Source organism: Trachypithecus francoisi, unplaced genomic scaffold (genome assembly GCF_009764315.1).
Source record: "Trachypithecus francoisi isolate TF-2019V2 unplaced genomic scaffold, Tfra_2.0 Lachesis_group17, whole genome shotgun sequence".
Lineage (NCBI taxonomy): Eukaryota > Metazoa > Chordata > Mammalia > Primates > Cercopithecidae > Trachypithecus > Trachypithecus francoisi.
The window spans coordinates 344,334-474,747 of NW_022681462.1; the positions used below are offsets into that span (position 1 = coordinate 344,334).

At 54.7% G+C, this 130,414-nt stretch overlaps 2 protein-coding genes and 1 long non-coding RNA gene across 12 annotated transcripts; 2 read left to right on the forward strand and 1 right to left on the reverse strand.

The window, feature by feature from the left end:
* Positions 1-1,386: 1,386 nt before the first annotated feature.
* On the forward strand, positions 1,387-19,523 carry PROM2 (prominin 2). Of its 8 annotated transcripts, none has more exons than XM_033238819.1 (24): positions 1,396-2,634; positions 3,186-3,304; positions 3,708-3,910; positions 4,004-4,124; positions 4,369-4,432; positions 4,717-4,806; positions 5,089-5,291; positions 5,652-5,726; positions 6,436-6,499; positions 6,700-6,859; positions 7,515-7,667; positions 8,863-8,986; positions 9,543-9,634; positions 9,742-9,826; positions 12,555-12,701; positions 13,226-13,297; positions 14,067-14,159; positions 14,432-14,485; positions 14,760-14,840; positions 15,024-15,092; positions 15,829-15,918; positions 16,097-16,203; positions 16,523-16,595; positions 16,813-19,523. In XM_033238819.1, exons 1-23 carry the CDS (start codon positions 2,391-2,393, stop codon positions 16,584-16,586), a joined length of 2,574 nt encoding a protein of 857 aa, XP_033094710.1. In that variant the 5' UTR covers positions 1,396-2,390; the 3' UTR covers positions 16,587-16,595; positions 16,813-19,523. The 8 variants fall into 8 exon arrangements, 6 of the variants coding, with proteins under 6 accessions (XP_033094710.1, XP_033094712.1, XP_033094713.1 ...); XM_033238820.1 differs by having other exon boundaries at positions 1,397-2,634; positions 3,255-3,304; positions 16,813-18,872; XR_004443890.1 differs by lacking the exons at positions 16,523-16,595; positions 16,813-19,523 and adding an exon at positions 15,558-15,651 and having other exon boundaries at positions 1,390-2,634; positions 16,097-16,113.
* Positions 2,644-3,486, reverse strand: LOC117099574. The gene is made up of 2 exons (XR_004443892.1): positions 3,023-3,486; positions 2,644-2,834 (listed from the first exon to the last, which is right to left on the reverse strand). It is a non-coding gene; the product is annotated as an uncharacterized LOC117099574 (long non-coding RNA).
* Positions 19,524-24,749: 5,226 nt separating the features above from the next.
* Positions 24,750-116,464, forward strand: KCNIP3 (potassium voltage-gated channel interacting protein 3). 3 transcript variants are annotated; one of them, XM_033238825.1, is made up of 10 exons: positions 24,750-24,889; positions 33,763-33,831; positions 38,055-38,220; positions 107,139-107,263; positions 107,689-107,758; positions 107,980-108,050; positions 111,991-112,098; positions 112,771-112,875; positions 113,610-113,672; positions 114,381-116,464. In XM_033238825.1, the coding sequence occupies exons 1-10, from the start codon at positions 24,875-24,877 to the stop codon at positions 114,426-114,428; spliced, it is 840 nt and encodes a 279-aa protein (XP_033094716.1). In that variant the 5' UTR covers positions 24,750-24,874; the 3' UTR covers positions 114,429-116,464. The 3 variants fall into 3 exon arrangements, with proteins under 3 accessions (XP_033094716.1, XP_033094718.1, XP_033094719.1); XM_033238827.1 differs by lacking the exon at positions 33,763-33,831 and having other exon boundaries at positions 114,381-116,458; XM_033238828.1 differs by lacking the exons at positions 24,750-24,889; positions 33,763-33,831; positions 38,055-38,220 and adding an exon at positions 75,394-76,162 and having other exon boundaries at positions 114,381-114,539.
* Positions 116,465-130,414: the final 13,950 nt, after the last annotated feature.

A 130,414-nucleotide genomic window follows, 5' to 3' on the forward strand; every position in this document is an offset into this window, starting at 1 on the left:
GGAGGCCCAGACAGGCGGATCACGAGGTCAGGAGATCGAGACCATCCTGGCTAACACGGTGAAACCCTGTCTCTACTAAAATAAATACAAAAAAAAATAAAAACTAGCCGGGCGAGGTGGCGGGCACCTGTAGTCCCAGCTACTCGGGAGGCTGAGGCAGGAGAATGACGTAAACCTGGGAGGCGGAGCTTGCAGTGAGCCGAGATCCGGCCACTGCACTCCAGCCGGGTGACAGAGCGAGACTCCGTCTCAAAAAAAAAGAAAAGCCCATCCCAGGCAAAGGCATTATTTCTAACAGCCTAAATTGGAGGGAGAAGGAGAAGGGAGAAGCGGTGAGGCCCTGGAGAGACCAGCCCTTCCTCAGTGCAGCCTCTGGGGAACCAGGAGCCCCCAACATAGATGCTGGGCTCAGGTGAGCCGGGAGGAAGGGCTGTGGGCAGGCCTAGGTGGGCACAGCCTGCACTGAGCTTCATAACACAGTCATAGGCAGTGTGGCCAGGGGCCTCTCTGCACACTCTGGGGTTGGAACCCCACAGGAGGAGCTGGCCCTGGACCCTCCCTGGGGTCCACAGCCTGCTCCCACCAGACCTAGGGTGCCAGGACACCCCTAGACTATTATTCTTCACTGTATCCCTGATCCTCACCCTTTGATGAGGCCCCTCCTCCTGTCTCGCCCCGCTATTAACTGGACTATACCTTCTACCACTGTGTTCTCTCGTCCCCTGGCTCTGAGAAAGCCGCAGAGGCAGCAACGGGGAGTGTAAGAGTTCTCCTATGGGCTCAGCCCTGAATCACAGGTAAGGCCCTAATTGCCTGATAACCCTACCAGGGACAGCCAGACATCCCTGAGCCACTCACCCACCCTGCAGACCATCCTGAACTATTGCCCTGGGCTGAGCTTGGGGGTCCTGGGAGCCACGGAGCCAGCCCTTCTCTCCAAGGCTCCCAGTCAGGGGCAAGGAGCTGCCACGGAAACTCACAAACTTCGATTACTTATTTCAATACGAGTAACACACGTTTAGTGCACAGAAATGAGGAAGTACACGTGAGCAAAAGAAAATGAAAAATTGCCGGCACTCCACTGAAAACTGACCGCCGTTTCTCACCTTCACTGCCTGTACTGGTCTGTAATCTTCTTTTTTTTTTTTCTGAGACGGGGTCTCGCTCTGTCACCCAGGCTGGAGTGCAGTGGTGCAATCTCAGCTCACTGCAAGCTCCGCCTCCTGGGTTCACGCCATTCTCCTGCCTCAGCCTCCTCAGTAGCTGGGACTACAGGCGCCGCCACCACGCCCGGCTAATTTCTTTTTTTTTTTTTTTTTTGTATTTTTAGTAGTGACGGGGTTTCACTGTGTTAGCCAGGATGGTCTCCATCTGCTGACCTCGTGATCCGCCCACCTCAGCCTCCCATCTGGTCTATAATCTTCTATTTGTGGAAATGATCACCGTTTTACACCTTTACTGCGTGTGCTGGTCTGTAATCTGCTATTTGCACTTATGAGTGCGTGTATTTTTCAGTCACCAGAGACATTTCCACAGCATGTTCCTTAGCAACTGCCCAGTGTGTGATGTAAGAAGCTCGTTTTGCCCGTTCCTCAGTGGTGGCTTTCAGAACTGTTTCTGATTTCCTCCAGCCCTTCAGTGAATTTCTCCATGACCTGCTCAGCTGCAGGCGACTTTCTGGGCATTGGGCATACAGCTGTTCACAAAACAGCGACCTGTGCCGACACATTTCTGGTCATATCCTATCAGTTCTTTCAACTGCTGACTGGATGAGGTATGCCAGGCCAAAGGGCACACCTCTGGGATTTGCCCTTCCAAAGGCCTGTGCCTTTCAGGGTGGGCCTGTGTTCCAGATGGGCCTGGCAGCGGGCACCGGGCATGACCTGCAGGGACAGAGCAGGTTCCAGATGAAGCAGGGAGAGCGAACCTGGGTCCTGGCCCTGTGTGCCTGGTCTTATGATCATTTTGGCCAGGGCTTCACCAAGCAGCTGTTTTCTCAGCTCCCGGACTGGGCTGCTGGAGCTGGGCACGGAAAAGAATATTTGAAATGGGGCCACTCTAGGCAGTCCCAAGCTGCTGAGGTACCTTTTGGACCCAGCTCGAGGCAGCCGTTGCCTGCAAGGATCTGGGTGGTGGGGAGCCCAGGCTTCCACCCAAGGCCACCAAGGGCGGTCCCAGCCTGGCCCTGCCCCTACCCTGTGCCTCCACCCCTGCCCTTCCTATGCTCCAAGGCAGGTAGGGAGGCGGGAGGCCAGGTAGCTCAGGAACCCAAACCTGTTGGGCAGGTTTTGAGAGCTGTGGAGAGAGGGACAGAGGCTGGAGAAGGATGCACGGCCTGCCCTGGGCTTGCCTGTTCCTCCTGAGCCTGAGCCCCTTACCTTCCTGACCCCATGAGGTACGCACTGGCTCTGCTGGCTCCCCTGCTGGGCCTGGGCCTGGGGCTGTCCCTGAGTCAGCTGGCAGCGGGGGCCACAGACTGCAAGTCCCTTGGCCCGGCAGAGCCCCTGACATTCACCCCAGCAGCCAGGGCCCGGTGGCTGGCCCCTCGAGTTCGTGCGCCGGGACTCCTGGACTCGCTCTATGGCACCGTGCATCGTTTCCTCTCCGTGGTGCAGCTCAATCCTTTCCCTTCAGGTGAGTGTGCACCTCCCCGGCGAGGGCCTCAGCATTTGGGTCCCCAGCCAGGCTTCCTCTGTCCCCCTCTGCCATGAGATGTGCCCAACAGGCACTGGCCGTCTTCCTGGGGTAGAAGGCGGAGGATCCCGGGCAGGCTCCAGAACCTGCTGTGTGACTGTGGTAGGCCCTGTGTCCTCTCTGAGCCTCAGGTGCTCTGTCTGTAAAGTGAGGAGGTCACATTAGAAATACATTAGACCCGACTCGGACATCCTCTGAGTCTAGTGGTGCTTGGGTTGGGTGGTCCAGGAGTGGCTGAAGGACCCTCCCAGTCTTGTCCCTTGCTGCTTGAGGGGAAGAACTGCCAGGCCAGGCCCCTTCTCCACCTTTGCCCAGGCTCAGGACTGACCTGTAGGGTCCAGGAGGAGAGGTCTGCAGCCTCTCCTCTCTCACCCTCCTGTAGCAGTGCTGAGGTCAGGGCAGGATGGTGCAGGGCTGTGGTGATGCAGCCTCCTGCGAGGGTGCCATGGTGGTGGCAGGAGCCCTGCCTCAGAGCCACTTTACCCTGGCAGTGGGGAGAGGATGGACACGGGGCAGGGCGGTGGCTGCCCTCATATCCTCAGCTTGGCTCTTTCCGGTAGAGTTGGTAAAGGCCCTGCTGAATGAGCTGGCCTCCGTGAAGGTGAATGAGGTGAGCAAGCTGGGGAAAGGTGCTGGGGGAGGGAGTTCCGGGATGAGCAGCAGGACGGGAGCAGAAAAGCCCCCAGTCCGCTCAGTCCCCCAGGCGGGGGCTCGGGCATCCTCGCCCCTCCTCTGTGGGCCCTGCCGTCCGCAGACCTGGATGCAAACCACAGCTCTGCCATTTACTCGCAATGAGGTTTGCAGGGAGCTGCAACTTCCTGAACTGCAGCTTCCTCCTGTGTAAGATGGGGATGAGCAGTAAGACTGCGGTCACCTCTGGGACGTGTTGCGTGAGATGCAGGCCATGCCCCCGATGGCACTCCCGCCCCTTCTGGTTTCCCTCTGGACTCCGGCAGAAACCAGGGCTGGGCAGTGGGGGTCAGGTCGCCCCTCATGCCCTGCCGCCTGCCCAGGTGGTGCGGTACGAGGCGGGCTACGTGGTGTGCGCCGTGGTCGCGGGCCTCTACCTGCTGCTGGTGCCCGCTGCCGGGCTGTGCTTCTGCTGCTGCCGCTGCCGCCAGCGCTGCGGGGGGCGAGTGAAGACAGAGCACAAGGCGCTGGCCTGTGAGTGTGTGGCCCTCACGGTCTTCCTGCTGCTGACCACCCTCTTGCTGCTGTAAGACACTGCCCAGAGCCCGGGCGGGGCGGGCTGTGGCCCCAGGCTCCCTCTTACCCCGCAAGCGCCTCCCTCCTCCCTCCGTCCCCACAGGATTGGCGTGGTCTGTGCCTTAGTCACCAACCAGCGCACGCATGAACAGATGGGCCCCAGCGTGGAGGCCGTGCCTGAGACCCTGCTCAGCCTCCAAGGCCTGGTCTCTGATGTCCCCCAAGTGAGCACTGTTACCCCTCACCCGCATGTGCCCCTGTGAGCACCAGGCCGGGCAGGACAGAGCCGAGTGGGCTCTGGCTGGCCCATCACCAGCGCATCTGAAAGCCACCTCCTCTCCCGCCTTGCCTGAGAGTCCACCACCCTCAGGGTGGATGCCACAGGGGCAGGGAAGGGGCCAGGGAGAGATGGGGGTCAGGACTGCGGGTGACCAGGAAGGGCAGCCTCAGGGACTTGTGTTCGCCTAGGAGCTGCAGGCCGTGGCACAGCAGTTCTCCCTGCCCCAGGAGCGCGTCTTGGAGGAGCTGGATGGTGAGGGTCTTGTGGGCTGGCAGGTGGGCCGGCTCCAGTGGGGGCCTCTCCCTCATTCTGGACCCCACCTGGGAACAGGCTGGTAGAGGTGGGGATCAGGCCGGCTGGAGAGCAAGAGTGGCCACCACTCAGCTGCTGGAGGAACAAGCCGTGTTGCCCCTCCTCCACTCCCCTCCACCCCCTGGCTTCTGCAGAGCCCGGTGGGGCCTGGGGAGGCAGGATGGGAATGGGGGGGCCCCTCCATTCCTGGGGCCTCACCCTGCAGACTGCCGTGTGCCCTGCAGGTGTCGGTGTGAGCATTGGGAGCGTGGTCCACACCCAGCTCAGGAGCGCCGCGTACCCCTTCCTGGCGGCCGTGGGCAGTTTAGGCCAGGGTGAGCTGAAGCCGCCCCTGGATAGTGTGGAGCCCAGCGGGTGTCCTCCTGGGGCGGTCCCACCTGCCCCCAGCCCTGGATTTCCTGAGCCGCCTCTGCCCCACCTATGACTTCCCCATCGCTGTACCCCAGGATCCAGCCCCCTTCCCCTGGCTTGATGTATCCAGGGGCAGTTTCCATTGTAGGCAGGAGGTCAATGATTTGCAGGTCCCTTTGGCTGGGGGAGGGGAGTTCTGGGATGCCTATGGGGGCCACTGTTCAGGCTGGGTGTGGGTCTCTCAGCCCTGCAGGTCTCCATGCAACACCTGCAAGCCCTGAATGCTACAGTGGTGGAGCTGCAGGCCGGGCAGCAGGACCTGGAGCCAGCCCTCCAGGAGCAACGAGACCGCCTCCTCCAGCTGCTGCAGGAGGCCAGGTGCCAGGGAGATTGTGCAGGGGCCCTGAGCCGGGCCCGCACCCTGGAGCTGGGTGCTGACTTCAGCCAGGTGCAGACCAGGACAGAGTCCTCTTAAAGTTATGGGGGACTGGCTGCCTGCCACTCCTGGGATCCGGCAAATTCCCAGTCCCCTTCACCGATGTCCCTCCCTTGCCCCACCCACCCAGGTTAATGCCGGTCATCCTGGCTGTGGGTAGAGTGCTCCCCGGGCCGCGCCCTCTGCGTGAGCTTCACGTGTGCGAGCTCCTCGAGTTCTGGCTGCCGCCAGGGGCCGTAGGAGCCATGGCAGTCCCCATTTTACACTTGAGGACATTGGGGTTCAGAGGCACCTGCCCCCTGCATCCGCCCTCAGGGATCCCCTTCAGGCTTCTCCTTGACCTTTGTAATAACCCACCTTCCCCCATTTCAGGTGCCTTCTGTGGACCATGTCCTGCACCGGCTGAAGGGTGTCCCCGAGGCCAACTTCTCCAGCATGGTCCAGGAGGTGAGAGCCACCCGGTCTGCCTGATTCCTCCCTCACCTGCCAAGTGAGGGCCTCCGTTTCCCCCTTTTGGGCAGGAACCCAGTTGAACCTAAGACTTGGGGCCCCACCCACCACACAGCACCCTGGGCAGGGGACTCCCGACGACCATCCTTGGTGTGCACAGTCTGTGCTCAGAAGGGACAGCTGGGACCTTTAAGGCAGCGGGCGTCTGGGGGTGGCAAGGGAGCAGTGCCCAACCTGAGCCCAGAGGGCAGGCGGCTCCCTCGGGTGGAGATGGGCCAAGGGGGAGGACTCGGTGTTGTGAGTCAGCGTCCAGGACCCAGGACCTGGAGCTGGGGAAACGGTGAGTCAGCTGTGCTGGGTGGCTGGAGTGGAAGGTTCCAGAAGGAAGGCAGTCAGAGCCGAGGCTGGGTGGACTGGAGCTGTACTTTCAGGAGCTAGACCTGGCAGTTGTGTGGAGGACAGCTGAGAGTTCACTGCAGTGGTGGGAGAGGGATGGGGGTAGGAAGAAGAGGTCCGGGAGGAGCAACCTTTTACAAGTTGAGTCAGGCTGGGCCAAGGGAGGGGAGAGGAGGGCAGTGACCAAGAGAAAAGAGGGAAGCTGGGAGCACTGAAGGTGGCCCTCCCTCTAGGCCTGGTGACTTTGGGGTCTCCCAAGAGGGAACCCTGGGCAGAGATGGGGAGGCCCATCCCTACTTGGTTCCTGCAGGAGAACAGCACCTTCAACGCCCTTCCAACCCTGGCTGCCATGCAGACGTCCAGCGTGGTGCAAGGTTAGGCCGCAAGGATCAGAGGCAGCTGCCAGGCACAGCTTCCCACCCCACCCCTTCCAGAGAGGCTTGTTGAGAGAGGACTGGGGTGGTGGGGGACTGTCCTCCCTCTGTGGTTCCCAGATGTTCTTCCTGCCCCCCTGTCTTGTTCCTGGGCCCCAGGGTGCCCTCCGCATCCCTCAAGTCCCTGCTACTTTGGGCAGAGCTGAAGAAGGCAGTGGCCCAGCAGCCGGAAGGGTTGAGGACACTGGCTGAAGAGTTCCCAGGCTCGGAGGCAGCTTCCCGCTGGGCCCAGGCACTGCAGGAGGTGGAGGAGAGCAGCCGCCCCTACCTGCAGGAGGTGCAGAGATACGAGACCTACAGGTGCTGGGCACCCACAGGGTGGGATGGGGTGGGCAGCCCAACCTCTATGCCACCCTGACACCCTGAGCCCCATTCCCAGCCCCTATCAGCCCCTGACTATACTGAGCCTCTGTGTTTGTTTGTTTTGAGACGGAGTCTCGCTCTGTCACCAGGCTGGAGTGCAGTGGAGCTATCTTGGTTCACTGCAACCTCCGCCTCCCAGGTTCAAGCGATTCTCCTGCCTCAGCCTCCCAAGTAGCTGGCACTACAGGCACCCGCCACCACGCCCAGCTAATGTTTGCATTTTTAGTAGAGACAGGGTTTCACCATGTTGGCCAGGCTGGTCTCTATCTCTTGACCTCATGATCCGCCCGCCTCGGCCTCCCAAAGTGCTAGGATTATAGGCGTGAGCCACCGCGCCCGGCTGCCTCTGCATATTTTTAAGCCAAGACCCCTGACTCCACAGGCTTCCAAGTCCCTACCAGGCTGTGTGCCCTCGGAACCTGAGCCTGGAGACCACACAAGAGCAGTAGGGCCTCAGGAAGGGTCTGTATCTGCATTTCTGAAGCCCTGGCCTTGGGGTTAGAGGCCACACCCAGCCACCAGGTCCCGCATCTGTCCATCTTGGTGCCAGCCACCTCCCTTCTTAGTGACACCCGTGTCCTCTCTGTGGCAGGTGGATCGTGGGCTGCGTGCTGTGCTCCGTGGTCCTGCTCGTGGTGCTCTGCAATCTGCTGGGCCTCAATCTGGGCATCTGGGGCCTATCTGCCAGGGAGGACCCCAGCCACCCAGAAGCCAAGGGCGAAGCTGGAGCCCACTTCCTCATGGCGTAAGAGAGGGCTGGGAGAGGGGAAGGGTCCCCCCTTACGGGGCTGGCCGATTACTCTCGCTCCTGAGCATAGCTCCCGTGGCTGCCAGTGTCATCATGTGAATAAAGGGGTTGAACCAGAGCAGGAATGGCCAACAAGGAGCTCTTCCCTCCTACAGCAGGGGCAACTGCCGTAACATCTAATGGGCACTCCTTCCCCTGAGTCAGACACAGCCTAGAGTCCTTACCCCAGCTTCCAGGCGGCCCCCACCACCCATAGGCAACAGCACCAGAGGTGGAATCTGTTTGCCAACCCCAGACTAGACGGTCTCTAAGGCCAAGTCTGCCACATACAGTTGTACAGGTTGTTCACTGAACAAGAGTGCCTGGCTAAAGAGGTAAGTGGGGGCTGAAATCCACCGCATGTTTCATTTTCCAAGCCTCACAGCCTGACATGGGGCTGTGCCGACCTCATAAGCCCTTCGAGCCCCCTGGTCTAAGATCTTTACTCCTCAGGCCTGCTGGGATTCTGCCCTGTCAGCAGGTCGTGCCTGGCCATGCCAGGTGACCCTTTTGAGTGCTGGGTCCTGTAGCGGGTCACCTCCACGGGCCCCAGGCACAGAAGTCAGCAGTCTTGGCTCTTTGGGTTTTGTTTTGTTTTTTGTTTTGTTTGTTGTTGTTGTGACAGGGTCTTGCTCTGTCACCCAGGATGGAGTGCAGTGACACCATCATGGCTCACTATAGCCTCAACCTCCCAGGCTCAAGTGATTCTCATGCCTCAGCCTCCCGAGTAGTTGGGACTACAGGCGTATACCACCACGCCTAGCTAATTTTTAAAATTTTGTAGAGACAAAGTCTCACTCTGTTGCCCAGGCTGGTCTCATACTCCTGGACTCAACTATCCTCCCACCTCAACCTCCCAAAGTGCTGGGATTATAGATGTGAGCCCAGCTAGTCCTGGCTCTTTGAACAAAACAGCCAGCCCGGGCACCAGGAACAGGGTAGGGATGGGGTGAAGGTGAGGCCGGGACAGTCAGGAATTCTGGGTTCTCCCTCCTCCCCAGGAGGCCAAGTCCTCCAAGCTCCTCTCCTCTGAAGGCTCTGTCCTGGGGCCAACTGGCTGAGCAGGCTGGCCCTGGGGTGCGGGTGGGACAGCGGGTATGGTCAGGGCAGCCAGTCCCTGCTGTCCCTCAGTCCTGCCTCTCGCCTTCCCCAGAGGTGTGGGCCTCAGCTTCCTCTTTGCTGCCCCCCTCATCCTCCTGGTGTTTGTCACGTTCCTGGTGGGTGGCAACGTGCAGACGCTGGTGTGCCAGAGCTGGGAGAGTGGCGAGCTCTTTGAGGTAGGCCCATCTCTGGTCACAGGCCCTCCTGGGGAGGGAGGTGGGGGGCAGTATGGGCAGACAGGAGGGTTGGGGGAAAGTGGTGGTCGGGGGTAAGAGGGAGAGAGGGAGGGGAGAAGTGAGACAGACATGGCCAAGGAAAGAGACAGAAACCCGCCAGTGGATGGTGGAGGGAGAGAGCACCCATGAGTCCCTGAGATGCTGCCCAGGCCCCAGGGCAGGGACCTGAGAGATGGCACCCTGACTCATGCCCTCTCATCTCCTAACACTGCCTGGGGGCCGGTACCCTGGTGCCCAGTGAGCTGCAATGCTGGACTGGGTTCTCTGTAGAAGATGGGGCCGGCCTCCCCTCCTAGGGATTCGTGGGAAGAGCCCCTGTAAGGATTTAGGGTCCAGAGGTCACCAGAGTGAGAGGCCAGGTGTGAGCTGGGGTGAGGGGATGTTTCCTACCCCTCGTCTCTGCTGTGCCACAGCGGCACAGCGCCAGGCCCTAGGGGACTGGGGTGGCCTTATCCCCACCCTGCTCTGTGCCCATTTCTCACTGCCCCATCCCCAGTTTGCAGACACCCCAGGGAACCTGCCCCCATCCATGAACCTGTCGCACCTTCTTGGCCTGAGGAAGAATATCAGCATCCGCCAAGCTTATCGGTGAGCGGACAGCCTGGCGGAGCTGGGGACTGGGAAGGAAGGAGGAGGGCCGGTGTCCCTCCCGCCACCCCCAAGGCTCATCGTCTGCACCCCTCACTCCTCCTCAGGCAGTGCAAGGAAGGGGCAGCGCTCTGGACAGTCCTGCAGCTCAATGACTCCTATGACCTGGAGGAGCATCTGGATATCAGCCAGGTGAGAACGTTTCCGGACCTGTGAGGAGCCCTCCTCAGATCCCCTCCTCAGATCCCCTCCTCAGATCCCCTCCTCAGATTACCTCCTCCGGTCTGTTTGCCTCTGTGGAGGCGCCGTCTCTTTGAACTCAGGAGACCCGAGAAGTCTGTGTGAGCGATTAAGGTGCCCGAGGGCAGAGGCCCAGTCACCAGCTCTGGGGAAGCTTCCTGGTGTGTGGGTGGGTCCGTGTGCACCTGAAGGCTATGTCCAGCCCCAAGCACAGCCAAGGTGGCAGCAGGAAAAGCTGGTGACAGTGAGCAGGAGGACAAGGGGGCACATGTGTCCTGGCTGAGGACAGGCATTGGCTGCGATGCTCCACTTGGGAGGGGGAGGCTGGGGAAGGACGTGGCAGTGACAAGGACAGTGGAAAGTCTGGCTAACGCTGGGGGAGGGCCTGCCAAGCTCACGCAGGTGGGAGGTGGCGGCGGCAGGATTCCACCCCCAGGCTGACAAACGAGCCTCTTCCTGTAACCCCTGGGCTTTGCTGGGACTTGGTGTGCAGAACTGGAGACACTCGCCAATGCTGGTGAGAGACAGTTCTAGAACGAAGGCAAGGAAGGGCTGTTTCACAAGAGGGATGGACTTTGAGAATGGGGTTCTCCTCATGGTGCACAGAAGCTGAAAGACATTCCCTCCTCGACTTCCAGGCTCCTAAGCACATGCTGGGGAAACCCACCATCCCCTGGCCCCGGTTCCCCTCGCCCTCCCCAAACACAGAGCATGCTCACTCCTGATTTTGCATCATCCCGGGAAACCCTTCCAACCCCTGGATCAACCAACCAGCCTCGGCCCATGGACAGCACAGCCACAGGGCCCAGTCCCAACTCTGTGTCTTGAACTACACAACCTGGGACAGTGATGCAGCTCACTCCTCCTTCCACCTCTTTAACCAGACAGGAGGCCGCTGGAGCAGGCGATATCTCAGTGCTAGGCCGAGACACTGCCCTGTGGAGGAAGGCTGGCCAGGGAGGGATGAACCAGGGCCCTGGGCAGAGGAGCCCCCATCCCCTGCTGGCAGGAAGCCATGGCTCTCGAGGGGAGGCGTCCTGGGCTTTGGATTCAGATGCACTGGGCAGTCCTTTGAGGCCACCTGACAACGTACCCAAAGTGGTTGTAAGAATCCTTGTCCTCAAAGGAGATACGGATGGGTACGCAGACATGAGTAGGACACAGGGCTTTCCAGAGCACGGGGAGGGCACCACGCATCTCCCCACTTCTCATGAAGCTGCTGCCACTGATGCCTGAGACACAGCCCGAAGGCCCCCACCCGAGAGGGCCAGGCCTTTTCTCCTCCGGGAGAAGGCAGCCTGGAGGGATGCGGGGAGGAGAGCCAAGCTGGGCCGCAGTCTCTAACCAGCTGTGTAACCTTGGCAAGTGGACGCTCCACTCTGACCACAGTTTCTTATCTGTTAAACACTGGGGCTGCATTTTATGACGTCTAAATCTCTTCCAGTGATAGGAAAATGCTGAGGCTCTTTCCTGAAAATGCAGTTGCGTTCATTCATTCATTCATTCATTCACACAACTAACAAACTTGTACCCTGCCATGTATGAGCCTCCGGGTTAGATGCTGGGGGTTTGGGGCACAACAGGCAGGCAAAGCCCCACTGTTGTGGAGCTGACAGCAATGAACAATTAACCTATAAGTAACATCATTTCAGAGCAACAAGCGCTTTGAAGGCCTCGACACAGCTGATGGGATAAAGGGGGGATGGGAGAGCTATTTTATTTCAGGTGGCCAGGGAAGGTCTGTGTCTTGGCCCAGAAGCCAGATAGGCACTGGAGGAAGGCCAGGTCTTGGCATTTGGGACAGGGGCCTACGGGGAGCCTGTCTGGGGCTTGGGGTGTCCAGGGCAGGGGGCCCTGAGGGCCTGCCGTGTGAGTCTGTTCTTGCGTTGCTATAGAGGAATACCTGAGGCGAGACATGGGGGCTCACGCCTGTAATCCCAGGACTTTGGGAAGCTGAGGTGGAAGGATTACTTGAGCCTAGGAGTTCAAGACCAGCCTAGGCAACATGGGGAGACCCTCTCTATACAATTTTTTTTTAAAGCCAGGTATGGTGTGTTGCACCTGTAGTCCCAGCTACTCGAGAGGCTGAGGTGGGAGGATCACTGGGACCCAGGAGGTCCAGGCTTCAGTGGGCTGTGCTTGTGCTATTACCCTCCAGCCTGGGCAACAGAGCAAGACCCTGTCCCCTCCCCCAACCAACAATTTAAAAAAGCAATACCTGAGGCTGCATAATTTATAAAGAAAAGAGGTTTAAGTGCAGGCTGTACAGGAAGCATGGCAGCAGCGCCGGTTTCTGGGGAGGCCTCAGGAAGCTTCCACTCATGGCAGAGGGCCGAGGGGAGCCAGCGCATCACACAAGGAGAGAGGGAACGAGAGAGCCAGTGCGGAGGTGCCGCACTCTGTCAAACCACCAGGTCTCACGTGAACTAACTGAGCAGAAACTCACTCATCACCCGGGCAACGGCACGAAGGCCTTCGTGAGGGATCCGCCCCCGTGATCTAGCACCTCCTACCAGGCCCACCTTCACCCCCAACACCCGGGGGTCACATTGCAACATGACATTTGGCGGGGACAAGTATCCAGACCATATCGCCTGGTGACCGCCTCGCTTAGGGGAGCATCTCTGGGGTCCTAGCTCAGCAGCTGGGCATGACTCCCACCCTGCCCCCGCCCTCCCAGTACACCAACAAGCTGTGGCAGGAGTTGCAGAGCCTGAAAGTAGACACACAGAGCCTGGAGCTGCTGAGCTCAGCCGCCCGCCGGGACCTGGAGGCCCTGCAGAGCAGCGGGCTCCAGCGCGTCCACTACCCCGACTTCCTCGTTCAGGTCAGCGGTGGGCACCTCACTGGGGCTTCCTCGGCCAGGTGGTGATGGAACGAAGGGGCCCACAGAGGAGCGGGGTGTGCATCTCGCCTTACCCCAGCTCTGGGCTCTTCCACGTTTCCTGGGGCCTCTTCCTGTGGAGGTGTCCCCAGATCATGTGCCCCTGGGCCCGTCCTCCTGCCACCACCCAGGTCACACGGGAATGGACACCCTCTCCCCTAACCCAGCAGCGTGTGTCGCTGTTCGTGGTTCTGAACCCACTGCTGCAGCGGACACAGTGGGAAGTTGCCTCTTCCTTGAGTGACACCAGAGGTGCCTTATTTGTTCTTATTGTTTCTATCTCATTGGGAAAATGTCTGAAATATTTCACAGTTCAGGGAAAACCCACTATGACTCATCTATCACAATACCCTTAGCTGGTGTCAGTTCTGTTTGATAAGACTGGGGATTTGGAGGCTGGGAGCGGGTGGTCGTGGGCCCCAGGGGAGCTGGGTTCATCCCTCCTGGCCTCTCCTGTCCACCTGCAGATCCAGAGGCCTGTGGTGAAGACTAGCACGGAGCAGCTGGCCCAGGAGCTGGAAGGACTGGCCCAGGCCCAAGTGAGAGGGAAGCAGGGCCCCCACTGGGCAGCAGGAGAAACGGGGGCTTGGGAGGCAGGAGAGGGTGGGAGGATGTGAGGGCAAAGGCAGGGGACTGAGGACCACCACCAGTGAGGCCTGAGGCTCCTGACCCCTGGCTGGGCTAGAGGGTTTTCCAGCATCAGTTCTTACTCAAGCGCTGCCACCCACTGGCTGTGTGGCCTTGGGCAAGACATGCAGCGTCTCTGAGCCAGAGGTTCTTCATCTGTTGGGTGGACCGTCCTCCATCTCAGAGCAGATGAAATAACTTTCTGGCCTCACGCAGTTGGGCAGGTGTTTCTCTGTGCGCCATTTGCAGGATTTGCTGGGACAGGGGCTGTGAGGACTTTGGGGTGGATGAGATGTCATGGCAGTTGCCCTTGAGGGGAAAAATAGCATTTTATATTTATAGCTATTTAGGGTTTAAAAGTTCTCTTTGAAACATCCCATAGGCCCCGCAACAACCCCACAGGGTGGGCAGAGCCAGGAGCATCCTCAATTTCCGCAGGTGCCCCTGCAGCTCAGGCGTGTTCTGTGACTGACTTGGGGCACCCAGCAAGCTAGAGTGAACCTAGAACTTGGATCTAGGCCCCCCAAACCCAGATCAGGCCCTGGAGCTTATGGAGGCTTCGGTTTTCTGCCTCTGAGCCCAGCACTCTCACTTCCCCTTGGTATGTCGGAGTGAAAGCCTGGGAGAGGGATGGATGTGCCTGTCCTGGATGGGGCCGTTCTGATTTTTATATCCTTTCAGGGCAGTTCTGTGCTGGGGCAGCGGCTGCAGGAGGAGGCCCACAGACTCAGAAACCTTCACCAGGAGAAGGTCGTTCCCCAGCAGAGCCTTGTGGTCAGTTTGCAGGCCCAGGGAGCCTGGGGCCTGGGGGAGGGGAGAGCTGGAGAGGGGACAGTGAAAGGGGAGGGAAGCTCTGAGAGTCTGTTCCCTCCCCTCCCTTCCCCTCCCTTTCTCTCCTCTCCCCTCCCCTCCCTTTCTCTCCTCTCCCCTCCCCTCGCTTCCTCTCCTCTCCCCTCCCCTCCCCTCCCTTCCTCTCCTTTCTCCTCCCCCCTCCTCCCCTCCCTTCCCTTCCCCTCTCCTAACCAGCCCTGATCTCTTCTCCACAGGCAAAGCTCAACCTCAGCGTCAGGGCCCTGGAGTCCTCTGCCCCGAATCTGCAGGTGGCTGCTGGTGGTGGGGATGTATGGTGGAGCAGGGGGGCTGCAGAGGGAGGCAGGAAGTAGGAGCCCATCGCACTCTGGACCTCAGAGCTCTGCCCAGGTTGTGGGTGGGGTCGGGAGGAGGATGGGGGTGGCGGCAGAGCCTGGGGAATCACCAGCCTCGCCTGTCTGTGGGGGCTGAACCCTCTCCTGCTGAGTGTGTCGTGGTGTGTGTTGAATTAATGAATGGATGCGTGAATGCGGGGCACTGAGTTGAGGCTCTCATCCCCTCCAGCTGGAGACCTCAGATGTCCTAGCCAATGTCACTTACCTGAAAGGAGAGCTGCCTGCCTGGGCCACCAGAATCCTGAGGAATGTGAGTGGTGGGTGGGACAGGGGAAGGGGCTTCCACCCCAGGCCTCTCCAGTGCCAGTTTCTCACTGTGGCTCCCAGGAAAGCTGGGACTGTCCTCAAGTTGCCACGCATGGGAGGTGGCGCGGGCGGGGGGCACGGCTGCTTCCGGGACCCCTGCAGCCCAGACCTCCTCTCCTTCCTGCAGGTGAGTGAATGTTTCCTGGCCCGGGAGACGGGCTACTTCTCCCAGTACGTGGCCTGGGTAAGAGAGGAGGTAAGTGGGGCCTCAGAGCAATGACCGATTCCCTGCCCCAGCAGACCAGCTGTTCACTCCGCTCAGCCCTGCCCCCGCCCCCAGAGCCCCTTGGGGGTGACCCAGGCCTTCAGGATCAAACCCAAACTCCCAAACCTGGCATCTGCACCCCTGCTTGCTGGCTGAGCTCTGCCCACCCCACCTCTGTTGCAGCCCTTCCCTTAGCTGAGTGTGAGCAGGGTTGGCGTTCTCCAAAATGTTTCCTCACACCCGGCCTGCAGGTTCTTCCCTGGGCCAGCCCCTTCCCCAGCTTGTCCAGGGCCAATCCTCAAAGCCCACCTCCCACTGCAGACCCTTGCTGAACACAGCCTCTGCAAGCTGTCTGGACACCCACACTAGGTGGCAGGGATCTGGGTGTACCCTGAGTGTGTCTGTGTGCCTGTGTGTGTGTGTGTGTGCACGCACACACCCGTGTTGCCTCCCCAGTGAGAGTGGCTTGAAGCACAGTGCTGGGTCATAGTAGGCCTTAATCCAGGCTGGTGAACAGATGGAAAGGGGAGGGCCAGCTAGGAGCCGTGGGGTATGTCCCCATCTGTCTGTACCTGCCTCTCTGCATGTGTGTACGAGTGTGCAGTGTCCCCAGTGGTGTCCCCAGGCCTATCTGCGTCCCTGTCAACCACTCTCCCGGAATTGAATGTGGGTGTGCGCCTGTGGGTCAGGGTGTCTCTGTATCACCTGCCTCGTGTTGGCACCACAGGTGACTCAGCGCATCGCCACCTGCCAGCCCCTCTCCGGAGCCCTGGACAACAGCCGTGTGATCCTGTGTGATATGATGGCTGACCCCTGGGTGAGTGCCCCAGCTCATCAGGGCTCGTCCACCAAGTCCCCAAGCCTTCCTGCTCTCCAGGGAGGGCTGGGTGAGCAGGGTGCGAAGTCAGGCATGGCCCCTGCCCCAGCTCTGATGACCAGGCAGCTGGGGCTGGGTAGCACGTGAGTTGGTGAGCCGACCTCAAGGCCTGTTGCAGAATGCCTTCTGGTTCTGCCTGGCGTGGTGCACCTTCTTCCTGATTCCCAGCATCGTCTTTGCTGTCAAGACCTCCAAATACTTCCGTCCTATCCGGAAACGCCTCAGGTGAGGGGCTGCCAGGGCTGCAGGCAGCGTCAGGGGCCAGGGAGGTGTCCTCTCCACCGCCAGGGTCCCCTGTCACAGCCCCTCCTGAGGCCTCCCAGGCACAGGAGGCTCATGACCGAGCCCTGGAGAGCCGGGAAGTTCCGCGGTATGTCTGCCCCTTACCCTTCTTGCTGCATCCGTTTGGGCGCAGGTTCATGGGACCCTTCCCATCCCCCCCCCCGGGCTTCCGAGGAGAAACCCTCAGGGCTCTGGGTTTGTCGCTGTGTCTGGGCTGAGGGTCTGGGGCGAGGCCGTGCTCACTCTGTCTTCGATGCTGCAGCTCCACCAGCTCTGAGGAGACTCAGCTCTTCCACATCCCCAGGGTTACTTCCCTGAAGCTGTAGCGCCTGTGGGTGAGTTTTCCCCAACGTGCTTAATTGCTCCCTGCCAGGGATTCAGGGAGTGGGGTGGGGAGGGGCCGGGGTCTGGGGTTTCCGGGGCCTCGGAGGGCAGGAAGGCTTGGGGACATGGTGGGGTCTGGGTGTTGGGTGTGGCCCGTCCAGCAGCGGAGCTGACAGCCCTGTTCTCCCCTCCCTCCCCTTCACCCGTTTCCTTCTTAATCCGTGACAGGGTGAGGTGACCCCAGGCTGCCTGTCCTCCCCTTTGATTCAGCCTGAGCCACAGGACTTCGGTAGCTCTTGCCCCAGAGCCCAGGCTGGCATCCAGGCTTCGACCGTCCCTCATTCCGGCTTACCTGGCCCGACCTTGCCTGCTCCTTTCCACCTCTTTCTGCTCTCGACCCCCATCGTTCACTCTCAGAATCACGTGGGACTTCTGTGCAGATGCTGAGCCAGCAGGTCCCTCCAGGTGTCACCCCTCAGCCCACTGCTGGTGGCATCCTCACGGGAACAGCCTGCTCTCCACCTGCTGGAGCCTGGACCCTGGGGTGGGACAGAGGCCTCGTCCAACCCCACTCCCCTTCCCGTGTGTCCTCCCCGTGCCAAGCCTCCCTCTGCCCCTCTCTGAGCTCCTCGCCCCCCACCCCATCCTCATCTGGCCTCCCCGCTGGCTCCCACTTCCCTCTTATGCCCTTCCTGGCCCTTTGCTTCCTCCCTTTGTCCCCTCTTCACCCTATCCCCACTGCTACCCTTGCTGGCCCAGGGGACCGCCCTGCCCAACCAAACCGCTCAGGTAACGCCACTAGTCAGACAGGGGCACTGTGGCCTAGGTCTGGGCTGGCAGCAGGCCCTGCCTCGTGGCCCCTGAGCCCTCCACTGCCCCAGAGCCCTGGGCCCTCTGCAGATCCCATCCTGGATTTATTGGTGCCCAGCGGGGTGAGGGAGGCCTGTCTCAAGGCCGAGCCTCCCTGCCTGCACCCAGGTTAGAAATGGGGGTACTAGCACTTAGCTCCTCTCTGAGTGCTGGCTCCCAAGGAAGGGACCTGGGACCTGGGCGACAGTGGGGACTCGCCCTTATCTCTTCAGAAGGAAGCATCTTCCACAGCCCCCACCCAGCTTTCTTAGGAGTGGTCTGGTGGCCAGAACAGGATTTTGCCCTGCCCCTTCTATCCTGCGTGTGTGGCCTAGGGTCATCCCCAGCCCATCCCTGTGTCAGCCCTGAGTGCCGGATGCTGTGTTCCACAAAGGAGGAAGAGGAGAGAGAGAAGAGATGGACAGACCTCAGATCCATTAAAGCGTTCTCACTTGCCTGAGACTTGGTTACAGGTCCTTAAAACCAGGTTTCCTAGGCTGGGGCCCTGTACACAGTTGGTGTTTAATGAGTGTTTATAGAGAGGAGAGTTCTAAGGTCTCCTCTGGCTGCAGGCATCCAGGGGTTATTCTAGCAATATGCAGCTAGGGCGTGGGTCCCAGCCTGGGAGCCTGCTGTCAGGAGCAGGCGGACCTAGACTCACAGCCTGGCTGTGATACTCGTTCGCTCAGCCTCTCCGTTTGTAAGATGGGGAGAAGAGTCACAGCCTCCACAAAGCGTTGTGCAAATCAAATGTGATCATTCACGGAAAGCCCTTAGCAGTGGCCTGGCACAAAACAAATACTCAGTAGATGGAAGCTGCCTGTTATTATTACTATTGTTTGCCATGACTGCTCTGGGCCAGGGGTAGAGCTAGTGTCTGGGCGTGTACAAGGGAAGAGGGAGACAGGCCTCTGTTCAAAGGCAGAAAGTCCTTTCAGATTGTGGTTGGCTGGGTTTCAGGGAGTGTTTGTGTTGTTTGTTTTTGTTTGTTTGTTTGTTTGTTTGTTTCAAGACAGGGTCTCGCTCTGTCACCCAGGCTGGAGTGGAGGGGTGCAATCTTGGCTCACTGCAACCTCCACCTCCTGGGCTTAAGCGATTCTCAGGCCTCAGCCTCCCAAATAGCTGGGACTACAGGTGCGTGCCACTATGCCTGGCTAATTTTTGTATTTTTTGTAGAGATGGGGTTTTGCCATGTTGCCCAGGCTGGAAGTGTCTATGATTAACTGCATCTTATAAACCAGCTACAAGTTTTCTACTAGAAATTAGAATGGTGCATACACAATGTATTGTTATCGCTGTCAGAAGAGCATCCTTGAATGTAGTGTGACTGCCTCTTTTTTGCCTTTCCTAGAGGGTTTTTTTTTTTCCTTGTTACTCATCTGTTGACCTACCTGGAGGAAGTAGCACCCTTGCATTTAAAAAATAAAATTGATGGGATTACAAATGGAATAGAAGCAATTTTTTAAATATTTTCAGTTTTCTTTCAAAATTACCTATTTTATCTTTTATCTATTTGAACCTATTAAGCATAGTTATTTTAAAGTTCAGTTAGTCCCTTATATGGAGCCTCCATTAGTCTGTTTCTAGTGCCTGTTGTTTCTCTTGTTTTTTGTTCGTTTTGTCCTGTCTCCTCCCATACTTGGCAATTTTTTTACTGAGTACAAGTAATTTCAGGTCTGGGACGGAGTTACCTTCCTCTGCGAGGATTATATTTACATCTGGCAGGTGGCCGGGGATGCAGTGAGCCAGATCTCTTTCATCTACTTGTAGGGAGTGAGATGATTTGAATTACTTTAAGGGCTGGTCTACTTCTGATTCATTTGTATTCATAGGGTGAAGCCCACTGGGGCTCCAACCCAAAGCGTAAGACATTTGCCAGGTAGCCTTCCTGTGGGAGCTTTGCAGTATCTTCCAGAATCCGCAGACCCCCTACAGAAAACGTAATCCCAGATGCAGTGCATGTGTCTCTGAGTTGCCTCCTTTTCCTAGATCTTGGCCTTGTAATTCTTCACTGCTTTGTTTCCTTTCCAATACTCTCAATTAGACTTAAATATATCTATGTACATATATTTATTAAATGAATAAATAAATATAAGTTTAAAAGCTGTTCAAAATGCCCGCCACCCCACCCCCTCCCCCCTACACACCACACACACACACACACACACACAAATTTTGAGCAGCTTTTTAAGTTGTCCTGAACTGGGAATTTCGTCCAAATGACCCAGCCCACAGTTATTAGAAGTAGTCCTAAAAAATGGACTTTGATGTTCCCCTTATAAACTGGGAAAAAGGCTGCCACTCTTTGAATTTCGTGTCAAGAAACTGGGGCCCAGCTAATGGAACATTATCTTTTGCAAAGGCGTTTTGTTTCCAGAGCACCACGGGAATACCGGTCACCCGGGGGTGGGGCGGCCCTCGGCAGTTGGCAGAGAGACAGAAACAGCCACAGAGAAAGATAAATTACCTATTTCTCTGGCTTTTAAAATTCTGGAATCCTGAAATGCTAATGCTACTTTATATGCAAAACAAAGCCCCTCTGAGGTCACAATCTATTTCTTCTGTCCCATAACAGTCTCTGAGGGAGCAAACTCTCATCTGGTTGAGCAGAGGAAGCTCCAGGAAGTTCCATGGCTGGTTCAGGGTCTCAGAAGTTGAAGCCCAGCCAGGCTTTGGAAGCAGGTCCCCGGGTCCTGGTGTCCCTGGAGGTTTCTTCCTGGAGGCAATGCCAGTTCCCATTCCCTGTGGGCATGCGGGAGCGAGGCCCTCTCTCCAAGGTGACTTGAACCAAGTGTCCTTGCTGTCCCTGTGGCAGGGATGACAGATTGGGGGTGCTAGGAGTTCTTCCAGACCCTCCAACCTGGCCCCCCAGCAGAAGGCCTTACGATAAGATTGTGCCAAAGCAATGCCAGATGGGCCAGGGTGTCTGAGGTCCCAGGTGGCTGCTCAGGGCGGCTCCAGCTGGCGCGAGGTGTACAAAGGGAGAGCCATGTGGCCGGGCAAGAGCCTACCCAACTACCTGAAGGGACAAACACTGCGAGTTAATATTTATTTACTGAGTTCTGAGCATAAGTCAGGAAGCACTTTCCATGAATTAACTGGGAGGCAGGCATTGTTATTTACCTGCCTGATAGCTGAGAAAGCTCAGGCACAGAGACTGGATGTGGGCGGAGTAGAAAGGGCAGCACTCATCCCAATGAATCCGCGGAGAACAGTGCCACTCAGGCCACATCTGAGTCTTCTGGAATCAGCCCGAGGCCCCGCTCTGGGCGAATGTGGACAGCGTCCCCCTTCCCTACTCTCCCCGAGCCAGGGCCGTCCATCGCTTCTAGCCTGAGTGCCAGGAACTGAACCAGGAGGCTGGTGGCCAACCTGGTGCACACAGCACCTGCTGCCAGAATAAAGTTCCTTGTCCGTGGTCCCAGCCCTTCCTAGCACATGCTGGGTGTGCCCGTCCTTAGGTGGTCCGCACTCATCCGTCTTACAAATGCTGACCGAGAACTGCGGCTTGGGTGAGGAGGGAGGGAGGGGATGAGTAGAGGGTGGGGCCCCATCTGAGCCCTTGACTTCTGCCCATGAGTGAAGCAGAATTTAGGGAAGAGGTGGCTGAGCCCCTTCCCACACTGAGGGCTGGAGTGGGAGCCAAGGAGTCAGGCGCTGAGGTTAGAGGAGGGAGGTTTCAGGGAGGTGAGCTGAGTCCGAGGCATGTGGTCAGCCGCCCTTTCTTCACTTCAAGCTGCAAGGAAAGGGGCTTTAAAGAAAGCCGCCAGAGAGCTTCACGGTGTTCCCTGGAGTCTGAGAAATCCCTTGGTCTGATGCCGCACCCACTGCAAAGTCTCGAGGGCAGTCAGGCTGGCTGCCTTGAAGGCGGAGCTAAGGAGAGAGCTGGCGGCCCAGGTGAGCGCCTCCTGTGACAGTCGGCATGGAGTCTCCTAGGTCCAGTCGAAGGAGGCCGCCCAGAGTGTGAACCGACCTCAGCCCAAGAGGAGGCAGAGCTGCCATTAGGTACTGGGGGCTTGTGGGTTCCCTGAGGCCCGTGTGAAAGACTCTAGTCAGGGGACCAGGAGGCCAGGCTCCGAGGACCCTTGGAGCAGCCCACAGAGAAGGAAGGACAGCTCTCGACCTCTGCAAACCCAGAGCACAGCTCAGCTGGAGGCTGCCATGCCGGCCGCCTGCCCCAGGTCGCCACCCCAGCCACCTGCCCCAGGCTGCCTGCCCCAGGCCGCCACCCCCAGGCCTGAGCTGGGTGGGGAGCAGGAGAGTTGACGATGACATGGGCCTGAATGGGGGCTGAGCCTGTGTTGTGAGATGTGAAGTGATGAGGAACATTTGTATTTTCTTACCAAGATGCCCCCAGCCGGCCAGGCTTCTCTCTCTCTCTCTCCCCCGCCTTGTACCCCTCAGCCAGGGCCCAACAAAAAATAGGGCCTAAGGAAAAGAGCCCTGGGCTGGGGGCTCCACGGAGCTGGGTTTGGGGGCCTGGGGAGGAGGGACTTGAATTTGGGCCTGGAATGCGGGATCACGAGCAACAAGGTCTGTGGGCGGGGGCACCATGAGCCACTCGCCTGGGGAGGACGAGAGTGAGGGCCGTGATCAGCTGGAACAGCCTACGACGGCCTCCTGAAACACTGTGACCACGAGAGGAAACCTGACCTTCTTCCGGGCTTGAAATCATCCCTTCCTTTCTCACCTCCAAACTCCCCCCAGCCTCGGTGTCTCCCCACAGCCCCTATGTGAGGAAGCCACAGCGGGAAACGCAGGGCTGAAGCGTTCCTAGCGGACAAGACGAAGTCCTCGCGAGCCTCCTTAACCTGCTGCGGGTCGGACACACCACAGAGAACACTGGGAATTGCCAAGGCCGTCTCTGGGAAGCCTGCAGATGCCCGTGTGCCCACACCAGGGCCGCCTCTGAGCCCACGTGGGAGTCCCAGACCCCCTTCTCCTCCCCTTCTCATTCCAGTGTTCCCCACAGGCCCAGGGGAGGGGCCCAGCTGGGAGTGCCTGGGGCCCTGGACAGCCACTGAGGAAGCGGGGTGTGGCGGCAGGGGGCACACACACTCCACTTCTGCATTTTACCAGGGATGCCCACCTGGGTACTAGCTGCAGTGGGAGGCTCACAAGGCCCGAGCAACTGGTGAGCCCAGCAGGGCAGGGCAGTTGTCCCAGGCCTGCGGTGTCACACCTGTGAACTCCAAGGACAGCGCATCTGAGTGTGGGATGTCGGCGAGGGTGCCAAGCAAGGGTGAGCGACTCTCGGGGGTGCTGCTGTGACGAGTGGGCTCCTCTGCTCCTGACTCCTCCGGCCAGGCCATCAGGAAGACCAGCCCATCATGGCAGTGCGGTCACCAATTTTCCAAGCTGCTGTGTAAGCTGTGGGCATAGAGCCGCCAGCGGGATCTCAGCACCCATGGTGCTCACTCCGGGAAGCAGGCAACAGGCTTTGGGCCCTGGCGTTACCACTCCCTAGCCTGTGACTTGGGCAAGTCCTTTAGCTTTTCTGGGTCTCACCATTATCATCTGTAGAGGGAGATAATGGCGCTTTTCTCCCAAGGCCACTATGAGGACTCAAGCCTCCTGCTTGCGGAGGCTTGCTCAGAGTCAGAAGGGCAGGACTGTACCAGGCGGGGAAGGGAGGATGGGGCTGGGCACGGTGGCTCACGCCTGGAACTCCAGCACTTTGAGAGGCAGAGGCAGGTGGATCATCTGAGCCCAAGACTTGGAGACCAGCCTGGGCACCATAGTGAGACTCCATCTCTACAAAAAAATATAAAAATTAGCCGTGCATGGTGGCATGTGCCTTGTAGTCCCAGCTGCTTAGGAGACTGAAATAGGAGGAGTGCTTGAGCCTGGCAGGTGAAGGCTGCAGTGAGCCATGATCACACCACTGTACTCCAGCCTGGGTGACAGAGTGAGACCCTGTCTCAAAAAAAAAAGCAGATGAGCTCCCAGGATGCTGGCCCTGAGCTGACAGCCGTGAGGGGGCCTCCCTCCCTCCCCCACTTCCCAGGGTGCAGTGTGGGTGGGGCACGGGGGAGCTGGACAGGGCCAGACACCTGGGCTGCCGCCTCCCCTCTGGAAACCTCTTCCTTGCCTCGGTGGGTTGACAACTCTGGGCTATTTTCTTCCCCTGAGGATCTGAAAGTTGGAGCTAATTGGTTGGCTCAAAAAAAAAGAAAAAAAAGAAAAAGGGCATGCAAGCATAATTGTGCAGGCTGTGAAGGAGGGAGGCATCCCAGGGCTTCGTCTCCATGGGAACTACTGGCACAGGCTGGCTCCTCTGGGCTCCAAAAAGGGAAACTTGGCAAAGATTTCGGGCACCTGGCTCCTGAGTGGTTTGCTTGGGGGCCAACCAAACGCCCAGGAGCTGCCCGCCCGAGGGACGGGACGGAGCCCCCTCTCGCAGGGATGCCTGGGAGCCCTTGCCCCCATTCCCCACCCTCGCACCCCAGGAGATCCCATCAGGTCCTCGGCTCCCCTGGATGCATCCCGACTTGGGAGCTGGGAGGGGCCCAGCACAGCTGGAGAGCATGAGCAGCTCATGCTTTGAGGAGACACCCACACTTCGAGGCCCGGGGATGGGTGAATGGGAGGTGATTAATGAGGGACAGATGAAAGAGGTGGAAGGACCCTGAGTATCATCCTGAGGATGTGACCCTGGTGGCTGTCCCTGTTTCTGGGTTGCGAGCCCCAGACCAGCACCTTGCAGACCAGCACCTCAGGCCAGGACCCTGAGAGGGGACGCTTCAGATGCTGGGAGCATGGCTCCCTGCTCTCTTGGGGGCCCCTTGGTCTGAGATCATCATAAGGGTGGCACCGTCCTGTGTCTGTAGAGTGGCAGGCAGGACTGGGGCGGTGGGGGTGTCCTGATTTGCTCTGGAAAATGCCTCCAGAAATGATCCGTTCCTTTTCCACTTCCACGGTCCCTCCTGGGCACTCTGGGTTCAGCTGCGGCTCCTCCCCACTTCTTGGGGCAGAAACTCCTGCCCTGAGCGCCCCTCTCCCCAGCCCCAGGTCCCTGCACCCCCTACCCCCATTCTTCCTTGGTGACCAAGAAAGGCGAGGAGCAGAGAAAGAGGCAGATGGCAGAGGAGGCCCAGAGAGATGCTGGTGACAGGGTAGGAGAGAGGCCAGGAGAGCCAGACAGAGGCTCTCGACAGGCTCTGAGAGGCCGGATTAGGGGCCATGGAGAGAGAGAGAGAGGGGGAGAGAGAGAGAGAAGAGAAAGAGAGAGAGAGTGAGGGAGGGAGGGAGGAGGCAGAGGGGTGGAGCGATAAAAGCCGGCAGGGAGGAAGGGGTGGGCAGGGGGAGGGCGAGAAGCTGCCGTTGACAATTACGTCTGGGTCCAGGCAAACATGAGGCAGCTGCCAGCCGGCCTGGGCAGTCCTGTCTGCCTCGGCTGTGAAGTGGGAAGGCCTGGCAACAGTTGCCTTCAGCACCCAGGATGCAGCCGGCTAAGGTAGGCGCTGGGAGAGTGGAGTCTTGCTCTGGAGGGGGTAGTGGGGAGGAATGGGGGATTCTGGGGGTTGCTCTGGACCAGGAAGCATTTTTCTTTGACCCCTGTCCCCTCTTGTTCCACTTTCCTTTGGGGAAAGCGAGCTTTAGGGTGTCGTGGCTGGCACTGGGGTGTCCTGGCCGGGAGGGTGAACTCCTGGGGCTCCCTTGGGATGGGAGAGGTTTTAAGTGTTTGCGGAAGGGAAGCTGGACAGAGGAGGAGCTTGGGGTCAGCCCACGACTCGTCCTGCTCAGTTAGGCTCCTGGGCCAGGTGCCAGCGTGGCTGACACTGAGCCTGGGCCCCACAGCCTTCAGGGTTGGGGGAGGGGTGAGCCTGGGAGGGAGTCTCTTGAGCTTGGAAGTTGGTCCATGGACACATCTTCTAATCAAGCAATCGAGTAATGAATGAGTGCTCACTTCGTTTCAAAGGGCTCCGGAGCCCCTGACAAGGACACTCCCCACACATTCCCTCTCAGCGGGGCTGTGGGGAGGTCAGAGAGAGAACCCGAGGAAAATGCCTGGCACAGAGTTCGAGAAACAGTCGAGCAGGGACTGGTGGGGAGCAGGGCGGGGTGAAGAATTAAAGAGGGAACGAGGGAAGGAGGAATAAGTTGCCTTCCAGTCTCTAGGTGACTCTCGGAAGGTCTGGCCTGCTGCCCTGTGAGGTGCCCACACATTCAGGATAGTTCAGGACCAGGTCTGGCTGCTCATAACAGAACGCCCCAAGTAACAGTGGCTGGAACAAGGTTAGCGGGGTTTCTCTCTCATGCAGAAGTCCAGAGGGGCAGTGGAGGGCTGGCTTGGAGGCCACCTGGTCAGCAGCGTCTCAGGCCCGCTCCGTATCACTGCTGAGGTTACCTTAAGGTGCAACGTGGCTGCTGGAGCTCCAGCCAGCACACAGGGGTTCATACTGACATATGGACAGGAAGGAGAAAGAAAGAAGGACAGAAGGACCCAGAGAGAATCAGGGTCTTGAGTGTAGGAAAGAAGGGATACGGGGTTGGCACCTCAGTGTCTCTGCCCTAAAGAGAGGGCTCCCTGCCTCTTTCACCTGTGAGGACAAGCATCCAAGCATGGGCGGGTGGCTGGCTTGGACCACACTGCCCCCAAACTCCAGGCCGCCCTAGATCTGTCTGCTCCATCTTCCAGGGTGCCAAGAGGATCAACTGAGGTGGTGGCATGAAGCCCTTTGAGCATGGCAACACTGCACATGGAAAATGTGCCTTCTCTCCTGTCACCCTGGCATCGGGGCACACAGTGCGACTGTGCCCACAGGCAGAGACGCATTGAGCGACCCCGCATGACCACAGAGATGGGAATTTCCAGAGCCAGGCTGCATACAGATGTGCACACAGCCAGCTCTGACCACCAGCACAGGACAGTCCTCCCCTCCCTTGCCTTTCCTCTGCTGGCCTTAACTGCCAAAGGTCACTCTGGGAGCTTGGCCACTCCTGCCCCTGCCAGACTGGCAGAGTGGGTGGCCTGAGTCCTGCACTTACCTCTGGTTCTTCCCTCGGCCACTGTGGCCCTACACTGCCCTCCACCCTCCCACAACTGGCTCCTGGGTCCCAGTGAGTCTCGCTGTCCTTATGTCTGCTAGCGGCTTTCCGGTGATTGGCCTGGCCAGGGAGGAGAGTGAGACCCACACCTTCTGGTGCTGGGCCCAGCAGAGACAGTGGTCCTAGGAGAAGCCACCGCTAGGTCTCTCATTAAGATCAATGGGAGATGGTGAAAAGTAACCTTCCTCTGCTGTGGCAGCAGGAACTGTAATCAGAGCTCAGGCTGGGAGGTATTCTGACTCCTCAGGGTCATGGTCAGTGGCTGCCCCCCAGTAACGCCCCATGACTGCCCGGCTCCCCAGCCTTCTCCCCACACTCCCCAGCCATTCACGAATTCTCACCTCACTCCTGGAGGGAGGCAGGGGGGCACTGCCATTCCCATTCTAGACACTGAGGCGCAGAGAAAGGGAACAGCTCCAGGACTCCATGAGCTTGATCCCATGAGCTCTTAGGAGAAAGGATTGAAGGACTCGCAGGGTCCACAGGGGCTGCTGTCGCGGTGTTGGGGCTGTGGTGTCTTCACAGCCCAGCACGTGCATCAGGAACCCCTTCTACCTGGCTTCTAGCCTTGTTACAGGGCACTGTGCCAGATGGGCCCTAATTTGCTCCCACATTTCAAAAGACCCCAGGCTGCGCTGGGAAGAAAGGGGCTCTGCCTCAGCTCTCCAGGAAGAGCCCAGGAGAAGGGCAGGGCTGAGGGCCAGGAGCTTTAGGGTGCCAGCGCCCCTCTGGGCCATTGTCTCCCGCATTATCTCCCTGGATTCTCATGTAGCCCACAAGGTAGCTGTTGGTATCATCCCCACTTCACAGATGGGGAAACAGAGGCCTGCCCCAGACTGCAGGCTACAAAGAGCTGTGGCTGAGATTTGAATCCTGCTCTGTCTTACTCCGGAGCGCAGCAGGTCCCTAGGGCTTGGACGCTGTGGAAGAAGACGCAGGAGGAGAAGGGCATGCTTTTAACCAGATGGCAGAGGAGGGGCCATCCCAGCCATGGGCCTGACTCCCTGGGCCGGTGGTCTGTTGTGCCCTCTGAGCCCTCTAGGGAGTGCACACAAGCCAGACTCCACCTGGCCACATGCCCTGCAGTAACCACATGACCTGGAGCTAGTTGCTTCCCATTTTTGGGCTGTGGATACAGAGCTAGGAAGGACAGGGCCCCAGCATTCTAAATTCAGGTTGCCTTGTCTTATCAAGACTTTCTGCGTGAGGCAGAGAACTGCTCTGCTGACTTAGCAGAGGGGGCTTAGAGCCCACCTGCCCTCCCCAACCCAGCCCTGGGCATCCCAGTGACTTCCAGGAGCAGCCAGTGTGGCTTCTGCGGGGAAGAAGGCAGTCAGTTCCCAGGGTGAAACAGAAGAGGGGAGAGAAGTTAGCACGTCTTCCCGACCTAGTGCCCAGACCTGGGGCAGGCAGGAGCCTGAGAGTTGGGGGAGGGCACAGAGTGGGGTGAGCCCCGTGCTGCTCCCTGCCCAGGGCTCCCGGCCCCAGCTGACTGGTGTTGCCCTTGAGCAGGTGCATCTGTCATCTGTGATCAGCTGATGCCCTAGAAGGCCACAGAGCAGCCCTGTGGCAGGGAAAGAAGCAAGGGGACCCGCAGAGTTGGGGAAGGAGCAGCTGAGCTGAGACGGGAGGGCAGCGTGGGGGTGGCATGTCCCACACTAGGGTCAGCCCAGCTTCCCCCTCCGATCTGCTACCTCCTCACCTCTCTGCCCAGCATGCCCTCTCCATCAGTCTGGCCGGGCCTGGGCCAGGCTCAGCCAGGAAAAGCAGCTGGTGGTCTTTTCTGACCTCACCTCCCAGCCTGCTCAACGCCCCTGGCCTTCCCCAACCTTCAGCACGTGGAGAGTGGGCAGAGGCCGGGGTAGGCAAGGGGCAAGTCCCCTGCATCCCAGTCCCCTCCTGCCAGTGCCACACGCCCCTGTGCCCAGCTCTGTCGTGGGATCCTCTCTCAAGGTGGGCACTCTGGACAGCCCCACCTCTGCCCCACTGACTCAGGGCAGGGCCCTCCCCTCTCTGGGCCTCAGTCTTCCCATCTGGGTCTGAGAGATGCTCACAGCGTCTGCCAGGCCGTGTGATGAGCAGTGCGGGGTGGGAGGGCATGGGCCTGGCTGACTCAAGTCGGGGCCACTGCCAGCAGTGCCCCGCATGTGCATACAAATGTCCGTGGGTCTTGCACAGAGCCCAGATCCTCACCGTGCAGGACTGAAGGACCCCAGGCAGGAGACAGGCATGGCCAGGAGGTGTCATGGCTGTGCCTTGGTGGTTGTGAGCCCTGACTCTGCACCAGCAGACCTGGGCTCAGCCCTGGCCCCGTCACGCACCGGCTGTGTGTCCTCTGACAGGTTACTTAGCTCCTCTGTGCCACTGTCTCCCCATTTTCCTGGGGGACGTATGAATATCACAGAACCCCCAGATAAATGTGATCCTTTACCAAGCGGCTTGTCCTGGCCCCTGGCACGGAGTGAGGCCTCCATTCATGAAGGGAATGCCTGTGCCATCCCTTCTGGCTGTGGGGGAGAGCCTGGGAAGGCCACCAAGAGGCAATGTGGCCACGGGCAACTCAAGCTCTCCCCTGGGTGAACGTGACATCCTCGCTGCCGGGCAGCATGGGGAACTTGTCCTTGCCAAGGTGGCAGCCATCAGAGCGGGGGGCACAGCCCGGCTCTCCTGCTCGGGTGCTGTGAGAGGGCTGGGGCGCAGTGCTGTGTGTGGTGTGTGTGTGCACATGTGCATGTCTGCATCTTCACGGACTCATGACGACCGCGGCTCCCCCAGCAAGGCAAGCTGCCTGGCCCATGTCTGTCTGTGCCCAGGGGTGGGTGTAGAATCCAGGCTCCCCAGAGCTTCCCGATTCCGTACCCCGGGGGCCTGCACGACACAACGCCCACCACTGCTTCCTGCCATCTGTCCCGAGTGATGGAAATAGAGCCAGTGACAGCAAGCAGTGCCGGGTGGGCCAGTCTGCACTGCAGCAGCCGTGGACAGGGTGGGGGTGGAGAGCCCCACAGCTGAGCAGCCTGGATGTCCCCTGCTGGCCCTGGCCTCGGGGAAACCCTCCCAGAAAGGAAGGGGGTGAGAACAGGGAGACCCCCTTCGTCTTCCAGGCAAGGCCAAGAATTTTCTATTTGGAGGGACAGACACTCTAAACAAATTCTCCAAGCGACATTTTCAGATCTACCGAGGAGCTTTATAAGAACAGAGTAGCCCAGGCCTCTCTACATCAAACAATCCAGCCCCTGGGCAGGCGGATGGTGGGAGCCTCCTCGCGTGATTCTGGTGTGCAGCCGCTGAGAGTGGCACGTTGGGCTTCCCTGCCAGGCATGCCAGGCTGCGGGCTTGGACAGCCAGACCCTCCCTGGGATCGGAAGGGCGAGCAATACTGACCCTCCCCCGCTGGGGGCTTCATCACCTCGCCTTCCCCTTAACCCTGTGAGGGCATGTTGTCACCCCCATTTTGCAGATGAGGAAACTGAGGCTTGGAGCTGTCAGGTTCTCTGTCAGGGTCACCGAGCTGGGAAGCGAGAGTGTGGGATTCACATAACTGGTTGGCCACAGACCCCTCCCACTGTCCTCACTGCTGGACATCACATCCACCTGCCTTTGATCTCCTACCCTGCCCCCCACTAGCCGTGCCCTCTGAGCCCACACCCAGGGGCCCTGGTGGCACATACGAAGCCAATCACTTCTGTTTTGCATCCGTTAAGTCTGCAGACATCTGGGAGGAGTGAGCGATGCGTCTTGCCCATGCATGTGCTCCTAGAACAGCACCTCTGGGGAACGGAGCCTGAACACTTTAGCGCAGGTTTCCCAGGACCCTGCCTGGCCTCTGGCCGTGCACCCCCACTTCTCACAGGCCATGTGCCCCCCACTCACCTCTGCCACGTCTGCTCTGGACGGCTCTCTGGGAGTTTCTCTGGAGCACAGTTGACGAGAACCATGGAGACTGAACTAGCAGCCCAAGGGTTTCACCTTGGCACGCCCCTGACAGTCTGACTGCATTTTCTCAGTCAGATGGGCCTCCACAGGACAAAGCTGTGCCATGCTGGGCATCGGGCAAGGCGTGGGATGCTGCCCCATGGGCCACCTGGCCTCTCAGGGGACCTACAGGGTAGGGAGCCACGAGGTAGAATGTCCGGTCCAGGTCCTGGAGGTTTGTTCCAAGTGCGCAGCCTCTGTCTGTGGTGTGGAGGCTCTAGGGGTGATGGTGTGGTGTTTGCAGCAGAGACTGGACCGTGTTCAGGGGGAAAGGAAGGCATGGGGGACAGCCCTGCCTCCTACGTCCCGATAGTGACTGTTTTCTCGGCACTGGGGAGCCACCGCCCCTCCCTCGCTGCCCACATCTAGAGTAGGTCCTATCTCCATAATATCCCCAGCACCCAGCCATGACCTCCGCCTGGCTCAGCCTTCCCCAGGTCTCCTGGGCCTGGGCGCCGCTCACCTCCCCCAGGTGGCCCCTGCCTCATCCACCCCCCAACCTGACCTACACATTCCACCAGGCCACCCTTCTGAGGCAGCTCCAACTCCAGCTGCACTTGGGTGGCAGAGAACAGCTGCCGCGGCTGTGCCCTGCCAGGAGGATGGCAGGTCTGAGAACCATCCAGACCGGTGCTGTCCAACAGAGACATGATGCAAGCCACAGATGTCACTTCAAATGTGCCAGTAGGCACAGTAAAGAAAGAACAAAAAGTTAAATTATTTTAACCATATGTTTTATTGAACCCAGTGTAAATGATTATCATTTCAACCTGCCATCGATAGAAAGCATTTTTAATGTGCTATTTGATAGTCTAGTAAGTAAACGTTTGGAACCCAGTGTGTGTTTACATGGAGGGCACATCTCAGTGTGGACCAGCCACGTGTCAGTCTCAGCAGCCTGTATGGCGAGAGGCCACCGTCACTCAGACCTGGGGGTTGCCTGGCTGAGTCGAGCAGGCCCTCAGCCTCAGTCACAGAGAGATTTACACACTTCCTGCCTTTACTGTTTTGCTGTATCTGTTGTGACCTGTGCTATTATTTATTACTATTTTTCTTTAAATTAACTCGTGCGTTGCATTTTAGTGAATCCATTTGAAAGGGAATCTTTAAATCAGTACTGTGAGTGGGAAGCCGGGAGCAGGAGTGGAAAGCAAGCACCACATTGCCATGAAATAAGGTGGCAGCAATAAACTCCCACCCACGGTCTGTGGCCTGTCGAGGCTCTGAGCTGAAGCCGTGCCCTCCCTCTGTAAAGGGGATGGCAGGGGGGAGCTGGAGAGTGCGATGGCCTGGGGTCTAAGTCATCTCCTGCACCTTGTAGGTGCAGCTCCCCAGTGCCGGAGACCTCAGGCCAAAGCCCCCAGGACGCAGCTGACTTGGAATAGGTTGGGTTTACCCCTGTTGAATAACAGGAGAACACGTACCCCAGGGACCCTGGCAAGCTGCGTGAGGGGGTGAGCTAGAACCCACTGCAGGATTTGGGGCTCAGTTGGATGCGTTGGGTAATTTTGAGGTTCTAAGGAACCTCAAAAAGTTGGTGTGACCATTAAATAAGATAACCCCTCCAAACAACTAACTCAGCACCAGCACGCAGCAGGGGCATCACCCGCGCCATCCCTTTTCTGTCCCTCCCTGGCTCTGCACAGGCCAGGAGGACTTAGAAGGAAGTTGAGGCCTGGTCCTGGCCTGCCTGGCTGGACAGGAGCTACAAATCTCAGCCCCCAGGTGACTGGCAGAGAAGGGCCTGCCTGGCCCACCAGCAGCCTCTACCCTTGAGGGAACCTTGTGACCTCTGAGAAGGCTGCAGGTCCCCAGGGCCAGCCTAGGGCCATTTCTGGGACGCAGCCCTGAGTGTCCACACTGCCAAGTGTGCCACCAGGGACTCTGCCTGAACCCAGGGTCCAGATCTTCTGGCTTTGCTGGTCTCTGCCACTCAACCCTGGCCATCCCCTGAAGCTGGTGGACAATGACAGTTCTGTCGCCCGTTAAAATGAGGCCAGCATCGAGCAGGAGTGGGAGGGGAGAGTCCCGGGTGAATTAGGAAGAGCACAGGGGACTTTTGATCATTCGTGAATATTTATTCAGGTCCTTGTGCATTCTGGTGTTTTTAACGCCCTCTTTCTGGGTGCGTGAGAGTATTTTTTGATGGAAATCTTTACTGAGCTCATTGTAGATTCACATGCAGTTGTAGGAGCTCACACAGAGGGCCCGTGTACCCTTTACCCGGTTTCCCCAAAGACAGCACATTGCAAAACTACAACACAATAGCACAACCGGAGTGTCCGCAATGATGCAAACCACCAGCCCTATCCGATTTCCCAGTTCACATGCACTCATTCCCGTGTGCGTTTTTGCCACGATTTCATCACATCCGTAGGTTCAGGCACCCAACAGCACCACTGAGATGCAAAACAGCTCCGTCCCCACGAGGCCCCTCCTGCCGCCCTGTGAGAGCCGCACCCCTCCCCTCCTGCCACCTCCCCCATCCTTAACCCCTGGCCCTCTCGTCTGTTCTCCATTTCTGACACTTGGTCGTTTTACAATGTTATGTAAATAGAATCACACAGAGCGTGACCTTTCGGATTGGCCTTTTCATTCGGCGTCATTCTCTGGAGGTTCGCGCAGGTGTGGTGTGCGCCAGCGGTTTGTTTGTTTGACTTGTTCAGGATTCCGTGGTACGGACGCCCTGCAGTTTTTTAATCATTCACCCATCGAAGGGCATTGGGATGGCTCCAGTTTGGGGCCATTCCAGGTAAAGCTGCCATGAACATTTGTGTACAGGTTTTTCACTTGAACATAACTTTTCATTTCTCCAGGAGAAATGCCCAAGAGTACCGTGGCCGGGCTCTGTGGGAGCGCATGTCTGGTTTTTTTTTTTTTTTTGAGACGGAGTCTCGCTCTGTCGCCCGGGCTGGAGTGCAGTGGCCGGATCTCAGCTCACTGCAAGCTCCGCCTCCCGGGTTCACGCCATTCTCCTGCCTCAGCCTCCCGAGTAGCTGGGACTACAGGCGCCCGCCACCTCGCCCGGCTAGTTTTTGTATTTTTAGTAGAGACGGGGTTTCACCGTGTTAGCCAGGATGGTCTCCATCTCCTGACCTCGTGATCTGCCCGTCTCGGCCTCCCAAAGTGCTGGGATTACAGGCTTGAGCCACCACGCCCGGCCGCATGTCTGGTTTTTATAGGAAGCTGCTAAACTGTTCTCCAGAGTGGCTAAGGCGTTTTCCTTTTCCACCGGCAAGGCAGGGGTGATTCCGTTTCTCCATATCCTCACCAGCGTTCAGCTGTCATTATCTTTGGTTCCAGCTGTTCGGACAGGCACATGGTGGTGTCTCACAGCGGTCCTCCTCTGCGTTGCCAGAGTGGCTACTGACGGTAACTTCTCCTCCCGCCGCCTTTGCCATCCACACGTCCTCTCTGGTGAAATGTCTGTGCATGTCTTTCACACTTTCTAACCTGACGGTCTGCTCTTTGACTGTGGAGTTTTGGGGGTGAGGATCTCTGGGGTGCCGGGCTGTGTCACGAGGAAAAGCAGGTCACGTGAGCATCAGGTTTCACTCTCGCAGAGCTGACGCGCTTAAGGGGAGAGACAGAAAATGCAGCAGAAAACACAGTAGTAGGATCGGTTCACAGTCCACCAGGGCTGGGTGCTGTGAAGAAGGGCTGAGATGGAGGCACACGGGGGAGGGTGGCCTAGGGAGTCAGGCAGGGGCTCTCCCTGAGTGAGGCCTTGAACGCCCAGGGCAGAAGCGTCCAATGCTGGGAGCAGCAGGTGCCAAGGCAGTGGTGTGGGAGGAGACTTGTAGGGGCACGGTGGGGCTGTCAGGGCCTGGCAGGGAGGCTCTGGGGCTGCCAGCAGGGTTGGGGCATCTAATTCATGTTCCATCTCATCACTGCCCCGGCTTCTCTCCCAGCACCAAGGCACCGTGGGGTGAGGGGCCATGGGGCCGCCTCTGAGGACACCCCCCCTTCCATGCTGTGAGCCTCCCAAGCCAGCCGGAGGGTGCCTGGGCTGCTATTTAACATTCCCTGACAGCTCAGTCAGACCCTCTTCCAGACAGACAAGTGTCAAATATTCATGAGGATGACCCGGTCACTCTCCCTCCTCCAGCCTCCCCGACAGCCTGACGGGCCCCAGCGCTTCCCAAGCTCGGCTGCCGGGGTCTCCCTGCCCTCCCCTCCCCCTTCTCCTCAGAACCCACCCCTGACTCACACAGCGGGTGGCCGTCCCAGGCCCGCCTCACAAAGGCAGGGGTGGCCATCACGGGCCTGCCTTATGGGGTTCCCAGGTAGGATTCTGGCCCCTCAGCCAGATGGAGGAGCCTGGCCTGGGCCCCCCCACTACGCCACCCAGACTCTCTCCACAGAGAGAAAAGACACGCAGGGGCCCCTCACCCAGGAGGGCTTCACGGCACTCCCCAGCGGTCCTTTTGGAAGGCTGTTGTGTGCCTAAGGGGCTTCAGAACACATCCAGCTCCAGAGAGCGCCCCAGGGACCCAGGCCGAGAAACAGTGTCAGCAGCAAAGCCCGTGGTCAAGCCCCTGGGAACACTGGAATCAGAAGACTATACCCATAGCGTGGCCCCGGCACGTCCCAAACTCAGGGAATTCGTTTCTTCATCTGCAAAATGGGGACCGATCGTGTTACCGACCACAGGGGGTTGTAGTGACGAGATTACTTTCAGCTCAGTGTCAACATCCACTTGGGAGGTGCTCGGCCTGCCCTTTGGGCTCAGCCAGCCTTCCTGGGAGGACAGAGCCCTGTGAGCTAGAACCCAGGACACCCATGGGATCTCCCACACGAGCTGGGCCTGGGGCTTCAAGACAGAATCCCTGTGACTCACCCTGGGCCCTGAGAAGCAGCCTTGCCCGCCAAGCCAGTGCTGTTCTGAGATGGGCTGCAGACGGGGCTGGGTGTCTCAGTGAAGAGCTCCTGCCAGGGGCTCCCAGGCTGCCTCAGTTTCTTCTGATGTCCTCTGCTCACCCTCCATGCAGAGCCTGCGGCGAAGAATTTGTGATGTAATGAAGCACCCGCTGCCCCCTCTCCCCTACTCCCCTCCTTAACCAAAATGAAGACTCCCAAGTAACATCTTGAATAATGGAGAGGCCGCATCTCTGACCCAGCCTGACAGGACGTGTGTGTGTATATGTATGTGTGTGCACATGTGCACATGAGCATGTGTACGTGTGTGTGATACACATGTGTGCTTGTGTGTGCATGTGTGCATACAAGCATGTGTACGTGTGTGCATATATATGTGTGCGTGTGTGTGCATGCATGCATGTGAGCATGTGTACACCTGTGCATGCATATGTGTGTGTGCTTCTGTGTGTGCATGCGTGCATGTGAGCATGTGTACACCTGTGCGTGCACAGCATGTGCATGTAGGGAGCTTCCCTCAGCACCCCAGGCACCCATCCACTCCCAGCTTTCCCCCTCTTTCTGCTCCATCAGCATGGTCATTGCCTCTTCTTGCTGCAGCTCTGGGCACCACTGAACCCCCTCATTGCTTGGTGAGCCTCAGAGAAGGGGAGGGATGTGCAGGAGTTGTTGCCAAGGGTGTGTCGGAGGAAGGGTGGATGTTGCCAAGGGTGTGTCGGAGGAAGGGTGGATGATGACTGTGAGCTGGAGGACTGGTAGTCGGGACCTAGCTGAGGAAGGCCCAAAAGCCAGGATAAGGGAACTGGACATCTCCCAGCCTAGGGGACCACTTCACTAAACTGAATAGTGGGCCGGCTGTCCATCCCAAAAGTGGATGGGCCTCAGGGGACCATGAGCCAGTGAAGTACCCGGAGAATCCTCCCTCAACTGGAGCCTGCAGTGTGCAGAGACCAGTGGGGGTCCCAGGCCCATGCCTCAGGAGAGGGGCCAGCCTTTGCAGCAGCAGCAGAGCCCCGTCACTGGGCTCTGTGTGGACGGGCATGGCCAGGGCCGGTGTCCGGCGCCGCTCTCTGATCTCGCCTGCTTTCTAGGACTGGCTCTCTGTGCTTCCCTGCAGGCTGTGACTGGCCCGGGCTCCCTGCTGCCAATTCTCCCAGTTCATGCCAGCCGGAGTCAGTCTCCGGCCCTTGCACCTGAGAGTCCAGCTAGCACAGGGCTGTCTTGCGGGGCTGCATCTGACTAAGCTGACAACCCCGCCCATCTGTTATTTACTTTGAACAACCAAATACTTTTCAGGACTGTGCAAAGGTAGCACACACGAGAGCCTGTGACCTGGGAAGGGCACGGCCAACCCACCCCCTGAGGGACCCTCTTCACTGGCCAATGAGCCCAACCGCTCAGAACCCATGTGCATATGGGGGTGGCGCCAGTGCCACAGCTGGAGCTCAGGCAGTGCGTCACAGACAGAATGGGCATGAGCGCCGTTGGTGGGCTGTGGTCCAATTGGCCAGGCCACACCTGTCCCCCTGCCACCCGGAGCAGGAGGGGACAGCACAAAGGCAACAAACTCGACCCAGCAGGTGCACAGAGGTGTAGCCAGTGGCAGCCAGCCTGCCATGCACCTCCTTCCTCCGGGCCTCACGGGCCAGCTGCCGGCATGGAAACTGAGCATGGTGGGCAGTTTGGATGTCAGGATTGGGGGGCCTGAAATACGTGGTAGGAGAGCAAATCTTGCTGCCCTGGGGCCTCCACCATGACCCCAGGCCGTTCTTTTCCTATCCATACTGACTCAGGCTCACGGCCCGCTGCCTCTTTTTTTTTTTTTTTTTTTTTTGAGGCAGAGTCTGGCTCTGTTGGCCAGGCAGGAATGCAGTGGCACAATCTCAGCTCACTGCAACTTCCATCTCCCGGGTTCAAGCAATTCTCCTGCCTCAGGCTCCTGAGTAGCTGGGATTACAGGCGCACGCCACCACGTCTGGCTAATTCTTGTATTTTTAGTAGAGACAGGGTTTCATCATGCTGGCCAGGCTGGTCTCGAACTCCTGACCTCAGGTGATCCCCCCCCACCTCGGCCTCCTAAAGTGCTAGGATTACAGGCGTGAACCACCGCGCCGGCTGGTCCACAGCCTCTTCATGACCACCCACGGCTCACTCCTCCCAACACTCTCCCGTCCATAGCTGGAGCCGTTTCTTCAGATCCCTGCCAGTCTCAGTGGTGGGTTCCATCAGCGCAGCCCTCCTGGAGTCACCACCCAGCCTTTCATTCACTCTCAGCTTGCCTCAACATGAAAACTCAGGCAGAGCAGTGGCCCTGCTTGGGGAGTGAGAGAGCTGGGCCTGGCTGTGTGACCCTGTACAGATCCACTTGCCTCTCTGGTCTTCAGGCAGGCGAGGGATTGGGACCGTGATTTCTAAGGGGCCACCCAGCTCTGGCAACCTGGTCTGTGCCAAGGGGGAACCCAATGAGCAAGTCTGGGATCACTGCTGACAACCCCTCCCTGCACCCCTGTCTTCCCGCCTTCCAGGGGTCCCGTCTTACAACATAGCCAGGTTGTAGAGTGAAAGGAGCCTGCCCGCACTAGGCATGCAGCCCTGGAAGGAGAACTCTTGGTGGTGTTCAGGCTGGCCTCACCTAGGATATCAGGGCAGCTGGGGACCATCCAGGGGTCCTCCTTCTGAGCAGAGGCTCAGGGCTGCTCTGCCTGTTCCTACTGCAGGAGGTGACAAAGGCATCGGACGGCAGCCTCCTGGGGGACCTCGGGCACACGCCACTTAGCAAGAAGGAGGGTGTCAAGTGGCAGAGGCCAAGGCTCAGCCGCCAGGCTTTGATGAGATGCTGCCTGGTCAAGTGGATCCTGTCCAGCACAGCCCCACAGGGTTCAGGTAGGGCCAGGATGGGCTGTGGTCGAGGGTGGGGGTGGGGAGATCTGTTCTGAGCACTGTCCTTTCTGAGGGCTCAAAGGCCAGCCTGGGACCCCAGCCTGGGCCACTCCGCCCCTGTCTCTGTCGAAGGTGTGTTTTCATTCACTCACACCCTTCCCCATTCACTGAGTGCCTGCTTCACACAGGCCACTGAGCTCCCAGTGGGATCCACAGAGCATGGGTGTGGAGAGCTGGGAGTACACTGGGGTTTTCCTGTTGGCTAGGAAGACAGAGCCAGGCTGCAGAGTCCAACACACCAGGCTCCACCCTGCCCACTGCTCACGCCCTGGGTAAGCCGGGGCACCTCCTTCCTAAGCCCTCCGTGAGAAGGCAGGCTGGAACCTGTCCACAGGACACATTTGAAGAAGGGAAATAATGTGTGCAGTGCCTGGTGATAAGGAGGCCCCACCCTCAGCCCCTCCTTGGTCCTGTTCAGTGCACCCCAAGGATTGGTGCTGGCTCTTTGTCTTGGCCTGCATTCTGGTGTGTTAACGAGAGAACTGGCAGAAATCCCTGCCCTGGGCTTGCCGTGGGTGATATTTGGTGCTTGCCGGGTGTGGCAGGGCCACAATCTCACACACACATGCAGACACCTCCCACTCACACCTGTGCACACACGCCAGTGCCTCTACCACACATGAGCTTGCACACTCACCACGCACACATAGGTAGGCATACCATACACACTTGCATACTCACGTACACACCACATGCAGGCACACACCATGCACACTCGGGATCACACAGGTGAGCATGGTGCGTATGAGAGTCTGCCTCTGACTTTAAGGAAAAGGTGCAGACTTGCCTTTGACAGCTGCCTCTGGTTTGCTGTCTTGGACCCCCTCTAGCTATGTGATTTCCAGGAAACCTTGGTCCCCTGACCAGGGAATGGGCACAATAGGGGTCCCAGCCTCCCAGGCTTGATGGGGGTCATGCATAGAGGTGATCACCTGAGGGGTCTGGGCAAACAGCAGGCACAGTGGCTGACAGCCACAGCCAGAGGTCCACACCTGTGCACAAAGGGACTGGCTGCTGCACACCAGATCCCCGTCCTTTACCCACAAACACCACTCCATGGTGCTGCCAGCACAATTCCAGCCCCCTCCCTTTTGCCACCACCACCTCTGCTTCCCCACAGAGCCCCTACCCATCTATGATGCTGTCACCTTGGCTGACACTTGTTCCCAACCCCTTTCCATGGAAGAGCTGGCACTTGTGAAGGCATGGGTGAGGTCCACGTGCACCCCAACTTCTCAGGGATGGGGGCAATAGGTTTTGCAGGTGGCAGAAACTTGATGAGTTCACTAAAAGCACATGCGCATAGCTCAACCGGGAAGGACCACCTTCAGAGCACTGTCCGTTCTGCATCAGAATGAAAATGCGTCTGTTCTGCCTTAGGGTAGGGACGAGAGCACGGTGGCCATTGCATGTGCTAGGGGCTCAGGTCCACTCTGACGGGCACAGCTTCAAGTCGTGCGAGACTCAGATTTCCTCCACTTCAGTCTTCCGGGGCTTTCTTGGTGGCAATGAGTATTTAAAGAGTGCTGCAGTGGAACCCTCCCTCCATCCCTCAGGTCCTGCAGATGCTCTGCCTCATCCTCCCGTCTCTGTCTCTGGCAGACAGAGGTGACTCCGGACGGTCTGGGGCTGGTGTGCATCCTTTGCCAAAGCTTTCCGCACACCTGTGACAGCAGCAGCTGTTCTGAGAGGGGTGGACAGGGATGAAGGTGAGATAGGGGCTGGCTTGGTGTGTTCAAGTCAGGGCTGGGGGGGACCATCCCTGCATGGCCCACCTTACCTCAGGGCAGCTTCCTAGAGGGCAGGGCCTTTCCACACCCAGCTGTCAGGACATGTTTGCTGAACAACTTGTCAATGACACACAGGCGACAGGGCCAGGCACCAGCGATGGGTTCGTTCCCATGTGTGGACGTGTTTACCGGACCTTGTGCAGGCACTGGGAGCAGATGCGAATGACACATCCAAGCCTATTTGATTGTGCAAGGGAGCAGTGTGAAGCTCATCTCTCTGATTTGCCAAAGCGTCCACGGCAGCTTGGGGAGGTCACATGACTCAGCAGATGGCACAAGAAGTGGGGGCTGGGTTGGGGGAGGGCGTGGGCCCAGAGCTCCACCGTGCCCACCTGATGAGCATCTTTGGTGGGAGCTGAGGGAGGAGGGGGCCCAGGGACCTCACAGATGGAGGAGCCAGGACTCCGATGTGACCTTTGTCTCCCTTGGCCATAGCTCCCGAGTCTCCTATCTTCAGTCCAAACATGTCCCGCGTGTGTCCCGCAAGGAGGGCGGGCTGGTGCGGTCACACTGAGAGCTTTGTGCGCGTGTGAAGGGCTGTGCCGTGTGCGGAAGGGGCATCCCCGCTCTTTGGGAGCCTGCACAGGCTCTGGGTGCAAAGAGCAACGGGGCCCATTCAGTGTAGCCCCGCGGCACGCTCTGTGAGGCCCAGCACGGTGTCCTGAGCCCTGGGGTCCTGTGGGAGGCGGATGGCCCAGACACTGTGCCCTCGTACTGGGGTTTTTCCATTCGGCGGAAGTGGGGCCAGAGACACAAGGCGGGAACAGCTGGGAGTGAAAGCCAAGACCCAGCTTGGGTGAGGTAGAACGTTGGCAAGGAGTGGGCAGGAAGCAGGGGCCTGGAGACACTGGACACGGGCTGGAGCATCTGTGGCTGGGCCCTGAGTGGCCCCTCCTGGGTGTGAAGACCCCAGGATGGAGTCAGGAGGTGGCCAACAGCGGGGCCTCTAAGACGGGGGCCCAGGAGACTCAGAGCACAGGCAGCCGGGCCCCACTCTACCCAGGAGATGCCCCCCATCCTCAGCCTACAAGCTCCTTGGACCCTCCTCCATTATCCGAAAGCTGGGACTCTGGCCTGCCCTGCGTGTCTCCCCTGCATCTGAAGTCCCTCCCTGCAGGACGCCTCTCCAGAGGCATGGCCAATGCCACAACAGGACAGACCTGTTTCTCAAGTCTGCTGCCCACAAGGGCTGTGGGACTTGGGTTTCTTCAACTGGAATAATAATGTCACCCACAAATAACCTGGGGTCCCGGCTACAGACGACTGAAACCGGGCCGGCGGGTTTAAGCGGAGGCATCGGCTCCAGGCCTCAGGAAGTTCACAGAAACTCGGAGGAGCAGGGAATGATGTCTGAATGGGATGAAGCCAGGGCCCCACCTACCGCCTTGGGAGATGCCTGGCATCCTGGACCGCTCTGGCAGGAACGCTCTAGCAGCTGCTGCACCCTTCTGTGTGACACGGCGCAGCCATTTCTCATACACACACAAACACACACGCACACACACAAGCACACACATGTGCGTGCACACACAAAAGCACACACGCACGCACACACACATACACACGTGCACACACACAACCACACACGTGCACACACAAGCACACACATGAACACACAAAGCACACACATGCACACACATACACACGTGCACACACATGCACACTCATGCAGACACAGCACACACATGCACATACAAGCACACACGTGCACACACAAAGCACACACATGCACACACATACATACACACATGCACACACAGAGCACACATACACACGCACACACACATGCACACACATGCACATGCACACAAGCACACACATGCACACACAGAGCACACACGTACACACGCACACACACATGCACACACACGCCCATGCACACAAGCACACACATGCACACACGACCACACACGAGCAGACACACACATGCACACACACATGAGCACACATACACACATGCACACACACAAGCACACACATGCACACACAAAGCACACACATGCACACACATACACATGCACACACGTGACCACACGTGACCACACACGAGCAGACACGCACATGCACACACACGAGCACACACACACGCGCACGTACACACACGCATGCACATGCCCCTCCCCCAGAGAGAAGACCCACATCCTCCTCAGCCGTCCGTGCGTCCCAGGGAGACGCTCATTCTCCCCGGGGTTCAAGGGCAACCCCACATAAAATCATCACCACCACCAGTGCTCCTGGGAAAAAGGGGTAGCAGAAAGATATGGGACCAAAGGGTGAATTAACTCGTCTCTAATACGTAAAGATCTATAAACATAATTTTCATGTATTTGAACATACAAGATACAATTGATGTCATGAGGCATCGAGATACATGACATCAAAGTGAGATGTCAGATCGGTGCAAATTGTCAAGGGTTTCTGAAAATTAACCTCTTTCCATGGGGTTGTAGTATGACGTCTGTGGCCATCTTTAATCCACCACAAGGGCCTTGGCTGAGTCCTTGGTGGAGTGATCCAAGCCCCCATTCCTGAAGGATCTGAGTCGGTGGTGGGCCTGCCTCAGTGGGGTTGCTGGAAGCCCCCACTGACTTTCATCACTGTAGCTGGCAGTGTTGCTGGCTCCCTGGAGAATTCACTGGATTTGAGGTAGAGTCCTCCCTGCTTCCCTTGATAACAGGCTCATTTGCTGACTGATGGCCCTTGATGCCACTTGGTCTGAGTGGTGTGAGGGACCCAGCATGGCCAAGCGGCCGTCCCCGCTTGCAGTTCAGCAGACCCCATGCTGCCTCCTGCTGGGGACGCATTGTCCCACGGGAACCTAAAGCCTCTAATCCAGAGCCTGGAGTATTGGAGAGGAGCAGCAGAGGTGCGGTGAGCTGGCCTGGATGAGGGAGGGGCCTTTGCGCGTTTTCCCGGTCTCCGGGCTTGCTCTTCTGATGAGAGGAGAGGCAGCACATCCAGCAGGGTCACCGGCGCCGGACAGGGCAGCCCTGGAACCCGCAGCTGATGCCAGAGCCAGTCTTCAGTGGGTCTCATCACTGTTCCGTGAGGCCGGCTGCTTCTGGTGTGGGCACAGGACGGGGACAGGAGCCTGTGAACCCTGGCCTTTGACCACACTGCTGTGCTCCTCGGTGAAACTAGTCTATTGCTCAGGATCTATGGCACGGGGGCACCGTGATGGGGGGAGGTGCTGGCAGCACCAGGGCAGGCCAGAGGGAAGGTCACACCCAGAGTGACCGTCACTCCCCTGAGGATAATGGGAGCCCCGGAGGGATGGCAGGAACGCAGAGCGGCTGACCTGCCACCTGGTGGCAGCCTGATCAGCCCAGGAAGAAGTTCTTTCATTGAACCCACGGTGTTTGGTTCTCAAAGCAAACGGCAGAGGGGCCAGGAACAGAGGCTGTGAGGTGCACAGAGGGGACTCCTGGCCCACCTGATCGTCCAATCGTCCAGCGCCTCCTTGGCTCTAGCGCCCCTCAGAGGGCACCTGTGAGGCACTTGCTGTCCCACTCTGGGTGGTTCCTCCCCAGGCCTCCCAGCCCTTACTCCCCCGACCCTGCCCCTCCACCTCCCTGACCCCTGAACTAATGGTTAGCAGCCATCCATGATCAATGTAAACCTGTACCTCGGGCCCTCTCTTCTTCAGACAATGTGGGCAAGACACGTACCAGGAAGATGTCCCTTCTCCACGTCCTTCCCCTAGGTGGGCCTCAGTGTCACCTAGAGTTGGTGCCAACATTTCTTGCAGCTCTGTCTATAAGTCACCTCTGAATGTTTTTCCTCCTCAAACGGCCTTGGAGACCGTGGGGGGCGGACGGGCTGTGGGGAAAGCGGCAATGCAGTAGATACTGTGGGAGTCGCAGCCCCCGCAGGTACAGCCTCCCTGCGCCCTCCAGACCCACCCTGCCTCAGGCCCCGTCCACAGCACCTCGGCATGACGACAGAGCACTGTGTGCACATGTAGATACCAGTGGGGCTGGGTGAGAGGTTGATACTTGGCTCCTGGTGGGCAGTTCGGGGCTCATGGCCACCTGGTTGGTCTGTCTCTGTCTCTCCCACCATCAGGCGGTCCACCCTCACAGCAGCCCAGCTGTTGGCAGTTAGCTGAATGCCAACAGGAGAGATCTTTGGCATTGCTCAAAACCCGACAGACCACAGATTTCCCCTCTGGGGGCCTGCCATGGCCCCGCAGAGCGTCCCAACTTGCCTTAGACTCATTCTGTGTCATTAAATGTGCTGGGTCATTAGGCCCAAGGGGCAGCGCTGCTTGTACTTGGCCTGCACCTGCGGCACAGCCTCTGAGCGGCACATTTAACTGCAGTGCACAGAAGGCCCACCGGGCACTGCACCTTCCTTTACGGGCAGGGGTGCGAGGCGCAGCAGCTCCTCTTTTCCTTTGCAAGGGATCCCTTGGCTTGCCTGAACTTGCATGTAACAGAAACCGCAAGTAACAGTGGCTTGGTCAAGACAGGTGCATCAGCTCCTATATGGGAAATATGGGGCAAGGCAGTGGCTGGCACTAGTTGGGCAGCTGGGGGACGTCAGTGTCAATGTCTTTGGTTCTTCTACCATTTCCCTCACGGTGGCAAGGTGGTTGCTTTGCAGCCCACACAGCCTCATTTCAGGCAACAGGAAGGAGAACCCAGGTGGAAGGGGAGAGTGGTGGTCCCCATGTCAGGAAGGCAGCACTCACAGAAGCCTCTGGAAGACGCATGCTTCCATCCCACTGGCCGGAGCTAAGCTGCCCTCGCTGCGAGGAAGGCAGGGGAATGGTGGAATTTTCAGCTGGACGCATTTCCGTCTCCAACAGCATCTGAACCCTGTTGGTGAAACTCAGAAAGAATGAATACAGAACAGGCATTCTCAGCCACGTGTAGCTTGAAGGGTTGTTTTGATGACTGAAGGCACTCACTGGCACCCAGAAAGACCTTAGCAAGCTGCCTGGCTGTTATCTCTTTTATTTATTGCTAGGTGGAGGGCAGGGGGTTGGTCAGCTCCAGTTGTGAATTTGGCTCTCCCTTCTCCTCCTCAGCAGTGGAACCCCTTCCCACTTCCCCTTCTGCATTTTAGAGAGGCACAGCGGGGCTGAGGGATGAGGCCAGTGGGTGGAGGTCAGAGGTCAAGAGACAGCCTAAGGCTAGGGCCCTACCTATGCCCCCGAGCCTCCTAGGCAGGGGACTGTGTGGGAGCAGGCTGCTCCCTTTCTGGCTGCAGAGAAGCCCTGGAGCCTGGGTGAGGCCCCTCTGCAGTGAGCTCACAGCCTCAGCTGATAATCACACCAGTCACCTCCTCAGCTGGTGCTGGGCGCTCAGGAGCGATGCCCCATCCCCACGCCTCCCAGCCCAAGAAGCAGCAGGGGCCCCTCTGCCTCCAGGAACAGTGAGCTCCGGGGGCCTGGAGGCTGAGGCCAGGCACCAGGTGAAGGGGCAGCCCTGGGGCAGGGGCAGGGGCTACTTGAGGAGGCCGACCCAAGGCAGGGGGGCTGAGGGCGCTCTGGCTGCCCCGGGGCTTTGGGCTGAAAGGCTGGGAAAGCCAGAGGCATGGACAGAGAGTAGAGGAGAGAAGGACAGGCCCGGAGTGCCCAAGACACTGGGAACAAGCCGAGACCAGGAGGAGAGACACTGCATTTGAGACAGAGATAGACAGACAGACCAGGAGAGGGGAGTCCTGTAGAAAGAAAGGTGCTAAGTGTCAGGTTGAGGAGAGGCTGGTAGAGAAGGTTGGGGAGCAGGCTTGTGGGGGAACCGTCTGCACAGTGGCAGGCAGGGCAGAGCTGAGGGCAAGAGCCGGGTGGATCAAGCCAGGCCTAAGGATGGCAGGGTGCGGCCCTGGCCCGAGGCTACAGGAGTGCCAGCATGGCTGTGGAAAGCACCTGGTAGGCACCATCAGCGTCGTCCTCCGCTTCATCTCTGGGAACCTGGCTCGAGGTGAGGGCTGCTTTGGTGGGGCTGGGACAGGGCTGCAGAAGGGGCACCTTTGGGCCAAGGACTGGGCCTGCCTCGTCTGGAGGTGACGGGGGCAGGGGTGGGCAGTGGCCCTGGGAGCAGGACCACAAAGAACTGCAGTCTCTGCAGCCCAAGGGACAGTGAATGCCAAGCCTGGGATCCACAGCTCGTGGGCTCGGGGAGGGAGAGCAGACGGGGAGGGGCCGGCTTCTCCGTGGGGTACACAGACTCAGGCCCAGCCTGGGCTGGGAGGGAGTGGGGCGGCTCTCAGGCCAGCCCTCCCCTCCTGTGCACACCGACTCCACTGCCCAGGCCCTCCTCACTGGAGACCGTCTCTTCTTCCATCAGAGGCGGAAGTGGTATCTGTGATGAGGATTAACAAAAATGGGCAAGTGTGTATTGAGACCACAATATAGAAAGTTCTCAATGAATGACAGCCACCTCCCAAAACCTATGAAACCCAAGCAACCTGGAGGCCTTGGCAGGGATGTAGGGGGCTCCCTGAGTCTGTGCTTGTGGGCCCAGGCCCATGGGAGGCCCTGGAGGTGGGTGATCCACAGCCAGCCAGTCCCACTCCCAGCTTCGGCTCTACCTCCTCGGCCTGCGCCCGGGGCTGAGCAGGACCAAGACCAAGGCTCGGCCTTGGGGACCACGAAGCAGGCACAGGGGTGGTGTCCTGCATGGGGGGACCTGGCATTTGCTGGGAAGGACACGGGGGAAGGGTTGATATCAGGAGCTCCACATCCTGAAAGGAGTGACCATCAGCCGCTTGGAGTGTTGAGCAAGGCTGTGGGGACGTGGAGGAAAGCAGGCTAAAGAAGTCAAGTGATTTCCAAAGAGAGATAAAATCAAGTCCCTAAAACAAAGATGAGCTGGCGTAGACATGTGACACGTACATCCCAGGCCCTGGTGCTGCCAGCTGCCTATGCTGCCCCATGCTGAGAGGTCACCTGCAGCCGCCGGCAGGGCTGGGCTGCCACAGCCTCTCCAGGGACTAGGGGCTCGTCCGCCCATGTTGTCCCTGCCTTGTCCTGAGTGCCTCGCACAGAGTCTGGCACACGAAATACCTGTCGAATTCATGCATGACATTTTGAGAAGCATGCAAACGTAAGATTGAGCATACACTCACGCATCCCCAAACCGGTAGAATAACAAAGGCTTGGAGAGCAGTAGAGTAGCACAGAGTCTGCAGGAGGAAGGCGGACCCTGCCGTGCAGAGGCTGTGTGGAGTGGGGGTTCAGTCTAACCCCAGGTGGCAAGTTGGGTGGCTCCGGGTAGCGACTCGGAGAGCCCAGGGCTCCTGGGCCTTTCAGTTTTTCAAAAGACAGGGGAATACTGTGGCTGCGTGTGCTGTCCCTTCGCAGCGCCTCAGGCTCCTGAGCCTTCCCTTCCTCAGGAAGCTTTTTTGAGGAAGGAGGAACTTTGAAGATAGTGGACCCTGGGCTGCTTCTGTGTGAGGTGAGGCACGGGCGGGCCAGACCCAGGGGGAGAGGACTGTGCCCGGGGTCACTGAGCCACTGGGCACGAGCCTCTAAGCTGGGCGCACCTCCTCGCTCCTCCTGGCTGGTGATCCCGAGCATCCCTCCTGCCCGCCCTTGGCCTGGCTCCTCATCTTCGTTGGGGGGCTACGGTGACAGTGCCTCCTCCGCTGGCCCCAGAGGGCCAGTTTATCGCCATGGTGTTGCCATAAGCAAGAGTCTGTATTGCCAAGAGCTCCGGGTGCCTGTGTCATGCCTTTGTCCTGCCTCACAGGCGCTCAGGCTCCTGGTGCTCCCTCTGGCTCCCTCCGCTAGGCCATCTGTCTCAGTCCACGTTCCCTTGTCTTCCTTGGGGAGAGTGAGACATAAGCCTCGTACCGGATTAGGAGGCCAGGAGGGCTGTTCCCAACGTGGCCACTGAGCCCCAGCTCAGAACAAGGGAGGGAGGGCAAGAGCAGCGGGTGAGCCTCTGCCCAGGACCCCAGGTGCCTCTCTTGGCACCGAGGGCTGGGGCTTGCTGGTCGTCCTCTGAGCTCCTCCCAGCTCTGGCGATACCGGTTCTGGGATCCTCAGCAAGCTGGGGAGGTGCTCTCTGGGAGCCGGGGTGGGGAGGCTGAGAGCCGGCTGGGTGTGGACCCGGAGGCGCAGCGGAGAATGAGGTGGGTGCCGCTGAAAACACCACTGCCTGCTGCCAAGGTGTGGAACCACGTGGAGGGAGCCTGAGGCGCTGCAGCCTCTGACCCTTGGCCCACTCGCTGGGGCCACCGCTCTTCCCTGCCATTTGCATTCAATTGTCTGCAGATCCTGTGGTCGCTTTTCAGGTGTCAGCAAGTACTCAGGGAATCCCTTCCAACCTGGCACCCTCCTTTGCTTCCGGACTCCCTCCTGCACTCACGGCAGCCTGGTGGGGTCAGGGAGGAGGAGGCAGGGTGTGGGGAGCTGTGGGCGGGTCCCGGAGTCTCTATGCCCTTCCCAGGCCTGCCCAAGGTCGCCACCCCTCAGCGGCCCCTGCCATCCCTCAGCCTGTCTCCCAGGTGCTGAGCCTGCGCCTCTCCAGTGGTCCTTCTTGTGGGGAGGATGGGACTTTGAAGACGGATTTCCCGGGAGCACCTCCTCCGGCTCCATAATGGCCTCTGGGTGGGTGCCCAGTTCACTGTCCTCACCCTGGCAGCCGCCGGCCAGTGTAGCCACAGTCACCATCCGACCTCCTCCAGGGGTAGATCAGACCCAACTGGCTCTGCATCACCCAGACTCCAGGGGCACATTCAGATCACCACGGGCTTCTCAGAAGTCCCTGAATTGGAGGGAGGAGGGGACTGAAGCCCCCCAGGGTGGGAGAAGAAGGAAAAACCTGCAGCACTCCACCCAGCCTTCCCTAGGCTCTGTCCTCCCCGCCCCCCAGCCTCTCCTCCCCCCCCCCCAGCCTCTCCTCCCCGCCCCCCAGCCTCTCCTCCCCACCCCCCCAGCCTCTCCTCCCTGCCCCCCAGCCTCTCCTCCCCACCCCCCCAGCCTTTCCTAGGCCCTGTCCTCCCCGCCCCCCAGCCTCTCCTCCCCGCCCCCCAGCCTCTCCTCCCTGCCCCCCAGCCTCTCCTCCCTGCCCCCCAGCCTCTCCTCCCCGCCACCCCAGCCTTCCCTGCACCACCCTCTGTGGGTGAAGGATTGGGTCACCGAGCCAGTTTTGCAGCACCTTAGTGTGATGCAGAGCTGGTTGGTCCTGCATCTCTTGCGTGGTTCCTGGCTGTTGAGACTTCTCTCAAATGCAACAGGAAAAGTTACATTTAATACCAGATATGAGCACGGAATTCACATCAAGAGCGCACCAGCCCCGTGCTCTGGGCCACTCACCCCATCCCAGGCCAGGTGCCCCGACGGAGCCCCAGAGACAAGGCCAGGGTGCAATGGAAGAAGGGGGGTCAGGGCTGGGGCTGGGGCACCCGACGGAGGCAGCAGAGACCAGAGGTCACACACAAAATGTGGCACATCTGGCTGGAATTGGCAAAGCGTCATTCTGACGCACTAAAAACACCATTCTGCAAATAGACACAGAGTGCGTGTCAAGGTTCTGGGGAACTCCTTAACAAGGAGATGAACACGTGTCTCTTTAGAGGGTGGGAACAAAAGGCAGACAGAGACAGGACTGCTCAGTTACACAGACAGGACATGAAACAGAAAGACCCGGTGAGTGAGGCCACTGCCTGCAGGCTTATCTTCTCTGCCACAGGGAGGAGGAAGCCACAGCATTTTATCCGTGTTACAGGCTGGAAGACATCGGAGCCCTTAGTTCTGCCTCTCCGAGAGTCAGATGCCCCGACCGCCATGCTAGATAGTGCCTGGCAGGACCTCAATGGGCACTCAGTGCTCCTCAGGCCACAGTTCCACGACTCTTAAGCATCTCATCTCTGCCACTCATAGCTCTGTGTGAAGCAAATTGCTTCTAATCTCTCTGAGCCTCAGTTTCCTCATCTGCAAAATGGCCATAAGAATGATGAGGTTGGCAGGGCCTGGTGGCTCATGCCTGTAATCCCAGCACTTTGGGAGGCCGAGGTGGGCAGACTGCTTGAGCCCAGGATTTCGAGTCTGGCTTGGGCACACAGTGAGATCCCATCTCTACAAAAAATACAGAAATTAATCAGACACGGTGACACACACCCGTGGTCCTAGCTACTTGCTGGGAACATGGATGGACAGATCGCTTGAACCCAGGAGGTCAAGGCTGCAGTGAACTGTGTTTGTGCCACTGCCCTCCAGCCTGCGTAACAGAGTGAGATCCTGCCTCAAAAAAAGAAAAGAAAGAAAAAAAAAGGATGAGGTCACTGTGGAGGTTGTTGTCAGAGGCATGTGAAAAGCCCTGTCCCTGCGGGACAGTCTGCTGCCCTCCCCACCCTGCTGTGACCTTGGACAAGCTGCTGGGTCTCTATGCATCTCAGTCTCCTCACCCATCAAATGGGCACAATGGAGAGTGGTTTTAAGGATTCTATCAGTGTCCATAAAGGGCCAAGGCAGGGCTGCCCCCGGCCACAAGGGCAGGGCTGGTGTTAGTGGAACTGGTTTCAAGGCCCTGGGTGGGGCCTCGGTTTCCCTGTCTGTGGAGTGAAGCTGGAGAGAAGGATTTTCAAGGTCTAGGACCAGATGTCTATCCCGTGATTTCTCCCCTCCCCGCTTATCCAGGCACAGGGGCCAGGGAGCCTGGGGTGTGCTTGTGGCTCCTGCTCGTGGGACAGAGCCTGCCTTCAAAACACCACCCAGCCCTGGCCCTTGGCAGCTTCCGAGTACTTGAGGCCCTGTGCCCCTCCGCTCAGAGCACTTCTCAAACGCTTCCCCAAGGCCTTGCAGACGAGGCAGAGTTCGTTAAGGGCCACTGCGGGCAGATCGATGCTCTTCTTTACGCAGGAATCTGGGATTCTCCAGGAAGAACGTGCTGCTGTGGTCCCGGCCCTTGCTCTGGCCTCCACCCAGCCAGCCTCCCCCATTGCCTGCCTCCAAATGGCCAAATAGAACATGTGGGAGGAGGGTGGACAGGAACTCTATGGGAGGGTCAGCGGAAGGATGAGCTAACTGGTGAGGTGGAGGGGGCAGCCTCCAGAAAAGTGCAGAGCCACCTGCCCAGGCACAGGGCCGTTTGGCCCCGTGGCCACCTTCCTAGAGCCAGGCCCCTCCCCAGTAGGCTGTGCATGTGGGACCCACATCCCTGCCCTCTGGGGTGCAGGAGGTTGGCAGTTTTCTCGGAAGGTGGGGAGAGGAGACGGGAGCAGCTTTCAGAGGAAGGTGGGAGGAAACGTCTGTGTGTGCTTGGGGCGACCGAGGAAAAGACAGAACTGCCGTGGCAGAGAGGGCAGTGGGTGCCCAGGGTTCCGCGGCGGCATCTCCCAGGCTGGAGCCCGCAGGCCTGGCCACCCCTCCGGGAAAGGGCCCCTCCCGGCCGGCGCAGGAATGCTCTCTGCCGGCGTTCCCTCCTCTCCCACCAGGGGCAGCAGGTGCCAACGCGTCTGCCTCCCCAACCACTTCACTCCTTCAGGCCACCGGCTCTGCTGCGTTTTCTGTTCCCATCCGTCACAACGCTGGGGCTTAAAGACACCAGGATCTGGCATCCCTGGGATGCCACCTGTCTTCCAGGATGTGTCCTGGCTCCCGATGCCCTGAGCTAAGCCCTGGGCAAGCTGGGAACCTCTCCCCAGCAGCCCCTGCCCCGGTCCCTAGGTGCCCGCCGGGGGTGGCCGTGGCCTCGTCCCTTGTCACCCCAGAGGCAGTGGGTTTGAGATGTCATCGAGGAAGGCCTGTCCTCCTGTATGGACGAGGGGCCGGCTCCTGTGGGCAGGCGAGGGGAGGGCCGCGAGGGCCACGTGCGGGGTTCCTGACTGCAGGGCCGCGTCCACACTCGGGCCTGCACCTAACGGGGCCGGGGAGGCTGAGGGAGCCCATGGCCACTGCCTTGGACTCCCCACCACGCAGATAGACCAGGGCTCCCTGCCTCCCCTCTGTGGGCTGGCGGGGCCTCTGCGGGGAATGAGGAGAGATGGGTGATGGGCTGACTTGGTCAGCAAACTAAACGGATTCCCTGTCATAGATTCAGGTTTTCATTCTTGTTTGAAATAATGCTGAGTAGTGTTTCTTAAGAACATGAGATAGTTTTTTAAAAACAATTTTTTCATGCCCTTGCTTTGAAAAAAAAAAAATGACAGTTTTGGCCAGGTGTGGTGACTCACGCCTTGGGAGGCCGAGGTGGGCAGATCACAAGGTCAGGAGTTCGAGACCAGCCTGGCCAATATGGTGAAACCCCATCTCTACTAAAAATACAAAAATTAGCCGGGCTTGGTGGCGTCGCCTGTAGTCCCAGATATTCGGGAGGCGGAGATAGAAGAACGGCTTGAACCCGGGAGGCGGAGGTTGAAGTGAGCCGAGATGGTGCCACTGCACTCCAGCCTGGGCGACAGAGTGAGACTTCATCTCAGAAACAAAACAAAACAAAAGACAGTTTTATGGCCTCTTCCAATTTGGGAGGAAATGCAAAAAGCCCAGAACCACCGTGGCAAACTCCTGGCTGGCTGAGGCTGGGCTGGGAGGTAGAAGGGAGCTCCAGTCCCTTGCTGGCTGAGTGATGGACAGGGACAGTGTGGGGAGGGAAGTGTCCTGGCTGGGCCCCTGCCTCCCTTTGGAGCAAGGTGCAGCCACGCTGGTGGGATCCATAGGCCTGGACTCCAACTTGGGTGGATGAGAGCAGGCCATCCCAGAGAGGGATGGGTTTGGGCCTGGACCTGAGCAGTGACGGGAATCCTGGGACTGGAGTGGGAACTGGTGGAGACAGTGCAGGAGCTCATCTGAGCAGCAGGGAGGCTGTGGCATGGAGTGCTGGCTGCAGCTCAGCCCAGCAGGAGGGGGCGCGTGGAAATCTGTGCTAACCTCTAAGCCTAAGAAAGAACACAAGAGGACAGTCAGGGGACGTCCCAGCAGCTTGGGGTCTGGCTGAAAGCTGGTATCATGTGAGGAGGGTCCCAGCCAGGCAGGAGGTTCAGGAGGCCAAGGCAGCCATTGTTCCCTACCCCCAAAACAGGTTGCCTGGAGTGAGGCAAGATGCCCAGGGCAGGAGGCAGGTCAGGGCACATTCACGCACACACACACACTCAGTCACACACACATACACATACACACGCATACACACACGAATACATACACACACTCATACACACATACACACACTCATACACACATACACACACTCATACACACCTATACACACTCACACATACACACACTCATACACACATACACACGTTCATACACACATACACACACTCATACACACTCATACACATACACACGCATACACATGTGCAAATACATATGCACACTCATACACATACACACACTCATACACACACACACTCATACACACACACACTCATACACACATACACACACTCATACACACATACACACACTCATACACACACTCATACACACACTCATACACACATACACACACTCATACACAATACACACACTCACACATACACCACTCATACACACATACCACATACACACATCATACACACACACATACACACATCATACACACTCATACACACACACACTCACATACACACTCATACACACTCATACAACATACACACACTCATACACACTACACACACACATACACACACTCATACACACCTATACACACACACACATACACACTCACACACCTACACACTCCCATACACACACTCATACACACCCATACATACAAATACTCATACACATACACACATACACACATCATACACATACACACACATACACACCTATACACACTCACACATACACACTCATACACAATACACACGTCATACACAACACACACTCATACACTCATACACATACACACAATACACACTGCAAATACATATGCACACTATACACATACACACACTCACACACATACACACACTCTACACATACACACACTCACACATACACACACTCATACACACACTCATACACACATACACACACTCATACACACACTCATACACACACTCACACACATACACACACTCATACACACATACACACACTCACACATACACACACTCATACACACACTCATACACATACACACACTCATACACACACTCATACACACATACACACACTCATATACACATACACACACTCACATACACACACTCATACACACACTCATACACACATACACACACTCACACACACTCACATACACACACTCATACACACCTCATACACACATACACACGTTCATACACACATACACACACTCATACACACTCATACACATACACACACATACACACGTGCAAATACATATGCACACTCATACACATACACACACTCATACACACATACACACACTCATACACACATACACACACTCACACATACACACACTCATACACACACTCATACACACATACACTCATACACACATACACACACTCATACACACATACACACACTCATACACACATACACACTCACACATACACACACTCATACACACTCATACACATACACACTCATACACACACTCATACACACATACACACACTCATATACACATACACACACTCACATACACACACTCATACACACACTCATACACACATACACACACTCATACACACACACACTCACATACACACTCATACACACACTCATACACACCTATACACACACACACATACACACACTCATACACACCTATACACACACTCACACATACACACACTCATACACATACACTCATACATGCATACAAATACTCATACACATACACACATACACACACTCATACACATACGCACTCATACACTCATATACACACTTATAAACACACACTCAGACACACTCACACACACTCATAGAGACACTCATACACACCCATATACACACTCATGCAAACATACACACATACGCTCATACACACACACACACACACACACTCATAGACACATACACACACATAAGCATATACACATTCACTCATATACACACACGCATATACACAGACTCATACACATACACACTCATACATGCATACATACACTCACACATACTCATATACACATACACACAGACTCACATACACACATACACACACATACACACACACTCATACACATACACACACATACACACATACATATACTCACACATACACACACTCATACACACATACGCTCACATACACATGCTCATATACACATGCACACATACACGTGGGTACACACATGCACACACGTGCACACATACACACTCACTCTAGCACACGCTCTCACATGCACGCACACTCACATACACATACACACACTCCACTCGGGAGGGCCAAGAACAGCATCAGGTCGGGCTCTGGGAAGCCACCAGCTCCTAAATTCCTAGTGCCCAACATGGCCTACGGGGCCTGTGGACCTGGCTCGGCCTGCCGGCCCTGTTCTCAGATGGGGAGCTCTACCCTGCACCGCGGCTGTGCTTGTGAATGGCAGTGGGAACGCCCATGGGGGACTGCTCTTGACTTGGTTCCTTGTTCCCCGCCTCCCACCTAAGGTCTCCCCAGAGGGCAGGCGTCCTCTGGCCACCTAGCCCAGGGGCGGCTTCAGAAACATAAACTGGAGTCTGCCACTCTCCTGCCAAAACCCTGGTTTCCGCTGGTCCTCGAATACATTCCAAATGTACCTCGGCCTACAGGGCCCTGTGGGACCTGGCTCTGTCCACATGGCTGACCCCTCCCCCCCCAGTAGGCCCCTGCCTGGAACTCCCCTAGCCCTGCCCTTCCTCCGCAGGGCATTCATGCGTGGGGCCCTCGCTGCCCCCAGCACCCACACCTTGGGCCGCTCTCCCCAGCAGGGCTCGGTTTACGGGTCTCCTCCTCAGAAGCCTTGATCCCTCTTATCACCACAGTGCTTGGCGTGTGCTGGCTGCCCAGTCAGATTGCACGGGACCAGTCCCTCTCTCGCTGGAGGACTGAAGGCTGACTGTTTACTAGACCTAGACTGTGCCACGTCTACGGAACAAGACTTGAGTAGGTCACCACTCTAGGCACCCTAGGTCAACCTGCCGACACCCAAGGTCTCCGCAAGTCCTGATGATGGTGCCTTACACTAACCATGCCCACCTTGTCTGTAGTGAGTGCCACCACCTGCCCCCAGTTCTCATCCCCAGGACCTCATTGTCCCCCTTGCACTCAGCGATCCCAGCTCAATGGCTCTGAGGCCACACGCGGGACCCCCTACCTGCTTTCCAAGAACCTGGATGTGCACTCACACACATTCACACACATGCACGCATGCACACACTCACATACACTCACATTCACACATGCACACACATACACACACCATGCACACTCGCACTCTCTCACACACACATGCACCTGGAAGCAGTGGCTGTTTTCATGTATAGCTACAGTTGATGCAGCGTCCAAGCACCTCCTGGGGCCACAGCAAGGAGATGTCCACTGTGAGGAGGGAGCTGGAGTGGCAGGACACCTTCTCTGTCTCGGGCAGGTGGTGGTGCTCACCTGTGTCCTCAGCTCATCCTCATGCTAATCCTGCGGGGGGGGTCACCGTCGCCCCCATCTTCCAGGGGAAGAGCTTGAGGCTGAGAGAGGGAATGGTTTGTCCATCCATCGGTTTGTCCATCCATCCATCCAACACACAGCATGAGACACCCTGGAGGCTGCACGCAGCAGGACTCAGCCCAGCTGGGAGGGAAGAAGGAGCCAGGGAAGCCTTCCCCTCTGCCTCCCCACCTTGCAGGTCCCTTCTGATCTTACTCCACTCACCCCAAACTTTCATGCTAAACTTGCAGGAGAATCTGCTGTGGTTGGGCTGTCGGGGACAGACCTGAGCTGGGGAGATTTGCAGACCTGCTGGCAGCCTGTACCAGACGGACCTGGGGCTCCGTGGCCCCCACACGCTCTCAGGGAAAGAGAGCAGAGGCAAGGGCCCATATGCAGTTTATCTCGGTCTCACCCCATGGGGCCTTCATCATGAGGCTCTCACACATGCAAGCCTGCACCGCCCCCGGCCCCCGCCAGCTTCCCGGGGACTGGGAAAATGGACCAAACATGATGGCACACCCTTCCCCTCCCCGGCCCCGCTGGCCTTCGTCGTAGACCTGCTGAGCTGTCATGGCACCAGTGAGGAAACTGAGGACTGGAGAAAGAATGTGAGCTGTCTGAGGTCATTTAGGTCTAACTCCCAGAGCCGTGCTGCTGCTCCACACACTGTCTGAGCCACAGTGTCCCACGTGGGAAATGGAGGCCCACATGGGGAGGCTGTGGGCTCTGTCTGAGCGCCTGGAGGAGAGCGGCGAGGCAGGCAGGGGGCAGCTGAGCTGGTTCCTCTGTCTCAGCACCTGGAGGAGAGCGGCGGGGCGGGCAGGGGGCAGCTGAGCTGGTTCCTCTGTCTCAGCACCTGGAGGAGAGCGGCGGGGCGGGCAGGGGGCAGCTGAGCTGGTTCCAAGCACTGATCTCACAAAGGAAGGGGTGGATCTGGGGAGGGCAGGTTGGACGCTGCTGCGTGCCCGCTCAGGTGCGTGTACCCATGTGTGTGGCACATGCATGTGTGTGCACACCCCTGTGTGTGTGTGAACGTGCTCACCACCTTCAGGTCCTCCGTGCCTGCCATGCCTGTGTGCTGGGGAAGGGCTCAGGTGCTATTCTTGCGGCAGCGTTCTCAGTCTATAGTCAGATCTGCCAACTGACCGCCAGGGAGCCTGGCCTGAGCAGGCGTTGCTCCCCAATACCAGACTCTTGGGGTGGGGGAGAGTGTGCCCCAGCACACACCTTGGAGGAAGAAACACAGGTCAGACATCTTTCAGCTCTAGCTGCCTCCGGGCTCTGGCCTTTGCTGGGCCCTAGCTGTGCCCTCAGGAATGCGGGCTGCTGGCTGGGGCCAGGGACGTCCCTCAGTGACCCATGGAAGGAAGAGGGGAGCTGCAGAGGAGGGGAGGGCAGAGGATGGGTGGGTCTCAGTGTAGCCCCGCAGTCCCTAGGAAGGGTGGGAGGGCTTGGACTGCAGCGACCTTGGGCGAGTCACCGTGCCTCTCTTGGCCTCCACGTCCTCATCTTTAACATGGGCTGTGATGAGAGAAGAAATTGCCTCTTTGGGTTACTTTGAGGATTAAATAGAACACGGCGATTAGCCCAGGAGTACTCTGTGCACAGTAAGCGCCTAGTTCTTCGTGCTGTGGCTCCCAGCGCCGGGCTGAGCCTCAGAGTGGTCCTACAACCCTCTCATCCCACAGCACCCCTATGGAGAACATCCCACTTTCTAGAATAAGCTGGTCCTGTATTTCAACTAAGCCAAAGGCCTGGGGTAAGAGCAGAGGCCCAGGTATCTCCCTTGATACTTGCCCTTCACCTCTGGACCACCAGACCCCAGGCCAACAGGACTGGCACTCGCTGGGCACGGGCCACCCTGGACACTGCACTGGGCTTTCTCACATGCCCTGACGTGGGCATCACTAGGCCATCCTACAGGGTGTTAAGCAGCCTGTCCGGTGTGACCAAGTTGGTAGGGCCCCCCTGTATCTGACTCCAGACCCTGTGCCCTGAGGGCACCTGCACCGCTGGGGCTCCCTCACCACTGGTCTCACACAGCGCTGGCCTGGCTGCCGGGAGTGGGGGGACGTGGGAGCAGGCTGAAGCTGTGCCCTCTGGTCGGGCTGAAGGGGGTCTGCTGGGCATGGACCCTTACGTCAGGTTCGTGGCTGGCGCGCACGTTCCCAGTTAAGCCGAGTAAATACTTACAGCCATTACAGCCATTGATCGCCTTCGATCCTGGGCGTTGCTGTGTGATGCCCCTGCTTACTCATGCTTTCTTAAAAACAGCTCTTCCCTGCGTGTCTTTAATAATTCAGCTCCTAATTGTCTCCAGATGCAAACCTGAAAACGCCAGCTCAGGGCTTTCGCCCCCACTCTGGTCCCCCTCTCGTCCCCCCTGCTGGGGACCCCTCTCGCCTTTTCTGCCGCAGATCCTGGCCTCCCTGCCCTGCCTCTGACCGCTTCTTAGGAGGGGTTCAGGACGTCCCTCACCTCCGGCCGCAGCCACCGCCAGCTGCCGCAGCAGAAGTGAGCTGGGAGTAATTGACTTGCAGGACTGGGGCGAGAAGAGGCGGGAGCAGGAAGGTCTGGCCGCGGCTCCCCAGGGCGCCCTGAAGTGCTACTGGGCAGGGAGGGGCAGGGATCTGGGGCATCTCGAGGTGACAGGGGAGGCTGATCCTGAATGGGTCCCTGGACAGGCCTCAGCCCAGACCTCCCCTGCCAAGGGCTGGGGGTGGAGGTGAAGCCAAATCAATATTTATAGCATCTCCTGGGCACCAGGTCTCCTGGCTGTGGCTGCTCCCCAGCAGCCTCTGAGGGCCATCCCATATGAGGTGGAGTCTAGGGGACTGCATTGTGTCCCAGCCCTGCCCTCGGGGCAGGGTGACCAGGGGCTACCGAGAGCTCCACTACCAGCTTCACTTCCCCATCCCTCGAGGCCCAGACAGGGTCACACATCGGTGTTAGGGTAGACTCACCCGTCCGTGCCCCCCAGGGCAGCTGCCCAGTGTAAAACTCCCACAGCCAAACACCACCCAGGGCCTGAGAGGACAGACACACAGTCACTAGGACTGCAGCTGACCCAGAGCCAGTGGCCACCAATACAGTGGGCCCTTTCGGCCAGGACGCCGGGGCTGTAGCTCCCAATCCCACGTCACTGGGCTGGCGCTGATCCCTCCTCTGCTCTCTGGTCTGAGAACACCCCATTGGGAAGCCGTGGGGCTCCTCGTCTGGCAGGCAATGTCCCAGGCTCTGGGGACACGGCGGGGAACCAGACGGAACAAAACGCCCTAGAGCTTATAGGCTATGAAAGGAGTGAGGAATAAACGATCTATTGGAGGGGATAGGGCTGCAGAAATTACCCAGGATGGGGAAGAGGGGAGGAATGCCCAGGGCGGGGCCTGCAGGGCACATGGCATTCAAATACAGATCCGAGGGGTGAGGGAGAGTGAAAGGGAAGCTGTCCAGGCAGGCAGAGGGCCAGAGCTCAGGTGTGAGGCGAGCTGGTGGGAGAGGCCCCTCCTGCTGCTGAGGAGTGGAGGCTGAGCCCGAGGGGTAGGCGAGGGGGCAGCAGGGCTTTGTGGCTGTTCAGGGTGGCAGTGGAGGAGGGAGGAAGCAGCGGTGCGTTTGGAGGCACTTTGAAGATGGGACCCAAAGGATTTGCAGATGTCCCGGGTGTCAGCTGTATGAGAACGGGAGGAGTCAGGCCAAGGCTTTTGACCTGAGCTGCTGGAAGAGCCAAGCTGTTATTCACTGTGGTGGGAGAAACAGAAGCTGGCCTGGCATGAGGGGAGGAGGGGGCTTGGTGGTAGCATTTCAAGTCTGAGACATAGAAAGAGATCCTAGCAGAGGCTTCAAGGAGGCAGGTGGGATCTGCAAGGGTTGGAACTGGAGGGACACATTTGGGGGTCATCAGCACATAGACGGATTTGAAGTCAAAAGATGCAGCAGATGTGGCCCAGGACTGAGCCTGGCATGCACGCTGATGTCTAAAGGCCTCCTTGTCCCCTCTGCCTGCGCCCATCCCTAGGGCTTGGCTTGGACATTTCCGGAAGGCTGCTATTGTTTCTTCTGTTCAGAAAGACACCAATCCACATTCCAAAGGGTGCCCCGCATCCTGTTCTGCCATCGGTAGCCACGAGGGCTCCCAGCTTCTTACCCGATCCTGTTGGTCAGTCACAACAGGAATGCCCACTGGCCAGGGCAGGTGCCTGACCCAGGCTGGGCCAAGGAGATCCCTTCCCAGATCTTTTGACAGTGGGTGGCCCCGTGACTGGGATGCAGAGGCTGTGACATGCAGGCCTGGGCAACCTCTTGTAGCCAACCATGAAGCCACATGGAAGAAGCCACTTGAGGAGGGACGCTGACGTGCAGCGTTTGCATGTGAGAGGTGGAGGACGCAGTCCGAGCGGACTTTTCTGGTCATCCCCGCCCCGCTCTCTTCCCGTGGTTTGGTTTAATGACTAACAAGTCCCTTTGAGCAAGTTCTTTCAAGTTAGGCTTAATACAGCATCTCAGCATTCAGACAGAGAGAGGAGGCACAGGCCGAGGAATCCAGGGGCCTAGGAGCACAGGCAAAAGGCGGGTCCTCCTAAGCCCTGGACCAGACGGCACAGAGCCAGGTGAGAATGTGCATGTGACACACGAATGGCCCTGGCGCTCGGGGGCAGATGCGTACCAATGGGAGAACATACTGATGATATGATTCTGTTCTGAGTCAACTGTTTTAAGGTTTATATCAGGCTGGCCAGTGCGGTGGCTCACGCCTGTAATACCAGCACTTTGGGAGACCGAGGCGGGTGGATGACCTAAGGTCAGTAGTTCGAGACCAGCCTGGCCAACACGGCGGAACGCCATCTCTTATTTTGAAAATATCAAAAAGAACTTGAGTCATGGAGGAGAGTTCGGCATGCTCCTCTTTCATCTAAAAGGAGTCCCAGAAAACAGGTGAGGGGATGGAGAGGAGGGGGTGCTCCTTAATATTAAAGATAACAAATGTAAGCATTATTTCATCTCATCTTCAAGTGTGGGGCATGGGATATTAACATGTGTCATGTGGAAAAGGTATTTTGCGGCAAACACATTTGGGGAGTACTAGTCAGATGAGGCTACACAAATTCTTTCCCTACAGACCTTCTCAGAGCCTTTACTACACACCCTTTATAGTTTCAAGACAATGTGGGGGTGGTGAAGAGCCCTGGCTTTGGAGTCTCAGACCTGGGTTCTCAGGCCTTCCCTGCCTCTTTTTGTCTCTGTGACGTTTGGGAAGACCTTTTGTCCCTCTGGGCCTCAGTTTTCTCATCTGTTAAATGGGAATCACAATTACATCCTCAGGGATCTTCCGGACTTAGGGAAAAAGAGAGAAGACAAATGTGAAGATGCTTAATAAAATGTAACGTTATGTGAATGTGAAATGCCCTGTCTTGCGTGAGTTCTGTGACAGCCTCTGGTTAGGCCTCACCTGTCTCACCTGCGAAATGGGAGTTGGGGTAAAATCACTGTAGCTGCCCTACCCAGCATGTAGTCACGTGCAGCTAGAGTGGTTGTTGTAGAGAAAACAAAAACCAAATGAATGCTCCCTTGCTCTGAGGATAAATCCCCGGTCACAGGCTTGGCCATGCCCTTATAACTGTTTGACTGTTTGCCTACACCTCTAGAGTGTAAGCTCCTTGAGGCCAGGGCTGCAGCTGCAGCATGTAATGCCACATCTGGCAGGCACAGAGTCGACTTGGGAAGTATTTGTCAAATGAGTAAATGCTTGAACTTAGGCCTCTTCTAACTCTGAAATCTTACATACCTCTGGATTGAGAAAAGAATCAAAAGCCATTTTCCCACTACTGCTACGGGAAACAGACTCCTCTGGGCCCTGACTCCTCCCCTATGGTGGCCTCACCAGGGCCCGTCCTCAGCCAACCTAGCCTCGAAGAAGGGAATGCTTGGGTGTTTCCAGGGACTCCTCAGAGCACGTGCTCAGGATAGAGTCCTGATGCTTCTAGAGACCGTATGGGCAAGTCCTGTAGCCTCTGTTAGTTGCAGTTGTGATAGCTCGCAGGAGCATGGTGAGGATTCAATGATACTATGTCAGTGAGTGCCTAGGACAGTGTCTGGCACATGGTAAGCAGCAATGAATGACACTGCTGCTCTCCGTTATTGTTGCCCAATTCTCTCACTGAGTCCAGAGGGCATGATGGGTGGCTGAGTCCTTCCAACTTCCTTGAGGCAAAGGTGGGACTTGGATAGGGGGCGTCTCACTCCTGCCCAGCACCGTGGTTGCTCCCCTGCTGCTTTCTGACTCAGACCCCAAGGTTTCGATTCCCAAGTCATTCATCTGCATTCAGCTGACACAGGCCATCTGCAAGACACATACTTCTCCGAGCTGTCAGAAGACACCGCAGAAGCTGAGATCCTGGCATCAAGCGTCCCAGATGGAAATTCCCCAAGACACCCTTGGGCCCTCGGCTCAAGTTCAAACAAAGAAATGCTTATGTTGAGAGATCTTCACAGATCACCAGCGAGGATGTGACTTGAGAGCACTTTGCGTCAGCATCATCAAACATGAGGATTGATGACCCGTGCGACTGGGGCGAGTGCCAGGGGAACGCAGGCTCTGAGTCGGCCGGCGGTGCTTCCTGCGTACACTCTGTGCAGAGGGTGCCAGCCTAGACGAGGGGTCAGTTAGAACAGTGCCACACTAGTTAGCATGTCCCGCAGACCCTCGTTTACAGCACACTCGCACGGGCATGTGTGCATCTGATACTCATGATGACATGCGGGGTGGACAGGGGTTAAGGAATGCATCCCCACTGTGGGAATGAGGGAAACTGAGGCTCGAGGAGGTGTGAAGCCACGCTGCTGAGCTCGCGCGGTCTTGGATCTCCCTACTCATCACTACCCTCTCCTCTTGCCAGCAGAGAGAGGTGGGAAAGCCACGTTCAGCCAAAACCCAGAAATTTACCCAGAGAAATCCACGCACCAACATGGTGGGCCTTGTACAAACTCCATGAGTATGAAGAGAAGAGCTACAGCTGGCCTTACCCAGTCCTGCTATGCTGGGACTGGTCAGCTCCCCTGGACTGCATCTGGGTAGGGGCATGAAAAGACACAAGACGGGATGAGAAGTCCTCCACATGAGAGAGGAAATGGGAACCTTTCATTACTGTGGACCAGGAAGCAGGGCGAGGGATTCACAGGACAAGCTGGCCTCAGACTTTCCCCTTCCGTGGCCCGTTCAGTGTTACCAGATACTTGCAGATCTCTGGCAGAACAGATGGGGATTTGGATACGCCTTGTATGGGGATGAGGGCAATAAGAGAGATTCGTTCCCCAACCAAGAGGGAGTCAAACAGGTTACCGAGCGCTCAAAGGAGAACATTCCCGGAGTTATGCAGTGAGGGGCCGGCCAGCACAGTAACACCCGGGAATGTGTCAAGTCCACACTTGGCCAAGTAGCTTGGTCTTCTCCTGCCTTGCAAGCCTTACCTGACCATGAGAACCATGGGAACCAGAACTACTTAATTAAGGAACATGAAATTCCTTTCCTTTCAGATCACTGGTCCTGGTTCTGGCCTAAGATGCTAAGAGATCACAGCTCCTGTGACGGGAAAAGATCTGTTCCCAGAATGTGGTTCCCACACGGGAAACGCTACAGTTTTCAGTTCTTAGTGAAAGGGAAACATACAAATTCATCTCTAACAATAGTTTTTAAACGATTTAACTCAGGCAGGAATTTACCACATAGATCTTTTTATAATGAGCAATATTTTTAATTGTGATCTTATAAAAAGCATAAAAATTATGCTTTTGTTATGTTAGCATGTTCAGTTCATTGCTATGTTACCTGTTCAGTACTTCTTGTGGAATGTATCCACTAATGATATATTCTCGTAATTTTTACTTAACTCAGAATACCTTAATTTACCCTTCATTTTTTAAAAGACATTTTTGCTGGGTATAGAGTTCTAGGATGGCCAGCTACCGTTCTTTGAGCACTTTGAAAAATGCTATTCCATTGTATTCTGTCTTCTGTGGTTTTTGTTGTGAAGTCTACCATCATTTCTGTATTGTTATTTCTCTGAATATAATGTGTCTGTTTTTCTTCCGGATGCTTTTAAAGTTTTCTCTTTACCTCTAATTTTCAGCAATTTGACTATGCACATGTCAGAGTCTCCACACCACAGCACATGGACCTACCTGTGGTTTTCTTTGTATTTATCCCACCTGCGGTTCATTGAGCTTATTAAACCTGTAATTTGATGTCCTTCATCAGTTTTGGAAAATTTCTTCAAATTCTATTGTTATTTCTTTAAATTATTTTTGTAACTATTATCATAATTTATTCAAGTTCTAAATATTTCTTCTAATTCTAATTCCGTGCTTTTCTCTCTCTCCTTTTCTTCTGGGAGACTAGTTATACATTTGTTAGACTTTTTTACTTTGACCCACATATCCTCCTTAAATTCTTTCCTGTTTTTTTCTTCCATTCACTTTTAGTCCATTCACATTTAAGGTAATTATTGATATGATTGGATTGATGCTGCCATTTTGCTACTTGTTTTCTATTTGTCACATGCCTTTTTGTTCCTCTGTTCCTCCTTCACTATCATCTCTTGTATTTGCACTTCCTTGTCTCTTGCCATGTCTTGTAATTTTTTGTTGAACACCACAGCTCTGTGACAGACAGTGTGAACTTCTTTTGCAGGTCACCCATGTTGTCAGGTTTGGGGGTAGTGAGAGACAGATGTGGATTCTCATTTGTCCTTTTGAGTTCCAGTTTGTTCTCACTTTCTCTTACTTCATGTCCAGTGTCTCCTCCCATTTTCTGGTCCTGCTGACCTACAGCAACTTCAGGCACATGCAGAGGCAACAGCCCTCAATAAGACCTCTTCCCCAGCTTCCACAACTATACAAGGTCTCATTCTTATAACAAAGCCCAGATTCCATATCACTCATAGTGGTTCCACGTCTCTGATCAAGCCTTCAATGGTACAAGATCCAAATTCTCTGTTAAAATTTAAACTGTATCTTTTCATTTATTTTGTCCATTTCTTTTTTCTATTTTTAAAAACATATTTATCATAGTTATTTTGAATTATGTCCTTATCTGCTAACTTAAACATCTGACTCATCTCTGGATTTTATTTCTATTGACTTCATCATCAGCCACTTTCTCCCTCTTCTCATGTCTAACAATTTTCTATTGCATGCCGGAAATTGTGAGTGATATGTTATTCAGGCCCTGGATTTACTTACCTCCCTACAAAGAGCTTTGAGCTCTGTTTTGGCAGGCGCTTAAACTCCTGACCAATCACGGCCATTCCTGTCAAAGTTTGCTTTTAGCCTTTGTTAGGATGGGTCTGTTTCAGCTTTTTTCCTTGTTTGTAGAGTATAGCTCTTCTCTTAAGGCATGATCTTAATCCTAACAAATGGCTTTTCTGAGGTCTCAACAGAAAGCCCAGGGTGTTCACCAGTGTTTCGGCTGGGTCTGAACCTCCATATTTCCTGTGCTGTCTGACCCCTGGGATCTCTGCTCTGCTCTCGACAGCGCGGCAGCTGTTCTCCGCAAGCACTCCGGAGTCTCTCCTGCTAATGCAGAGCCTAGCAATTAGCCAAGGCCCCGAAGGATCTTTTCATGCAGATTCTGGGGGCTACTTCTTCTCTGTGGTTCCCTCCTTTCCAGACCCCCATCACCTCAAATCACAGCTGCCTTAGCAGCCTTGAACTCTGAGCTCTATTTCCTTTATCCAGTGTGACCATCAGTGCTAGGAGATCTTGTACGCCCAGCATTTTGGAAAATATACTCAAGGATAAAGATGAAGTGAACTGTGGGGTCCATTCAGTGTGATTCTCTATTCTCGAGGATCATCGCCCTCTGTTAGTTGCTGTCCAGTGCCCTCACGGAGTTGCTTTACTTACTCCGTCCAGATCCTAGAGCTGTTTTCAGTGGTCAGATTAGTCTGATGCCACCTACTGTATCATGGTTGGAACCTTCCTTTCCTGGATTCAAGGGGCAGGGAAGGGAATGATGTCTGCACTGTTAAAAATACAAATTTATTCAAACTCATCTATGTTCCTGCTTGATCTCTGAGCATGTCATTGGGACATAAAATGAATATTTTCTCTGTGATAACAGTTGAGGCTACAGCCCTTATTGAGTACCTCAAATGGACCAAGGTTTATTCTGAAGTGCTTTATACATCTAATTGATGCCACCTTCCCACTCACTCTGAGACGTATGCACTACCATCATTCCCATTTTAGAGTTGCAGAAATCGAGTGATGTTGAGGCTAAGTTACTTCCCAAGGTCTGTTGGCTTTATTACTTCCCCTTGATGACGTCCCCACCTCTCCAGTCCTTCTGCCACTACCTCAGTCCAGGCCACTGTCATCTTTCACCCAAGCTCTCCGCTGTCCTCATGATGGGCTTTTCTGCTTCTAGGCTTCTCTGAGAAGCAGGGCCAGAGTAGAAAGGTGGGCAGCTAGGCTGGGGGTGCTGATGAGGACTAGGGCCAAGAAAGTCCAGGCCCAACCATGGGGCTACAGTGTGGGAAACTGGAGGTGGTGGGGGAAGCAGGAGAACAAACAGTGAATGCTTCTCAGTCAGGGATTAGGCCCGTGGAAGGAGACATGGGCCCAAGACTGATGGCCCACAAGGAGCAGGTAGACACCAGGCAAGGCAGAGGCCCTGAGGCATTGGCAAGGCCAGGGCAGGAGGTGGGTGGGGAGGTAGGGGCCGTGGGGCAGCATGTCACTATGGCACTGCCTTCAGGCTAAGTTCAAACCCCAGCTCTGCCTCTCACCAGCTGTGGACACTTGGGCACATCTCTTAGGCTCAGTTTCTCCACCTTAGAATCCATTTGAGGTTGACGTTAGCTTCGTGAAACAAAACACCTAATTATGGCGACTTAAATGAGACGAGTTTAGCTTTCTCAAGCAATGAGAAATCCAGAGGTTTAGCTTGGCAGCTCCAGCCATCAGAGCCCAGGAACCTGTGTCCTTCTTTCATGGTTCCAGGGACAGTCATCATAAGCCCATCCCAGAAATGAGGAGGGAGAAATGGCAACAAGAGGATGCTAGCTGAGTCCTTCCCATTTCCATAAAGATGGTTTCCTAAAAGCCCTACCCAGTGGTTTCTATTTATGCCCCATTGGCCCAAACTATATCACGTGGTCATCTAGCCACAAAGACCCCGGGAAATGTAATTATGTGGCAAAGAACGCTGTTGCCCCCGATGAAATTAGACTTGATCTCAGCCAAAAGGCAGAGAAGCAATTCCAATAAAATAAGGAGTCTACTCGAGGGGAAGCAGGGGAGAGGAGGTGACACAAAATCAGCAACCGGAAGTCTCTGCCACAGGGGTAAATGGCGTCACTTCCTTTATCCGCGAGATTGATGTGAGGGTGAAATCAGGACATTCGTGTAAAGCACCTGACGGGTGCTTGTTCAGCAAATGGCAGCAGGTGTTCTTGACTTTGAGAAACTTTCCTAATGACCCCCAGAGAAAAGGCTTCATAAGTGCTTGCAGCACTGACTTGGCTAAGCCTCACCCAAAGAGAGGCCCATCAGTACAGGCTGATGGGACGCAGCCTGAAGCCTTCATGAAGCCCTACCTTGGAGGCAGGTGATGCTCTTTACTTGCTATCTTGACTCAGTGGGTGGAGGAGGCTCTGGGTCCTGTGCCTAAATACCGCAAGGAGCTGGGTGTTCGTGCAGACACTGCCGATGGTCTGCCCCCATCTATCCCTCTCCTGCTTCCTCTTCTAAAAGCTCTGCTTTTGGCCCCAGTTTCAGGTGTCCTCCCTCCTCCTTCAGCCATAAGGGGAGCCAGGCCTGACTGATCTGATCATCATGCTTGTGGTAATTAGGTCAGGACAGGTGCGGTGGCTCACACCTGTAATCTCAGCACTCTGGGAGGGCGAGGCGGGCAGATCACTTGAGATCAGGAGATCGAGACCAGCCTGGCCAAACATGGTGAAAGCCTGTCTCTACCAAACACACACACACACACACACACACACACACACACACAGATTAGCCGGGCATGGTGGTGCATGCCTGTAATCCCAGCTACTTGGGAGGCTGAAGTGGGAGAATCACTTGAACCCAGGAGGTGGAGGTCACAGTGAGCTGAGATTGCACCAGTGCACTCCAGCGTGGGTGGCAGAGTAAGACCCTGTCAAAAAAAAAAAAAAAATTGAAAATAATAATAAGAATTACGTCAGACCAGGTGCTGTAATAATGAGACCTACAAAACCCAGTGGCATCAGTCTTATCTCTTCTGTTTGGTCCAAAAGCAACTGGCTTTTCCAACACTGTGAATAAGCCTTCAATACCTGGTATCTCCATCTCTCTTTCCACCTCTATTTCCAAATTGATAGCTCTTACTTGATCTCATCTCTTTCCTTAAGGCATAAAAAAAGTGTATTTCTTTCTCCCTTTCTCCCTAGATGAGAGTTCTAGATGGTGGGAGGGTCTGTTCCATGCAGCCATTCAGGCACCCAGGCCCTTTTCACCCTGTGGCTGTGTTCTCCCCCAACCCCTAAGATCTGCATGGCTGAGGCTGGTCACCAACATGTGTGAATTCTGGCCAGTGGGAAAAGAGAAGTGAGAACAAGTAGGAGAGTCACTTACTGTCTTAAGACCTCCGTCCCAGGCCGGGCATGGTGGCTCATGCCTGTAATCCCAGCACTTTGGGATGCCGAGGCAGGTGGATCACCTGAGGTCAGGAGTTTGAGACCAGCCCGGCCAACATGGTGAAACCCTGTCTCTACCAAAAATACAAAATTAGCCAGGTGTGGTGGTGCATGTCTATACTCCCAGCTACTCAGGAGGTGAGGCAGGAGAATCACTTGAACCAGGAGGCGGAGATTGCAGGGAGCTGAGATGGTGCCATTGTGCTCCAGCTTGGGTAAAAAGAGTGAAACTCCATCTCAAAAACAAAAACAACAACAACAACAACAACAACACCTCCATCCCCAAAGCCGCACTCATAGCCTCCTCTGGCAATAACACACATCCATAGTAATTACAAGGAGGCCTGGGAAATGCAGTCCCTGCCAGACGGTCATACGCGTAGCTAAGACTTTGTTACTGCAGAAGAGAGGAGAATAGGTTTTGGTGGCAAGCTGGCAGTCACTGCCACAGTAGTGGCCTCTTTTCTGTTGCCAGCAATTGGTTTCGGCACGGCAGGTGACACAACTGTAGCCAATGCCACATGATGGGATTTTTCATGCGAAGTTTAACGGGAAAGTCTTTCTCACAGTAAGAGATGCCGGAAGAGGTGGTTTCTTCTCCCCTTTGGACAGTCTCATGTCAGAATGTGATATCTGGAATTAGGCATCTGTCTTGTGACCATGATGGGAACAGGCTGTGGTTAAGGTAGATGCTCTAAAGCTGGTAGAGCAGTTAGATGCAGGGTTCTTGCTGGTACCACTGCATCTAAGCTGGCTGCCCTTGGAAGCCACCCTCTCGCTGGACTTCCCATGTGTGACGTAGGACATTTCCTTACGATTTAAGCCGAGGAATGGGGTTTTCTGTTACTTGTAGCCTTAAGCCTCCCAGATTTCATGTGAAGTTGGGCCAGGGCAGAGGCTGTGTGGAAGGGATCTGTGCGGCCCCTGGGGGTCTGATTCAAGGGTGATATGGTTTGGGTCTGTGTCTCCACCCAAATCTCAAGTCGAATTGTAATTCCGAATGTTGGAGGTGGGGCCCCACGGGAGGTGACTGGATCATGGCATTGCTTCTCATTGATGAGTTAGTGCCATTCACTTGGAGCTGAGTGAGTTCTTGCGAGACCTGGGTGTTTACAAGTGTGTGGCACCTCCCCCCTCACTCTCTCTCTTGCTCCTGCTCCTGCATGTGAGACATGCCTGCTCCCCCTTCCCCTTCCACCATGATTGAGGATACCAGCACCACGCTTCCTGGTCAGCCTGTGGAACCATAAGATGAATACACCTCTTTTCTTTATAAATTACCCCATCTCAGGGATTTATTTATAGCAATGTGAGAATGGACTAATACAGAGGGCTTGGGCAATACTCTAAGGTCAAGAGAGCTGGGCTCCCTTGGTGCCATTTCGTAGGTTATTCTGGCTCTGAGGAAACAGGCCCTCTCCAGAAACAAGGTCCCTCTTGTGCGTCTTGAGACGCTTTCATATCCATAGTCCAGTGTGCAACAGGCAGGTAAACATCACCAAGTGACTCCATTTTACAAGGAGGAAAGGAAGGTTCAAAGAGGCAATGGGCTGTGGCCACGTCCGTGAACAGGCTAGGGTTGGGACCAGGAACTCAGCCCTGGTTCTCCTGGACTCCGAGGCCTGTGCTCTTGCTAGTGACACCAGGGCATCCTCTGCTGAAACAACTGGGAAAAGGTGTCATGGGAACCCTGTCAATTATAATGAATATTTATACAAGACAGGCAATAGCCGTCCCTTCGGCAAGCTTACAGTCTAGTGGGAGAGCAGAAACAAATAAACACGTAAGCAAAGCAAATATCTACATTCCCACTGCAGTAGCTGCAAAGAGGGAAAAGGACGGAGGTGGGGTGGAGACTGATGACAGGCAGGAGATCTAGGAAGGTGAGTCTGCGGAAGTGACATTGGAGTACAGACCCCAAGGATGATGAGGCATAAACTGGGCAAACACAGGGAGGAGGAAAAGTGTTCACAGTTCAGGGAAAAGCATATGCGAAGACGCTGAGAAGAGAGAGTGCTGGGCTCATTCGGGTAGCTGCGAGTGTGACCAGAGCCACACAAGCAAGAGAGAGGAAGGGCCTTGCCATGGGGGCAAGGTTGAATTGAAGTCACAGGCTTTGGAGCTGGACTGCTTGGGTTCAAATCCTGACCCTGGTTTATCAGCTGTGTGCCCTTAAGCAAAGCAGTAACCACTCTGTGCTTCAACTTCTTCCTCCTTTCCAGTTCCTCCCTTACCGGAACTGTGAGGAATGAAGAGATGAGTCATGTTGAAACACCCAGTACATAGTTAGTGCTTTAGCTGCTTGGATTGGGGCCTTCCTAGGACTGTGGTCTTTGTTGCGTGAGTAGTGGAGAACGCATTAGTTAGGACCCTGTTGGCTGCAGGGGACAGCAATCCAACTCACACTGGCCTAAGCCACAATTGGCGGATTGATTGGTTCTTATGTCTGAAAGATACAGGCTTAAATGTGTCACGGGGCACAGAGCATTGCCAACTAGACTTGGTCTCTTTCTCCTCATTTTTTGCTGTGTTTTCTCCTGAGGTGACTCTGTTCTCAGGCCCGCTATTCCCACATGGTGGCAGGCTGGCCACTTAGCTACTATAATCTCCTGCTTTTCCCCAGGCCAGTCTCATGAAGGGCTCTCACTGTTCTGGCTCCCATCTGGTGGCCATCCCTGAGCCAATCACTGTGGCAGCAGAGGGGTGGTATGGAGTGGAAAAGAGAAATTGACACTGATTGAGCAAACCTCCAAAGTCACCGCACTGAGGCTGGGAAAGGAAGTTGGGGTGTGATCACCAGCCACACAGGCAAACACGGCCAATGCTGAATCAGGGGGCCCCTGGGGGTTTCCCATCGGGAAGGGGCAGGGTCTGAGTTTTGTCTTGAGATGGTCATGCTGGTTGCTAAACCGAGAAGAGGTAGGAGGAGAACCTCAGTGGAGGTGGGGAGAGGCACCCGGGATCCATGTCGGGAGTCCAGGAGGGAGAAAGATGCTGTGGCTGGGCTGGTGGCAAAGGAGCAGAGATGGACAAGGAGGCACAGGGCAAGAGTACGGTGACAGGGTGGACAGGGGTGGGGACAGGCAGATATTCCAAGGTAAGAGCCAGGGTTCTGGCTGAACAACTGAGATGGGGAGACTTGGGGAGTGGCAGGGTGGGAAGGATGAAGAGGTCAGCTTTGGAGGTGCTGAGTTTGAGGACCCTTGGGGGTGTGAAATTCCACTCCTGGGCATTTTTGTCTGGTTTCTATGAAATATGGGAAGAATAAATACATTGAATAATGGCCGCTTTGCCCAGTAGAAAGCACTAGGACTAAACTAGAATAAGGGAGGCCTCCTCCAGCCCTGCTCCAGGAGAGTTGGGACTGGACCAGTGTGCTGAGCTATTTTCACGGAATGGGTTCCTCAAATAGCGTGCATCCAGCCCAGACCGCCCTTATGAGTCCGGAGATTTCCTGAAATCCCCGGGCAGCTAGGTGGTCAGGAACACTTAGCATGGGACATCCAGGGAATGTCAGTCAAACTGACAGAGTCCCAGGCCCTGGGAACCGCCAGTGCAGCCGTGGTAACAACATGGAAGATGCCAGGGCAGAGAGCCAAAACGCAGGGAGGAAGAGTGTGGCCAAGGCAGGTGTGTGCTAGTTCACAGGCAAAGCCAGTCAAGGCAGGGCTGCTAGAATCTGGGTTGCCTTCTTGGAGACAGAACTGGAGTGGCAGCTTCAATATTCCAGCAATGGTTGTGACCTCAGCTGTGGGGTGCATGTCTAGGTTTGGAGTGACCCCCCACCCCCACCCCAAAGCAATTTCCTCTGAAAACTTCCTAAACTAGAGCAAGACGCAAGGCATCCCTGTCTCCTAGTCATCCTGAGGACTTCAGGAGGGCTCAGGGCCCCAGCCTTCTCCAGTCACCCCAAAGACCAGTGAACTGCTCCCTCCACATTACCCCTCAACTCCGTAGCAGTCCTTCCCTAACTCCCCGCCCTGCAGAGGTTTTTTTGTATGTGCCTCACCTCCAGCCTGTGCTTCCCCCAAAGCAATGAGTGCCACCCACATGCAGCATACTGCCACATAGAGGCACTTGGGGTGTGCTGGGGATGGAAGAAATGCATGCCAGGGCAGACAGTCACCTGGGAAGGCACTTCATGGGTGGGTGGGGGGTCAGGGCCTCAGGGCTCACCTGCTGGCTTCCTTCTCCAAGTCTCAGGGAAGGGGAGTGTGATAAGACCTTCAGCCCAGCCTCAGTGGGCCCACGGTGGCCCCAGAGCTGACAGGCCGTAAGCTGGTGAGTGAGCCTGGGAGTCAGCTCCCCATCCATTAGGCCCGTAGCCCAGGCAGCTAATGCCGCGTGGACACTCTGCTCTCAGGCCTGGTATTCACTTAGGCATTGTTAATATTTTACACGGCACAGCCAGAGGATCGATGTCTTGTTTATAGCTCAGGGTTTATGGGCAGTCATCGAAGCTCTCACTGGGAACTGGGAAGATGCTCAGGAGCACCCAGGGAAACAGAGGCAGAGAAGAAGGGTGGATGCCAGCCTCAGGACCCCCAAGATGGCCTCCTTTGCATGCTCAATTCTCGATCTCAAGCATTGGAGCCCCTGCCACGTGCCAGCCTGCATCTCATTCCATCCTTTCAAGCCCCTGGAGAGGCTGGATTATTGTTCCCATTTTATGGATGAGGAAACTGAGGCTTAGAGGGGTTATGTACCACTAGGCTTTCACAGGTCACTGATGGAGGCTGAGCCGGCACTACCTGGGCACAGGCTGGATCTTGCTCTGCACTTACTTACGTGTGTAAATTACATTGCAGGAGGCTCTTTAACAGCTCTGCTCCAACAGAGCTGTTTTCTCTGGGGATTGTTAGCCTCTCTGCTTAGAACTTTTGCCTTTGGTCAGTGGAGCATCACCACATCCCAATCAACTGGAATTAAAAGCTACGCATTTACAGTTCCTTAAAACTATTGCCAACGGCTCAGACATTTGACTAGGCATGCAATACAGTGAGGCTGCACTGCGCAGCCCTCTCCCACTCAGTTCCCACCAGAAACAGGCTGGTGTCACGGGAAAGTCCCCGCTCCGGACTCCAGCAGGCCTGGCTGTCCCTGTGCCCCTCCCATAATTAGCCCTCTAGCCTAGGTTTCCTCCCCGGTAAAACGGAGGAAGAGAAATGCCCACGGGGGAGTCCTTTAAGAATCACACGTAAGCCCAAAGGCTTGGCCCACATAGGCGCGCTGCAGGGGGCCCTCGCGGCTCCCACCCCACCCAGGCAGCGAGCTCTGTGCCTGGGGCCAAGCAACAGCTGAATGAACGGCCGAGCGAGTGGCAGAGGCTCCCTAGAAGGAAGCTGCAACTGCTCAGGCCGTGAGTCCAAACAGGACTCGCGCTCACAGGCGTGGGGCCCAGCTGGATTTCCCCCTTGGCTAACACAGCGGGAAGGACGAGGTGCAGGCCGTGGCCGCGCTGCCCGGCGGAGTCCGTCCGGCGGGGATGCCCGCGGTGCGCCGCGCCCGCTGGGGGGCAGCAGAGGCCCAGGCTCCCGGCTCAGGTCTCCGGACTCGCGGCTCCGAGGACCCCGGGCTCCGCCCGGCCACGCCTCGTCCTCCCCTGTTTTCTCCTTTCTTTTCGCGGCTTCCCCTCCTCTAACAGCCTCCGGCAGGAAGAAAGCCACCCACAAACGAATAAGCATGCCCTTGCCCTGCCCGCGCGTGGCACTCCGCATCCGCTCAGCTCTTCCCCGCCGCCCGCCCGGAGGCGGGCGTCTTCCCCTCTCTGCGGAGCAGGAGGCGGCGGCGGCTGCGAGTCCGTGACTCGACCAAGGTCACGCAGCAAAGTCAGCGCCCGAGCTCCGTTCCGCAGCCGCCAGGGCCAGAGCCCCCACTCCCCCTAAAGGCCCGAGCGCACGCGGGTTTCCGGAACGGGAGAACTTTGGAGACCAACTTCTGCATTTTCAAAGGGGGCCTGCCCGGGCCCAGTTTACTCTCCGGCAGAGGACCCGGGTTGCGGGAAATGCAGTGAGGGCTTCCCGGATCCCCCGCCGCCGACTCTGCGCGGGCCAGCGGGGCGGAGCGGGCCGGGCTCAGCGCCTCCCCGGGAGACCGCAGCCGCCGCCCCCTCCTCCCGGGCTCCCGGCCCCTCCCCAGCCCCTCGGCCCCCATCCTGCGCGTGGGAGAAACCGCCGACCGCGCGGCCTCCGGGGGCTGGCGGAGCAGCGGTGGCAACGCGCCAGACTCAGTCCCGGGCTGGCCCGTGCCGGGCGGGGCGGGGCCGGCTCCCTCCGCCCTTCCCGGGCTGGCGCGGGGGGGCCGCAGGGACGCCTCCCGGAGTGGCCGCCGCGCCTAGGCCAATGAGCGCGCGGGGAGCGGCGATGGAGGCTGGGGAGGCCGGGAGCGTCCGGGACCCCCGCCGCCGCCGCGCCCCCGCGCCCCTGCGCCCGCGGGGCTGGAGAGGGGGCGACAGAGGCGCGGCGCCCGCGCGGGGCATGGAGGCGCCGCTGGCCCACGCTGGCCGTCCGCGCTGCGTTTCGCGCCGCCGCCGCCGCCGCGCCTCGAAGTTTGCCGGCTGACTCGGAAAGTTGCGCTCGGGCTCGGCCGCCGCGTCCAGCCTCCGGCCTGCCCCGCTCGCCGCCGCCGCCGCCCTCCGCGGGGCCCCGGCCCAGCCAACCCCGCAGCCCCCCCTGCCGGGGGCATGTGAGCCGTCGCCGCCCCCGAGAGGCCGTGCGGGCTGCACTGGCCCCGGCGCCTCCGAGGCAGTGTGCGGGCGAGGGGTGCGCCCGGCCCCCAGGGCCCCAGGCAGCCCGGCACGCCATGGGCATCCAGGGCATGGAGCTGTGCGCCATGGCCGTGGTGGTGCTGCTGTTCATCGCCGTCCTCAAGCAGTTCGGCATTCTGGAGCCCATATCCATGGAAGGTAACGCGTGGCCACCCGCCCCTCCGCCGCCTCCGCGGGAGACCCGTGGTCTGGAGGGAGGGACCGGCATCCGCACGCCGGGGTGCACTGGTCTGGCGAGGAGCGGCCTGGGCCGCCGCCCCCTCCCGGCTCCGGAGGGTTGGGCCTGGGAATAAGGAGATGTAGAGGGCCCGGGCTCCAGGGAGCCCCAGAGGGGACGAAGCCGCAGCGCTTGAGCTGGGTGTGAGCGAGGCGCCTGGTGACACCGTTAGCGGACAGCCCCTGCCGTCCTAGGCCTGCAGTCCGAGCGCCCCTGGTGAGCACACCGGCTTGGGCCGCCCTGTAGTGGGAGGTGGCACAGGGTGCAGATGACAGGAAGGACCCTCAGCCCAGGGCACCTGGCAATGGGGAGAGATTTGAGGCCTCTGCCGTGTGATGGGGCCTCCCCTTTCGCCCCCCACCTGGTATCCAGTTACCCCTCCCCAAGCAAGGTTCAAGCCCATGGGATCAGTAACCAAACCCGCAGGCGCCACATTTCTGTCCCAATAAAATATTAACTGAGGAGACAGACCCACACTTGGATCAGACATTGACGGGCCCCCTGGGGCCCTTCCATGGCACACCTGGTTCTGAAGGGGACCCTGAAGCCAGGGATGTAGGTTGCCCCCTGTTCAAAGAGGCCCCGCACCTCTGGACCCTGGGGAAGGGGCTAGCTCATCCTGTTCTCATCCCTGCTGCCCTCTCCGAGGACATGGGCATCCTGCCTGCCCCAGCACTCTGCTGACCTTGCCGGGCTCCAACTCTCAGTACTGAGACCCAGAAGCCTGAGGATGAGAGAGAGAGAGCCTGCCCCTGCCTGGGAGCTGCCCAGCAACGCTTCGGGCATGGGGATGTGCCCCGAGCCCCTCTGAAGGGCTGCTGAGGGCGAGAAGGGGCAGGAAGCAAGGCTTCCCTCCATTCTGCCTTCAGTGTCCAGGGCTAGTTCTTTTCCCAAAGTCCACGGCCACATGCCACTGACAAGCCACTGGACTCTGCCACACCTTGTCTCTTGGTGAGTGTATGAGGCCCAGAGAGAAGGGGCTTGCTCCAGGTGGCTCAGAGGGGTGCCACCAGGAGCTTTGGATTGGAGATGGGGAACAAAGTGGCCCAGGCTGGGCCTTCACTGGGCCAGATGCTGGCCCTGGCAGGGGAATCTGTGACAGGGAACTTCGTGGGAAATACAGGTGCTGGGATTGGGGCAGAGTGTGGAGGGGTGAGCGTCCTGTGCTGCTGTGCCTCGGAGGACCGCGCGTCCTGCGGGGAGTGCCGTCCCCTGTCCTCTTGTCCCATTTTCTTTCCCCATCTGGAGCCTGGGGTGGGCGTGGAGGGTGGCTGGTGCCCAGGGAAGCTGTGATCTCTCCATTGCTCTTCCCTGATCCTCGGGGCCTCCAGTGGCCAGGAGCAACAGCCAGCCTCACTTCACTTAGTACCTCAGACCTTCCTAACAGCAGGCTCACCCACAGTCAGGGGCAGTGTGAAGTTTGCCTTTGTGATTTCTGAGGAGGGATTTCTTTGCAAGGTGGACAGTATGCACAAGACAACAGATGGTTTATTCCTCCTGCCAAAAACCTCATTCCGGCTCCCATGAATCTCTGTTTTCTGGAGCATGTGCCCACTCATACCCCCTGGAGTTCTGGGGTCTTGATCCAGTTGGGGGAGCTCAGAGCCTCACAGTCAGCTAGGCCTATCCTGGGATCCTGTCGCCTTGATAAACTGGCTGTAAAAATCCCTGAAACAGTCCGAGCCTCAGTTCACCATCTGTAAAGTGGGGCCGATAAGAATTCCTGCTCCCTAGGGCTGTGGCGGGCTCGAACTAGTCAGTGGGGTTTGCACGGATAGTAAATGTGCAGGCTTTGTGAGCCATCCTTATCAGGGATACTAGCGATGAGTATGTCAGTGATACAGTAACAGCACTGAGTGAGCCATTCTCTCACTCAGACACCCCCACCCCCGTCAGAGGGAGGGGGTTGTGAGTTCCAGATGTTCTGTTGGTGGGGAATGGTGTCAGCCATCCCAGGGCCTGGAAGCTCCCATTGGCCAGGCAGTGTCTAAGGAACTGTCAGATGAGCTGTGAGGAGCCCAGGCTGTCCCAGCAGCCTGGATGTGAGCTATTCTCAGTGCCGCTGGGGGCCGGAAGGGGACTGTTGGCCCAGCTCCACTCCAAGCCTGCGCGTGTGTGGTCAGAGGGGTCTCTTGTCCCCTCTGAGCCTCCGTGGTTCTCATCTGTAATAGACCAGAGTTATGGTGCCCTGGGGATTGCTAGGAACTAATGGATCCGGGTTCTGGGGACGCAGCCTTCTAGAAATACATGCAGCAGTCAAAAAGCCTTCCTCTCTGCCCTGGGTCCCCCATCAGTCCCTTTCCCTGGATGACCTCATGGAACAGTCACCGCAGTCACTTTTCCTGAGCAGTAATGGAACAGGAAGCTCACCCCTTGATCCATGGACAAGGGGGCTGAGCCCGGGTTGGTGGCATGGCTGTCCTGACCACCAGGGCAAATCAGTGGGCGGCAGGGCATGGGCCTGGCCAGAGGCGAGGCTAGCCTCCGTGTGACAGACCCTGGGCGGTAGAAAGGCAGTCCTCATCCTGTCTGCTTAATTAGGATTTCTCCTTCCCTGGTAACCTACGGGATATCAGAGATGAAGAAGCTTCCTGCCATCCACGAGCCTCACCTCGGCAAGGGTGCGAGAGCCTGAGGCTGCTGGGATGGCCCTGAGGGCCATCAAGGGGATCTCGTCTTGACTTTGGGACCTGGACCCTGTGGGGCAGGGTGGGGGTGGGGTCTGCCTCTGAAGGGCTATGGTGCCTGACACTCCATATTTAACACAGTGGGGTCCCAGCCCAGAAGGTCCATAAATCTCCTGAAATTATGGGCAAGATTGTGTGCTTGGTGCTTCTTCCTGGAGTGCTGAAATACGGTTCTCAAGGGGATCTGTGTTCCCCAAGTGCTCGAAGGCTCGCCCCGTGGCTCTCCGTGGAGCCTTGCTGGTGGAGGGTGTTGGTGGGCCCCGGCGGGCAGCATCCCTGATGTGCTGGTGACATAAAGGTCCTCCTTGTCCCTCTGTGGTTCCGGGCTCCTAGCACATTCCTTGTAGGAGCCGAGACTCCTTTACATGCTTGATTTTTCCCCACAGCCTTGTCACTCCCTTAAGATACTGGGTATCTCAGTTTCTTTTTTTTTTTCGAGACGGAGTCTCACTCTGTCGCCCAGACTGAAGTGCAATGGCCTGATCTCGGCTCACTGCAAGCTCCACCTCCCGGGTTCACGCCATTCTCCTGCCTCAGCCTCCCGAGTAGCCGTGCCCACCCTGGGGCATCGAACCCTAAATCTTTGGGTGGAACCCAGGCACTGGGATTTTTAGGAGTTTCTGCCCTAGGTCCCCCATCAGTCCCTTTCTCTGGGTGACTTCATGGGGGAGTCACTGCAGCCACTTCTCCTGAGCAGTGTTCAGTGTCATCAGTGGTGAGCGAACTCTGAAGCCAGAGTTGGGAGTTGAGGCGCAAGGCCTTCGAGGACAGGGACTCTCTTTTTTTTTTTTTTTTGAGGCAGAGTCTCGCTCTGTCGCCCGGACTGGAGTGCAGTGGCCAGATCTCAGCTCACTGCAAGCTCCGCCTCCCGGGTTTACGCCATTCTCCTGCCTCAGCCTCCCGAGTAGCTGGGACTACAGGCGCCGGCCACCTCGCCCGGCTAGTTTTTGTATTTTTAGTAGAGACGGGGTTTCACCGTGTTAGCCGGGATGGTCTCGATCTCCTGACCTCGTGATCCGCCCGTCTCGGCCTCCCAAAGTGCTGGGATTACAGGCTTGAGCCACCGCGCCCGGCCGGACAGGGACTCTCAACATGTGCTGTGGGTCAGCAGCAGCAGCAGCCCAGGAGTTTGGTAGAAATGCATCTTCAGGGTCAGGCGGGGAGGCTTACGCCTGTAATCCCAGCACTTTGGGAGGCCAAGGCGGGCGGATCACAAGGTCAAGAGATCGAGACCATCCTGGCTAACACGGTGAAACCCCATCTCTACTAAAAATACAAAAAATTAGCCAGGCGTGGTGGCGGGCGCCTGTAGTCCCAGCTACTCCAGAGGCTGAGGCAGGAGAATGGCGTGAACTCGGGAGGTGGAGCTTGCAGTGAGCCGAGATCGCGCCACTGCACTCCAGCCTGGGCAACACAGCGAGACTCCGTCTCAAAAAAAAAAAAAAAAAAAAAAAAAAAGAAATGCATCTTCAGGCCCCTACCCCAAACCTGCAGGCTCAGAAAGTCTGGGCTTGGGCCCAGCAACTTCTCTCTTCCCCAGCTCCAGGTGCTGGGGACATACTGAAGCCTGAAGACTACTGCCCTGGCCAGGGGTGGACCTCCGCAAGGACATTTGCTTTTACTGAAACCCAGAGTCATCGGAAGGTTCCGAGCAGAGGAGTAAAGTGGCTTCGCCTTTCCGCAGGGTCCCGCTGACTGCTGTGTTGAGGGCAGACTTGGGGTGCGAGGCGCCAGGGGAAGCAGATCCTATGAGAGGCATTTGCAGCCATTCAGGAGGGAGACAGCACTGGGGTTGGGGGAAGTCGCCGGTTCCAGATGTATTTCCCAGGGAGAGCTGTTGGTTTGCAGTGGGGCATGAGGGGAAGGGAGGAGTCTGGAAGATTGGCCTGAGCACCTAGAAGGTACAGCGGCCATCTGTTGAGATGGGGAAGCCTGGGGGCGGGGTGCAGGTTTGTGGGAAGGTCAGCAGCTCTATTTGGACCTGATAAGTTTGGGATGTATTAATTTTCTTTCACTGCTGTGACAGATTCCCACAGATTCAGAAGTGGCTGCAGTGGCTCCCCCATGAAGTCACCCAGAGAAAGGGACTGATGGGGGACCCAGGGCAGAGAGTCCCCCAAGAAACTCCTAAAAATCGCAGTGCCTGGGTTCTACCCAGTGATTTAGGGTTCAGTGCCCCAGGGTGGGCCTGGCGGGTATTTTTTAAAGGTCCCAGATGATTTGGTTTCATTCCTGAAACCAAAACAAATTTACTATCGTATAGCTGTGTGGCTCAGAGACCTGCAGGGACCTCCCTGGCTCATGCCTGTAATCCCAGAACTTTGGGAGGCTGAGGTGGGAGGGTCACGGGAGGCCAGGAGTTCCAGACCAACCTCGTCAACATAGCAAGACCCTGTCTCTACAAAAAAAAGGGTCCAGGTGGAGCCATGAAGGAGGTGTTGGGGTGTACGTATCAGGAATTTATCAGAGTAGTCTGGCTGAGAAAGAATTTTACAGGCCACTGGCAAATGTGGGGATATAACACTGTGAGACTGGGGGAGTCACCAGAGAAGTGGGTAGGACAGGCCAGGTGGAGTGGCTGAGGCCTATAATCCCAGTACTTTGGAAAGCCGAGAAGGGCAGATCACTTGAGGTCAGGAGTTCAAGACCAGCCTGACCAACATGGTGAAACCCCGTCTCTACTAAAAATACAAAAATTAGCCGGGCATGGTGGCAGGTGCCTGTAATTTCAGCTACTTGGGAGGCTGAGGCAAAAGAATCACTTGAACCCGGATTGCAGTGAACCGAGATCATGCTACTGTACTCCAGCCTGGGCAACAGAACAAGACTCTGTCTCAAAACAAACAAACAAACAAACAAGAAGTGGGTAGGATAGAAAGGGGACCAGATTCAAGGGCCCAGCCTGGGGCCCTCCAGCATTTGTTAACAGGTCAGGGAGAAAGAGCAGGGTCCGGAACACTGGAGAGTTGTGTCCTGGAGGCCAGGGGAGGAGGGGTAGCCAGGGGAGGTAGGGAGTGGTCCTGGGGTCGGAGGCTGCTGCCGAGCTGGTTGTGGACTCCGAACATCCAGGCTCCAGGTCACCTGAGGACAAGACCCAGCACCGGACTTAGCAGCCCCTCCTGGAATCTCCATGCCCCCTCGACCAGCCTTCCCCCCAGCCTCCCTCCCCTGCCTTTCCCCCCAGCCCCCCTCCCCTGCCTTTCCCCCCAGCCCTCCCTCCCCTGCCTTTCCCCCCAGCCCTCCCTCCCCTGCTTTCCCCCCCAGCCCTCCCTCCCCTGCCTTTCCCCCCAGCCCTCCCTCCCCTGCCTTCCCCCCAGCCCTCCCTCCCCTGCCTTTCCCCCCAGCCCTCCCTCCCCTGCCTTTCCCCCCAGCCCTCCCTCCCCTGCCTTTCCCCCCAGCCCTCCTCCCCTGCCTTTCCCCCCAGCCCTCCCTCCCCTGCCTTTCCCCCCAGCCCTCCCTCCCCTGCCTTTCCCCCCACCCTCCCTCCCCTGCTTTCCCCCCCAGCCCTCCCTCCCCTGCCTTTCCCCCCAGCCCTCCCTCCCCTGCCTTTCTACCCCAGCTCTCCCTCCCCTGCCTTCCAGTTCAGGGACATCCTGTTGCCAGTTCGGGGCTGGCCAGGGGGCCTGCCGGGGCCCTGACCCACTGGCAATGCCAGACCTCCCCTGGTCATCACAACTGCTTACCAGACATGCTCAGGAGGGAGACAGGAAGGCAGATACTTCCCTGTGTGGAGTTGATAACAGTCTGGTCGCCCTGTCCGTGGCTGAAGAGGGTGTACAGCCTGTCAGGTTGTTGCTTCAGTGATTTGGGGGTTCCCAGGCATCTGCCCCCAAACCTGGCACTCTGTCCCAATGGCTATAGTCCCACCATTAGCCATGTGGGTTAGTGAGCAAACACTGAGAGTGTGTGCTGGGGTGGGAGCTGTAAGGGCCTCTCAGCTGGGTGGGATTGCATTCTGACTGGGGCAGGGGTGTCTCCTAGTGGGAGGACTGAGCCCTGTGCACAGAGTGAGTGAGTTGCCAAGACTGTGCAGGAGGCAAGGCCCTGGGAAGAGAAAGAGATGCTCTCCATGCGGAGAAGCTGGGTGGGGGCCTCCCCCACCACTCCACACAGAACCGATCCCAGCGGGAGACCAGACCCCTCACTGGATGTGGCCGTGTCGTCCAGTTCACCTCCCCCACGAAGGGCCTTCTGGGATCAGGTCGGATTCAGAGGCCAGAGTGAGAGCAGCTGGCATTGGGCTGGAGCCGGGCATCCCGGCCTGCAGGCCCTTCCTGGTCTAGCACACTGGGTTTCCCTCTGTTCCAGCCCGGCTTGGCCACCTGCTTACAGGGTGACTTCTCTATGTTCAACCTCCTTGAGCCTCACCTTCCTCTTCTGTAGGATAAGGATAATAATACCTCCCAGTATCCACTTTAGCCAGAAGGGGTGCTGAGCCAAAAACACTTTGGAAAAGTTGAAAGAGGAACTCGGGTCTCAGAACTTCAGACGGGGAGGGCAAGCAGAAGTGGGTGCGGACGGGCGAGGCAGATGCAGCCCCAGCCCAGAGCTTTGTGACCACATCTGTGGCATGAGGCTCGACTTTGGCCGCTGCTTCTCTTAGCTCAGCTCAGATTTCCATGCAACTCTCAACCAAGGGTAGTTTTACCCGGCAGGGACATTTGGCAACGTCGAGAGACATTTTTGGTGGTCACAGCTGGGGAGGTGCTACTGGCATCAACGGGGTACAGGCCAGGGGTGCTGCTCACCATCCTGCAGCATGCAGGATGGCCCCAGCACAGCGAGGTATCTGACCCTGTGTCAGTAGCACCGAAGCGGAGGACACTGTCCTAGAAGGAGCGCTGGCCGAGGGCTGGGAGTGCCACTTCACGTGGACAAGTCACTTTGTCTGAGTGGTTTCCTCACCTGTAAGTGAGGGGCGGGGAGCAGAGGCACCGTCTCCCCTGGGAACTCTCCCGGACCCTGCCCTCTCCGGTTGTGTTAGATACACTGCCACTGCCCTCAGATTTTCTGTGTTCCTGTCCCACCCTGCCGTGGGCTCTCTCAGAGCAGCAGGGGCGTGTCTCTCTACACTTAGGGCCTCACAGTGTGCCCAACACTGCCTGGCAAGCAGCGGGTGTTCAATCAATGTAAGTTATATGCCACCGTAGCACACTTATTGAACACACATTTTATGCCAGGCAGCACAGGTAACACGGAGTCTTGGCCCTACCTGTAGAGAAGCTCTGGGACGGTGCCCTCTGCAGGGAGGGTCCCTCTGCCTGGGGCAGAGGCAGGGAGACAGGGTTGTGGGACCCTATGGTTTAGGAGTGACCTGAGTGGCAGAGACAGCAGAGGTGTGAGGTGTGATGGGGAAGAGGAGAATGCCTAGAACCAGGATGTGCAGGGTCCGGTCAACTGCCCTTGCTCCTCCCTCTTGGGAGGTGACCCCAAACACTCTGCACCCGCCCTCTGCGCACCTACCATGAAAGCGTCTCTAACTGCAGGGCCAAGGGGACCACCAGAGGCCTGGTCTTACAAAGGTGACCTTGGGGCCTGCTGGATCCGCAGCCATCTCTTGGCTTGGAGCAGGCCCAAGGGGCCATTGTGATCCTTCCTGCTGGTTCTCTTGGTCTCCTTCCCCCCAACACCCTCTCCCACTTTTGCTGGGGTCGGTAGTGATGCTGTGGGTGTGCTGCGTGCCCTGTTCCCTGGCTGGGCCTGCTGCCCTGTAAACTGCTAGTCCCTCAGGTCTCCTACAGCTCCTTGGGCAGGCTTTCCAGATCTGGGATGCTGATGACAGTGATAGGAACCAACCTCCAGAGAGTGCTGTCTCTTTGGGGGCACTTTGTGCATATCCCAATCTTGTCCTCATCAGCAGGCTCGTTTCATCAACGAGGAAGCTGAGAGCCAGGGAGCGGCAGAGCCAGGATGCATCTGTTACTGCAGGGCCTCGGGGACCACTGTAGATGGTCATGTGTGTCCCGCCCTCTTACAGGACAGGTGTCAGGAGCCCAACGTGGGCTGCCTGCCCTGGTCCAAGCCCACAGTGAGAGGACCCCTGCCCTGAGCCACTGTGGGGATTGCATGTGTGAGTGTGCACAGGTCTTGCAAGGCAGCATCCGGCATGGAGGAGGCGCTTTCTTTTTTATTATTATTATTATACTTTAAGTTCTAGGGTGCATGTGCACAACGTGCAGGTTTGTTACATAGGTATACATGTGTCGTGTTGGTTTGCTGCACGCCTCAACTCATCATTTACATTAGGTATTTCTCCTCATGCTATCCCTCCCCCAGCCCCCCAGCCCCCGACAGGTCCCAGTGTGTGGTGTTCCCCACCCTGTGTCCAAGTGATCTCATTGTTCAGTTCCCACCTATGAGTGAGAACGTGCGGTGGTTTTCTGTCCTTGCGATAGTTTGCTGAGAATGATGGTTTCCAGCTTCATCCATGTCCCTGCAAAGAACATAAGCTCATCCTTTTTTATGGCTGCATAGTATTCCATGGTGTATATGTGCTACATTTTCTTAATCCAGTCTGTCATTGATGGACATTTGGGTTGGTTCCAAGTCTTTGCTATTGTGAATAGTGCTACAATAAACATACATGTGCATGTGTCTTTATAGTAGCATGATTTATAATCCTTTGGGTATATACACAATAATGGGATGGCTGGGTCAAATGGTATTTCTAGTTCTAGATCCTTGAGGAATTGCCACACTGTCTTCCACAATGGTTGAACTAATTTACACTCCCACCAACAGTGTAAAAGCGTTCCTGTTTGTCCACATCCTCTCCAGCATCTGTTGTTTCCTGACTTTTTAATGGTTGCCATTCTAACTGCGTGAGATGGTATCTCATTGTGGTTTTGATTTGCATTTCTCTGATGACCAGTGATGATGAGCATTTTTCTTGTGTCTGTTGGCTGCATAAATGTCTTCTTTTGAGAAGTGTCTGTTCAGATCCTTTGCCCACTTTTTGACGGGGTTGTTTGTCTTTTTTCTTGTAAATTTGTTTTAAGTTCTTTGTAGGTTCTGGATATTAGCCCTTTCTCAGATGGGTGTGTTGCAAAATTTTTCTCCCATTCTGTAGGTTGCCTGTTCACTCTGATGGTAGTTTCTTTTGCTGTGCAGAAGCTCTTCAGTTTAATTAGATCCCATTTGTCTATTTTGGCTTCTGTTGCCATTGCTTTTGGTGTTTTGGACATGAAGTCCTTGCCCGTGCCTATGACTTGAACATAAGCATTGCCTAAGTTTTCTTCTAGAGTTTTTATGGTTTTAGGTCTAACATTTAAGTCTTTAATCCATCTTGAATTAATTTTTGTATAAGGTGTAAGGAAGGGATCCAGTTTCAGCTTTCTACATATGGCTAGCCAGTTTTCCCAGCACCATTTATGAAATAGGGAATCCTTTCTCCATTTCTTGTTTTTGTCAGGTTTGTCAAAGATCAGATGGTCGTAGATGTGTGGTGTTATTTCGGAGGGCTCTGTTCTGTTCCATTGGTCTATATCTCTGTTTTGGTACCAGTACCATGCTGTTTTGGTTACTGTAGCCTTGTAGTATAATTTGAAGTCAGGTAGCATGACGCCTAGGAGGAGGCACTTTCAGAGTATACATTCGCCTCACTTCTTGCCTGAAATGACCCAGGCCACATTCCCCCACAGCTACACATCACTACCTGTGTCCTAGGAGTTAGTGGGAAGGGAAGATGCATGTGGCCTGCACTTGGTCGTGTTGGGCGGCCTTCATCCTGTGCCCTGTAGAGTGAGCCCAGAGGCTACTGGCCCGGGGACTGCTGGGCCAGGCTTGCCAGCGTGGGTGGCCTCTGCAGGAGACAGTGTGGGCTGGAGCCGGATGCTTGACGTTGCTCTAGGCTGGGAACCTGGGCAAGTCCCCTTCCTCCCCAGGTCAGCGGCTCCACTGTCACATACCTAGACACAGGTGGTAGCATCACAGCAGTCTCACCACAGACTCGCCAATGAAGTCTTACAAGTCCAGTGCCCCTTGATGGGTAAAAGGGACGGCTCAGCTCAGATTCAAAAGGGAGTCTTGCCCCAGAGGCCTCCCCTCACCCCATGACAGTTCCTGGACCTTCTGTGGGACCCTATGGTTTAGGAGTGACCTGAGCAGCAGAGACTAAGTGAAGGCTGAGATCCCCGGCCCGGGACAGGGCTGTGGAGCCCCATTTCATGGTATGTGGGACGCCCTGCCCCAAGCCCTCTTCCCCAAGCCCTAATGGACGGTCAGCCAGAGGCACCAGTGGGCAGTGCCAGGGCCAACTGCACCTCTCAGGAGCTGAGCTCTGGTCCTCTAGAGGCTGGGCCTCTGGGGCAGTGGGCGGGGCTGCTTTCTTCCCTGGTCCCCTCAGGCCTTATGGGGATTAGGCAGTCTTCCTGCCCAGCGCACAGTCACTAAGGAGGGTATGATGTGAAGTCGTGAGTGTAGGGCCACACCGAGGCTCTCAGTAGACCCAGGACTGCAGGAATTCCGGGGCGTCCCATCAGTAAATTAAATTAATAGTATTGAAATGCAGTGTCTATGTCAGGAAGGCCATGAGTATTCCCCTTGGTGACCACATGCGTACTTTTGGAAATATCAGATCCAGTCACAATCCAGCCTGGCACTTTGCCTTGCTGGCTTCACCTTGCTGTGGCTGGAGCCAGAACTGACCGGCTGTTGTCTGAGCCAGCTGTGCCCACTCCTGGCTTCTGTGTGTGTCAGGTACAGGCCGGGCACAGTGTCACACAGGGCCATGAATGTGCTGCAGTGCACCAAGGGGACCTTGACCAGCAGCTTTGGGGAGTACTGGTGGGGGGAGCATCTGAATAGAGTATGTTCAGGAGGGGTGGGAGCCGGGAAGCACGGCACCTCTTCAGAGTTTTGCCACAAAGGGAACAGGATGGGTGACAGCTGGCAGGAGGCATAGGCTCAAGAGGTTTTTAGAGAATCTTCTATTGCTTCTGCTTCTCTCCTCTGTGGCAAACTGCAGGAGGCCTGTGAGGGGCTTTGCAGAGGTACTGGTGCAGCTCAGTAGGTTTCACAGGCTTCCCCCGTGGGGTGGCCAAAAAGTGCTCCTTGCCCAGTACCTGGTGCATTTCAGCTTAGTAAGTTAAAGATTTGGAGCCACTTTGCTGAGCTTTTGCACAGAGAGGACGACATGGGGTAGAGGACAGGACCTGGACTGAGACTTTTACACACTGAGAAGAAAGCTCTGCTTGTAATCTGTCGGGTTGCTGTACAACTTTTTGACATCAAAAAGCCCTCATGCTTTTACTCCTGTGGCAAAATGCTTGTTGGATAGAGGAATTCAAACTTGATTGCAGCCCCCCTGGCTGTCAACGGTGTGTTAGCCTGTTTTCTGCTGCTATAAGAGAATACTACAGAGTGGGTAATGGTATTGTACAGAAATGTATTGGTTTACAGTTCTGGAAGCCGGGAAGTATAAGGTTGAGGGGCTGGCATCTGGCGAGGGCCTTCTTGCTGTGTCATAACATGGTGGAAAGCATCACATGGCTGAAGGGCCCAGGGAGCAAGAGAGAGTAAGAGGGGCAAACCCACTCTCATGGTGACAAACCCACTGCTGCAATAAGGGCATTAGCTCATTCGTGAGGGCAGAGCCCTCGTAAACGAAACATCTCTTAAAGGTCCCACCTCTTGCCAAGCATGCTGGTGCGCACCTGTAGTCCTAGCTACTCAGAAGGCTAAGTAAGGTAGGAGGATCACTTGAGCTCGGGAGCTGGAGACCTGCCTGGGCAACACAGTGAGACCCCCTTCTCAAAAACCAAACAATTTTTTTTTTTTTCAAAAAGGTACCTTCTCTTAATACCGTTGCAGTGGTAACCAAATTTCAACCAGAGTTTTGGAGGGGACAAACATTCAAACCGTAGCATTCTGCCTGGCCCACCCCTGCAAAATTCATGCCTTTCTCACATACAAAATATATTCATTATATATCCATCCCAATAGCCCCCAAACATCTTAGCTCATGCCAGCAGCAACTCCTAAGCCCAGAGTCTCATCTGAATCAGATATGGGTGAGACTCAAGGCATGATTCATCCTAAGGCAAATTCCTCTCCAGCTGTGAGCCTGTGAAATTAAACAAGTTACTTGCTTCCACAATACAATGGTGAGACAGCTGTGGGATGGAGTTTCCATTCAGGGAGAAACCGGCCAGAAAAAAGGGGATAACTGGTCCCAAGTACTTCCAAAACCAACCGTGAAGACCAACATTAAATCTTAAGAGTCGGGAATAATGTTCCTTGACTCCACATCCTACCTCCTGGACACACTGGGGTCCCAGGCAGCCCCACCCCCATGGCTTTGGTGGGCTCGGCAGCCGCAGCAGCTCTCCAAGGCTGATGTTGCCAGCTGGTCAGGCTGTAGCTCTGGAGTCTCAAGGGCAGCCCAGCCCCTGTGGCTCCACGAGGCATTGTCCTAGCAAGGACTCACTGGAGTGGCTCTTCCCCTGCAGCAGGTCTCTGCCTGGACCCCCAGGCTGTCTGATCCAGCCTTTGAAATCCAGGCAGAGGCAGCCATGCCTCCCCTGCTCTTGAACTCTGTGTGCCTGCAGAATTAGCACCACATGGATGCTGCTAAGGCTTACTGCTTGCGCCCTCTGGAGCCGTGGCCTGAGCTACACTCAAGCTGTGGCTTGAGCCACAGCTGGAGCAGCCAAGGAGCACTGCGGTGAAATGTGAGGAGCAGAGTCCCAAAGGCAGTCTGGAGCAGCGGGCCCTTGGAGGGGCCCTGAGCGCGTCCCCTAAAACTATTCTCCCCTCCTAGAGCTCTGGGCCTGTGATGAGAGGAGCAGCCTGGAATATCCTGAAATGCCTTCATGATAAGTTCTGTCTTTAAGTCATTTCTTTCTTCTTTCATTTTAATATGTGATATTAAAAGAAACCACACAGCACCTTCAATATTTTGCTTAGAAATTTCTTCTGCTGGGTATCCTGGTTCATCCTTCTTTTTTTTTTTAAGATGGAGTCTCGCTCTGTCACCCAGGCTGGAGTGCAGTGGCATGATCTCGGCTCACTGCAAGCTCCACCTTCCGGGTTCACGCCTTTCTCCTGCCTCAGCCTCTGGAGTAGCTGGGACTACAGGCGCCCGCCACCACGCCTGGCTAAGTTTTTGTATTTTTAGTAGAGATGGGGTTTCACCGTGTTAGCCAGGATGGTCTCGATCTCCTGACCTTGTGATCCGCCTGCCTCGGCCTCCCAAAGTGCTGGGATTACAGGTGTGAGCCACTGTGCCCGGCCTCATCACTCTTAAATTCTGCCTTCCGTGCTTCAGCCCAGGCAACAGTGCGAGATTCCGTCTCAAAAAAAAAAAAAAAAAAAAAAATCTGCCTTCCATAAACATGAAGCCACTGGGCGTGGACACAATTCAGCCAAGTTCCTTGTCACTATAAGGATGGGCTTCTCTCCAGTTTCCAATACCTTATTCCTCAATTCCCTGTGAGACCTCATCACCATCCATATTTCTGCCAACATTCTGATCACAGCCACTTTAATATCCAGGACATTTCAGACTTTTCCTGCAGCTCTTCTCTTCTTCTGAGCTCTTAATGTTCTGTTCATGGTGACAGGCTTTTTTCTAGTCTGCTCCTCCAGACTCTTCCAGCCTCTACTCCCTACCCAGTTCCAAAGCCACTTTCCCATTTTTAAGTATTTGTTATCACGACACCCACTCTCAGTACCAGTTTTCTGTCTTAGGCTGTTTTGTGCAGAATACCACAAACAGGGTAATTTATAATGAACAGATATGTATTGGCTGACAGTTCTGGAGGCTGGGAAGTCCAAGATCGAGGGCTCGGCATCTGGGGATGGCCTTCCTACTGAATCATCATTCCATGGCGAAGAATAGAGAGAGAGAGAAAGAGAGAGAGAAAGTAAGAGGGGGCAAAGCCACTCCTGTGATAATGGTGTTAGTCCATTTGTGAGGGTGGGGCCCTCATGGCCTAAACACTTCTTGCAGGTTCCACCTCTGAATACTGTTACAGTGGTGACTGAATTTCAACATGAGTTTTGGAGGGACAAACATTCGAACCACAGCAAATGGGGACTTTGATGGGGACAAGGTGGCCCAGGACTAGCCCCTGGAGAAGGAGGAGAAGGGCCACGCTGGGGGAGAGGTAGAAAGGGAAATGGCTGAGTTTGTTGGCATCACAATTTTGCCCTGAGCAATCTTCTGCAAGTTAACATCTAAACACACGGAGCTGGAGCCCTAATCAATAGTAAAAGTCCAAGTTTCCTATAGACAGTGCTCTAATGTTACTTTGAAAAGCCATGTAGCTACCTTCTTGTCTCATCTTCCATTTCTGGGTAATTTTGACTTCCATGTCCTGGTAGATGACACCAGCAGTCACTCAGTTCCCCAGGTCAGAAATGCGGGGTCATTCTGGACTCTGCCTACCCCACCCTGGTCAAGTCAACAGCTAGAAACTCTGGCTTCTTCATTCCTGACACCTCCCGCCAGTTCCCTTCACTCCATTCTCTTCACTGTGAAACCCTGTGGCCAGAGTGACCATTCTGGAGTGGAAATCAGACAGCTCTTCATCTGCTTTGGGCCCTTCGATGGCTCTCGTGCCCACCTGTGCCTTGGCTCACCTTAGACTCTGTGCTCAGGTGCTCTTGACACCAGTTCACCTGCTGTCACTGGACCTGAGTCTTGGAATATTCTCTTTTTCTCTGATTCTCCTGCCCACTCTGTGCCCAACAGGTATAAACATCAGGGAATGCTGGGGCCTGGGACAATCTGCAGGAGGCAGGTTCTGCCTAGAGACATTAAAATTAAAGCCGGCGCCGGTACTCCATAAACTCACCCAAGGAAACATAGCTGGGAGAATCCTACCCAGCACGTGTTCCAGAGCAGCTCCCATGCACAGGCACTGTTCCAGGGCCGGGTATGGCAGCGAGGAGACCCGAATCCCTGCTGCGGTCACCCTGCAGAGGGAGAGACCAACAGTATACGAGGTGTCTTAGTCTTCTCTGGCTGCCATAACAAAATAACACAGACTGGAGGACTTAAACAGCAGAAGTGTATTTTGTCCCAGCTCTGGAAAGAAAGTCTGAGAAGAGGGTGCCAGCAGGGTCAGTTTCTGGTGAGGGCTCTCTTCCTGGTGTGCAGACGGCTGCCTTCTTGTTCTGTCTTTATGTGGCCTTTCACTGCATGCACGTGGAGGCAGAGATAGCTGTCTCTCTCGCTCTTTTTATTTTCTTTTTGTTTTTGAGATGGAGTCTTGCTCTGTCGCCCAGGCTGGAGTGCAGTGGCGTGATCTCAGCTCACTGCAAGCTCCACCTCCCGGGTTCAAGCGATTCTCCTGCCTCAGCCTCCTTAGTAGCTGGGATCACAGGCATGCACCACCATGCCCGGCTAATTTTGTATTTTTAGTAGAGATGGAGTTTCTCCATGTTGGTCAGGCCAGTCTCAAACTCCTGACCTCAGGTGATTCGCCCACCTTGGCCTCCCAAAGTGCTGGGATTACAGGCATGAGCCACCACACCCAGCCTCTCTTACTCTTCGTATAAGGCTACCAATCCTATGGGATAAGGGCTCAACCTTGTGACCCCATGTAACCTTGGTTACCTCCTAAGGACCCTATCTCCAAATACAGTCACGCTGGGGGTTAAGGCTTCAGTGATGAATTTGAAGGGACACAGTTCAATCCAAAGCACTAGTAAACAGAAATCTGCATATGCCAGGGAGCAATAGCCCAGTGAAGAGAGAAACAGATGAGGATAGAGAGAAATGGAAGTGTCCCTCTGAGGAGGAGGTGACATTTGAGCAGAAGCCGGCAATAGTGGGACCCTACAGGGAGAGCGTGCCTGGTAGGTTTGAGGGGCACCCACATGGCTAAGGTGGAGACAGTGAAGAGAGAGACATGGGAGATGAGGTCAAAGCTGGGGAGCTGGGGACGCTTATCAGCCATCTAAGGACTTTGAATTGTATACTGAGAGCTTGGGGGAAGTTGTGGAGCAGAGGCGTAAGTGATATGTTTACACACTAGCTTCCTCTTGCACATTTGAAGACTAGACTAACAGGGTCCAGGGTGGAAGCCTTGGGCCTGGGTGGAGGGAGGCGAGGGGAAAGGCAGGCTCAGAGGCAGAACACGTGTTGACAGTGGAGCTGGCGGGACTTCGACATGGGCTGAGTGTGGCACCTCCAGAGCTCCGGCAGGTAGAGTTGCATCAACTGAGCGGGTAAGGCTGTGGGTGGAGCAGGTTTAGGGGGAGTCTCGGGAGCTCACTTGAGACATGTCCCCATAACAACCTCCCAGACATCCAGTGCAGATGGCAAGGACGCAGGTGAGCCCGGAACTCAGGGGAGAAGCTGCCCACATCCCTGATCAAGGCTAGACTTCAAGTGACTTTCAGGTTTGGCAAGTTAAATGAGTAACATCTTTTCCTCATTGTTCTCGTGCATTTTCCATACTAATGATTTTGAATACCTCTGTGTGGGCCTTCCCAGCTTCCCCCTCTGTCAGTTGCCTTTTCACCTTCTCTGACCCTTTCTCCTGGGATTGCTGTCTGCTTTCTGTTTTGTCCAAGCATCCAGGGTTTCTTCCAGACCAGAGGTGTCTGTTCACATGCTCTCTCATTTTCTCTGGCTCTGGGAAAATGAAATTGTAACCAATTCAATTAACCTCTAATAAACATATATTTAATATGTGAGTTATAAAGAATAACATACTGAACACCAGCAAACCCACCCTCCCCTGTCCCAGCCCCATGGAGGTTCCCACAGCCAGATCTGTATGTGTCACTCCTTGATTTTTGTTCTTATAATTTTATCTCTTATCTTCCCTACAAATATAGGATTCAGTTGTTCTTGGCTTTGAATTTTATGAAAAATGGACTTCTACTGGTTTCCTAGGACTGGTTTTTCATTCAGCAAGATGTAACTTGCTTTGTGTTAACACAGTTCACTCATGTTTTCACTGCTGTGTACTATTTCATCAGGTGCATACACCACAATATGTATTTTTTATTTTTTCATTTTTATTTATATAGTTTTTGAGACAGGGTCTCACTGTGTCACCCAGGCTGGAGCGCAGTGGTGTGACCATTGGCTCACTGCAGCCTTTTTCCTCCTCAGCTCAAGCAGTCCTCCCACCTCAGCCACTTGAGTAGCTGGGACCACAGGCACCCGCCACCACACCTAGCTAATTTTTGTATTTTTAGTAGAGATGGGGTTTCGCCATGTTGCCCAGACTAGTCTCAAACTCCTGGGCTCAAGCGATGCTCCTGCTTCGGCCTCCCAAAGTGCTGGGATTACAGGTGTGAGCCACCTAGCCCGGCCTAAACCACAGTCTATTTATCTGCTCTGTTGTCAGTGGACATTTGGTTGATTCAAGCCATTATTGTAAAGAGTGCACCCATGGTTGTTCTTATATGTGTCTCCTGAGCACTTGGATGTAGCATGTATACTAGGAGAGGATTCCTGCGTCCTAGGCCCAGTGTTAATTTTATACAAAGTGTTAATTTTATACAATTTATGTAATACATAATTCCTATGAAAATTGCAGATAGATTTCCACAGTGTTTGTACCAGTTCCCACATTCACTAGAGCCGTGGTCCCCAGCCTTTTTGGCACCAGGGACTGGTTTTGTGGAAGAGAGTTTCTCCATGGATGATGCTGGGGGAGGGGATGGTAATGGGCATCAGGCATTCAATTCTCCTAAGGGGCGTGTGCAACCTAGATCCCTCCCATGCACAGTTCACAGTAGGGTTTGCGCTCCTGTGAGAGTTTAATGCCGCTGCTTATCTGACAGGAGGTAAAGCTCGGGCGGGAATGCAAGCAGTGGGGACTGGCTGTAGATACAGATAAAGCTTCACTTGCTCACCTGCCGCCCACCTCCTGCTGTGCGGCCCAGTTCCTAACAGGCCTCTGACCAGTACCGGTCCTCGGCCCAGGGAGTTGAGGACTCCTGCACTAGAGTGTTTCAGAATTACCATTGATCTACGTCGTTACCCAAAACCTTATTTTTTCATTATTATTATTTCTTAGCAATCTAGGAGGTACTGCATTCTCATGCTAATTTACGTGTCCTGTTTGTTACTGAAATCGAGCCATCTTTCGGGTTTGTATCCATCTTTCTGGTTTCCTTTTCTGCTGATACGTGCTCTAGAAATTCCTCTTTCATCATTTGCTGCGCGCTATCTTCTTCTGTTCCGTTGAGTGTCTCACTCTGACCTTTGTTGAACAGAAATCTTTAATTTTGAGGTAATCAGATTCATCCTTTTTTTTCCTTGTGGTTTGAGCTTTTGAAGTTTTAAGAAGTCTGTCCACAAGCTTAGGTTAACAAGAGGCTCTTTTACATTTTATTATAGCTCTATCATTTATCGTTCACATTGGGATCTCTAATGCAACGGGAACCTACTTTTGCATGTGGGATATGGAAGGAGTCTAGATTGGTTTTCTTTATATGGCGATCCAGTTTCCCTAACACCATCTACTAAACCCTCTGACCTTTCTTCCCATAGCTTTCATGAAATTCCCTCCTATACCTCAGCCTCTTTTTTGAGCTCTCTGGTCTGTTTATTGTCTGTTCTTGTACCAACCATACAATTTTTATTACAATGACTATACAGCATGTACCAGTGTCTGAGAGAAACTCCGCCCTTGTTATTTTTTCTTTTTAGATTTTTATGAACTTTTTATTTCTCCATATACATTTCAGCATATGTTTACCAAGCTTTCCAAAAAAATATCCAACTGGATTTTTTTAATTGGAATTGCATTGAATTTACTTACAGATTACTTTGGGGAGAAAGGACATCCTTATTTTATACGGCCGTTAAGATGGAATGCCTCATGTATTCAGAATGTCTTTCCATGTAGAGGTCCTTTGAGTTTTTATTACTACTTAGAGATACTCTTTACTTTTATTGCTATTGTGAGTGTTTATCTTGGTATTTTTAATTATATTTTCTAGATGGTTATTACTGGTGTAGAGAACTGCTATTGATTTTTGTATCGATTAATCTTGTATCTGGCAACCTTACTGAACTCTCCTGTCTGTTGATTCTTTTAGTCCCTCTAGGGACCATATCATCTAAATAATGTTAATTTTATCCTTTACTTCCCAATTCGTACACTATTTATTTCTTTTCTAAATTTCCTAAGAGCAATGGCAAGACGTTGAGTAGTAGGGACTGTGGCCCAACTTGTCCCAAATATTAAAGAGAGTGTGTCTAAGCTTTTGCCATTAAATCCAATATTTTCTGTAAATTTTTTTGTAAATATGTGATTTGCAAATATAAGCAAATCAAGTTAAAGAACTTCCCTTTGACTCCTGGTTTGCTGAGAGGTTTTTTTTTTTTTTTTGTCGTTTAATTATAAATAGACATGGAAGCTTATCAAATACCCTTTCTACGGTAAGATTTTCATGTGATTTTTCCTCGTTATGTTCTTCCAGATAAAATCTTCTTGATCATGATGTACTTTTTAAAAAAATGCCATTGGCTTCATTTAGCTAACATTTGGTTTAGGGTTTTGCACCTGTCTTCAAAAGTGGCATTAGGCATACGTTGTTCACTCTTGTGTTGTCTGATATGGTTTGGAGGTTTTTGTCCCCCCTCACATCTCACGTTGAACTGAATCCTCAGTGTTGGAGGCGGGGACTAGTGGGAAGTGTTGGGTCACGGGCACGGACCCCTCCTGAATGGCCTCGCACCATGTTCACAGTACTGAGTGAGTTCTCTCCCTGAGTTCATTTGAATCTGGCTTTTATACAGTTTGTGTAATACATTAGACAGCTGTCACCTCCTCCCTTGCGTCTCTTGCTTCCACTCTTGCCACATGACCTACTTGCTCCCTCTTCGCCCTCCACCACGATGGGGAGCTTCCTGAGGCCCCCAGCAGAGGCAGATGCCAGCACTGTGTTTTGTGTACATCCTGCAGAACCACGAGTGAAATAAACCTCTTTTCTTTAAAAACCATGCAGTCTTGAGGATCACTTGAGCCCAGGAGTTTGAGACCAACCTGGGCAACATGACAAAACCCTGTCTCTATTATAAATACAAAAACTTAGCTGGCTATAATGGTGTGTGCCTGTAGTCTCAGCTACTTGGGAGCCTGAGGTGGGAGGATAACCTGAGCCTGGAAGGCTGCAGTGAACTGTGATTGCACCACTGCACTCCAGCCTGGACAACAGCGTGAGACCCTGTCTCAAAAAAAAAAAAAAATTTACCTAGTCTCAGGTAGTCCTTTCTAGCAATACCAGAATGGATTAACTTCCTTGACCTTATGCCTCTTTTTTTTTCTTTTTTTTTTTTTGAGATGGAGTCTCTCTCTGTCTCCCAAGCTGGAGTGCAGTGACACGATCTCAGCTCACTGAAACCTCCGCCACCAGGAGTCAAGTGATTCTCCTGCCTCAGCTTCCCAAGTAGCTGGGATTACAGGCATGAGCCACTGTGCCCACATAATTTTTGTAGTTTTAGTAGAGACAGGGTTCTGCCATGTTGGTCAGGCTGGTCTTGAACTCCTGACCTCAGGTGATCCACCCGCCTGGACCTCCCAAAGTGCTGGGATTACAGGCATGAGCCACCGCACCTGGCCCCTTATGCCATCTTTTAATCAAAATTACAATATTGACCACATGGAGATCATCCACGATCCTTGTAAGAGCGGTTTTCTTGAAGTGGAGTAAGTTCGAGGGAGAACAGGAAGAGAGGAAGTGAAGGCAAGGAGTTACAGGAGGTGAGAAAAAGGCTTCGGGGAAAATATGGTGAAGGAGTTTTGTTGTTTTTAATGGAAGAAATAGCAGCAGGTTTGGAGTTTTTGTCTTACTTTGTTTCTTGGCCCTCGGGAAAGAGGATTAAGTCCATTCTACTCTGTAGTTCGTGGGGTACCATCAGCCTTGACCCATTTATAGTCTCTCATTTGTTTTTCCTCTTTTACGCCCCCATTTCCCTCCTCCTCATAGCTAAGTATTCTAATATTTTCTAATTTAAATTAATGTAAAATTTACCTTTTTGGCTGTCTAGTTCCATGAATCTTGATACATGCATAGTCATGTAACCATTACCACAATCAAGATGTAGAACAATTTATGTTAATTTAATTTTTATTTTTATTTACTTACTTTTTGGAGATGGGGTCTCTTGTCGCCCAGGCTGGAGTGCAGTAGTGTGATCATAGCTCATGGCAGCCTTGAATTCCAGGGCTCATGCATCCTCCCTCCTCAGCCTCCTGAGAGGTCGGACCACAGGCGTGCACCACCACTCCTGGCTGAGATATAGAACAATGTCATCACCACAAAAAATTGCCTTATACTGCCTCTTTGGTAGTCAGCCTCCAGGCAGCCACTGATCTGTTCTCTTCCCCTGTAATTTTCTGTACTTTTATCTCTTCCAGACTGTCCCATACATGTTTCAGACATGATCTGCCTCTGGAGTCTGGACTCTTTCACATCATTGCATATGCGATTCATTCACGCTTTGTGTGTGTCAGGAGTTTGTTCCATATTGCTGCTGAGTACCTTTCCTTGTGTGATGTACCACAGCTTATCCACTCACCGGTTGGAGGGCATTTGGGTTATTTACAGTTTGGGGCAATGTTCAGTAAAATTGCTGTAAGCATTTGCCTAAAGTTGAATATAGTAGCTTTCATTTCATTTGGGTAAATAACCAGAAATGGGATTGCTGGGTCTTCTGGGAAGAGCCTCTTTATAAGAAAGTGCCAAGCTGATTTCCAGCGTGGCAGTACCACTTCTCTCTCCTGCCAGCAACAGAGAGTGGTTCCTGCTGCTCTGCATCCCCCCACCGCAAGCGCCCGACGTTGTTAATATTTGTTACACAAGCGATTCTGGTAGGTATATAGTAGCATTTCATTGAGGTTTTAATTTGTATTTCCTTAATGGAAAATGATGCCAATCCTCTTTCTTGTGCTTATTTACCAGCCCTGTATCCTCTATAGTGAACTGTTTGATTAGGTTTTTTGACATTTACTAATTTGAGTCCTTTGATTTCTTACTGTGGAGTTTGGAGACTTCTTTACATATTCTGAATATCCTTTGTCAGATATGCAATTTGCAAATATAATATTTTCTCCCAGTCTGTGCTTATCTTTTTATTTAACAATATTTCTGTAATCCCAGCACTTTCGGAGGCTGAGGCAGGCAGATCACTCAGGAACTCCTGAGGTCAGGAGTTCGAGACAAACCTGGCCAACATGGTGAAATCCCGTCTCTACTAAAAATACAAAAACTACCCAGGTGTGGTGGTGTGTGCCTGTAGTCCCAGTTACTCGGGAGACTGAGGCACAAGAATCATTTGAACTCGGGAGGCAGAGGTTGCAGTGAGCTGAGATCATGCCACTGCACTCCAGCCTGGGTGACAGAGCCAAACTCTGTCTAAGATAAAATAAATAAAGTAGGCCGGGTGCGGTGGCTCAAGCCTGTAATCCCAGCACTTTGGGAGGCCGAGACGGGCGGATCACGAGGTCAGGAGATCGAGACCATCCTGGCTAATACGGTGAAACCCCGTCTCTACTAAAAAAATACAAAAAACTAGCCGGGCGAGGTGGCGGGCGCCTGTAGTCCCAGCTACTCGGGAGGCTGAGGCAGGAGAATGGCGTGAACCCGGGAGGCGGAGCTTGCAGTGAGCTGAGATCCGGCCACTGCACTCCAGCCTGGGCGACAGAGCAAGACTCTGTCTCAAAAAAAGAACATAAATGAATAGAATAGAATAGAATAGAATAGAATAGCAATATCTTTATTCTTCTTTGACAAAATTATTTTAGCTATTCTAGTTCCTCTGTCTTTCTAGATAAATTTTAGAGTATGTTATCTGTGTGTACAAAAAGCTCTTGCTGGGATTTTGGTGGGAACTGTGTGAAATCTGTAGATCATTTTGGAGATGATTGGCATCTTTGTAGCACTGGGCCTTTCACTCCATGACCATGGTTATGTTTCTTTCCTCATTTGTGTCCTTCGTGATTTCTTTCATCAGCATTTTGTAGTTTTTGGCATATATGGATTATATACATGTTTTGCAAGATATATACCTAAGTATTTCATTTGTGAGGTGAGCAATTGTAAATGGTATTGTTAAGTTTTGGTTTTTTTATTTGTGTGTAAGATTTTTATTCTAATTTGATTTGCATTCCAAAGGAAATTACAAAATCCATTCACTTCTTTATATAAAACAGTGACTTAATTTTTTTTTTTTTTTTTTGAGATGGAGTCTCGCTCTTGTTGCCCAGGCTGGAGTGCATGGCACAATCTCGGCTCACTGCAACCTCTGCCTCCCATGTTCAAGCGATTCTCCTGCCTCAGCCTCCCAAGTAGCTGGGATTACAGGCACCTGCCACCACACCCGGCTACTTTTTGTATTTTTAGTAGAGACAGGGTTTCGTCATGTTGGCCAGGCTGGTCTCGAGCTCCTGACCTCAGGTGATCCACCTGCCTCGGCCTCCCACAGTGTTGGGATTACAGACATGAGCCACCGCGCCCGGCCTGTGACTTAACATTTTAATGCAAATTATGAAACATGATAAAGTTGCAGGACAAACTAGGCTAGTTGCTTGGAGTAACAAGTTTTTAAGTCACCGTTTTCTGCCTCCATGCTAAGGATAACCTAATTAGTGATCAGCTGTGCTGTAATAGCAGCATAACGCTGAGACTTTAGTAAACAGAAAAACTGAAGATCTTCTCCAGTTCTCGGCCAGGTAGTTTTCTATGCCTTCTCATAGTGGCAAACAGCAAGTGTGTCACCAAAAGTGAGGATCTAACAGCATAAGAATGACACAGTGGACTTTGGGGACTCTGGGAAAAGGGTGGGAGGGGGGTGAGGGATAAAAGACTATAAATTAGGTTCAGTGTATACTGCTGGGGTGATGAGTGCACCCAAATCTCACACATCACCACTAAAGAACTTACTCATGTAACCAAACACCACCTGTTCCCTAAAAACCTATGGAAATAAAAAAAAAAAATTAAGTGGGAGTCATAACTATTTTGCCATCCTTCATTTCTCTTACAAAATTTGTGCCTTTGCCATCCCATTTCTGTCTGTGGACACGTTTGTCTCCATCCAGACTAATAGCAGATGTACTCTAACAGTGTACGGTGTCTGTCAGCAGCCCTGGTTTCTCCAGGTGATTGAATTTGCTTTGAGTCCTGGTCACCACTTTGTCTCCCTCCTACTGACAATCACTGTTGGTTTGGTCACATTTCCACCTGCCCAGTGGCAAAGCCTACACCTTTGATGACCCTTCATGTAGTCATCAGAGTTCTGACTGTCCTTCAGCTTCCAGGTAGCACCAAAAGCCCCCACCATCCTTCCCTCTCCCTGGTTAGCTCCAAAACAGATAAAAGAGACCGGAGCAAGGATCTTGAATCTTACTGCTACTGAAATTCAGGAGACACCTTTGCCTACATTTTGATTTCTAATTGTTCATGACTGATCTATAGAAATGTGATTGATTTTTGTATATTGACCTTTTTGCTTGTGGGGAAAACATTCTGTTTTTTACCATTAAGAAGAGGCCGTGACGGGCGGATCACGAGATCAGGAGATAGAGACCATCCTGGCTAACCCGGTTAAACCCCGTCTCTGCTAAAAAATACAAAAAAACTAGCCGGGCAAGGTGGCGGGTGCCTGTAGTCCCAGCTACTCGGGAGGCTGAGGCAGGAGAATGGCGTGAACCCGGGAGGCGGAGCTTGCAGTGAGCTGAGATCTGGCCACTGCACTCCAGCCTGGGCGATAGAGCGAGACTCCTTCTCAAAAAAAAAAAAAAGAATGATGTTAACTATAGATTCTGTGTAGATGACTTTTATTAATGTGGGGAAGTTCTCTTTCATTCCCAATTCTTTTTAATGAACAGATGTTGAATTTTGTCCAATGCTTTTTCTGCATCAATTGATATGATTATGTATTTTTTTCTTTTTTAGACTGTCAATATGGTGGATTACGTTGATTTCTTTTCAAATATTAAATTAGCCTCATGTTCCTGGAAAACGCCTCTTGGTGTGGTGTATTATCCTTTTTATTCATCAAAGGATTCAATTTGCTAATATTTTGTTGAGAAATTTCACACCTGTGTTCATGAAGAATGTCACTTGGACTATTGAGGTTATCTTTTTCACCTGGGATGAATTTGGGTAGTTTGTAATTTTTCAGGAATTGGTCCATTTTATAGATGTTGTTGAATTTGTGTCTAAAGACGTAGTCATAATATCTCCTTTTTAATCCTTTTAATGTCTGGAAAGTTAGTACTTATTTCCTTTGTTTCCTTCCTGATATTGGTAGTTTATGTCTTCTCTCTCTCTTTTTTTTTTTTTCAATTTTTTCAATTTTTTTTTTTTTGAGATGGGGTCTTGCCCTGCTGCCCAGGCTGAAGTGCAGTGGTATGACCATGGCTCACTGTAGCGCCAATCACCCAGGCTCAGGTGATCCTCCCACCTTAGCCTCCCAAGCAGCTGGGACTACAGGTGCACGCAACCATGCCCAGGTAATTTTTTTGTAGGGACAAGCTCTTGCTATGTTGCCCAGGCTGGTCTTGAACTCCTGGGCTCAACCAATCCACCTCCTCAGCCTCTGAAACTGCTGCGATTACAGGCGTGAACCACTGCACTCAGTCCATCAAGTGAATTTTTAATTTTAGGTATTGTTTGGTTCAAGCTTAGAAGTTCCATTTTGTTGTTCTATTATAGTTTTTAATTTTTCTACTAAGATTCTCGTCTATTATGCTTTCTTTATTTCTTTCAATGTGTTGATAACAGTTGTTTCAAAGTTCTTTTCTAATAATTCTAACAATAAAAGTCTAATAATTCTGCTTATCCTTTATCTCTTTATTATGGTCACATTTTCTTGCTTCTCATGTGTTTTTATTTTTTGTTGTATGTTGGACATTGTGAAAGGGATCGTGTAGGGAATGGATTGTATTGTTTTAATATAAATGCTAACAAACTTTAGTTTGGCAGGTAAAGTATTGGCCAACTCACGTGATCTTCACATACTTTATTTTAGGCTTTGTTAGAGTAGGTTTGTTTTGACTTTGTCGTTGGGCCTAGAGCATGCGCTTACTCAGGGATGTGGTTCACAGTCCTAAAGCATAGCTTTTCTGGATTCCAGCTAACACCTGAGTTGCTTAGGGAGGTAGCTCCACTCTGGCTGCGCCAGTACTCCAGTTTCACATCACTGCGTGAATTCTCACACGTCCTTCTAAGTACCTTTTCCTGTGCTTATTGGCCAGTTGTATATCTTCTTTTGTGACGTGTCCTTGTCTTTTGCCTATTTAAAAATTGAGTTATTAGTCTTACTGTGTTAATTTGTAGAAGTTTATTATGTATTCTGGAAATGAGTCCTTTGTCAGATACATATACTGGAAATATGTTTTTCCAGTCTATGACTTGAGTTTCTTAATGGCTTTATTATAAGGTTTGTGGCTATGCTTATATTTGTCACGGATTTTTTTTTTTTTTTTTTTTTGAGACCAAGTTTTGCTCTGCTGCCCAGGCTGGAGTGCAGTGGTACGATCTCAGCTCACTGCAACCTCCAACATCCTGGGCTCAAGTGATTCTCATGCCCCAGCGTCCTGAGTAGCTAGGATTACAGGCGTGCACCACCACACCCGGCTAATTTTTTTTTTTTTTTTTTTTTTTTGTATTTTTAGTAGAGACAGGGTTTTGCCATGTTCGTCAGGCTGGTCTTGAACTCCTGACCTCAAGTGATCCACCTGCCTTGGCCTCCCAAAGTGCTGGGATTACAGGCATGAGCCACTGTACCCAGCCTGTCATTGATTTCCACTCTTATTTTTATTATGCTCTTTCTTCTATTTACTTTGAATTTAATTTGCTCCGCATTTTTTAGATTCTGACTCTTGAAGCTTATGTCATTGCTTTTACACCTGTCTTCTTTTCTAATAAAGGAATTGAAAGCAATAAATTTCCCTCTCAGCCCAGCTTTACCTGCATCCAGCAAATTTTGATGTGCTCTGTTTTGTTTTTTTTTTTTTTTTGAGACGGAGTCTCGCTCTGTCGCCCAGGCTAGAGTGCAGTGGCGCGATCTCGGCTCACTGCAAGCTCCGCCTCCCGGGTTCACGCCATTCTCCTGCCTCAGCCTCCCGAGTAGCTGGGACTACAGGCGCCCACCACCTTGCTTGGCTCATTTTTTGTATTTTTTTTAGTAGAGACGGGGTTTCACCGTGTTAGCCAGGATGGTCTCGATCTCCTGACCTCGTGATCCGCCCACCTTGGCCTCCCAAAGTGCTGAGATTACAGGCTTGAGCCACCGCGCCTGGCCTGCTCTGTTTTTTTAATCATTCAATTCAAAATATCTCAAAGTGTGATCACCTTGCAGTTTATTCTCTGACCTATGAGCTAATTAGAAACGTATTGTTTATTTCCAAATACTTGAGATTTTCTAAGTATCTTGTTCTGAATTTTAACTTAATACCATTATAGTGAGAGTCTGTGTTCCAGCATCTGATATATCTTGGTAACCACAGGATATGCTTTTGAAAAGAATGTGCGTCTACAATTATACAGTGTTCTATAAATATTAATTAGGTCAAATTGGTTGATGGTGTTTTTCAAACCTTTTATATTGTCACTTGTCATACCATTTACTGGAAAAGGATGCCAAAATCTTGCAATTATGATTGTGACTTACTTGTTTCTCTCTTTAGTTCTGAATTTTTTGCTTCAGGTATTTTAAAGCTGTTACTAGGTGATGTCTATTTTAGATTATTCTGCCTTCTTGATGAATTAATCCTTGTATCATTATAAGACATCCAGCTTTCTTAATGTTTTTCCAGTCTTTTATTTTAATTTTTTTTTGTTTTGTTTTTTGAGATGGAGTCTCACTCTGTCACCCACGTAATGGTGCAGTCTCGGCTCACTGCGATCTTCGCCTTCTGGGTTGAAGTGATTCTCCTGCTTCAGCCTCCCGAGTAGCTGGGATTACAGGTGCCTGCCACCACACCCGGCTCATGTTTGTATTTTCAGTAGAGATGGGGTTTCACCATGTTGGCCAGGCTGGTCTGGAACGCCTGACCTCAGGTGATGCGCCCGCCTCTGCCTCCCAAAGTGCTGGGATTACAGGCGTGAGCCACACCCCCTGCTTTAATCTATCTTTGTATTAGGAGTATCCCTCTTGTAAACAGCATCTAGTTGGATCTTGCTTTTCTAGTCTGAAAAGTCTGCCTCTTAATCAAAGGATTCTTACTATCCATCCGTCCATCCATGCTGCCGTGTGTACGTCTGTCTGCTCCACGGCACAGTTCTTCCCAGTGTGCAACCTCCGTATTCCGCCTACTCATCCTGCCTGCCGTAAACCCGAGTTACCTCCAACCCTCCCACCAAAAATGCTGTTGCTGCGAGCATTCTTGTGCAGGCCCCTAGGCAGGGGAAGGGTCTATGTGGGATGCTTGCCTGGCGTGGGATGCTGGTTTACAGGGTTTGCCTTTACTTAATATGACTACGGATTCCAGATTCTACCGTATGTCTATATGGTGATGGGAATGATCCAGAAGAGAGGACAAGATGATGAGGAAAGAGTGGGAGACTTGCTGGCACCACTTGCCTGAGTAGGTGAGAGGGGTCAGGACCCACTTGCACAAGAGACAGGTTTGCCTTTGCTGGGAGCAGGCACAGTTCAGCCACGGGGCAGGCAGGGGTGCAGACGTCTGCGCCAGGTGCAGGCAGGTGGGTAGGTGTGGGGTGAGGGCTTGGGGAGGTTTTCCTCCGTGGCTTCTGTCTTCTCAGTGAAGTGGGAAGCAACATGAGGGTAAGGATGGAAGAGGAGATGCTGGAAGCTAAGGGGAAGGATGGTATGAAATAGTTGTCTTGGAGACTGGGAGCATGTGTCGACCAAGGAAACAGCCCGATTGCCCAGCAGCTTTCAGGATGCTCTTGTGGTTAGTAAGAGTGGGCAGTGCAGGCTGTCTTTCCCGCCACGCTCTCAGGAGAGGCCTGGGTATGGAGCAAGCTCAGCGCAGGACCAGTGCCCGGCACCATGCCAGCCACCATGGGCACAGGATGAGCGATGCAGGACAGCTGCCCCTGAAGAGCTCACTGTGCAGTGGGAGAGGCAGCAGCCAGCACCAGCCATGCAGGTAATTATGGATCACCACCATTCTGTGTGGCCCAGGGGAGACAGGGCGACAGGGCGGCAGGGCCCGTGCGTCCTGGGTCCGTGGGAAGGTGGCCATCTCTAATTATGAGAGGGTGCTGCTCAGCAAGGTGTGGGCACTCAGTGCTGTTTCAGCTCTAGCTTTATTTTGCATTGTAAAAGTGATGCATGTCACACCAAAAGAAATTAGGAAAATGTTTTTTAAAATCATAAATAAAAAAGTAAAAATCACCTGAAATCGCACCTCCCCCCCAGATGTAGCCATGGTTAGTTACCAAGTTTGTGTGTGTGTGTGTGTGTGTGTGTTTTTGAGACGGAGTCTCGCTCTGTCGCCCAGGCTGGAGTGCAGTGGTGCGACCTCCGCTCACTGCAAGCTCTGCCTCCCGGGTTCACGCCATTCTCCTGCCTCAGCCTCCCGAGTAGCTGGGACTACAGGCGCCTGCTACCGCAATCGGCTAATTTTTTTGTATTTTGGGGTTTCACCGTGTTAGCCAGGATGGTCTCGATCTCCTGACCTCGTGATATGCTGGCCTCAGCCTCCCAAAGTGCTGGGATTACAGGCGTGAGCCGCCACACCCGGCCTTGTGTATTGATTTTAAAGGACAGGTCTGATCCCTGCCCCCACAGCCCTGGAGGTCTAGCCTCCTACCCAGGTGTGAACAACACTCCTCTGCCAACTGCAGCTGAACAGTGTCGCCTTAGGCTTTGAGGGCCAAGGAGGCACCCTCTACATTCCTGGGGGAAGTCAGGGAGGGCCACATGGAGGAAGTAGTCTAGGAATTGGATCTTGAAGTTCAGGGATCCCTCATGCCTGACTTGCTGTCTTTCCCCCTCCTGTATCTCCTCGTTCAGTACCTTTTAGGATAAGAGCAGCTCCCACCTTGTCCCACTGTGCAGCTGACAGGGGGGCACACTGCAGGGGCTGCGATGGGGAGGCCTGCCTTGTTGGGGGCAGGAAAGCAGAGGCATAGCTCTTGCGTGGGCCACTCAGTCACACCCCCTCTGTTTGTGCAGTGCACAGCCTGTGTGACTGTACATGGCAGTCATGTACGGAGAGTTCTTCCACCCACTATTTTGGCCCATGCCCTCACACCAGAGCATGATGGAGGAGCAGGGCTACAAGCCTCACCCTCTCTCATCTGTGTCCCACTCCAGACAGCAGCGACGGTGAGCTGGAGCTGTCTGCGGTGCGCCACCAGCCGGAGGGGCTGGACCAGCTGCAGGCCCAGACCAAGTTCACCAAGAAGGAGTTGCAGTCTCTCTACAGGGGCTTTAAGAATGTGAGTGTTCCCCATTCCCCGGGGAGAGGCCTTGGAGACCCGGGCCCAGGGAGACCTGGAAACTTCTCCGTGCCACAGTAAATATCCCAGGGGCCTTTAAGCGGCTTCTGTGTTGTGGGAAGCTGTCTGGCGGGGGCAGGCCCCGGAATGGGCGTCACTGAGGCTGCCACGCTCCTCCCTCCGTGTCTCTGCTGCTGGTACACAGGAAGAGGGTATGGGGGAGCAGTCACCCCCTTCCTATTCACCCCACTCCCTCTCACCCCACCCCTGCCTAGGCTTTCCACAACCCAGGCCAGGAGGTCTCAGCAGTGCCACGGGCAGCAGGCAGCCTCCAAGGGGGTGGAGAGAGGCCAGCCAGGCACCATGCGGAGTCGGGCTTGGAGCTGGGGGTGGCTGAGGGCTGAGGGGGTGCCTTCCTGCTGCAGGAGTGTCCCACGGGCCTGGTGGATGAAGACACCTTCAAACTCATTTACGCGCAGTTCTTCCCTCAGGGAGGTGAGTCCGAGGCAGGGCAGCCCTGCTGTGTCCCGAGTGTGGAGGGAGGGGACCCTCCTGCTGCCCCTTGCATCCTGGAGGCTTGGTGCTGCCCCTGTCCCATGGAAAACAGGGACTCCAAACCAGGAGACAGTTAGCACCCCCAGCTGGGGTTGCCTGGGGTGGGTGATGAGTCACCAGGCAGCCCCGACACACCCCAGCCTCTTCCTTGCCCTCCCCAGATGCCACCACCTATGCACACTTCCTCTTCAACGCCTTTGATGCCGACGGGAACGGGGCCATCCACTTTGAGGTAGGTCCCCACGGATTCCTCCCACCTGTCCTGCCCCTGTGGCTGCCCGGCTGAATTCCTGCCCTGGCGTCACTCTCAGGGCTGTCGAGAGAGCCGTGGTCCTGGGTGGGAAGGATCTTGTGAGTCACCCTGGGAACGAGTGGATGTGGCTGGCCCTGGGCCAGTGAGCTCTGGGATGTTTGACTTTGCTGGGCCGGTACCACGTTCTCAGCCTTTTCTTCCATTTGAGAGTTTGTAGCCAGCTCTGCCCAGTCAAGGGAGCCCCCGAGGCACACACGGGTGGTAGTGACCCAGCAGGAATTTGCATTTTCAAAGGGATCAGGGCTTAACCCAGAGGCCTGGTTTGCTGATGGTGGGATGTGCGACCTCCGTTTTCAGAATTTACTCCTTGTTACCCAGAAAATAGGCCAGAAATATCTAGAAAACTTCCCAGCCGGAGCAGCCTCCAGGGCTCATCCCAGCTGGGCACTGAGAGTGAAGCCTGGTGTTACCCACTGGCGGAAGGAGAAGCCTGTCCCCCACCCAGACAGTTTCCCTGTGGGGCCCGGCCCGGGCTCCTCCCCAGCCCCGCCACGAGGGATCATTGGAGAGGGGCCCCATCTGCGGAGCCCAGGACGCTAAAAATAGCTACAGGCGAAAAGCTGAAACCGCTTTGGGGAGGAAAGCCTTGCTGAGAGCCGGCTTGATCGATATCCCGACAACTTGGCTTCCAGGCCAAGGGCAGCTAACAGGAAAGCACAGAGAAGCACATGGGGCCAGAAGGCCCCGGCCGCACGGGGTAATAATAACTCGTCGATAACCTGTGCGGGTTATTTTTATGCCGCGAGCCCGCTGGGCACACTGACGCTCCCCGCCTGCCCTGTGACCACAGGACCCCTCCACTCTGAGCCACACGCCGAGGGCTCTGCACATAGAAGCAGACCGTGTTTTCAAATCTTGTGTTCAGATTGGAAATACCAACCCCACAGCACACAGAAGGCACCCGGTTAGCATGGAGGAGCCTCAGGGAGGACTCAAGGTCCTTTCCCTGCCCCTTCCTCCTGGGGTCTGCCAGAGGATCCCCCCACCAGCCTCCCACGGCTGCACCCTCACTGGGGCCTGGTGCCCTCTGGGGCTTCCTCCCCACTCTGCTGGCTTCCTGCTGGGTGGGTCTCCTGGTTCTGGGATCCCTGATCTTCCTTTCTCTTGCTTTACTCTCTGTGTGTTCAGGGGCTCACTGCCCAGCCGCTTCCTATAAAAGAGGATGTGAGCTGTAACTTTGGAGCCTTTGAGCACCTGGGAGTGTCTTTATTCTGTTCTTACTCTTGCTTGATCCACTGTAGGGACCAGCCCTCCCAGGGGTGCTGTTCTCCTTCAGAGCGGGGGTGGCATCCTTCCCTGGGCCTCCTGCCTCAGGCGCTGCTGCCGACACTGTCCCGTGGATGGAACCTGATTTTGCTTTTTCTGTTTGACTTTGCTTTTCTCTCAGAAAGTTTATAGGATCTTCTCTTTGCACCCAATGTGCTAAAATTTCACTATGATCTATGCCTGCAACTCAACGGCAGGATGTTTTCACGCATTGTGCCAAGACTTGGTGGATGCTGGAGATCTCTGCCTCCAGTCTGGGAAATCGTGTTTCCTGATTGCTCCGACCCACTCGCCTCCGTTTTCTCCCATTCTTCCTGAACTGCCTGTGGCCCAGCATCGGCCCCTCTGGAGTGCACCTCTCACTATCCTCTTTCTCCCCTATGTTCCAGCTGTTTGCCTTCTCATTCCACTTCCTGGAAGATTCCATGTGCTCTCCCAACATTTCTTCCAAGTCTGTCATTTTGCTTTCTTATTTTTAATTTCCAAGAGCTCTTTCTTTTTTCCAGTTACCCCTTTTGTATGACATCCTATTCTTATTTTAGTGATGCAAGATTTCTAATCTCTGAACCTAGTAGTTGTTGTCGAGTTTTTTCTCCTGGGATAATTTTTGTTCTTCCAAATCGCTTTCCTCTGTCTCTCTCTGTCATGATACAGACCTTCCTCCAACCCCAAAAATCTAACACTTGAGGGGCCTCAGGGCCTCGGTGCATGGCCCTGTCCCTTGCCCTCTGACCGTCCTCCATCCCACTTCGCTGGCACAGCCCTTTTCTCACCCCTTTCTTTCAGAGTAGCCTGGGAGGGCCCCAGGGTGCGGGGAGGGTTTCACCTTTAAACCTTCCAAGAGGTAGGGGGAAAGCCTGCTTTCTACCAACTGCTGTAACAAAACAGTTGAAGTTGGCCGGGCGCGGTGGCTCAAGCCTATCATCCCAGCACTTGTGGGAGGCCGAGACGGGCGGATCACGAGGTCAGGAGATCGAGACCATCCTGGCTAACACGGTGAAACCCCGTCTCTACTAAAAATACAAAAAAAACTAGCCGGGCGAGGTGGCGGGCGCCTGTAGTCCCAGCTACTCGGGAGGCTGAGGCAGGAGAATGGCGTGAACCTGGGAGGCGGAGCTTGCAGTGAGCTGAGATCCGGCCACTGCACTCCAGCCTGGGTGACAGAGCGAGACTCCGTCTCAAAAAAAAAAAAAAAAAAAAAAAACAGTTGAAGTTGTCACGTGGAAACCATTTGAACTGTCATATTTTGTCACATTAGTAATAACATGTCACATGCCAAAGGCAATGGCCACACACAGTATGTCATGACTCAAGAGCTGAGCACCAGGGTTGGGCAAGGAGGCCCTGGGATTAAATCCCAGCACTTTTGAAGGCCAAGGTAGGAGGATTACTTGGGGCCGGGAGTTAGAGAACAGCCTGGACAACATAGTGAGACCTTCTCTGTCGGTATAAAATAAATCAGCCAGGCATGGATTACTCCAAGTGGTCCCAGCTACTCAGGAGGCTGAGGTGGAGGATCGCTTGAGGCTGGGAGTTGGGGACTGCAGTGAGCCGTGATGGCACCACAGCATTGCAGCCTGGTGACTGTCTGAGACTTTGTCTCTAAAAACAAACCACAAACAAAAAGCTGAGCATCATTCCTCTAGCTTTTTCATCTAGAAGTTTTCAAGCACCTTTGCCATGCAGATGCTTGGTAGACTCAACACAGAGCACCTCCTTTATTAACAGAGCACCCCCAGGCGTCTCCCGAGGCAGCACGGCATTAAACGGTCTAGGACACCATATATATTTGAATGTCTTTATCTGACATCAGTATCGGCTACCATGCCACTCCTGACACACATGCAGACACATGCGCGTGCACTCACCCAGGTGCACACACAGGTACACTCAGCCAGGCGCACACACAGACAGGTACACACACCCAGGTGCACACACAGATGCACACACTCACCCAGGTTCACACACACAGGTTCACACACCCAGGTGCATACACACAGGTTCACACACCCACACAGGTGCACACACCCAGGTTCACACACTCACCCAGGTTCACACCCTCGCACCGGTGCACACACCCAGGTTCACACACTCACCCAGGTGCATACCCTCGTACAGGTGCACACACTCACCCAGGTTCACACCATCACACAGTTGCATACCCTCACACAGGTGCACACACCCAGGTTCACACACTCACCCAGGTTCACACACCCAGTGCACACACACAGGTGCACACACTCACCTAAATGCACACACTCACACAGGTGCACACACAGGTTCACACACTCAGTGCGCACACACAGGTGCATACACACAGGTTCACACACACAGGTGCACACACACAGGTTCACACACCCAGTGCACACAGGTGCATACACACAGGTTCACACCCTCACACAGGTGCACACCCGTGCATGCGCTCACACGCGGGCACACACTCATCCTGTGCTGACCTGAATGGACGCTGTCCATCTCTTCGGGAGGCTCTGCGCCTGTGGAGACGTGAATTTCAGTGGAAGCCACACAGCAACTGGAACTAGAACCTGGGCAGTGATTGGATTTTCACGCCCCGTCCTCTCTTTCCCCATAGGACTTTGTGGTCGGCCTCTCCATCCTGCTGCGGGGCACAGTCCACGAGAAGCTCAAGTGGGCCTTTAATCTCTACGACATTAACAAGGATGGCTACATCACCAAAGAGGTAGTGGGGCGCTGGGGGCAGGGGCTGTCCCCTCCTCCCCTCCTGCTGCTCTACCCACCACTGCTCTTCCTCTCCCTGCCTCTGCTGCCCACCTGTCTTCTCCCGCTCTCCATCCAGAGACTGGCCCCCGGGACAGCAGCCAGTGGGCTCTCCTCCTCTCCTGGGCCCTCGGTCCTGGACACCCAGGTGTGGAGGGTGGGCTCACGTACCCTGCACCACACATCTCGGTCCAGCTCAGCAAGTGTTCCAGTCATCCTGTCTTACATGGAAGGCCTGGGGGAGACTTCAGTGGAGAAGCCAGAGGTCCTGGCCTTGGCCCCCACCAAGTGAAGGGGGCAGTGTGGTCCCTTAAGGCACGGGTGGAGATAGGAGCCCTCCCACACGGGCCCACAGACAGGTTTCGTTTGATCCAAGCACTTTTTCTGCTACAGTGTCACATTTTGGAGATAAGCACATAATCCATCTCCCACTTCTCTGGGAGATGAGCTTCCCCTAGAGTCAGAAGCTCGCTCTGGGTGCCCGGGAAGCGGGAAGGCTCCTCTCTGCAGCTCGTCTGGCCCCTCACACTCACTGGCCTGGAGGTGCCCTGCACTCTTGGACGCTGCCTGCTCCCTTTGGGCCCTCACAGCCACCCCAGCCTTGCAGCAGGCTCATGCCAACCTCCCCCTCCAGGAGATGCTGGCCATCATGAAGTCCATCTATGACATGATGGGCCGCCACACCTACCCCATCCTGCGGGAGGACACGCCGGCAGAGCACGTGGAGAGGTTCTTCCAGGTGAGCGCGCGCCAGCCCCGCCTAGGGAGTGGGACCTGGCAGAGAAGGGGCTCTCTCTTTTGGGCCCCCTCCCCTGGGCAAGTGGCTTGCCCCTCCAAGCCTCCCCACTGCTCATGAGGAGGTTAAACTTGCCCCTCCCATCTGGCTGGTTGTCAGAACCCCTGAGAAGCGAATGACACCACCACTCTGCCCTGTGGACCTCATCTGGGGCCCAGGGCTGGGATCCCCAGGCAGCTGACCCCGGGCCAGAGCTCCATGCCGCCTGAGAGTTGTATGGCTTCTCCAGGAAGATGCCCTGGGAGAGGAGCGGGTTGGGGGCCTTCAGGTGTATGCATGGGGGCCACAGGGGCCGCAGGCTTTGCCTCGTGCTTGCTGGGGCCACTAGACATGGGCCATCCTGTGACTCAGTTGCTCCCTCTGCCCTGGCTGCCTCTCAGGGAGGTAAGGCAGTCAGATGAGCTGGGGGACAGATTCTGGGAAACCCAAGCCCAGAAGGCTCAGGGAAGTGGCCCAGGGGAGCAGTGGGAAGATGCTTGGAGCCTCAGCCGTCGGTTGGGAGGTAGCTATGAAGGGTGCATTATGTGGCCTGGACCCAGAGGAGTCACAGGGGACAAGTCGGAGTGGAGGGAGCCCACCCGCCCATCTACCCACATGTGACTTCTGCGTCCTCAGGCCAGGGGCAGGGCTGTCTCTGCTGGGGCACAGACTCACCTTGGGCGTGGCTTGGGTTGCAGAAAATGGACCGGAACCAGGATGGGGTGGTGACCATTGAAGAGTTCCTGGAGACCTGTCAGAAGGTAGGCAGCACGGGAGGCCGGGCCACAGTTCTCTACAGGCTCTGCTACAGAGGCGGGTGGTTGGCAGCGCCCGCCCCTTCCCTCACCCCAGTCCCACCCCTGCCAGCCCAGGACGTGGCAGCTGTCCTTGGCCCCTCGCCACCTCCTGGGCAGCCCCAAGCTCCACTTGCCCTCTTGTCTGAGTCTCCTCCTTCCCACCCACCCCTGCAGCCCACAGCATCCCCCGACTCCCACCACACCCTCCCTCAGCCCTGCCCCTGGAGAGCCTCAAGTTAGGGGCACACATGGGGCCAGCCGGAGGGAGAGGGTCACTGTGGGGAGGCACCAGAGCCTCTGCAGTGTTGCTGCTGGCCCTTCCAGAGAGCACCTCGGGGCAGGACGCTGGGCCTCCAGTGCCTCGACTGTCGCACTCCCAGAGCAGTCCTGGTTAGCCCTCGCCTCTGCTGGAGGCCAGCCAGGGTCCCCTTCATCAGCTTGTCCCAGATGGGCTTGCAGTCAGGAGTAGGGTTGAAGACAGGCTGTGCCTCACCAGCCGGGGACCTTGGACCAGCTACTTCACCTCCCTGTCCCCCAGCTCCCCTCCACCCAATGAGATAGACAGACAGGAAGTTGACGCAGGCTCCAAGTCCCTGGCAGGAATCTGCTCAAGGGGGTCGGATTTGGAGCCCACCCAACACCTGACCAGCCTCCCTTCCTCTCTCCACGCAGGACGAGAACATCATGAGCTCCATGCAGCTGTTTGAGAATGTCATCTAGGACACGTCCGGAGGAGTGCATGGCCATGGCCACCTCCACCCCCAAGAAACCTCCATCCTGCCAGGAACAGCCTCCGAGAAACTTTTAAAAAATAGATTTGCAAAAAGTGAACAGATTGCTACACACACACACACACACACACACACACACACACAGATACAGCCATTCATCTGGGCTGGCAGAGGGGGACAGAGGTCAGGGAGGGGCTGAGTCTGGCTGGGAGCCGAGTCCAGGAGCCCCAACCAGCCCCCCGAGGCCAGCGAGGCGAGGCTGCCTCTGGGTGAGCAGCTGACAGAGCAGGTCTGCAGGCCACCAGCCGCTGGATGTCACCAGGAAGGGGCTCAAGTGCCCCTGCAGGGGAGGGTCCAATCTCCGGTGAGCCCACCTCGTCCTGTTTTCCATTCTGCTTTCTTGCCACGCAGTGGGCCGGCTCCGGGCTCCCCTGGCCTCCTCCCCACAGCCACTCCCTACCCACTACCTACGCTTCTAGAAAGCCCTTTACCTCAGGACCCCAGAGGGACCAGCTGGGGGGCAGGGGAGAGGGGGTGATGGAGGCTGAGCCTGCAGCTTTCTGGAAATGCTTCCCTGGGGGTCCCGGGACCCCCTGCCACTCCACTGACCTGGAAGAGCTGGGTACCAGGCCACCCACTGTGGGGCAAGCCTGGGTGGTGAGGGGCCACTGGGCCCCATTCTCCCTCCATGGCAGGAAGGCGGGGGATTTCAAGCTTGGGGACTAGTCATGGTGGATAATCCGAGGGCACTCTCTGCCAGCTCCACAGGGTGAGATGAGCCTTTCCTTGTCCTAGTCCTGGTTCAGTGGGAATGCAGTGGGTGGGGCTGTACATACCCTCCAGCACAGACTGTTCCCTCCAAGGTCCTCTTAGGTCCCGGGAGGAGGCACGTGGTTCAGGGACTGGCAGCCAGGGAGCCCGGGGCAGAGCTCAGAGGGGCCTGGGAAGGGGCGCGTCCCTCCTCTTCCTGCAGTGCCCCTCCTGTGGCCCAGCGGCTTGGCTGAGCCCCCTCTCCTGAAGCAGTGTCACCGTCCCTCTGCCCAGGCTTGCCCCAGCCTTGCACAAAAAGCACAAGCATTCTTTAGCAGCTCAGACGCAGCCCCGGTGGGAGCCCAGCACACTGCTTCTCAGAGGCCAGGCCTCCTGCTGGCTGAGGCTTGGGCCTAGTAGCCCCAATACGGTGGCCCTAGGGAAGAGGCCTGGGGGTTCTGCTCTGTGCCTGAGATCAGCAGGGCCCCAAAGCCCAGCCCGGCTGACCAACATTGAAAAGCACAAACCCTGGGGACTCTGCTTGGCTGTCCCCTCCATCTGGGGATGGAGAATGCCAGCCGAAAGCTGGAGCCAACGGTGAGGGCTGAGGAGCCTGCGGCTGGGTGGTCAGCAGAAACCCCTGGAGGAGAGAGATGCTACTCGCACCTGCCCGGGCCTCACTGAGAAAAAACCTGGTTGGAGGCCGCACGACCCCTCCAGGAACATTCCCACATAATACATTCCATCGCAGCCAGCCCAGCTCCACTCAGGGCTGGCCCGGGGAGTCCCCGAGTGCCCCAGGAGGCTAGCCCCAGGGTGAGCAGGGCCCTCAGAGGAAAGGCAGTGTGGTGGAGGCCCCTCGGCATTCAGGCACAGCGTGGCCTCCCCCGCGGAGCTGCACGGACACCCGGCTCCAGACTCCAGGCTGACTGGGGGCCTCTGCCTCCCGGAGGGCATCAGCTTTCCCTGCCTCAAAGATCTTCTCCCTCCCCTCTCCCCCTGCCCAGCCCTCCCAGCTGGTGTCACTCTGCTAAGACCAAGGCCTCAGGAGAGCGTCCCCACCACACCCCTGCCCACGTTGACCTCGGGGCCAGACTGGCTGCACAGCCCAACTGGGAGGGGTCTGCCTCCCACGCTGGGACCAGACCGGCCGCATGTCTGCATGGCAGAAGCGTCTCCCTCGGCCACGGTCTGGGAGGGTGGTTCCTGTTCTCAGCATCCACTAATATTCAGTCCTGTATATTTTAATAAAATAAACTTGACAAAGGAGAGGGATTCCTGTTGGCTTTATCCCAGCTCTGAACTTCAGCTCAGCTTTTCCCACCCCTGCTGCCATTAGCCACGGATCCTGCCCCGAGCTGTGCTGGTAAACGTCTGAGAACTGGCTCTAGGGGCAGAGAACACCCCTCAAATTCTCAGGCTCGCAGTGTGACCTCACTGAGGCCGAGTGAGGCTGAGGTGCACACAGTGGGCCTTCGGGGCCTTCCTGGAGCCTCCCCACAGACCCCACAGGGCAGGAGGACTTCTTGAGGCACCATGTGTATTTCACCCCCAGATAATTTTTCTTTCCCAGTTGTGGGAAGTCACTCTGGGTGTCCCCTTGGCTGGAGAGTGAGGGCCACGGGGCAGAAGAAAGCAGTATTTGCCTGAGCACATCTCCTGGTGTTTATTTTCAAAAGTGTAAGCCCTGTGAGGACAATGACGGAGAAGGGACAAGATGAGAGCCCGGGGGAGGGAGGAGGAGGGTTCCCCAACTCCCCAGTTCAAATGGAAGAAATCCAAACACATCCTAAGCAAGCGAGAGAAAAGGGAACTCACCTAACCATGTTACAGTGCATCGCAGAACACCAAAGACAGATGACAAAGACAGCCAGAGGTGGACTGACGGCCAGCTCTCCTCAGTGATAGTGATGCGGAAAGACGGGAATGGCATGTCCAGTTTGCTGAGAGAAAAGTAACTGCCAGCCTGGACTTTTACAGCAGGCAAATAAAATATTCTCATTGTGGCATGGTGGCTCACGCCTGTAATCCCAGCACTTTGGGAGGCTGAGGTGGGTGAATCACCTGAGGACAGGAGTTCAAGACCAGCCTGGCCAACATGGTGAAACCTCATCTCTACTAAAAATACAAAAAATTAGCTGGGCCTGGTGGCAAGCGCCTGTAGTCCCAGCTACTCGGGAGGCTGAGGCAGGAGAACTGCTTGAACCTGGGAGGCAGGGGTTGCAGTGAGCTGAGATGGTGCCACTGCACTCCAGCCTGGGGTGGAATAGACGCTGTCACAAAATAAATAAATAAATAACTTAAGAGACTTTGCCACCAATAGATAATAAAAGTCCAAGGGCTTTACTTCATGTGGAAGCAAGACGATCTCCCAGCTAAAAGGTCGAAGATGCAAGAAGCATGAAGAGTGTAGAGAGCAGTAAATATTGAGGGAATCTGAAGAAATGCAATGTTACTTGCAAAAATAGTAAAAAAAAAAAAAAAAAAAAAAAGTAAATTTCCAAAAATAGTTAATGCAATATTTCTAGTCTCACTAGTCTCCCAGACCTTAGCACTTCCTCACCAAGAGATGGAGACTAGTTCTCCTGCCCTCAGAACTCAGTAGGACTTCATGTGACTGTCTTGATGACTAGAACGCGGCAGAAGTGCAGCTCACTCACTCACATGATTGACGGTTGGTGCTGCTGGCAGGAAGCCGCAGCGTCAGTTGGGGTTGTTGGCGGGAACACGTATGTGGCTCTCCGTGTGGCCTGGGCTTCCCTGCAGTGTGGTGGTGGTTCCCAAGGGCAAGTGCCCTGAGAGAGAACCAGGCACGAGGGCATGAGCCGTATTGCCTTGGATGACCTAGCCTCAGAAGTCAAGTTTCATCACTTCTTCCACGTTCTATACATCAAGAGTCACATGAAGTCCTACTGAGTTCTGAGGGCAGGAGAACTAGTCTCCATCTCTTGATGAGGAAGTGTTAAAGTGTGGGAGAGAAGCGGCGCTAGAAATATTGCATTAGCTATTTTTTGAAATTATACTTTTTTTTTTTTTTACTATGTTTGCAAGTAACATTGCATTTCTTCAGATTCCCTCAATATTTACTGCTCTCTACACCCTTCATGCTTCTTGCATCAGCCTCAAGCACATACAGGACAGATAGAAGTTCCCCAAGCACCCTTGTGACATAGTCACCCATCTGCCACAACACAAACCCCAGTTCACCATTCACCAGCTGTGTGACCTTGGCAAGTCACACAATCTCTCTGTGCCTCAGTTTTCTCATCTGTAAAACAAGCACAAGGAGAGAGCCTGCATTACAAAATCAGGCTTAAATAAGCACAGGATGTTCAGATAGCACATCCAGCTCCAGCAGTGGGGTTAGACCATCTCATGGCCTGGCGTTTGGGAACAGAACATTCCCTGCCCTGGCACTGCTTCTGCTAAACGCAGCTGCCCTCTGCCTTGATTCTCTGTCTTGTGCAGCATCTTCTCTCCATAGGGCAAACTCCCACCACCCCCAGAGGAGTTGACTGGACTGAGGATGGCCCTTTCTGCTGGGCATGGCTTTCCCCTGCCAAGCCTCTCAATGGCCCATGGATTGGCTGCCCCTGGGACAGGGTCAGGGCTGGTCCAGTCCGCTCTGGGAGCCAGCACTCCCAGGTCCTCACTGGGTGCGGCTCCCACCTAATCAATGTAGAAGTCTGGGTGGGAAAGGGGCAAAGGCAGGGGAATCCTCTTGCTCCCCTCACCCTGCCCAGAGGACAGAGAAGGGCTGTGTCCCCCGTCCACATCCCAGGTGACTGCTTGACACACGCCATATCTCTAAAGCCTTGCAGCATCTACGGCACAGGGCAGTGCTTCCATTCTGGAACTTTCCGTGTCGTCTTGAGTATGTCAGTTTACCTTGCTGGGCCTCGGTTTCCCTTATCTGCAAAATAAGCAGCGACAACAACGAAACTCCTGTGCTAGGGCTGGTGTGATGATTCCGCACACACATCTCCTCGTCTCTTAATGAACATGAGCGTCCCTCCTTCCTAGCCACTGACGTGTGCCTGCATCTGTCCCTGTTTACGGAACGGTGACTCACACCGATAGGTCATCGGAGAGCGGACAGACATTTCAGAAGAAGTCCAGGTCTTGGAAACAAATCTGTGCTGCTCCCCAGTTTTCTTGGTAACCCCAAGGCCCAGGTGGGGACCAGCAGGCTGAGGAGGGGTAGTCGGGGCCATCGGGCCACAGCAGGCCACTCTCACCGCATGGAAACGGGGAGGCAAGGGGGCCCAGAGCCGGCGCTGGCACCTGGGCCTGGCCTGTCGCATTCACTCCAAGGGCCCTCTGGACAGGTAGGGTGGGAAAGGCGGGTCCGAGACGGTGGCCAGCGTGCCCACACCCTCCCTGCTGTGCCCTGTAGCACAGCTTTCCGGAGAATTGGCCGCTCGCTCGTGTTTAGAAGGTCCCAGGCTTCTCGGCCGCAGGAGCGATTTCGCAGGAGACAGGAGTGAGGTGTTCGAGTGCGTGCCCCCTCCACTGACCGCCGGGGGCGACGGGGACCCACCGCGGCCTCCTGCTCCTTCCTCCTTCGGCCGGAGGAAGCTCCTTGGAAGGAACTTGTCATTTCCTTCACAGCCCCAAAGATACATTCCTATTTCTACTTCACTCTCCACATGGTTTGCCCCCAAAACTAAATGTATCAAGTAACCAGCCCACCGAGTGCACCAAGCTGGGTGCTGGGGACGGGCACGATGCGTGTCCCCGGCCTCATTCCCCAGGGCACTCCTAAGAAGCCTGCCCCTGACCCGCTAGGCTTTCCGGATCGGACCGAAGACAGCTTGCGAACCCCACTCACACCCTTCACAGGCCCCTGGGTCCGGAAGGTGGGAGACAGCGGACTTCCAGGAGCCCACGGGAGACCCTTGCAGATAACTGAGGCCTACAGACCCAGACTTCGACAGGACCAGGGCCTGCCCCAGGGAGGTCGAGACCTTTCTGCACTCGCTAGGGACTCTGCGGTCTCTAACCCGTGCCCCGGGGCCCCGAACCCTCAGGAACACCAACACTGTCCTTCATGTTTGCAGCCACCTCCCAGGCTCCCGAGGCTGCAGGGTGCTTTGTCCTCCCTGAGCCCTAATCATCGCATCTCTGCTGTGGGTGGGGCTTTGACCTTCACTCCCTACACCTTCCAAGCTCTGCCTTCCCAGGTCTAGGCAAGGCAGGTGCCATTCCTCATTTATTAAACACCTTCCACACACGGGCACAGCTGCATCTTGAGTCCACAGGGAAGAGGCCGCAGTTCCTGCCGTCAGGAAATTCAAGTCTTGTGCGGACAGCAGAAGGCAGTGAGAGCAGGCCCTGAAGGTGATGGGGCCGCGATGCAGAAAGCGACCTCGGGACACAGGCTGGGGACTGCACTTGTGGGGATGCGATGGAGGGTTGGGACATCCCCTAGAACTGTGACTAGAACAGGAGTGAGCAGAGCCTTCCTCGGTGTGGGACATGTCTGCCATGTGTTCAGATCACTGAGGAGCCTTTGATCCCCGTCACCTGCCCTGACTTCCCTGGAGGGCACATTCCAGGTGGAGTTGTCTAGAGTGAGCAAGTCTTTGACACTGACCGCAGAGGACCTCTCTGGCCCAGTTCTGCCCTCCTCCAAAGGTGGTTCTCTGATCTGTTCATTGCCATCATCAACCTTCTGTGTCCCACACAAGCACCCAAGTCCAGAGGCACTACTGCCAACCCAAAGCAGGTACTGGGCCCTCCCCCAGCCCTCTGGTCCTTTCACCTGGGCCCTAACCCCTTGGGTTAGGGGCCTACCAAAGGCCGGCCATTCCTGGAGAGGAAATCGCTGGTCATGTGCGGGCCAGCTGCAGTGGCCTGGACTTTGTCCCAGCCAGCTGGTTGTCAAGCGAATGTGCAGAGTCAGCTCCCTGCAAGGTTAGCTTCACAGGGGTCAGAGATTGGGAAAGAGCTTGAGGGTGGGGAGAGGTGGGGCCCTGCTGCACAGGGAAAGGGCCTGAGGGCCGGTGACAGAGCCAGCGTGGCCAGCAGCAACCTCATGCCTGAGTGAGGCCAAGACGACAATACCAGCAAGAAACTCTCCCTGCCCCACCCACACACCTGCCACTCAAACATCTCACGGATCCAGAAGGGGAACACATGGGTCTTGTTCGCCTTTGGCCAGAGCTGAGAGGTCCTAGCAAAGGAGCTGTGTACTGGGCGGGGACCTGTCAGGAAGGCCCTGTGTAGCCCTGGGAGTCAGGCTCCTCCTGCACAGCGCCAGAGCACAGCCATCTTCAAGTGGTGGTGGCAGCACTCAGTGGACCACCACTGCCTCCCCTGCCCACCCCCACCTGACTGCTGCCCGGCCACCGAGGGCCATCAGTCTTAGCACTGGGCTCCCTGCCAGCCCTGCACACCTTTCTGTTCTCTCTGTTCCTCAAGCAGGAAACCCGGCTTCTCTCGAGCTCACCAGGCCTGGCCGTACCTGCCTTTGCTCCTGCTCTTTGACCCGTGCACAGAGTCCCCTCTGTTCAGCTCTTGACCAGCTTTGAACATAATCAAACCTTCTGTGGATACAGGATCTATGTCTACCCCATCTCTCTGCCTGAGATAAAAGGCCCCAGGAACTTCTCTCTCGCTCGTGGCCTTGGGCACCATGAGGGCAAAGAGGAAGGTCTCCTGACCGAGCACCAGTCTTCTGCCTCCCCAGCCTCCTCCCTCTTCTCCTGCCAGTAGCCCCCAGTCTCACTGGGGGACCCCTCCCCCACTCTCCATCCATGAAGCCTTGGAGTCAGCCCTCACCTCCGAGGGAAAAGAGCGAGACCAGGCCTAAGCCAATGGGTGCATGGCCCCCGCAGGTGCTAGTGATTGGTGGGGGGGTGGGCACATGACCTGATTACCATCATTAAGGCCCAGGGAGACCTTCGCTGGGAAGGCTGGGAAGGATGCTCCCTCCTCCCCCATCTCTGAGGCTGCAAAGGTGTGAGTCCTGGAGCTGTTGCTGCCATTTTGTCACTGCGAGGAGGAATGGAAGGAAGCCAGCAGGGGAAGTCCTGACTGAGGGCCGAAGAGAGAAGAAACAAAGCCTGGGAGGGCATCAGCCCTGCAGCTGCACCTGAAGCCACCTCCTTCCAATCTCTGGGCCATCCGCTTCTGCGAGCCAGTGGGAGCCGGGGCTCAGCCAGTGCTGCTGAAGTCAAAGTCACAGGGAGGGAGGCCCTGGCAGGGCTCCCAGGGAGGGGCCAGGCACAGGGCCCTGAGCCTCTGGGGTCGTGAGGCCAGCTGAGGGGTTACACTAGGGTTGAAGGTTTTTAGAGACATCGCTGCTGGCGGGCTGCCTGCACTGGAAGGCCTCAGCCTGGGCACCCCCCACCCAGCCCAGCCCCTCCTCCATCTCCTTTCCTCTCCCGAGCTCTCCTGGCTGTGTCCCAACTCAGGAACACAGCGCGTGAAGCCAGGCGGCACTTTTTCCCAGTTTTGAAAAATCACCAAATACAGTAAAACATCCAGAAACGAAAACTAAGGCCCCAAGGAGCCAGGCACCCGTTAGCTCCTGACAGCCAGCCAGGATTTAGAAATCCTCAAGTTTCTTGCTTTGTTGACAAACTTTCCCAGCAGAAAACTTTCCAAGTAGGTAGAAGTGTGTTCTGGGCAGAGCAAATGGGCTCCCGAGGGGAGGAATCGCTGGTCTCCTCCTTTCTCCCACGCTGCACCCCACCCCATTCCCTGCCCACTACAGGGCCTCGTTCCTGCTGCCCCTGCAGATGTGGAAAAAACAACAAGACACTGGTTGGCAGGGACAACCATCTATCTCATCTATCCCACCCGATCCCCCATCTGCCCATTGCTTCATTCATTCATTCATTCATTCATTGAAACAAAAAACAACAAAAAATAAGTTGTGCACCCAGCACTGTGCCAGGGAATGGGGATAAAATAGCAGAATACCTGCAAAGCCTTCCTTGGTGGAGCCTATATTTTTTTGGAGACAAGACGTTAATAAATTAAATCCTACGAAAAGTATAAACTTACACCCGATGTCCTGATCAGGAAGATGAGGCCCACGGTTTGGTGAGAGCTTCGGGCCGGGCGCATGACCTGAGGGCTCCACCAGGGCGCAGCCTTTGAGCCCAGCCTGCAGGATGAGGAGGAAGGGACTGGGGAAAGGGGTGAGGGGTGGGAGGGAGACAGCACTGCCAGGGGCTGCAGCCAGATCCCAGGCGCAAATGCTGGGGAAATGGGAGAGGCCTGCAGGGCAGAGCCGCCCCAAAGCTGCTGGCCTCAGCCCAAGAGCAGCACGGAGCCACTGAGGAGTATTACATCAAATTGGTGTTTTGAAAACCCCACTCTGACTGAAACAGGGACACCAGATTGGAGAGGACCCAAGTGGATGCAGAGAAACCAGACAGGAGGCTTTTCCGTTTAGCTATTGCCACACAGCCACTGAGCTCCATGTTACAAGGCCGGGGCTTGACTGGGCCTGCTAGGTGATTCCTGGCATGGTCTCTCATGACTACTGCATTAGACAGTGGCTGAGGTGGAAGTCAGTGGATAGTTGGAGTGTTCACGGCCAACAGGGATGAGCTGTGAAGCCTCTGGAAGGCACTGATAGGAGAACCATCACAGCTGGACCGCCAGGATTTTGGAGCTGGTCTATACCATCTCCTGGAGACAGTCACTCTCCTTTTGAGAAACAGCATCTAGCTTTGCTGTTGGGCTTTGGTAAAGACTGAAAACCTAACCATGGGCTGTCAGGGGACCACGTGGTCTGAGCTTCCTAAAACAATGTATTGTCTGACTCACCTAGTCATAAGCTGGACGTGCCATCAAGTGGAAGTGGCAGACGAGAGATGGAGCTCAGGCAGTGGGAGGGGACAGCAAGTCCATTTGCAAATACCATATACTACTTCATGGGTTGTACCAAGCACCTTATAATAGCAAAATAATCCCAACTCCTGCCTCCTATCTCTTATATCACTACTGTCATTCATTTCACTTATACACAAGCATACTTAAGTATATATGTTTCTGTGGATATATATACACATATATGAATACATAATTGAATATGTTGTTGCTATTATTATTTTGAACACTGTTATCTGTTAGATCAATTCAGAATTTTAAACAATAACAGTTTCTGTTTTATCTTCACTCATTCCTTCTTCAGTGCTCTCTTTCTTTATATAGATCCAAGTTTCTGACTTGTATGTTTTTCTTTCTCTTTGAAGAACTTCTTTCAATATTTCTTACAAGGCACATGTACTGACAATAAATTCCCTCAATTTTTGTTTGTCTGAGACAGTCTGTATTTCTTCAGTTTTGAGGAATAATTTTGCAGGGTACAGAATTCCAGGTTGTTTATTTTTTCTCTCTCAGGATGGTAAATATTTCACTTCACACTCTTCTTATTTGCATGGTTTCTGAGAAGGCAGTTGTTATCCTTCTCTTTGCTCCCTGTAGGTAAGGTGGCTTTTTCCTCTGGCTTTTTTCAATAGTTTTGTTTTGCTTTTGTTTGTTTGTTTGTTTGGAACAGAGTCTCACTCTGTCACCAGGCTGCAGTGCAGTGGTACAATCTCAGCTCACTGCCACCTTCCCCTCCTGGGTTCAAGCGATTCTCCTGTCTCCGCCTCCCAAGTAGCTGGGATTACAGGTGCCCACCATTACGTCCAGCTAATTTTTGTGTTTTTAGTAGTGATGAGGTTTTGCCATGTTGGCTAGGCTGGTCTCGAACTCCTGACCTCAAGTGATATATCCACCTTGGCCTCTGATCAAACTGCCTTGGCCTCCAGTAGTGTTTTATTTATATTTGATTTTTCTAGTTTGAATATGCTGTGCCTGGGTGGGTTTTTTTTTAGCATTTATTCTGCTTGTGGTTCACAGAGCTTCCTGGATCTATGGTTTGGTGCCTGATATTAATTTGGTGAAAATCTCTGTCATCTGTTGTTGTTGTTGATTTATTTAAAAGGTGGTGTCTGGCTATGTTGCTCAGGCTGGAACCTTCCACAGGCGTGATCAGCAAGGGAATTTTGACCTGTTCCATTTCTGACCTGGGCCAATTCACCTCTCCTTAGGCAACCTGGTGGTCCCCCATTCCCCAGAAGTCACCATACTAATGCCAAACTTAGTGCAGACACCCAGGCGGCATAGTGCACTGCAGCCCAGAACTCCTGTACCAACTCAAGCTATCATTCTGCCTCAGCCTCCTGAGTAGCTGGGACTACAGGTGTGTGCCACCACATTGATTTATTTATTTTTTGAGACACGGTCTCACTCTGTCACCCAGGCTGAAGTGCAGCAGTGCAGTCATGGCTCACTGCAGACTTGACCTCCCAGGCTTACATGATCCTTTCACCTCACCCCACTGAATAGAGGGGACCAGAGGTGTGCACCATGCCCAGCTAATTTTTTAATTTTTCTGTAGAGATGGGGTCTCCCTATGTTGCTCAGGCTATGATTGTTTTAAATATTTTTTCTGTTTCTTTCTCTTTGTTTCTATTCTCTTTCTTGCATCCCCATTATGTGTATGTTATTTATTTATTTATTTATTCATTCATTCATTCCTGTAGTTGTTGCACAGTCCTTGAATAGTCCATTTCACTTTTTCAGTCTCTTTCTTCTTTGCTTTTCTGTCCTGGAAGTTTCTATTGATATATCCTCAAGGTTAGAGAGTCTTTCTTCAACCGTGTCTGGTATACTCATGGGCCTATCAAAGGCATTTTTCATCACTATAACAGTGTTGCTGATCTCTAGTGGATTTCCATCTCTCTGCTTAACAGGTTCTTGCATGCTGTCTACTTGATGCATTAGAGCCCTTAGCATATTAGTTGTAGTTGTTTTAAATTCCCAGTCTGATAAGTGTAACACTCCTGCCATATCTGAGTCTGGGTCTGATGCTTGCTCTTTTTCTTCAAACTTTGTGTTTTGCCTTTTAGTATGACTTGTAATTTTTTCTTGATATCAGACATGATGTACTGGGTAAGAGGAACTGCAGTTAGTAGGCCCTTTAATAATGGCATAGTAAGGTGGCAAAGGGCAGAAGAGTAATCACAGTCCTATGATTAAGGCTCAGCCTTTTAGTGATCCCCTGTCTCTGAAATGTTAACTTCACAAGTGCTTCTTGGTTTTCCCCTTTTGGGTGGAACAGGACAGCTAGAACTCTGTATACACCTAAAAAACAAATAAATATTGAACTTTAGCCAATGTATGCATGTTGAAATGTTTGAGGGGGCAGGGAAAGTGTATTGATGTCTATAACTCACTTTGAAAGTCATCAAAAGACAAGATGGATTGATAGATAGATGGAAGGATAGATAGACATGTGATAAAGCAACTACAGTAAAATATAAATTTTAAGGTCTAGGTGGTGAGTATACAGCTTTTCATTGTACTTTTCTTTTTCAACTTTTTTGTGTGTTTGAAAATTTCGTAATACAATGTTCAAAAAGTTAGCCCTACAGCCTAGGGAAATAGGTCAGGGTCAGTAGGATGAAATTTAATGCCAGTGAAGGGCAAGTGGTCTCTTCAGATGCAGATGCTGTTTTGCTTAGGTGAAGAATGAGAAAGTCATTTTCTGCCAGCTGTTCATGTACATAAGGAATGGGCTGCCCTCAAATGATGTGCTTCTGTAAGAGATGCTGAATTCATAGACGTTTCCATCATCTCTGGACAAGAATTGGGCATACTATCCTACTCCAGACCATTCACATCTTCTTAAGGTGAGATATCCCAGTTTCTAAGAGACTTTGGCAAATGAGTCGTATGAGTCAGGATGGGGGCTGAGTTTTGCTGCAATAACAAAAGACTCCCAAATCTCAGTGTCATCTCCCTCACATTCCACATCCAATGTGAGTTGGCTGTGGCTCGATCCATGTTGTTTTAACTCTGGGACACAAGCTGACAGAGTCTGGTTTTTATTTAGAGCATTCCATCTAGTAGCAGAGGGAAAAGAGACATGACAAACACAGGCTGGCTTTTACAGAAGCCTTGTAAGGGGTCTATGATGCTCCTACCCACATAGCATTGGCCAAAACAATTCTCATGGCAAGGCCATAGTTCAGCTACATGCAAACACCCCATCCTCCAGCAGGAAGAGGCACAGCTGATGATGACCAACAGTCATTGAATCTACCCCAAGGAGATTATCAGAATGATCTGAGGTCTAAGAAAGACAAGGGAACTAGGGGAGAGGCGGCAGAGGAATGACACGCTGGTTTTATTCAAACATTTTAGAAAATGAGCAGGATAAGATGTGCTCTGCACAGCTCCAGGGGCAAGCGGAGGACATTTCTACCAGCTAGGAGTCACAGGCTTCTGGTTGTCACGGGAAGCACATTCTGACAGGAAGGACTACCCAGCCATAGGGAACACCGAGGGCACGTTGTTACCTGGGCTGCTCAATGCGCCCAGGACAGTGGTGACACTTGAAGACAGTGTTGCCCTCCACTCTCCCCCTCCCCATAAAGTACTGGGCCCAGCCGCCCACACAGCAGTGAGCTCCCTGTCCCTGAAAAAATGTAAGCAGACCCTGGGTGCTCCTGGACAGAGGGCTGTGGATGGAGTCCCTGCATTGCAGGGTGAAGCAAGACCACAGCAAGCCAGAGGAGGGTGTGTCTAGCCCAGGGTACACGCAGGACAGAGCACCTGGCAGGGAGGCTGTGCTCCTTCTTGCTAACATGTGCCCCTCTCAAACTGCCAGGAAAACAAAATCACATAATGAGGTTGCTAAGATCTACAGAAAGAATCTTCTATCCATGAAATTGTGAAGAAGGAAAAAGAAATTTGTGCCAGTTTTGCTGTCGCACCTCAAAATGGAAAAGTTAAGGCTACAGTGTGTGAGAAGTGCTTGGGTGGGGTGGAAAAAGCATGAGATTTGTGAGTGGAAGATGTCAACAGAAACGTATTCTGATTGACAGCAACCGTGTAGCACCAGATTAGCTTCATCTGGATTAACTTTGATCACTGGCAGGTATGTGTAGGAAAAGACATGGCTAATGTAGGGTTTGGCACTATGGCAGTTTCATGCATCCAATGGGGGTCTTTGAAGACATCCCCCAAGGATACTCTATCCAAAGGAAATAATTCCATATGTACTCATTTTTAAACTACCCTTTCTCACTCTCAATAATTATCTTGATCTAGATCCATGCTGCATCAACAATTTGTCCCTTTTCATTGCTGAGAAGCCTTCCCTAGTGTGGCCACACGGTGTTTACACATTCACCTGTTATTGGAAAACCAGGTGGTTTCCAGTTTGGAGACTTTACAAAAGGCCTGCTGTGAACATTTCTGTATACATCTTTGCATGAGCATATTTTTTTATTTCTCATGTAATTACTATCAAACAAAAATATAAATCTGGATTCTGTAAAAAGAGAATTTATTAAAAAGGATTGGTGTGGGGGGGACTATTACAGTAGGGAAACAGTCTGACGATATGATCCTCAAGTGTCTCAGAGGTTAGGCAAAGGGCTGATTTTGTATAGGGAGGTGTAAACGTGGCTACAGAGAACTATTATGGGAAAGTGGGCTGAGCAAGAGGGTCACCATCGAGTAGGTCGTACCCTGCGGACAGCCTGTTCTCAGGAGGGACCCTCAGGAGGGCTGTGGGTTGGCACAGGCTGCGGTTGGGCCAAAGCTCAGGGGCTTGGAGGAGAGAATCTGAACCAAAGTTTAGTCACAGGTATTTTGTTCTTATTGATCTGTGGGGACAAGCAGTCCAGTCAATCATTTATGATGCCAAGACTGGGAATTTAGAGGGTCTGTGTCTGGCCTGGTCATAGATAAACAAGGGAGCATCTGGGAGGCTTATCCAAGTTATATGGGAAGTCACTGGCTCTTTCCAGTAGGGTGTTTTCTGGAACAAAAGAGTGGAGGGACTCCTTAACCTTCACTATTTCTAGGAGCAAAGGGCTAAGATAAAATTCAGTACTGTCAAGAGTCAGGATTGAAATGGCTCAATCATACGGTAGGTGTATGTTTAACTCTCTTCATACACTGCCAAATGGTTTTCGATCCTGGTGGTACTATTTTATAATCCCATTAGCAGTGTACAGGAATCCCAGGTCCTCCACATTCTTGCCAATACTTTTTATAATCAGTCTTCTTTGTCCATTCTCGTAGGTATAGGTGTGAGAAGGTGTCACATTGTGCTTGTAGTTGCATATCCTTAATGATTAATGATGTTGAGCATCTTCCACGTCCTAATTTTCTATCTGTGTTATCTTCTTTGGTGAACTGTCTGTTCAAATATTTTGTCCATTTAAAAAACTGAATTGTTGGATTTTATCGATTGGTTTTTAAGTGTTCTTTCTATATTCTGGATACAAGTCTTTTATCAAATACAGCCTTTGCACATATTTTCTTCCAGGCTGCACCTTAGCTTTTCAGAAAGCCTTTGGGAGCTATGGCTTAGTGAAACGCTTGTGCCAGGTTCTCCTCAGCACATCCCCCTGATCACAGCCACCCCCATAGGTTCCATTTCTTTCTTTCTTTCTTTCTTTCTTTTTTTGAGACGGAGTCTCGCTCTGTCGCCCAGGCTGGAGTGCAGTGGCCGGATCTCAGCTCACTGCAAGCTCCGCCTCCCGGGTTCCCGCCATTCTCCTGCCTCAGCCTCCGGAGTAGCTGGGACTACAGGCGCCCGCCACCTCGCCCGGCTAATTTTTTGTATTTTTTAGTAGAGACGGGGTTTCACCGTGTTAGCCAGGATGGTCTCGATCTCCTGACCTCGTGATCCGCCCGTCTCGGCCTCCCAAAGTGCTGGGATTACAGGCTTGAGCCACCGCGCCTGGCCCTTTTTTTTTTTTATTTTTAGTAGAGACGGGGTCTCACCGTGTTAGCCAGGATGGTCTCTATCTCCTGACCTCGTCATCTGCCCGCCTAGGCCTCCCAAAGTGCTGGGATTACAGGCGTGAGCCACCGCGCCCAGACATAGGTTCCATTTCTGTATCTGTGGTTACCTTCTGCAAGCTAGGCTGAAGTCCCAAGCTCCAGACCCATGGCTCCGACTGCCCACCGCTCAATGCCCTTTGGACGTCCCATGCAAATTGGAGCTCACCATCCTCTCCCCAGACCTGCTGCTCCTCCAGAAGCCCTGTCTCCATGAACGGCCCTGCACCTACCGGGCTAGAGACCCAGGAGTCGGCCTTGTACCTCCTTCCTTCTCACTTCCACCTCCTGTCATCCGGAGCTGTCAGTTCTTCCTCCTGAACATCTCTGGACACTCACCTTCTCCGCCACCCACCA

Coding starts and splice junctions, on each gene's coding strand:
- PROM2 (XM_033238819.1), top strand. CDS start 2,391: ATGAGGTACGCACTGGCTCTGCTGGCTCCCCTGCTGGGCCTGGGCCTG. Junction 6,860..7,514: donor CAGAGATACGAGACCTACAG/GTGCTGGGCACC, acceptor TCTCTGTGGCAG/GTGGATCGTGGGCTGCGTGC. Junction 9,635..9,741: donor AGCATCCGCCAAGCTTATCG/GTGAGCGGACAG, acceptor ACTCCTCCTCAG/GCAGTGCAAGGAAGGGGCAG.
- KCNIP3 (XM_033238825.1), top strand. Junction 112,099..112,770: donor ATGGCTACATCACCAAAGAG/GTAGTGGGGCGC, acceptor CTCCCCCTCCAG/GAGATGCTGGCCATCATGAA. Junction 112,876..113,609: donor ACGTGGAGAGGTTCTTCCAG/GTGAGCGCGCGC, acceptor CTTGGGTTGCAG/AAAATGGACCGGAACCAGGA.